Raw genomic sequence first — 144179 nt, 5'->3', positions numbered from 1 at the left:
GGTCTCCCATGCAGTAAGGGGTTCACTTGCTTTTCTTTGGTTGGTTGGTTTGGTTTGGTTTGGTTTGGTTTTTTTCAAGATAAGGTTTCTCTGTGTATTCTTGGCTGTCCTGGACTGGCTTTGTAAGACCAGGCTGGCCTGGAACTCACATCAATTCGCCTGCCTCTGCCTCCCAAGTGCTGGGATTAAAGGTGTGTGCCACCACACCTGGCCTCGGGGTTCACTAATTTATACAATATAATATTAATGGAATAGTATTGCCATATGATCCATACTCAAAGTTCTGCAGTTATTTTGTTAATGCACAGTATATACAGTTGCCCAATTCAGGAACATATATATAGTCTTGTTTGTTTTGTTTTGTTTTTTTTTTTTTTGGTTTTTCGAGACAGGGTTTCTCTGTGTAGCCTTGGCCATCCTGGACTCACTTTGTAGACCAGGCTGGCCTCGAACTCACAGCGATCCGCCTGCCTCTGCCTCCCGAGTGCTGGGATTAAAGGCGTGCGCTACCACGCCCGGCCTGGGTTTTTTTGTTTTGTTTTGTTTGTTTGTTTGTTTGTTTTTGAGACAAGGTTTCTGTGTGTATCCCTGGCTGTCCTGACCTTGCTTTGTAGACCGGGCTGGCCTCCAGCTCACAGTGATCCACCTGCCTCTGCCTCCTGAGTGCTAGGAATAAAGGTGTGTGCCACCATGCCCGGTTATTGTTTGCTTTTTGAGACAGGGTTTCTCAGTGTAGCCTTGGCTGTCCTGAACTTGCTTTGTAGACCAGGCTGGCCTCAAACTCACTCACAGAGATTCACCTGCCTCTGCCTCCGGAGCGCTGGGATTAAAGGTGTGCACTACTGCACCTGGCTTGTTTTCTGCTTTTTTTGAGACAGGGTCTCATGTAGACTTGGCTGGCCTCAGACTTAGTATGTAGCCAGCAATGATCTTAAAAGTGTTGATACTGCTGCTCCACCAGCCCCTGGAAGCTGGATGCTGGGTGAGGGGTGCTGCATGAATGAGAAACACTGCTGGGACGGTGTGTCTGCTATTTTAAGAGCAGATGATGGTGTTGGATGTCCTTGGTTGCCAGGGGGCTTTTTCTTGTGGATTACCACTGAATCACATGAGAGATGGCTTACTCTCTGCTGGCTGTGGCCCTGCGCCTGGGCTGCTGAGGTTGAGGGTTGGATGGGACACCACCGAGAGGCCAATCTGTCAGCTTTATTTGAGAATATGACGTATGTCACCCTTCTGATCGCAGCGTGCTTTCTCTCAGATTGTGCAGGTGTGTATTTTTAGGCTCAGCTCGCAGTTGAGTTTTCTTTAAGCTCTGCAGCAGCAGCTGTGGGCTGACAGCCTCCACAGTGCAGGGAGTGGGGCTGCTCTTTCTTGATCTACAGCATCCAGATTTTGAGCATGTTCAACACAGCCTGGAAGCACATCCTTATGCTGCTTGCAGTGTGACCTTAAAGACTGCAGGGGGCGCTCATGCACCTGCTGCAAGACCTTCTTCACTGCTCACTGGTTCATGTCTAGTTTATGTGGTGGAGTTGTAAAGATAAATAAGAATTTTCCCTCAATCTCAGAGAAGCAGTTTATAAATTCAAAGATTATCAGACTGCCCAATCTAAATCTTAGTTTTCTTTTTTTTTTTTTTTTTTAAGATTTATTTATTTATTATGTATACAGTGCACATCAGATCACATTATAGATGGTTGTGAGCCACCATGTGGTGGCTGGGAATTGAACTCATGAACTCTGGAAGAGCAGTCAGTGCTCTTAACCGCTGAGCCATCTCTCCAGCCCTAAATCTTAGTTTTCTAAGCTAGTTAAAGCATGCCTCGTGCATGGTGCAAATGTCTTGTACACCAACAGACTTGGCTTATTGGTATTACATTTTTATTATAAACACAGAAGACCCTAGTTCAGTTCCCAGCACTCACATGACAACTCACAACCATCTGTAACCTAACTCCAGTCCCAGGGATCTAACTGTCTCTTCTGGCCTCCTTGGGCAACACATGCATATTGTACACAGACATATATGCAGGCAAAACACATACAGATAAAAAAAATTTTTGGCAAAACACCATACATATACATTTACTTTTAAATATATAGAATTTTACCTGGGCACATGGTGTCATATGCCTTTAATCCCAGTACTTGGGAGGCAGAGGCAGGCAGATATTTATGAGTTCAAGGCCAGCCTGGTCTACAAAGTGAGTCCAGAATAGCCAGGGCTATCACACAGAGAAACCCTATCTTGAAAAAAAAAAGTTAGAATGTTAACATAGAGATTTCTATGAAAATATCTTCCAAAATGATTGTGGTATTTTCTACTCTGTTCAGCCCAACATCCTCATAAATCCTTGGCGTTGATATTTACAAGTTTTTAGAACAAGCCGGCATGGTGGTCCTTGCCTGTGATCTTAGCATTCAGAAGACCCCAGCAAGAGAATCACCTTAAATTCAAGGTCAGCTTGGCTTAGTGTGAGTTCAAGGTCAGCTTGGCGTATCGTGAGAGACTGTCTCAAAATAGCACCCCATGCCACAAAGAAAAGCAAACACAGCCGGAGAGTAGTGGTGCATGCCTTTAATGCTAGCACTTGGGAGGCAGAGACAAGCAGATCTCTATGAATTCAAGGCCAGCCTGGTACTCATGACAGCCAGGGTTACACAGAGAAACCCTTTCATGAAAAACCAAAAAATACTAAATAAAGAAGTAAAAAAAAAAAAAAAAAAAAAAAAAACCCAACCCAAAACAACAACAAACAGTTTGTAGTTGCTGCTAGTATCCCACTGTTTTGGTTTTTTTCTTGCTTCCTTTTTTCTTTTTTGAGACAGAGTCTCACAAGGTAGCTCTAGCTGTTCTAGCACTCACTACATAGACCAGGCTGGCCTTGAATTCACAGAGATCTGCTTGCTTCTGCTTCCCAAGTGCTGGGATTAAAGATGTGCACCAATATGGCCAGCTTGGATTTATTTATTTTTATTATTTCTAGTTGTGTGTGTGAATGTGTGTCTGTGTGTGACTATGTGTGTTATGCGTGTAGGTTCTCTCAAAGGTTAGAGGCTTCGGGTCCTCTGGAGCACGAGTTAAAGATGGTTGTGCGTAGTGGCTTTGGTTTCTTTAACAATACAGAAATACTATAAAAATATGTTTTCATATTAATCCCAGGAATATATGGGACTGCTTCACAGCAGCTGACTCTGATTTGCCTTATGCTATATCAGGGGCGTAACTTTGCCAGCTGAGGCTAGTTTTTGCAATTGTGTGACATTTGGAATGCCAGGGACTTTTCGGAGGGTATATAAATGCTAGGGCCCAAGAGGTATATTGGTTGTTGGTGGGCTTGGTTGCTGTTGATCAGGTTTGCTAAGTAGTCATGCACAAGAAAGTAGCAACAAGAAGAGGAAATCAGATATCCCGACAGCAAAATCAAACTTGCACCAAGGAACTCGACACCTGTAATCAGCGGGAAGTAATCTAATGATAATGCCACCCGAGTTGGACCCCCTGGCTTTATTCAGGGACTGTATTCTCTTTCCTTTCCTCTCTATTTTTCCTCTCATATCTAGTGTTAGGGGGTTGAAAGGGTGGGGAAAAAAAGAACCCACAAAGTAGCAGAAGACCAGCTGCAGTTGGCAACTGCCCAACATGGTGCTAGGAAGCAAGTCCTCTGCAACTGCTACAGCGAGGGCTCTTAGCACCTGAGCCATCTCTCCTGATCTGCACTAGAACTTTTCTCTCACATAAGCACAGTCTTCTCACCCAGTGCATGGGCTGTCAGGATTATGTAGCAGGAACATGGAGCTGTCACTGGGACATATATCTGCCAAAGGGGAGAAATGAATGCTCCTGAGTTAAGCAGAAAATATTCTACAAAATACATTTTGCTAGCTGGGCAGTGGTGGCGCACGCCTTCAATCCAAGCACTCGGGAGGCAGAGGCAGGCGGATCACTGTGAGTTCGAGGCCAGCCTGGTCTACAAAGTGAGTCCAGGATGGCCAAGGCTACACAGAGAAACCCTGTCTCGAAAAACCAAACCAAACGAAACCAAACCAAAACAAAAACATTTTGCTTTAAGCCTGGTTCTGTCATATTAAGGAAATGAATCTATTCTAATTTTGACAATTTTTAAACTAAATGTAGATTTTTTCCCAAATACCTTTAAAAAATCTGTGGAGAGACATCAAAATAAGGTTTTAAAAAAGGGGGGGTGGGGGGGGCCAGTTCAATCCTGCATTTAGCCAGTCAGTGAGCTGACATCTTTGTGTCATGCCAGTGCTCTGGAAGGCACTAGGCTAAAACACTAGGCTGAACAAAATATTCCCTAACCTCAAAAGTGTGTTCTTGAAATGACCTGGCCAATCATCTACTAATATCTCTCTGTTACTCCAGTAAACACAGAAAATTGTTACCACCCACTCCAGTAACTCAGGAAACTATCTCAGCAGTTCTCAGCCTCATGACTCCTTCCTTGTCTGGGATCACACTTGTAAGGCGGAGGCAGTGGCATGCATATTTTCAGACACCAGGGGGCGGTCATCACTTTAAAATGCTGCTGCTTCTTTTTTTTTTTTCTTCATTTCACTTGAATGTCTCTTTTTTAAAATATTAATTTATTCAGATTACATCTCAATTGTTATCCCCTTGCTTATCTCTAAACAAACAAACAAACAAGATAAATTCAGTCCAGAAAAGTCTATGGAGGAACAGCACTATCTGGCAGCAATACAAGTCCAGCAATCAATCTATTGTTCTACTAGAGACCTGGGATTTTACCAGTTTTCCATGAAACACTGGTCCTAATGGAGGACAACACAATGGAACATGATGCCTGTCAAAACAAACTAGGTCACAGAGTTTCCCAAACCACACCGTCCCCGCCCCCCCACCCGCCGCCCCTGCCCTGGGATGTTAGCTGCACAGGGACTCATGGGCGTTGGTACCTAGAGCATCTTTGGATGTTAGCTGCACAGAGACCCGTGGGCGCTGGTACCTAGAGCATCTGCAGACATGCTGCCTGTTAACTTCACACTGCAGGTTCAGTCAGGAGCATTAGTTGAGCAACAGCTGTTTAAGCAATGGCTACTCCACGGCTGGAGAGAAACAGGCTTGCTCTACCTACAGCGAAAAGGCTAGCTGGCAGCACATGCAGGGGTGGCCCCAGCCGGGATACCTTTTCCCTCAACTGGAGGGGAAATTTTTTTGCCATGTGGCCAAATTTCAGTTTGTTTAAACACAGGCTACAGAGCTTGCCTTTGGCACTCCCATAGGCCACACGCCCAGGCTTCTACCCAGCCTGGACTAGGAGATCCACTTCCAGTGTCGGGTTTTTGTTTGGTTGATTTTTGTTTCTGGAGTGTTTTTGTCAAAGCCTAACAGTCTCTAAGTATGAGACTTGAACAGCTTTGGAAAAGACAAGCAAGAGAGAGGCAGAGCCATGCCTGGCAGCTCAGTTTTGTAACCCTAGGAGGCTGAGGCAGGAGGCTCTGGAGTTCAAGGCCAGCCTGGACAGTTTAATGGTAACCTGTTTCAAAATAGAAAGTAAAAGGAACCCTCTCTAAGGCTTAGGAAAACTGTAGACAAGATGGCAGAAAGAACTGAAGAGCCAAAAAAGGGGCCGAGGGAGGGGGCTGAGCCGTGAGGAGCACTGTGTTCCAGGTACAGTTTGACAGGTACAGTACTCCCAGCAGCTGATGACCTGCAGAGGACTGGATCTTTGACCGTTCTGACATGGGGCGGGGTCATGAGAGCCTCCCTTCTTTATGGGTTCTTAAGTAGGGTGGTTGCTGGAGAGGGAGAGGTGCTTCCTTCAGTGGTGTACACACTAACAAGTTGTCCATGCTCCTGTAAGTAAACCTGGTTACACTAATTAGGAAAAAAGAAAACGTGACATGAAAGTAGAAGTAGCAGGTGGGAGAGAAAGGGCGTCGATAGGGACCAGAGAGGGCAGAGAGGGTGAATATAATTAAAATACATTATATACACATATGAAAATGTCAACTGAAACCCACTATGTATTATATAAATTAGATGTTAGTACAGTTTTCTTAAAAGGTAAATAAAAAGGCTGGGGTATACCTAAGTGGTAGAGCACTTACCTATCATGTGTTAGGCCCTAGGTTCAATCCTATGGACCACACAAACATCACAAACATAGAGAAGAGACAAGCAGACGTCTGTGAGTTCAAGACTGGCTTGGACTACATAGCAAATTCTAGGTCAATCAGAGCAGCATAGTGAGACCCTGTCAAGGATGGTGATGGTGATGATGGGGTGGTGGTGATGGTGATGATGATGATGCAAATATAAAATAAAGAGCTGGGCTTTCTGTAGCCTCCTCTTGCTTCCAGGTTCAGAGTGCAGAGTCTACTGGGCTGCGAAGGGCAGAGGAGAGACGGGGAGAATGGCTGACATAGCAGAACTGTACTCCTCCTAGAACTGAGACTGCAGCTCCTTAGCCTGCATCTGGCCTATGGTAAGGACACACTGAGCATCAGTTTCTACATGGTTACATCTCCTCGCTGGAATTTCCAAAGTCCCCAGAGCTCTCAAAACCCAAAGAGTTTCATAGCTTATCAGACAAAATGTGGCGCGATCTGGCTGGGGTCTGTTTGCCATGAGGACTTCAGAGAGAGCTCAAGGGGTGGAGGGAGGCCTTACCTGGCACACACTGGCCCCAAGTGTCATCCTCAACACTGCGAGAGAGAGAGAGAGAGAGAGAGAGAGAGAGAGAGAGAGAGAGAGAGAGAGAGAGAGAGAGAGAGAGAGAGAGAGAGAGAAAAACAAAAACAAAACCCAAATGGAGTAGGTTTGAACAATCTGGCTACCAACACCTGTGATGAATGGTGCTGACCCAGACCTCACTGGGGCATTATGAGTTGATTACCTGCTTTCTAGAATCTTGTGAAACAGGGCTGGCCCTGGGAACCCATTCCTATTATGAAGCCAGGCTCTCTGTCTTATCTTGCTCATTGACCATCCATGTGATGGAGGGTGTGGTGGGTAGATGCCAAGGTAGCCCTAAGGCTCAGTGACCCCTTTCTTTTGACTGTGGGTGGGATCTAATGATGGTTCAGTTTAAAAATCAGCTGGACTGGATTAAGTACCTAGGAAACTGAGAGTAACTGTAAAGACATTTCTAGAGAAGTTGAAAGGCCATATTCATCCGCTCCCCCCCCCCATGAGATGCTTGTTTCCTTCTGCCATGGACCAGCCAAGAACTCCAGGATCTCTGGCCTTTAAGCCGTGTCCCTGTGAGTTCTCAGGCCTTCACCTTCATGCTAAGACCTGGTTTTGAGGTCTTTGGACATGGACTGTAGTGCAGGTACCTGCCTTGGAACTTCTCAGCCTCCATAGTCACACGAACATGAAGCTATTCTCCGAATAGACCCTGTATCAGCTATTTTTTCCAGTTTTGTTTCTAAGACACAATTCCCCACATCGTTCCCGTTCTCCTAGTCCAGGCATGTGTGTTAGCTAATTTTCTTGCTGCTGTAACCAAATACGGACAAGAAGCGACTTAGGGGAGAAAAGCTGATGTTGGCTCACAGTCGGAGGATTCAATTCACTTCCAGATAACCAACAGAATACAGCAAAGTGAAGACTTGTCGTGTGATTAGAAGTGTAGGTCAATGGTAAAGGTCCTGGCTTAAATGAATAAATATGTAAAAAGTATGTAATATTTGTGAGAGGACTATGGGAGGTAGCTGAGGACTCATGGGCAGCCTTTACCTGTGATCACATCCAGCAGACCACCAGCAAGGGAATAAGAGTTCTGCCAACAGCCCAAGGAATCTCTGGGCGGGTCGGGGTGGGGTCTCTCCTCAGTGAAGTCCCTGTGGGCCCTCGGCTGCTGCCCTGACTCTACACCTTGATCTCAGCTTCTGAGAGCTAAAGGCAGTGCCAAGTGGCACTGGCATGGCTCTCCCAACCCAGGAATTCAGCTAAGGGACTTTTGACTTCATCAGCCTGGGAGCCAGGAGCCAGAGATGCCTTTATCAGCGGCCCGCTCCCCCCAGCTCCCAGTTACCCACCTGGGTAACTGGCCTAGACCCACGCCCCGCCCCTCACCCACCTCCAGAGCTGTGAGGCTGAAGTGGCTCCTGCACAGAAACAGGAAGCACAGAGAGCTGGGCACTCATCCTGGGTGCCTCCTGACCCATCTGCTGGGCTGGCCACTGACAGCAGCTGGCATGGCTCCTGGTTACAAAGGGAGTCAGTTTTCAAGAGCAGGGGCAAAAAAACAAAACAAAACAAAAAAACAAACATTCTCTTTTCCCTGCTTGGAAGGCAAGTGCTAGACACTGGTACAACCATATTTAGCAAAGGGAAAAGGTCACAGCTTGAGATTCACATCTCAAGCTTTGGAAGCTTTTGTCCTTGTCCTTTAGAACTGACCTGGGTGCTCTGGAGCAGCGAGTGGAGGATTGGAGTCAGGTTTCCTGTCGGCTCCTGGGCTCCTGGCAAACTTCTGAAGCCACAAGGCTGCGTGCTTCTGTACTCCCCAGGGCAGCCAACCATCATGTCTCCCACATCCCACCTCTCTGGCTATCATTCCCACCCTCCCTAGCACCCCCACTCTGACCACCCACTCACCCCAGGAGTAGTGCATCATGGGCCCTTTGCTTCCCCTCCCCCCAGACACTCCCTTGCACACACAGCTGAACTCTCATCTGCCTAGCTAAAGGGATTGTCCCTTATAAAATTCCTTTGGGGATGATCTCATTAAGCCTGGTTATGGGCCACTTCTATTTCAGGGACAGTAAATTTGCTGCAATCTATGGGCAGCTAGTTAATTGAAACCTGAGGAAGGGGCTGGAGGAAGGAGTGGTAGAAAGCCTGGACACACAGGGACTGGGTGGCTAAGCCGGGAGCTGGCGCAGGGTATATAGGAGGCGGCTGGGGTACAGGAGGAGCTGGGGTACATATGAAGGCAACTGATAAAGGAGAAGACCTGAGCTGCATAGGGGGAGAATCAGCACAGCCTAGAGCAGTGAGCTGGCCTTGTAACTGCCTGCCAAGCTTTGTGCTCACCCCAGCCAGCCCGAGTCCAGACTGGCCCCAAGCGATAAGGACCTAGGCCAGGATGCGGCCACTGTGATGGAAAAGAAGGAGAAACAAGAGAACTTGGAAACTAATTTGATATGAGGATGAAGGAGAGAAAGGAGCCCACGATGACCTTTAAAGATCCCTGGAATGGGGACAGGAGCCAGAGCGCGAGTCTGGTGGAGGCCTCAGGCCAACGCCAAGTTCATTTGCTCTATTGTTTCAAGAGTCTCTCTTCAGTCACATCTTTAAAAAGCACTTTTTGTCTTCTAGCTCTTCAGCTATTCATTTATTCATGCTTATGCTCAGCTCATAAGCTCCCATAGCCTAGCGCTTAAGCTGAGCCCAGACAGGACAAGTACAAACACCTTGGGTCAGACACTTGGAACCAACCCCTGCAGAACACTTAGCAGCACTTAGAACCTTTTTGACTTCGGTTCCTTCTCTTCAAGCAGTTTGGGCTAGTTTTCAGGACATTTGCTGCAGAGCAAAGAACACAGACACTGAAAAAGCTTCTGGTAGCCTCAAGTCAGGTGAGCTTGAGACTTTGGTAGTGCTGGGGACAAGCAGCCTCTAACTTGGCAGCTGCGCTCTGGTGGTCTCCTAACCTCTAGGAGTGTAAAAGAAGCTGGTAGGCGTTGATGATTTCCCAAAACTCTGTTATTTATTTATTTATTTAGCTATCTGTTCTCTTATTGAATGGATGTGGAAGTCCCTGCCAGTGTGGTCTCAGGCTGTGAATGTAGCTGAGTGGTACCATGTGGGCCTAACAAGTGTGAGGGCCTGCATCTGATCCCCAGCACTACCAGGATGAAGAGACTATGTAGCTGGGTTTCTATTCAAGTGTATAGCAGCGTTTTGGCTCAGGAAAGGACCACAGTGGCTTGTGCCATGCACTTTCATTGTAATTCCTTGTTATTTTCGTATGGCTAGGGTGCTATGTGAGCCTACTTTGATGAGTGTCTCTGGACTGCCTCTCTCTATTTCTATTTACCAGGTGTGATGATACAAGCCTTTAATCCCAGCACTCAGGAGGCAATGGCAGGCAGATTCTCTTTGAGTTGGGTGGTATGGAGGGTAGCCTAGTCTATATAGAGAGTTCCAGGATGGCTGGGACTACGTAGTGAGACTATGTCTCAAAAAAAACCAAAACAAACAAACAAACAAAATCAGAAGGATTTATTTTTACTTATATGCCTCTGTGTATAGGCGTGGATTTCCAGGGAGACCAGAAGAGGCAGTGTGATGCCCTGGAGCTGCAGTTACAGTTATGAGCTGCCTGGTGTGCGTGCTGGGGACCCAGCATGTCCTGTCATGCGGATCCACCTCCCCAGCCTATCTAGCCTGCCTCTTGGCGAAGGAAAAACGACTCGCTCGGTACAAGATACAAGAGTTGCTGGGAAGGAGCAGCCCGGACCTGCCTCTTGCAGAGCTTGCCTGTCTATAACCCTTTAGCCAGTTCTCACGTGAAGTGGCTGTCCCAATGTGCAGGCTAGGCTGCAGGCTGCTCTGGAGGGCGTTCTACGGTCACACGTGTCCTCGGCACCTAATACAGCACTCGACTCTGAAGCAGGTGTCTATGAGGCACTGCATCCATGGAGGAGCGGCAGGGTGGCATTTGGCCTTTCTGCCATAATTTTTAACAGTCTTCTTCTCTACCCCTCCCATTTGCAGGCGACTGCCAGGCTGGTGACTCCTTGTGTCAGGGGTGTGGGAGGAAGGGACTGAGGTTAACAGCTCTTCTCATTTTTCAAGAAAAATCTAAACGTGGGGAAAGGAATGGGGCGAAAGGGAATGAGGTGTTTTGAGAGAAACCACCTCAGAGCCTCAGTTGGGAGAGAGGTGCTGCTGTGCCCTCCCTCGCACAACATTTATTTACAGAGGTGTCCTTGGGGATTCCAGCCTTGGGAAAGGTCTCCCCACTTCCGACATGAGGTCAGAGACCCTGCCCATAGTGTGTTGACGGCTTTCGGGCAGGTAAGGAATGTTCATAGATGAAGGCCTAAAGCCTATCTTTTCAGACAGTTGGATTCTGGGGGCACTTAGCAACAAGGGGGGAGAATGAGACCTTGGTCATAATGAAATGAGCCCTTGTGGAAGATGAAGCCTTGGAGTACAAGTTAGACTAGTTTGGATGGCGGTATAAACTAGGCATTAGAGTGGACTCTTGCCTGGCATGTGTGAGACTGTGTTCTTTTCCCAGTGTTAGAGACAGACAACAGAGAGATAGACGATAGATAGAAAGATAGATAGATAGATAGATAGATAGATAGGTCAGTTTAGGTAGGTAAATAGATAGGAGTGTAAGACTCTAGTTGGGAGAGTCTATTCCTGGAAGCCCCCAAGTGAGAGACGGAGACCGGATCGATGCAAAAGCAAGAGGTGTCCCAGTGCACTGGGGTCTACCCACAAATCAGAGTGAGGCAACCCTGAGCAGCAAAATCATAGGGTTTTTATAGGTTTTAGACAAAAAAAATGAGTCTTACAGTATGTGATTGGTTGGCATTTGGACAGAAAAGCTGCAAGCAGGGAGTTATGAGCCTTGGCGTCTTGTGGTTGGGAAGTAGCTGGAGGGGCAAGCTGACCTAACGAAAAGATTGCTGGAAGCAGTCATAGGGGTGTTAGGAGCTTTGGCTTGGCTTCTCCTAATTTCTTGTTATGCACCGGATCATTCGCTGGTCAGCTTGACTAGCAGAGGGCGAGCTGGCTGTGTTGTTAGTCTAAACAGTGTATTTCTTTAACTCTTGGGACACTCTTCCCTGGCAGGTGGCTAGGGTCAGTTATTGGTTTGTGGCTCTTCTCAGAATTGTTTTAACATTCTTTTTTCTTTTTTCCCCGAGACAGGGTTTCTCTGTGTAACCTTGGCCATCCTGGACTCACTTTGTAGACCAGGCTGGCCTCGAACTCACAACGATCCGCCTGCTTCTGCCTCCCGAGTGCTGGGATTAAAGGCGTGCGCCACCACGCCCGCCTGTTTTAACATTCTTATGACTGTTGGGAAGGGGGGAGTTGAAACAGCCTGCAGCAGTGGAAATTTACAGAGACCTTAATGGAGGTTCTCAAGGAGGGGGGCTGATTCCTTCAGGAGAAAAGATAGGTGATGTGTAAGTAGGTAGATAGATGAAAGATAGGTAGATAGCTATATTATTGTGACATTTTACATATGGGCGAGTTGGAGTACTAGATTATTATCCACTGTACGGGAATTCTGAATATCTAGTTATTCCCTGAAATACTACTCTACCTACCACCACTACTAACACACACACACACACACACACACACACACACACACACACACACACACACACACACACACACAGTAGGAATGTTGCCAGATCTTGAACTGACCCAGAATCTACTTTAACTTTCCTCCTCTGTTTGGGGAGTGTTTTGTCATTCCTGAGACTGAATGGTGACCATCTTCATCATGGCCTGTGGCAAGCCGGGCACAATGGACAGGCACTTCCAGCTGGAAACCAAAGGCTCAGCTGACTAATGAATACTTCCATTGTTCTGGAATTGAGGAGGGCTGGCGTGGAGAGGACGGCACAGATAAAGTGCAATTGCAGAGGAAGGCCTGCCCAGGAGGACCTGTGCAGGACAGGCAGGATCTCTCCAGATCCGAAGACTGTGTGGCCAGCTAGCACCAGGCCTACCGCCAGAGGACCAGGGGCATAGGGAAGGGTAGCAAAGACTGTTCTGTCACTTTTGTCCCACGAGAACTCTTGGAAACCACAGGCACCTGTATCATCGCTGTAGCTCATTCGTCTCTGCTGCCTCCTTCTCTTCTCACAAAGAGACCAGGGCTCCCTGAAGATCATACGGAGGACTCTCATTGCTTCCAGCCTTGGCTGCCTGAAAGAACCCTGTCTCTACATAAGGTCTACACTAGATGAGGCAACTACAGGTCAAAGAGAAGAAGAGAGAAGAGAAGAGAAGAGAAGAGAAGAGAAGAGAAGAGAAGAGAAGAGAGAAAAGCCAAGTAGTGACAGGAAGCAGCAAGACGGAAGAAACAGCTGTTGGCTTGGGACACCATAGAAGCAGACCTGAGGTAGTGGCTTGCCAGTGGCCTGGGGTGAAACCAGTAGCCTGGTATCTTTTCTGCCACTAGCCTGACAGGCATTGGCAGGAAGGCTGGCCTTGGCAGCAACCTAGCATCTCCACCCCCAGTAGCCAGGGGCAATCTCTTTTGGGAAGACAAATGGCTTCCTTGCTTTTGCTGTCTCTTTTAGGTCACCATCACCTGAGAGGTTCTGGCTGTGAGCACATCCTGGAGGAAAAGCGCTTTGTGAGAAAATGGGGGAACCTATCAGGGTTGAAGCAAGCTTCCTGCAGTCTCATGGCATGAACCTCCAGTTTGGGTTGCCCCTCCAACCTTCGTTTTGGCATTGAGTTGTGAAGATGTGTTCAAAAGTTTCTGGATTGTTCTTTATTTCAATGTACTTATGCTATGCAACTGCTCTGATACCGACCCAGTATCCCAGCGGCACCCTGGAATCCCGGCTACCTTGCTGCTTGTGCCAGAGCTTCGTTACCCCTGGCAGTGATCTTTCTTTGTCTCTCTGAGTGATCACAACACCAATACCAACAAGACAGAGTTAGTTCTTTTTATTGCTTTGAGTAATTCTCCTTAGACTGCAAATTCCAAAATGTCTTGGTATTTCCCAGGTCAGAAGATAGTCAGCGTTGAGGCATAGAATTAACGCACACATGAATGTGTGTCAGACTGGCCTTCCTGAGCTAACAATATGATTTGGAGGTTCCATAAAACCTGGCTTACTAGCAGATCTATTTTGCTGTCTAAAATCTCTACATTCGATGTCTCTCTTTGACAAACTCTGGGGAAGTGTTTATATTATGGGCAGGGTATTCTGCCACTTGGGAAGGACACAATCAGTCATGTACCACTCTGATAAGAATTAGTGCCAAGCCAGGCATAGTGGCGCACACCTGTAATTCCAGCACTCCAGAGGCGGAGGCAGGTGGATCTCTGTGGGTTCGAGGCCAGCCTGGTCTACAAAGTAAGTCCAGGATAGCCAAGGATACAGAGAAACTCTGTCTCGAAAAACCTAAAACAAACAAACAAAAAAACAAATTAGTGCCTACAAATTGTTGTTAACACATGGAGGGTGGGAGTCCTAGGTAGGCAAGGAGGATTGAAGTAATGTGAGAAGGTGCTGGCTGGGCTAAGGCAGAGCCTGGCATAGTGGAGACAGACTCATCAGGGACCACTTTGTGCTGGCTGGTTTTATGTCAACTTGACACAAGCTAGAGTCATTTGAGAGGAGGGGACCTCAACTGAGAAAGTGCCTCCATGAGATCCAGCGTAGAGCATTTTTAAAATTAGTGATTGACCGGGCGGGGGGTGGGGGGGTGGGTAGGGCCCAACCCATCATGGGTGGTGCCAAACCTGGGCTGATGGTTCTGGGATCTATAAGAAAGCAGGCTGAGCAAGCCATGAGAAGAAAGGCAGTAAGTCACACTTCCCCATGGCCTCCGTCTGGTTTGGGTTCCTACTTTGGCTTCCCTCAATGGACCGTGACTCAGAATATGTAAGTCAAATAAGCCCTTTCATCCCCAGCATGCTTCCGGCCATGGTGTTTCATCACAGCAATAGGGACCCTGACTAGGACAAATTTCAGTGTCATAGTTTTGCTTTTGGTAGGGTTTCCTCTGGTGATGACTCATCCAGGAGAGTGGGTTCTGATGACTCCATTTAAAAACACCTTAGTTCTCTGAGGGCAAAGTCTGCCTCTCACACATTACCGTACTCTTCGGTCTGACCGGCAGTTTGTGGGTGTGAATTCTCTATGCTTACAGGAATGGGCCCGGCTTTGGCACTTGCTCTCTAGCTTTGCTGGTCTATTATACTTTTGGTGACTTCACTCAGTGAGGTCAGTCCAAGGAGGGACCTCAAGATGCCTTTCCCCTGTGCTGGCCCTTTGTCCTTCTGGCGACTTGAAGCAGGAAGGAAGAAAACCTAGGTTGGAAGTAACAGGCCAGAGTAATCTGGGCACAGTGATGCATGTGTAGAATCCAAGCAGGCAAAAGGATCAAGAGTTCAAGGCCAGCCTGACCTACACAAGAACTGAGCCGGTTTCCTCCACAGAGCCTTCTTTGCTGGCTGTGGGAAGATTACCCACAATGCTTTCCGCTGTAGCCTTTGCTTAGGTCTGGCCTTCTCAGGCTTCCTTTGGCATACAGCTAGGCTGCATGTGCGCTTGCTGAGCTCTGCTGGCACACAATAGCCAAGCTGTCACAATGTGCGCACATGAGGCTTAGGAGTGGCTTTGTTTAACTTAACATAGTCAGCCAAAACAAACGGACTATTTCAAAGTCAGAAGTTTTAGGACACTGTATGCAGCCTCTCCCCTCAATTCTTTGACACCAATTAGACCTGCAATAAATCAGCTCGGTTTTGACAGTGCCACCCAGATGCCGCGTGTAGAGGGGTCAGGCCATAAGATAGTCCCACTTCCCTGTAAGGCTCCTACACTACTCTCACTCTGCTCCAGATCTAAAATTTGGGGGACACAGTGAGGTGTCCCCATGATCTCCACTTATATTTGGCAGAAGAATTCACACTAGACTTTGGCCCATTTACTGGTTTTTTATTTTTGAGATAAAGTCTCATTATGTTGCCTTGCCTGACTTGGAACACACTGCTGTAGACCAGGCGGCACTCGACCTTGTTGCTGCCATCTTGCCCCAGCCTGCTGAGTCCTGGGATAACGAGCGTGGGCCACCATGTTCAGCTTTCATTTTTTTATCTTGATACAAGATCTGCCTGTAGCTTAGGGTGGCTTCAAACTCACTGTCCTTCTGCCTCAGCAGCTCAAATGTTCGGATTAGAGGTGCTCATACCACCTGGATTTATGATTTTCGTGTGTGAGAGTGTGCGTGCATGCGTGTGTGCCCGTGTGTTGGATTTATGATGTTTGTGTGTGAGAGCGTGCATGCGTGCGTGCATGCCTGTGTGTTGCTGGGGATGGAATCCAAGGCCACATTCACATTGGGCAAATGTCCTACCCCTGAGTCGCAGTCTGAGCCCCATCAGTTCCTTATAAAGTGTCCATCTTGTAGTCTAAATGGAAGAGAGGGAAGGAAAGGGCCTGAGGTCAGCTAGAAGCTCTGTGTCCTCCTCCCCAGTGTACCACAGCCCCAGAACTCTACATGTTCACCAACTGAACCGCCTCAAGTCCCATCATTTTGAGGGAATTTATTAAGGTTTAAATACACAACCTCGCACGAGTAGTCACCAGCCATTGGTGGGCACAGTGCAAATCTGCGTTTCCCAGGCAGCTGAGTTAGGAGACAGCCTCAGCCACCCAGCAAGACCTTGTCTCAAACCAACATTTCCTGGCCTTTGGTAACTGAAAAGCTCCTCTTCTTTTCCTGTGGCTGGAGGGTGAGGATGGGGGTGGGGGTGGGGTGGAGGCTAGGGCTCAAAGTCTGACCCAGCACTCTCTTGAAGCTCTCTAGGGACCCTCCAAGAGTCATGCCATTAGCACAAGTGCAGCTAATAGGACTCCTATTGCTCCAGAAATCCTCAGGGTGTCAGGAAGCTGGGCCAAGACTGGCAGAGCCCAGCTGTGTATGTGTATTCTATCACTGTCCCCTGGCGGTGTTCTTAAATGCCATAGTTGCCAGATCCAGGGGAGGCAAAGGCAAAGGGCCAGGGCTATTTCAAGGGCTCATAGGAACCTAGCCCTTCTTCTCAAGCTGGGTGGCTTCTGGGGCCACCCATCGCGACTATCTGAGGGCTGGGTACCCCTGCCATTTCCTTCCCATGGTTTCCTTGTTTCTTCCAGGGCCTTCAGCCTTTTCTTCTCCCAGGGCCCCTACTAGGCACCCAGGCAGCTGGTTTGAGTCCTTTGCTCCCTCTTTTCTGAACTGTTTCCTTCCTGGGTAAGGAGAAGTCCAGTTTTCCTTCTTTTTAAATTTTTTTTGAGACAAGTTCTCACTTTGTAGTTCTACCCGGCCTGGAGCTCACTCTGTAGATCAGGCTGGCCTTGAACTCACAGAGATCTCCACTTGCCTCAGCCACTTGAGTGCTGGGATTAAAGGTTTGGGCCACTACACCTGGCTTTTTTTCTCTGTTTAAACCTAAAACTCAAGGCATAATCCTGAAGATGAAGTTGTGGGGGACAGGGAAGTTGCTAGATCTCTTTTTTCCCTTCTAAATGTGGTGACGTTGAGAGAATCACTTTTCTGTATCATTTGTCTGCTAACGAGTCTTCTGTGGATAGGTAGCCTAGCCTGTGATAGCTGCCAGGGTCCAGACTCTGATTCTAACAAGGCCAACAACCATGGGGTCATATTGAAATTTAAAGTTTTTTTTTCTATGTCCACTGTATCTCCCAAATAACAAGACGGAGAGCTATTACACTCATTAATAAGCCGTAGAGCACGTCTATACTGACCCATCTATACCCTCCTGGCTACTTCCCACCATGTGCTGCCTGCCAGTTCCATCTAGTCTTGCCTGGCCACTCTTGCTCCATCTTTGTCCTCATCAGGACTCCTCAAGGCCCAGCAACCTTCTCCTTCACCCTGCACCGCCCCCCACCCCAAGACTGGGAACAGAGGTCCCACCTACTGTCTCCTCTGCCCAGTCACAGGCTCTTCAGCTTCTTTATTACTCAATCAGAGATAATTGGGGAGTAACGTTCACACAGCACTGAGATAGGAGATTCCTCAACAGCAGTGACAATACTAAACCCCGTTACCATTTAGTTCACTGCTGGTACAGCAATTAACAATGAAGCAATTAATATACAGAGACACACCTTAATACAATGTGAATGAAGGTCACCTCTACAGGGTCAGGTACCTGTCATAAAGGGGTGATTATTTAAAAAAGTAAAGAGAGGTCATGGATTGGGAGCATAGCCCACTGGTAGAGTGCTTGCTAGCATGCAGGAAGCCCCAAGTTTGATCCATAGGACAGTATAAACCCGGTAAGTGGGTGTGGTGGCACATGCCAGTGATCTCAGCACTTAGGAGGTGGATCTTAGGAGGATCAGGACTCCTCAGCTCTATAGCTGGGACAGGCAGAGGTGACAGGAGGTGGGGGAGACTTGGTGACAAATTAGGATGCATCTTTTGCATTTGTTTTCATCTTCCTCCTTTTAAGAGGTTGGATTGAGCCAGGCGTGGTGGCCTTTAATCACAGCACTCGGGAGGCAGAGGCAGGTGGATCATTGTGAGTTCGAGGCCAGCCTGGTCTACAAAGGGAATCCAGGACAGCCAGGGCTACACAGAGAAACCCTGTCTCAATAAACATAACAAAACAAAACAAACAAGAAGTCGGATTGAGGCTGGGGAGATTGCTTAGCAGTTAAGAGCACTTGTTCCTGCAAAGGACCCAAGTTCAGTTCCTAGAACGTACATGAAGACTCACTTATGGTGATCTGATACCTCCTGATCTCCACAGGTGCCAGACAAGCAGATGGTGCGTGTACATACATGCAGGCCAAACAGTCACACACTAAATAAATCTAACAACAAAAAAGTTAGACTTTCTATATGGAGTAGGTTTCATTGGTTCAACTGATAAGAGAGGCATGGAACTGGGTCTCTGAGTACTTCATCCCAGGCTGAGGAATGGCAATCATCCTGCCACAGGAGAAAAAGGAGCCCTTCCCAGCCTCCCTTGGCCACCTCCTGACTCCACTTGATGACATCTTTCTGCACTGTCCCACTACGGCTCTAGTTCCATACGAACCTGTCATTGGGAGGTGAGGGGATAGAAAGATCTTGTTGAGAATGGAAATGTCATTGTGCTAAAGCACTACGCCTCTTCACGCTTTGGGATTGATTCCCGACATGTGACTAGGGACACTGGCACCAGAAAGACAGACCTGATGTGTGTGTTCTGAGGCAAGGACTGACTGTACTGGGAGCTTTCTATGCATTTCTCATTTCGTCTGCACCCTCAAGAGCATCAGGGGCCACCCTTTGGACCAGCAAGGACTCCAAGGTTCAGTGAGATCACGATTGCTTGAAGGTCACTCTGCTGGAGTGAGGCAGAGCCAGGTCCAGATTCAGGCTTGCTGCTATTTGGATTCCTTTGTCTGCTTCTAGCTACCCTGCCCTAGGAGGATGCAGTGTGACCGTGGGGGTATTCTTCCAGGCAGGGTGAGTCAGTTACCTCTGGAATCGGCCACTTGTCTGAGGTTACATGGCTATCACACTGCAGAGACTCAGAAATCCCAGAGGCTGCTGCCTTATGCCTTTGACAGGGATTAAAAATACTACCAAGGCTGCTATAGGCTCAAATGAGTAAATCCATTTAAATAGCACAGTGTCTGTCACATAATAAATATTTCATAAGAGCTGTTATCTCATTCTCTTAACTTAGGACTGGAAAGCTCTTGTGCCTATAGCAGTTAGCAAAAATGAATAAAGAGTACAGGATATATATGTACACACATATATATTTCAATATCAGTATATCAAAGAAATATCTGCCGCGGACCATCTCAGTTGGGTATAGGTCCTTGGGAACAGGAGTTCTTCAAAGCATCAGTGGACAAAGATAGGCAAGTGACAGAGACAAACCAGGGATAGTGTTTGAATCTGAGTGCATTTTGGAGGCAAGTGAGTTAGGTTTTTATACACATTTTTGGAAACGGAGAATGTTTTCGTGGTTACATTGTTTTTCATTCAAGGAAGTTAGTCAGGCATACACAACTCAAAATACAGGATGCAGAGTAATAATGTTGTCCTCAATCTTAAATCATCATTCTTACGTCATTAGCTTGGTATCAGTATGCATGTGCCCTCTTTATCAAAGGTCAATGTTCTCTCTTTATGCCAAATATCTGTGAGTCAAGACAGTCTTTTTCTTAGCTCTTCCGTCACTATCTGGAGCTTTCTTAAACACTTTATTTGCAAGTCATAATATAAACTATGATTAATGCTTAGCTATGTTTTTATTAACAAGTGGAACAGAACTTGGTGGTAAAACCGTCTGAATGACCCTTGATTGCAGTCCCAAGTTAGGGTTCTCCTAGCAACACAGTTACATTTGAGAAGTTCTGATAAGAAAGTAAATAACAAAGGCAGAATGTTCCAAAACAAATGAGAAAAAAGAGAAAAGGAGGGGGGCTGCAATCAGTTACTCCTGGCAGGAACATGAGACCCATTCCAGGAGGCTCTCCCTTGAGTAGGGGTCGTCGCCTAGGGTTGTGTAGCATCATTTGTGACACAGACTCCACTGGAAGGGTTGTGACGAACATCTGCACATGCTTATTACAGCCCTATTCACAATATATGAATGGGATAAGCAGAAGACAATTATTCAACCATGAAATGAGATTCCTCTAGTTGTTGCAGCTTGGAGGTTTTGGATGTTAAGTGGGATATGCCAGGCACCGGAGGACAACACTGAAACCCGGTATGCTCTCCCTTAAATGTTGTTGCATTAGCTTTTCTGGGGGTAATGTGTATGTGTGTGGCGAAAGGCTATTCACGACAGATAGAACACCTGTGACAAGCCAGGCGTGGTGGCGCAGGCCTTTAATATCAGTACTTGGGAGGCAGAGACAGGCGGATCTTTGTGAGTTTGAGGCCAGCCTGGTCTACAAAGTGAGTCTAGGGCAGCCAGGGCTACACAGAGAAATTCTGTCTCGAAAATACAAAAGCACAAACCAAAACAACAACAACAACAAAAAACACCCCCCAAAACAACCAAAAGAACACCTGTGACAGATCAAGGTAATGATTCCGCTCAGTTCAGCTTAGTGAACTGATGGGTTTACTGGCTTAGCTGGTGGTATAGGAGCACAGTTGTGGGGTTACTTACAGAAGCTTGGAGGATTAAAAACCGTTTTCATCACTGAAAGGTCCCACCTCTTCATGAGTAGTGGCCTCGGGGAAGCTGCAGCATGGAGTGCTGCCTTCAGTTCATCTTCTACCATATATATGTATATGTATATACACACACACACATATATATCCAAGATCATGTGGCAACTGGGGGTAGTGACTAGAATCCCAGGCTGAGGTCCTATGACACACCCTGTTTTCACTTCAATGGGTTAGCATTCCCCTTATGTTACCGCAGACCTAGTTATCACTGTATCGTTCCGTGCCCACTGCTGTGACTACAGGGCCAACGTTATTTCTCTAAGATGGTCACGGGATAGTCATGTTTCGGCCGGTGAAAAACCTGATAGCTGAGACTGTGACACATATAGAGGTTAAAAAGTTGCTCTCACCGGGGTACAGAGTGGGAGAGTTGTTACCAGAGCCTGGGGAAGCCATGACGGAGGGTGGGATGGAGAGGGATGGGTAAGAACAGGTGCAGGGGGAGAGGCTGGGCAGAAAGATGTTGAACAGGTGCAGGGGAGAGGCTGGGCAGGAAGAACATCGTAGACTGGTTTGCAGCAGCAGGGCAGGAGAGCTATGGCTGACAACAACTAATGGAGTAAAATTGCTGGTTGAGTTTTAAATGCCCTCAATAAAAGATTATTGTCTGGGATGATAGATATGGCAATTATGCTGAGCTAATCATGACAGATGATACATGTTTTGAAATGGCACACTGTATCCGGCACATATACACTTATTATATGTGAATAAAACCTAAGAAAAAATTCTTGAGGGAGGGCTGGACTGAAGACTCAGGGAGTAACTGTGCCTAGGAAGCCGGGCTGAGTTTGATCCTCAGAGCCCATCGTGGTAGGAGAGAACAGACTCCCAAGGGTTGTCTTTTGAGCTCCCCCCCACCCCCGCCCCTGGCCCCCTTTCCTCCCTCCCTTCTTTCCTTTCTTTTTCTTTTTGGTTTACAGAGACACAATTTATTAACAAAAATTGTGAACCCTCTTTCCACAGATGCTATCAGAAAGTCTCAGGCAGCCTTCACCCGCGTCCACCTGAGTTGCTGGGCTGATTGTTTCTTTACTAGAAAGATGACACGGAGAAGTTATCTTAAGGATGCAAAGATGTGGCAGACACCAATACAGTTTCTGCAGCCGCTTGTCAGAGGCGTGCTTGTTTTCCATTTTTTCCTTCCTTTTTCTCGGCGTGCGTTGTCTCAAGACTCTGCTATCAGGGATCAGGATATATCTTTACCAGTGTGGGAAACGGTGAGACTTTGTCTCAAAATTAGAATAAGGTCTAGGGACGTAGCTCAGAGGTGGAGCAGTTGCTTTGCATCTGTATGGTTCAGTTCAATTCCCGATACTTAAAAAAAAAAAAAAAAAAAAAAGTACAGATCAAGATCACAATCATTTTCTTCTCTTCCAAAACCTGCACTGCTTTTAGGGAGCCAGACCTTGCGTTGTAAGTTTGTCCTTAGCATCGGTCTCAGGAGCTCTTGACTTGTCCAGTGGAGACCCATCCTATTTTCTCCAGGTCCCGGGTCCAGCACGTGCCCCGCGCCCATTTTCAGGACGGGTCTGCAAAACTCCCAGCAGTGTGTGTGTCACCCTTCCCAGGGCAAGCTGCCAAACCGAGCAGTGACTCTGCAGAGGTGGAATTTTGGGCGTCTGAAGCGTGCGGTGGCGGAGGGGGGGGGGGCGGGGACGGGGAACGGGGGACGGGGGAGGGGGTTGGAGGACTGTGTCACCAGCAGGTGGCGCGCTAGCAGAAAGCCCCGCCGCGTCCCCGAGCCCAAACTTGAACAAGACGTTAGTGCGGGGGTTGGAGACCAGCTGTTCCGGGGAGCCGTGGGCTCCCGGAGGAAAGTGGACACCGTGCTGGAGTGACTCCCCGATTCGGATATCGTGAGCTTCTTTCGGAAAGCCTTCGCGAGTGGGTGAGTACTAGGCAGCACTCGGGAAGCGGAGCCCCGTGCTTTGAAGGCATTGTCCTTAGTTCGCAGTGCCTGGCAACGTCGGCTTCACTGGATGGAGGCTGCGGGAACAGAAGGGTGCGCGCGAAAGACGGGGAGGCCGGCGCGCTGGAGCCCGCGCTCAGCGAAGGACGCGCGCCTGTCCCCGCCGCCAGGTGGCGCTGCGCAGATTGCTCCCGGCCGGCCGCTAGTCACCGTAGGTTCCCGCCGCGGCGGCGGCCGCTCTAGCCGGCAGGCGCTGCTCTGTGGTTCCGGGCGGAAGTGAGGCGCAGAGCGGAACGGCCTCTGGTGACATTTTCTTGGGGCGGCGCGGACGACTGAAGGGAATTGGTGTTGGAGGCTGCGGAGGCGGCGGGCTTTACTCTGCCGCCCTCCTCACCCCCCTGCAGGGGCTCCAGCCGCGCTCCGCTGCTCGCCGCTGGGAGCTGTCTGAAGAGAAGGGGGCGGCGGGGCCGCCGCGGCCCGAGTCTGCGGCCGGTCAGCGGCGCCAGAGTGGGCGCGTGCCCCGACGGGGCGCGCGGGGCCGGCGAGGAGGCGCAGACCGCGGGGCGCAGGTGAGGCGCTGAGGGGGGCTCGGGGCCGCGGCCTAGGGGCGAGCCGCGGGGTCGGGGCTGCGTTTCACTGAGGTGCTTGCGAGGCTGAGGGGAGCGGGCCGGACTGAGGGGCTCTGCGGCGGCGTCCGAGCGTGGGGTCACGACGGCGGAGGCGCGGCCCGGACCCTTCGCCCTCCCGCCTGCCGCGGGTGACCCTCGCGTCCTCTGCCCGGCGAGGTGCCCTCCCCCCCCGGCCGCCGGCACCGAGGGGAAGGCGGGCTGCAGGGACCAAAGCCCCCCCAGGCCGCAGAGTTGTGTTAGAGCAACTTTCCGGAGCCCGGCCCGCGGGAGCAGCTGAGGGGACAGCTCCGCCAGCTCTGTCCCGGCGGCCGGCGCGGACACTAGCGGGAGCCGCGGACAGTCCCCTCCGGCGGTGGCCTTGGAGGAGCGAGAAAAGGGTTCCCCGGTTTGGTGCTGGCCTCTCGCCGCTTCCTCGACTGTTGGTCCATAGATGCCCGCAATCAATGTGCGCGGGTCTCTGACATTGACCCGCGACTTTTTCAACTTTAAAGCCAGCGCAGATGTAACCTGACCCTGACCCCCCCAGATTAAGGACTCTATTGCTTTCCTCCTCCCGATCGATTTCTCAGAGTAGCCCCCCCCGTATTATTTCTCACCGTATATCTCAAAACACTTATTTTTATAGTGTATTATGCTATTCTATGGAGCATCCCCTGTCAGAATTTGTATGCCATTCATTCTCACCTTTAAATTACCCCGTCTTCATTACTAAGTAGAGGCTCACCAGATGAGGGAAAGAACCCGTGCAGCCCTTCCGGATCTTTCTCCGCTCGGGCAGTTTGTGCTTGCAGTGCTTTTGGTTTTGGTTTTGTGTTTATCTGAATTTCTCATCCATTTGGGTTAAAATCCGGCTGATGATGCTTTGTAAAGGTTGGACCACTTAATTATAAATGGATATGACAGTTTGCTTAGGTTATTACTGAATAGTATCGGTAGGCGCATGTTAACAGTTTGAATTACTGCCTCCTCTTGGGATATTCTAAGGACGGAGGCTATTAACTTTGTAATGTTGTTTTGCTGATCCTGGCAATCTGGAGTTCTCCAGTAATCAGAGAATTGCCTTTTGGTTTACCAAGCTGTTTCCAGACCTACAATTGATATACATCTGCTATCTTGAAGATGTACAGCAGCAACCACCCCTTTTTGGAGGATCAGAGTTTTATGCTGATATAATGTTAAACAGTGCGTTGTGCATAGCAGATTGACGGTAAATGTATAATTATTAAATTTAGGAAGCCAAGATGGACTTGGCTTTGGCGACCTATATACCGATTCAAAAAGAATTTGAAATTTTAATTCATTTCTATTACATGGGAAAGAAAGGTGTTCGCAACCTATAAAATGGCTTTCCTTAGAGTGCTTCTCAGTAATGCTGATTCTGTTTGGTTTTGTTTTGGTTTTTGGTTTTTCAAGACTGGGATTCCTTTGTGTAGCCCTGGCTGACCTGGAACTAACTTCGTAGACTAGGTTGACCCTGAATTCAGAGATCCATCTGTCTGCTTCTGTCTCCCCAGAGCTGGGATTAAAGGTGTGTGTCACCTTGCCTGGCTGTGTAATACTGTATTAACCACACTCTGATTCTGTCTGTGTCCCCCAAGGTGTGTGTGTGTGTGTGTTGTGTAGCACAGACTGGTTTTGAACCTTTGATTCCCCTGTTTCCACCTTCCAAATGCCAGCTAGGGCTACAAGTGTCTACCACCATGCCATGCTTAAGTATGCTTAAGTAACATAGGTATAAACGTCAAAATAACTGTATAGAATCTGAAAGACAAGGAGAAACAAGATAGGTGTAACTAGAAGACCAAGTTAATAAGGTTTTAAAAATTTTGTTTGTTTTTGTTTTTTTTAAAGCTAGCCTCATCTTGTAGCTCAGTCCAGTCTCAGCTCTCTTGCCTCAACCTCTTGAGTGCTAAGATTTCTTTTTACTTTGAGTTCATTCCCCCCCCCCCCCCCCCCAAGACAGGGTTTCTCTTGTAGTCCTGGCTGTCTTGGACTCACTTTGTAGACCAGGCCGTCCTCGAACTCACAGAAATCTGCCTGCCTCTCTCAAATGCTGGGATCACAGGTGTGCACCACCACACCTGGTTTAAGTCAGGTTTCTATCCCTCCCCTTTAAAAAATTTATTATTTATACAGTGTTCTGCCCCCATGGGTACCAGAACTCCAGAACAGGACACTAGATCTCATTATAGATGGTTGTGAGCCACCATGTGGCTGCTGGGAATTGAACTTAGAACCTTTGGAAGAGCAGACACTGCTCTTAACCTCTGAGCCATCTCATCAATCCCTTAAGTCAGGTTTCTTAATGCGATATCCCCTTAGCTTTGTGGAAAGTGAATTGGATTTTGGAACAAGAAACTTGCCCATTCTTAGTGCCATATTAAGTTTGCTTTTAGTGCACTTTTAGATTAGTAATTCAGTTTGTTTGTTTGTTTGTTGGTGTGTCTGTAGTGGGGAGGGATAGGGTCTAGGCTGGCCACAAATTTATGGCGGTCCTTCTACCTCTGTCTCTGGAGTGCTGGGATTGCAAGTGTATGTCATTACTCGTGGCATTATTCACATTAGCATGCATTCATATGAGACTAACTGTCATGATACATGTGACTAATTCAAGCCTACATAACAAAGATAAGTTTAACTTCAAAGTATAATGCAATTCTGCCAGAGCACCAGCTCTGGTCACATATCAGAGATCCTGCATATCAGTTATTTATATCATGATTCATAACAATAGTAAAATTACAGTTATGAAATAACAATGAAATCATTTTATGGTTTGGACTCACCACAACATGAGGAATTGAATTAAAGGGTCATAGCAGTAGGAAGGTTGATGACCACTGTGCTAGAGTTCTGTGTTCATGTGTGGCCTTTAAAGATTTTGCTTGTGGTATTTGTGTTGACATCAATACCTTTGAATTTCTCTGTGTGCATATTTCTGGCTTTGAGACTGTGAGCTTGTGGAGTTACTCATTATTCAGGAAGTTGTTTTTTCTGGGATCCCTAATCTTACAGTTTTGCATGTGCATGGCTAGACATGATGGATAGGCAATTTGAGTATTTTTCTCCTTTTTTTTTTGTTGTTTGTTTTTCGAGACAAGGTTTCTCTGTGTTGGCCTTGGCTGTCCTAGACTCACTTTGTAGACCAGGCTGGCCTTGAGCTCACAGCAGTCTGCCTGCCTCTGTCTTCCGAGTGCTGGGATTAAAGGCATGTGCCACCAAGCCCGGCTTTTCTCCCTTTTTAAAGCTTGGATGTAGTAACAACTCAGTCCTTAATTTGGTGACTTTAATAATAATTATCTTAGACTTTTATTTTCCTACATAACTTATAGAGTATATTGTATATACTGAATTGACAATGCTTGAAAACTACTACAAAAGGTTAAAAACTGTTAATCTGTGTTCTCTTGAAGCATACTGACTTAAGTATATTGTTATTGTCTGTTTAATTTATGTTTATTTATTTAGGCAAAGTCTCTTTATAGAGCACTGGTTGGCCTGGAACTCACTATGTAGACGCCAGGCTGGCTTCTAATTCATAGAGATCTACCTGCTTCTGCCTCCTGCAATGATTTTAATATTGCAGGAAGATTTGGGGCCCAAATTTTTCTTCACTAACTATAATTATGCAGGCATAATGAAATAGACATAATAAAGAGTGCAGTGGTGATACCTGGAAGAGATATGGAGAAAGAAGACAAAATATTCATGTAGGACTTTTTTCTTTTTCTTTCTTTCTTTCTTTCTTTCTTTCTTTTCTTTTCTTTTGATGAGACAGTCTTACTATATAGCTTTGGCTGCTTCTGTCTCACAAGTGCTGGGATTAAAGTATATACCACCACACCCTGGCTTATATGGCACCTCTTTATCCTCAGCCCTAAGCTATTGATTGTTAACACTTGCCAGCAGTTCCGTGGAGCTGTGATGAAACATGCTCAAGAAACTTCAGCTTTTGAACTTGAGGTTTGAAGTGAGTTTCCAGGCAAGCACAGGCTAGGGACTAGCCTAAGTGACATCGTGAGTATCAAGCTCTGAGTTGCCAGGTGTCACTAAAGCCTTATACTCTCAGAGGGGTGGCTGTGGTAGATAGAGAGGCCAAGTAGTGAAGTTTTCTTAATTCACTAATGGATTGTGAATTTTATTTTAAGATGACTCCCTCCTCTCTCAGTTGGAACGAAAACTAGACAGAGTATTATAGCCCTGGCTCTCCCTACTTAGCATTCAGAGTGCTGGAATTAGTGGTGGGGTCTAATATTCACGTGGTGAGGTGGGAATTCTTTGATTTACTTTTCCTTTCCCTACAGTGCATGTGTGGAGAACAGGCACAGCTCACCACAGTTCACTCCCTTACCATGTTGGTCTGTTCAGGGATGAAAATCAACCCCCCCCCCCCGCCAGGGCTTCTCTGTGTAGCAGAGCCCTGTCTTGGACTCACTTTATAGACCAGGCTGGCTTTGAACTCACAGAGACCTGCCTCCTGAGGTGTACAGTACCATCACCCAGCTGGGATGAAATTCTTTAGGTTTGGCACTAAGCTCCTTTATCCACTGAGCCATCTTATTAGCCTGGGAAGTCTTTGGTCTTTTTTATTCTTAGTTTTTCCCCCCAGTGCTGGGGATTGCACTCAGGGTATTGTACATGCTAAGAAAACACTGTAACTCAGAGCTATTACAGCTTTACTCTATTTTGCTTTTATTTTTGATCATAAGGCTAAAGAAAGTTGATAGCTTTTTTAAATTAAAAAATTGTTATTTACGTGTGTGCATGCGCGTGTGTGTATGTCTCATGAGTGTGGGGGTAAAAGGACCTGGATCATACTCAGGTTGTCAGGCTTGGTTGCTGTGTTAGTTACTTTTTTGTTACTGTGAAGAGACACCATGACCAAGGCAATTTCTAGAAGAAAACATTTAGTTGGAGGCTTGCTAACAGTTTCATAGGATGAGCCCATGATCATCATAGTGTGGAGCAGGGTGGAAGACAAGCAGGTAGGCAGGCTCTGGAGCTGTAGCTAAGAGCTTACATCCTGATTCACAAACAGTAGGCAGAGATGGGGACCAGGGAGCCTGAGCCTGGCCCTGGCGTCCACCCTCAGCCCACCCTCCAGCAAGGCCACACCTCTTAATCTTTCCCCAAACGGTTCCGCCAACTAGGTACCAAGCATTCCAATATATGAGTCTGTGGGATCCTTCTCATCAAACCACCACAGTGGCAGAGTGCCTTTGCTGAGCCCTGATAGTCATTTTTCTTTACTTGCTTTGAATTTGACTATTGTCATGAAACTTCTTTTTTTTTTGGTCAGTCTTTGTCTTTTAAATGTACCTACTCTCCTATTCCTTCAGAACTCTCATTGTTGAACTTAAGGGTAAGAAACAGTGCTTTTTGTGTGGGCAGCATCTCTCTCAGAACAGTGGGATTGATGCTCAGTTTTCACACCCAGCCTACAGGGCCCTGTGGTCAAAGGAAGGAGCAGGGTAAGCTAAGAAAGTAACTTGTTCTTTTCTGTGTTTCTGGGCTACTAGAAGAGGAAACATGTGAAACATATAAACTTACCAAAGTGTAGTAACAGCAGCTGGCAGTTCCTAATGTGTTTTAAAAATATTGTAGCCTATGTGACAGACAGATTTGGTCAGTTGTATTTGGGATTTCTGTGTTTGAGTTGGTTCTTGTAAATTTAACTCTGTTCTTTTTCGTTAGATGAAAAGTATATCTCTTATTAGCAAATCCTAGTTTGTGTGAAAGTAGGCGAATTTTACAAAGTGGTTAAATTAAAACCCAATTTACTGAGTGTTGAAGTGCCAGGTGGGAATGGTTTATAGATAAATAGTTTCTATCTAAGAAAGTGATTCTGGTGAGTCCTAAGTCTCTTTCCTGCCTTAGAGTGTGAGGGAGAGGAAGTGTGCTATAAGAGGAAGTGCTTGAAACAACTGTAGTCCAGAGCTGGGCTTTTCCTTTGGGACCCATTTTCAATAAGGTATTTGGAAAGCAACATTTCTCTTCAATGGCACTTTAAGCTTACAGTGACTGGAGAGTTTATTAATTTATTATTTATTTCTTTTTAAATGTACTGCCAGTTTCTTTGCAACATGCATTTTTTTCCACCTGAATTCAAGTGTATGCTTTGTTTTGTTTTTGTTTTGCTGTTTTTGTTTTTTTGAGACAAGGTTTCTCTGTGTATCCTTGACTGTCCTGGAACTTCACTCTGTAGACCAGGCTGACTTTGAACTCACAGAGATCCACCTGGCTCTGCCTTCCCAGTGCTGGGATTAAAGATGTGCACCATCACTGCATTGCTCAACTTTATGCATTAATAATAAATTAGTTTGGGTGGTTGTTCAAAGAGCATCAGTGGTAAACGTAATATTTTTGGAGTAGCTATATTCAAAAAATTTAAAAAGTTTAAAAAAATTATTTTCATGTTTATTTGTGTAAATATGTGCCCAGTTTGTGTTTGCCCAAGGAGACCAGGGAGGGTGCTGGATCTCCTGAGCTGGAATTACAGGCAGTTGTAAACTGCCTTAGCGGGTGCTGAGGACTGAACTTAGATCTTCTGGAAGAGTAGGAAAGCCCTCTCTTAACCACTGAGCCATTTTTCCCCAGCCCCTAGAACAGCTTTCTCCTCTCCCCTCCCTTCCCCCTCCTCTCCTCCACCCATTTTTCCCTATTCCTCCTCACTTTTTAATTTTTTAAAAATTACTTTAGCTCTCTCCTTTAAAAAAAAATATTATTAGAGTGCTCTGCCTGCCAGTACACCTACAGGCCAGAAGAGGGCATCAAATCACACTATAAACGGTTGTGAGCTACCATGTGATTGCTGGGAATTGAACTCAGGACCTCTGCAGGAGTAGTCAGTGACCTTAGCCTCTGAACCATCTCTCTAGCCCCTTCACCTTTTTATTTTATGAATGGTCTGTTGGTATATCTCTTGACAGTTAAATGGTGTGTGTGTGTGTCTGTGTGTCTGTGTGTGTGTGTGTCTGTGTGTCCTTATACCTATTAAATTTGTTGCTTGGTTTTCTGATACCTTCATTTTCTCAAATTTTATCTTCCTGTCTTAGAGCAGCTCTTTCCAAGAATGGGTTTAAACTAGAATTGTGCTTAGCTACCTAGACATTAAGTTTTTATTTGCATGGCTGACATTAGAGAATTAAGATCACTGACATCAGACATCTTTTAAATGGAGTTACCTGATTTTTAGAAATAGCTTTTTATGATGTTTAGAGTCAGTATTTTGTTAGCTGCCTTATAATTAGACAGAGGTATTGAGGATAGGGAAGTTGGGTGTGGAGTATAGGAAAACAGGGATTGTTTTCCTTTCTGTGTTAAGAACAAAAACCTCCTGTAGTTGGTTTTAAAGAGCGTCTTTCCTGCCTGCCTTAGTGTTATCCTAACATAGAAGCATATTGTTTTGCCAAGTGTTGTGGTGTACACCTGTAATCCCATTACATGGAAGCTAGTGGATTGAGAGTTCAAGGTCATCCTCAGCTCTTTAGTGAGTTTGTGCCAGCTTGGGTTTGTAAGACCCTGTTCTCCCTAACAAAACAAAAGAGGGGCTATGAGATGGTTCAGCAGATAAAGGCCCAGTCACTAAGACTGACTCTCTGAGTTTGATCCTGGGGACTCACATGGAAGGAGAGAGTGGAGTCCTGCAAGTTGTCTTCTGACTGCCTGTAGCTATATGGGTACTGTGGTGCTCAAGTACACAAAATAAATTAAAAATATATTTATTGAGAAAGGTTGGGTGTTTTTGTTTTGTGTTATTTTCAGACAAGATCTGACTTTGTATCTCTAACTGGCCTTGAACTTAGTTGTCCTGTCTTAGCTTTCTGGGCCTGGGATTACTAGAATGAATCACCATGTCCATCTGCTAAAATGTTTAATGTTTTTAACTAAAAAAAAAAATTATAATGTTTAACATAGCTTAGGATAGACTCAGACTAACTACACAGCTGAAGCTAGTCTTGAATTCTTGACCCTTTCTGTCTCTGCTCCCAGGTGCTGTGACTTACAGGCCTGTACTACCACTCTTAGGTGAGAGGCATGTTGTTTATTTTTTATTTTTTCTGAGGAAGGGTCTTATTATGTAGCCTTTGCTGACCTGGAACTTGCTTTGTAGCCCCTCTCTCCAGCCCCTATTTTTTTATTTTTAAAATGTTTTTGAAATTACCTAAAAAAAAGTGTGTGTGTGTGTGTGTGTGTGTGTGTGTGTGTGTGTGTGTGTGTTGGGTGTGTTGGAGGTTGGTCTGGTGCATTTTGATGCTAATTACTGCTTGCTGTCTTTGTGCCCTACCTGTACCTTGCCTAAGGGCCTAACCTGTTTGACCAATAAAAGGTCATCACACCTGGGCAGGGCAAATGGATAGGTGTGGCTAAGGTTCCAGGGCTTGGGGAGACAGAGAGGATCTTGGGAGGAGGAGAGACTAGAGGAGAAAGGAGGAAGAAGAAGGCTATGCCATGGGTTAGTTAGGTGGAGGAGAAGCACATGGCCGGTGTGGATGGAGACTTGGCCCAGATGATGATAATTAGTAAGTATTGGGATTATTGGATGGGAGGCAGCTTGATAGAAATTATTAGAAGCAGATGGCATGGGATTTGCCCCACTATGGGAAGTAGTTTAGGGGCTTAATATCTGCCCTATCCCAGGTTAACTAAGGCTATTTTAAGATATAACAGGTGTCTGAATGATTGCTAGCAGGTTAGAAAATACTGCCGTAATATTAGGCCATATGGTAAAATAACTGCAACGTGTGTGTGTGTGTGTGTTAAATGTGCATGTGAGTGCAGTTGCTTGAGGTGGTCAGAAGAGGTTGTTAGGTTCCCTGGAATGTGAGTTGGAGGAAGTCGTGAGCTTCCTGATAATGGCAGCTGGGAACTGAGCCCTGCTAGGGCCTTTTGATCACTGCCCCATCTTTCCAGCCCTGAGTAACATAGCATGCTCTTTTTTACTTTTTTATTTTTCTATTTTTCAAGACAGGGTTTCTCTGTGTAGCCTTGGCTGTCCTGGAACTCACTCTGTAGATCAGGTTGGCTTCGAACTCGAGATACTCTTGCCTCTGCCTCCCAAGTGCTGGGATTAAAGGTGTGCACCACCATGCCTGGCTAGAGAAACATGTTTTCTTTTCTTTTTCCGAGACAGGGGAAGAAACATATATTTTTGTTTTGTTTTGTTTTTTGAGACGGGGTTTCTCTTGTAGTCCTGATTGTTCTGGACTCACTTTGTAGACCAAGCTGGCCTAGAACTCACTGAGGTCTACCTGCCTCTGCCTCCAGAGTGCTGGGATTAAAGGCGTGTGCCACCACGCCCAGCGAGAAACATATTCTTAAAGTAACATTTAATCATCAAGCATTGTCTGTTTTTCTCTGTTGCAAACTGCACAACTTGTTATGAGCCCGAGGGGATGTATAGTAGATAGATAGATTTTTGGCAGCACTTTTTCATTTTTCTCAGGGACCTAAGGTCCCAGCATATGTATCAAACCATCTTTTAAAATCTCTAGCTTTTTTCTGAGAAAGCTAGAAAATGACAAGAGCAATTATCTTGGAGAAATCTAAAACTTGTGTCTTAAATTATCTTTGATTTATAGTAATGGTGCTTTAGAATGAGAACTTTAGAATTTCTTTCTTAGCCGAAGTGCTTTTTGCAGTCAGTAACTTCCTTAGCTTTCTACCTGATGCTAGTTTATTCAGAGTCCTGGTCCAAGGCCAGGTGCATGCTAGAAGTGGTAGCATCTGTAACATGAAGTGACTTGAGCAGCTGTTATCACTGCTGGCCTGTTCATAGGCTCCTATCAGTGCAGAAAAGGTTGGCTGGCAGACATGCAAAGCTGCCTTCATGGTTGCAGCGTGGCAGTTCATATTTCTGTGCTTGTTAGGCCAGATCCAGCATGTTACTGATAACTCCATTCAGCTTTATTAATCTTAGTGTTCCTTTTATGTGCTCCAACCCCTTGGCACTCATTCCCAACCAACTTCACCCTTAAGGAAAGAAAAAACAAACAACTGTTAATCACAAAGAAAGATAATAAATTTACTAATTCCTGGTATCATGTGGGAGTGTTCTTCATTATTTCATAAATGTATTTTTATAGATATTTAGATCAAGAGCCAAATACAGTCTCTGTATTGTTTAGTAATCTCTAGTTCCTCTCTTTTTCTTTACACATCATTTATGAAGAAACTGAACATTTCCCACAGTCTGAATTTGTTACTTCTGTTCCTGTAGTGGGGCCAGCATGTTCTTTTGGCCCTTGCATGTTTACTAAGTGATCTGGTTCCATTTCTGTGATGTGTATTCTCTCTTGGTCAGTTTTTCGTCTTTCTTTCTTTCTTTCTTTCTTTCTTTCTTTCTTTCTTTCTTTCTTTCTTTCTTTCTTTCCCTCTTTTCTTCTGATGGAAGGAGTCTCTATAGTTGGAATGCTTGCCTCAGGAGGCACATGTTGTATTTTGTCTGTGATGCTAGCCACTGTTGGTGGTCATTGTCCAGCTCCATTAATGAATTTCCTGTTTCACTGTTTCCAGTTGGGAGTGTGTGTGTGTGTGTGTGTGTGTGTGTGTGTTTGTTTTTGTATCCTCTTCAGTCTTTTCTTTCTGAGAGTTGGAGAAGGAATCTGCTATGGAGAAAAGAATTTTTTTGCATTATTCTGTGGGTGTTTTATTTCAGTCCTGATCTTTGGTTCCTACATAGTTTTTTTATTATCTGTGCTACATCTTCTCAGTGGAAAAACTAACATAAAATTCTTGCAAATTGTTGTGATTAATTTTTTTCTATGCCCATTCTAACTCCCAAATAATGAGCACACTGAGACCTGTTACATTTATTAATAAGCTTCAAACACAGTAACTGGGCAGGTATTAATCTATGCTAACTTGTTTAAGCTAGTCTAGCTACTTCCCAGCCACTTGCCCTGTTACCTGTCCTCTCGTCTTGCCCTGGCCTCTCCTGCTCTATCTTTGTCCCCATGGTGACTTCCTCCTCTTTGCCTGGCTACCTTCTCCTCCTGGTCAGGCCTCATGGCTACATCCTCATGGCCCAGTGACCTTCTCTGGCCCTCCTTCTCTCAGTGGGAACAGAAATTCCACCTACTGTTTCCTCTGCCCACTCATAGGCTCTTCAGCTTCTTTATTAATCAATCAGAGATAATTGAAGTAATTTTTACACATTGAGACAGGAGATTTCTTAATAGCATGGCAGTACCAGAATCTGTTAGCTTACTGCCTGTTCAGTAATTATTACTCAAATATATAGAGACATACCTTAATATAATGTAAATGAAGGTCACCTCTATACAATTAATTGGAAGCTGTTGGGAAACAGGTTTTTTTTTTTTTTTTTTTTTTTTTTAGGCATTGATAGTTAGGAGTACTGTTGTTACTGGGCTTGGTGCCATATGCCTATATAGTCCTAGCACTTGGGAGGTGTAAGCAGAAAGATCAGGAGTTCAAGGTTAGTATTCCATTGTGTAAAATTCTTTAGCAATTCTTCTGTTGAGGGACATCTAGTTGTTTCCAGTTTCTGGCTATTACTAATAAAGCTGCTATGAACATAGTTGAGCAAGTGTCCTTGTTACATCTTTTGGGTATATGCCCAGGAATGGTATAGCTGGGTCTTGAGGTAGCACTATTTCCAATTTTTGGAGAAAGCACCAGGTTGGTTTTCAAAATGGTTGTACAAGTTTGCACTCCTACCAGCAATGGAGGAGTGTTCCCCTTTCTGCACATCCTTGCCAGCATGTGCTATCATGAAGTTTTTTTGTTTTGTTTTGTTTTTTAGTTTTTAGTTTTTTGAGCCAGTGTTTTTCTGTGTAGCCCTGGCTGTCCTAGAATCACTTTGAGACCAGACTGGCTTTTAAAACTCACATAGATCTGTCTGCCTCTGCCTCCCTGAGTGCTGGGACCATAAGCATGCACTACCACCCCTTGCTTGTACCCCATTTTTAGATTGGATTATTTGGTTTGTTGGTGTTTAATTTCTTGAGTTCTTCATATATTTTGCATATTAGCCCTTTGTAAGATGTAGGGTTGGTGAATATCTTTTCCCAGTCTGTAGGCCTTATTTTTGTTCTGTTGACAGTGTCCTTTGCCTTATAGAAGCTTTTCAGTTTCATGAGGTCCCATTTATTAATTGTTGATCTTAGAGCCTGAGCTGTTGGTTCAGGAAATCGTCTTCTGTACCAATGAGTTCAAGGCTGATCTCCACTTTTTCTTCTAATAGATTTAGTGTCTCTGGTTTTATGTTGGGGTTATTTCATTTTTCTTTTATTGGGTGAGGCTTGTTTTGTGACCATCTGTATTATCATTTGGAAGAAGGTTCAGTGCAGTATATTCTTTTGTGTTTGGGTGAGCCATCTCCTCAGCCCTAGACCTTGGTTTGTTTGTTTAAAAGATTTTATTATTATGTATACAGTGTATTGCCTGCATGGACACCTGCACTCTAGAACAGGGCACAGGATCTTATTATAGATGGTTGTGAGCCACCACATGGTTGCTGGGAATTGAACTCAGGACCTTTGAAAGAGCAGTGCTCTTAATCTCTGAACCATCTCTCCAGCCCCTAGACCTTGTTTGTTTGTTTTTTAAAGATATGATCTCTGTAGCTCAGGTTGTCCTTAAACTCAGTCTCCTGCAGACTCTGCCTCCAGTATGTTGAACTTGCAGGTGTGTGTCATGTTCTAAGAGACAGCTTGTCTAACACTGTGTAAAAAAGCATGCTTTTGATTTTTTTTCCCCCAGTATTAAGGATGGAACCCAGGGCCTTGCAAGCATTGAATGCATCCTAGGCAGACATTTTATCATCACTGGATTGCCTATGAAATGCATTAAATCTCTTTGTGGCAGTAGTTGCCCAGACCAGCAGGAAATAGGTGCACAGAACTGTTTGAAAGCTCTTCTTCATTCTACTTTGATCTTTATGCATTACAATTTGTTTTTGTTTCCAGTCTGCATGTTTCCTGTTTTCTGTTTCTTGGGATTAAAAGACTAAGCAGAGCTGGTAGTAAAGGCCAGCCTAGTTTGCATATCAAGTTCTTGGGCTGCATATTGAGGCCCTCAGATTCACAAAGACTACTGGCCTCTGCCTCCCAAGTTCTAGGATTAAAAAAGCATGCACATGGCTTCTCTACATAGCTCTGGCTGTCCTAAACTCTCCATGTAGACCAAGCAGGCCTCAAACTCACAAAGTTTGCCTGTCTCTATCTCCTAAGTGCTAAGATTAAAGGTGTGTGCCACCTTTAATCTGTGTGCAGCCTTGGCTGTCCTGGACTCACTTTGTAGATCAGGCTGGCCTTGAACTTCCAGAGATCTGCCTGCCTCTGCCTCCCTGAGTGCTGGGATTAGAGGTGCACGCCTGGCTGGATTGTTTTTCTTTGTTGTTGTTGTTTTTTGTTTTTGTTTTTGTTTTTTTCTTTTTGATTCTATCTATTAGAGAAATGTGTGTTGAAGACAGAGAACAACTTGTAGGAGTCAGTTCTTTTCCTTCATCATGTGGACTCAGGGATTATATTTATGGTCAGTGTAGGCAGCAGGTGCTTTTACCTGCTGAGCCATCTTGCCAGCCCTATGTTTTTGTTTTCTTTTCTGGACAATTTCTTCAGTATAGTATTAAAAGGGATTTCCCCCCAGCCAGTTAAGACAATGGTGGCTTTATGTTTAAGGGAAAATTATCAAATAAACAGTATTTGCATTTATAAAGTAGCATAGTATTTATTTATACTAATAGTTTGTATTAACTGAGTGATAGATCTAGACAAGATTATTACATACTGTTTGTATATCCTGTAGATGTTGTTTTGAAAAAGTAACTCTTTTTTTTTTTTTTTTTTTTTGGTTTTTCAAGACAGGATTTCTCTGTGTAGCCCTGGCTGTCCTAGACTTACTTTGTAGACCAGGCTGGCCTTGAACTCACAGTGATCTGCCTGCCTCTGCCTCCCGAGTGCTGGGATTAAAGGCGTGCGCCACCATGCCTGGCAAGTAACTCATTTCTAAAGCCTTGTGCTGTTATGTTAATAACACATTTATAGGTAATATCAGAGAATTAATATTCAATTTCAATATTTAAAAAAGGTATTTTTTGAATATATTTTTATTTATGTGTATGTATGTTGCCTGCTTGTCTGTATATGCACTGTGGTGTGTGTGTGTGTATGTGTATGTATGTGTGTGTGTGTGTGTGTACACACACATGCTCTGGAGGCCAGGGAAGGGCATGGGAACCCCTGAACTGGTGTTACAAGTGATCAAGAGCTGCTTGGTGTAGGGACTGAACTCAGGTTCTCTGCAAAGAGCAGCAAGTGTTCTTATCCACTGAGTTCCATCAGTACTGGAGTGTATACAGAGGCAAGCTTTCCTGTAGCCCAGGCTGGCCTTAAACTCCTTATCTTCTGCCTCTGTAGGCATGTACCACCTCAGCTACACTTGTTTTCCTTTGTGTTAAATACTAAGAGTGTGAATGAGGGGTTACTGAGTGTATTTAATGAAAGCCTGTTGCTATGGTCTCAATTTCTGTCTCCCTCAAATTTATATGTTGAAATCTTAACTCCTGACATTGGTATTAGTGAAGTGAGGTTTTGGGAGGTGATTAGGTCATGAGGGAATCTGCCAGAACGAGTGGGATTAGTGCCTTTATAAAAGAGGCCAGAGAAAGATTAGACGAGATCAGGAGTGTTCAGGCTCAATTGGCTGTGGGCACTGGAGAGGTATTAGGTTGCTTGCCCCTTCCATCATGTGAGGATTCAGTGAGAAGGAGCATTCTGTAAGCCAGGAAGCAGACCCTGGCCAGATACCAGCTCTGCCAGAGCCTTGATAGTGGGCTTTCTATACACTGCTGTAACTGGGAGATACAAGCTCTGCTGTTAAAGTCATCTAGTCTATGATAGGTTATAGAGGCAACCTGAGTGCACAAAGACACTTTTCTTCAAGAGATACTTTAAGAAAAACTCTGTCTGTGTGTATGTATGAGTACATGCACATGTATACATGTGGGGTGTGTGTGTGCGTGCGTGCGTGTTTGTAGGGGTTGGGAGTTTTGATAAGATTTCATTGGGTAGCCCCAGCTAGTTCAGAACTTATTATGTAGACCAGGCTGGCCTTGAATTTGCACTGTTTCTCCTTTTTTTGTCTTCTCAGTCTTTGGCTTATTTATTTGAGACAGAATTTTGTTTTAAAGTTCAGGCTGGCCTTCAACTTCTCATCTTCCTTCTGTAGCTTCTCAAAAGCTAAGATTGTAGGCAGAGTCTACCGTGCATAGCTTAATTTTTTTTTTTTTTTAAGAGAGTCTGTGACTAAGGAAATTTTATTTTAAAGGACTCTGTTTTTAACCTTAGTGAATGTAGTTATGTATTTGCCACCTTCAGGGAAAGCTGAAGTAGAAGTGTTGCAAGTTGAAGGCCTATCTGGACAATTTAGGCAACCCTTGTTTCAAAATAAAATTAAAGAGGGGCTGGGGTTGAGCCTGGTGGTAGAGCATTTGCCTAGTATGCATGAGGCTTAGTTTTAACTCTCAGTAATATAAAAACAAACTTTTATTTATTTGAAGCAGAATTGAATTAATTAACCTTCTTCTTCCTCCCACCCCCACTCCCCACTATGTAGCCCTAGCTGGTCTGGAACTTGATATGTAGACCAGGCTGGTCTGTAACTAGCAGAGATCCATCCCTACCCCTGCCTCTAGAGTGCTGGGAGTAAAGGTGTGTAGCACCATGCTTTGCCCTAGTAAGGATATCATAGCACAGATCCTACCCCAGAGGCCTAAAAGAAAGAGAAGCACTGAGAAGGAAGACAGATACACCCAGGGCATGGTGAGTGTGAGCTTCTCAAGAAAGAGTAGCTTTATTTTTGAGAGAGGGATTCTAGGCATACTCTGACAGACCCAGTTTTTCTGGTGCTGGGCATCCAAGCTTGGGCTTTTGTATATGTTATACAAGCACTCTACCAGGTTAGCCCCAGTCCCAACGCTATCTTTAAAGCATTACAATCTAATTCATTTTTTGTAGAAATATAGATGTTTAGAATGTTTAGAATTTGGTTAAAGAAGGCTGCTAGTGTAGCATGATCCAGACTTGAAGCAGGGTGGAAATTCAGAAAGTGTTCTAAATATATCTTTCTAAATATATCTTGGCCATTGACCTACATATTCTATTCATAGAAATGAGTATTTGTTTTAGGCTAGCTATGATCAGTAATAAAAATTAATAAATTGATCTCAAAACCTAAATAGAATTGTTTAACTATAGTTGTCAGTATACTTCATTTTTTTTTTTTTAATGTGCTGAAGGTCAAAGCCAAGGCATCATGCTCTACCGCAGGATTCATTTGCAGCCCCAAATTACAGCTTGTTTGTTTGTTTGTTTGTTTATTGAGACAAGGTTTCTCTGTGTAGCTTCTCTGTGTAGCTGTCCTCACTAGACCAGGGTGGACTTTTAACTCAGAGAACTGCCTGCCTTTGCCTCCCAGCTGGGATTAAAGGCATGTACCACCATGCTTGGCAACAGCTTTTTTTTTAAGCCTAAAAATAAGCAATATTATATTTGTTATTTAAAATAGAAAATGTGTGTGTGGTAGCACCTGTCTGTCATCCCAGCACTTACGAGGTTGAGGCAGGAAGATTTGAAAATAACCTTTGGTTAAAGGCAGACTGGGCTACTTACAACCCTGCTTCAAACCTTTTAAAATCCAAACCAGTAACAAATTGTCAACACTGGCCATGAACTTGTGGTCCTCTTGCCTTAGCTTCCCCATGCTGGGGTTATATATAGGCAAAGTATTGAGAATATTTCATTTTCTGTGTGCCTGTAGGACTTTTCAGAGAATAAATGTGTTTCTTTATTCATGAGTTTTACCAGTTTTGTAGGGTATGGGGGCCTATGGAAGCCTTCACACTATTATTCTAGAATTGGAACTCACAGTACTGTCTTTTTTAAAAGTTTTAAAAAATATCTTCAAGACATCTACAATACTACACAACTTGCCATTCTAAACATTAAAAAAATATAATATAGGCTTTTCCCCTGAGGTTGCATGGAGGCTGAGGCTGGGATGCATTTAAGATTCGGCTTCACCCATAATCCACTGCCATGGCCGAGAACGGCGCTGCAGGTGGAGGTGTGTTGCACGTGTAATGAAGACTGCCCTCATCCAGCATGGCCTAGCACAGGCATATGCGAAGCTGCCAAAGCCTTAGACAAGTGCCAGACCCGTGTTTGTGTGCTTGCATCCAACTGTGATGAACCTATGTGTGTCAAGCTGGCGGAAGCACTTTTTGCTGAGCACCAAATCAGCCCAATTAAAGTTGACAACAAAAAACTAGGGAATAGAAAGGCTTCTATAAAATCAGTCGAGAGGGGAAGCTACAGAAAGTGGTTGATTGCAGTTGTGCAGTGGTTAAGGACTGTGGCAAAGAAGCTCAGGCCAAGGATGTCATCAAGGAATACTTCAAATGCAAGAAATGGATAAATAATAATTTTGGCTCACTAAAAAAGTTATATGGGAGTATTAATATTATGTCTCATATCTCTAATATTTTTTTTTTCTGATATAGGGTTTCTCTGTGTAGCCCTTGCTGTCTGGGAACTCATTCTGTGGATCAGGCTGGCCTTGAACTCACAGAGATCTGCCTGCCTCTGCCTCCCAAGTTCTGGGATTAAAGGTGCACCCTACTACCACTTGGCCATAAGAACTTTTAAATTAAAAATTATAGTGGGGTGTGTGTGTCTGTGTGTGTGTGTGTATATTGGTTGGTCCATGAGCATGGGGAGGTCAGATAACAACTTACTGGAGTTGGTCCTAATGGTCAGACCTAAGTAGTTTGGTATTAGGATTGGCAGCAGACATCTCTACCCTTTAAGACATCACACCAGCCCTAATTCATTCATTTCTGTGATGTCAGGCTCTAGATATTAAATGTTTTGTTGTTGTTTATTTGTTTTTTGTTTGTTTATCTCTCTCTCTCTCTCTCTTTTTTTTTTTTTTTTCGAAACAGGGTTTCTCTGTGTAGCCTTGGCTGTCCTAAACTCACTTTGTAGACCAGGCTGGCCTCGAACTCACAGCGATCCGCTTGCCTCTGCCTCCTGAGTGCTGGGATTAAAGGTGTGCACCACCACTGCCTGCCTGTTTATATCTTTTTTGTGTCTTCTTTCTTCTCCTTTTTCATTTTTCTTTTTTTATGCAGACTTAAAATCTGTCATGCCTATCTATCTATGTATCTATCTATCTATCTTCTATCTGTTTTTGAGTCAGGGTCTTATGATGTAGTCTTGACTGGCCTAGGAATCACTATCATGCCCAGCCCCTTTTAGTTCCTTTTATTTATTTATTTTACTTTTTAAAACTTTTTAAAAATTTTACTTTTTGATTTTGAGATTATAATTAAAACATTTCTCCCTTTCCATTGTTATTGCAAGTCTACTATCCATCCATCCATCCATCCATCCATCCATCCATCCATCCAATGTGTATGTATATGTATACACACACATTTCTAGATATAACCTCAGTCTGAATAGTATTACTTTTATGTATGTTTCTAGGCTATGTTATATAGCCCATGCTGGCCTTGAACTTTTGGTCCTCTTGAGTTTCTCTGCTTATCAAGTAGTGGGACTATAGAGGTGTGCTAGGGAGCTATTATTTTCATGTAGTTCACATTTGTTTGAATTACAAACCTAACATTTAAATGAAATAGCTACTTCTTTGTACATTTTCAGTTATTTTGTGTGTATGTGTATATTATGTACATGCATGTGCCATGATATTAGTAGAGATCAGAAGACAACTTGTGTGTTGTTTCTCTGTCTACTATGTGGATCTGGGTTTTGAACTCAGGTCCTCAATTGGTGGTAAGAGACTTTACAGGCTGTTTCATCTCTCTGGTCCCTTTCTTAAATTTTAAAGAGAAGATAAGAAATGCGAAAGTGCATATAGATTCTTGTAGGTTAACTTAGTGCATTCTCCATTGTTGCCAACATTCTTTTTCTTTTTCTTTTTTCAGTTCAAGGCCATAGGGTCATATCACTTTCCTTTGGTCTATGACTATCTCTTTGAATTTCCTTTTTTGTTTTTTTTTGTTTCTGTTTTCTGTTTTTCGAGACAAAGTTTCTCTGTGTAGCCTTGGCTGTCCTGGACTCACTTTGTAGATCAGGCTGGCCTCAATCTCACAGAGATCCTCCTTTCTCTACCTCCCCAGTTCTGGGGTTAAAGGCGTGTACTACCTTGCCCAGCTTAAATAAGTTTTTAAAAGTTTGTGTGTGTGTGTGTGTGTGTGTGTGTGTGTGTTAGTTACTGAGATTTGCGATTAGGGTTTTGTGCATGTTTGGAAAGCTCTATCACTGAGGTTGTACATCCAGCCTCTTCCTTAAGTTTTTTTTTAAACATATTTAAAATAGCTCCTTTGAAGTCTTTGCTAAGACTAACATCTGACAATTTTTCCCAGTGACTATTTTATTTCCCCTTGTATGAGTCACAGTTTCCTGTTTCTTTTGTTGAAATTGGGCATCTTAGACAAAATATTGTTCCAATTTTGGATTTTGATCTTTGTCCTTTTGAAGACGTTACTTTTTCTTTGTGTAGATAACAGATCTGCGAAATGTCTTCACTCTGGTGTATAGCTACTAGTTTCTCTGCTCAATATTCTTTCTTCCTTTTTTAAAATGTTAAGTTTTTTAGTGGCTGCTTTTGTCATTTCTGGTCCTACTTACTGATCTGTCAGTGATTAGACCCCGCTTGTATACACACATCTGAGGCTAGTAAAGCTCCATTCTCCTAGTAGATCTGTGTGTAGATGTGGGAGTACATTTTAAAGCTGAGCCTTTTCACAGTCTGTCCACCACTATTGTTTTCTAAAATGCCTTGACAACACAGCTCAGTGTCTCCATCTGTTTTAGTTACCTTTCTGTGCAGTGATCAAATATTGGGATCAAAAGGAAGAAAGGGTTCTGAGGGAATAAAATTTAATCATGCTGAAGAAGTCAGGGCATATTAGCAGATGCAGGAAGCTGGTTGATCACATTTGTACCCATACACAAGAGGCAGAGGGGTGGTGGAAAAATGGAATCTTCTAAACCCCAACACCAGCTAGAGACCCAAGGGTTCAAATGCATGAGCCTGTGGGAGAGGTGGGTTGTTTCTCATACAAGCTATCACATCAGCTGAGAATATTTTTGATACAAATACAAGCATATCTTCAGTCTAGTAGAGCTCTTGGCTAAGATTGTCATTTGCCCCTATAATACCTGATTATAGGTGTAGTCTATTACTACATACTGAAGGGAAGTCACTTTGTCAGTGCTTACTCTAATTCTCAGTTTGTTTCACATTAGCAGAATCTGCTGAGCTCGCAAATAGACAACTCCTGTTGTCAACAAAAATTCAGGAGTTTTTAAGCATCAGCACTTATATTTTGTATGCTTTTGGTGGATTTCCAGAGAACTTAAATGGTTCTTCTTGTTAGTTTTGCTTTGTTTTATAGTAATATTTTCTATTTTTGTTTGTTTCCCCCCTCCCCCCCCCCCCAGAGTGTTACAGTAAAATGTATCAGTTTGGCTTAAGATGGCTAATAACTGACACAGAGCCTGAAACTTACTTTAGTTGGGCAGAATCTAACTGATACAAATCTACTTGTAAACTAACATAAACAAACCACTCTAAACTTCATAACATACATATGTCCCAAGCACTTGCCAATCTGGCGATCCTCGGGCCATTTCTCTCTGTTAGCCCCACCCCCTCCTCAACTGTAAACCACCTTCCCCTTCTCAACTGTCAATCTTGGCTCTGCCCTCTCTCCAGAAAGTCCCGCCTTCCATTTCCTGTCCTTCTGCTCAGCTGATTGGCCAAACAGTGCTTTATTGACAGTTGTTAATCCTCTCAAGACATTCCTCCACAATTCCCCCTTTTAGTCTAATAATAAAAAACCTTTTACCTATACATTTATATCATTACACCAATATACAATATACATACACAAGAACCACAAAACAATTGTTATATTTATGTTATACTCATAATGTTTCGTTGTCTTCAACCTCATCAAAGACTTGAGAAGGAATAAAATTAATTAGCTGAGTAAATAGGAAGTGCAGGTTAGCAGCTTCCAAAATTAAAAAAAAAAAAAAAAAAGATAGAGACTCTTTGCTGCCTTAACAGTCACTCAAAACTTTTTAACACATTGGAGCATCATCTTCTGGCTCAATATATCTGACAGGCATATTTGTGAAGCAGGGACTATTGAGGACTTGCCTACTCTGTCTTGGCAGAGTTTGGCCGTCAACTGCACCTGCATCCAAGCTTGCCCATTTCAGGCAGAATTCTGTCTGTGGCAGAAAACAAGGACATTTTTTGCCCAGTGGCTTGTTTGCCATATCTGAAGCCATCTCCATAAGGAGGTTCCTCAATGCTCATTACCTTCTTTGAGGCAGGCTGGGTGTGTTGCCAAGAGTCAACCTGTCTCATTTTCAAAGAATCCTCAAAACAATAAAAAATTTTTAAATGCCATATTCTGTAGGTCTCTGAGGTTTTTGAAGACCTTATCTAAATATTTTACCTTATTTATTGAACCTAGGATGTATATAGTCTTGTGATAAAATTGAATAGTACAATGAATTAGAAATAAGCTTATTTTACATCAATACCTAATATTCTATACCAATGAATTAAAAATAGCCTTGTAAGTAACAATTAAGGCCCTAAGTTGAAGAGTAGATTCAATAATCTACCTTTTGTCCTACATTCCTATATATTTCTATATTCTAAGGGAAAAATTCCTGAGTTCAACCTCGTTCACTCTCTGTATAAAACCAATAATAACATAACCAATTCCCAATGAAGATAAACTTCCATAGCCCAAAACCTTACCCAACCCTCCTTTAAGGGAAATGGGATGGCATTCTTTCTCCTTTTTAGACTTCTTCAGGCTGATTTGGGATGAATAACACCTATGTAGGGGCCCAAATAAAACTGGGAAAATGGTTAAACAAGCTAGAGATAGCATTTGTGGTCTAGTCTCTAAATGTTGAGAAATTCAGGCTTAATAAAAGTTCTGTGTGGGATAGTCTGACGTGCTGGACCAATTGAAATCAGGAGCTTTCTCCAAAGCTGTCCTGGAAGATGTTCTGTTCTGATGACGAACAGCAAGCGAAGCTCTTGTGGATGGAACTTGAGGGATGCGGGATGTCAGCATCTCAGCCTGCTGGAGGGTGAATCCTGTTGGGTCTGATCCAGCATCAGTGTCTGGTACTTTTGTTCTGAAAATATATAATTTCTCACAAGCATTATACAGTTCTAAAACTATAAATGCATGAGGTGTGCAGGATGCACAGAACAATCAAGGCTAGTTCTGTAGTTTGAATTCATGTACGTATAGACTGACTTTAAGTTAGCAGTCTCCTTTTCATCCAGGTCTGTTTTATTTTAACCTCAATCAAAGAGGAAGTATAATATTACCATTACCAAAGAACATACAATCCTTATTTAATTGAAAGCAAAACAAAGATTGTATAGTTCTAAATGTGCTTCCCTAGGCTCTGTGGCTCAGTGGTTAAGAACACTTGCTGTTCTTCCAGAGGTTCTAAGTTCAATTCCCAGCAGCTACATGGTGGTCAACAACCATCTGTAATACGATCTGGTGTTCTCGTCTGGTGTGCATGAAGACAGTGTACTAATATACATAAAATAAATCTTTAAAAAAAGGTTTGTTAAAACCGCTGGATAAATTTTGTGAAACTCAGAAAAATCAATTATTAAAAAACAAAAATGCAGTGTAGTTGTTTAATATCAAATTGCTGTTACGTTACTAACCAATTACTTGATATCTATGTTTTGTCTCTCAAAAAACAAACAAAAAAGCCTCCAGTGCCCCAAAACATTGATATAGTGATGTATTGATGTATTTGCTGTGTTATGTGTGTGTGTGTGTGTGTGTGTGTGTGTGTGTGTGTGTGTGTGTGTGTGCGTGCACGTGCATGCGCGAACGCACGCACGCTAATGAATATTGAGCTCAGGCCTTGTGTGTGCTAAAGTGCTCATACACTGTGACAACAGGTTTGTGTATAAGATGAAGAGGGATGTGGGGTCCTAATGTTTATACTTCTTTTGAGAAATAATTGATGGAAGTTGTACATAAGAGTGGTGACTGAGAGCTGGAGAGATGGCTCAGTGGTTAAGAGCGCTGGCTGCTCTTCAGAGGACCTGGGTTCAATTCCTAACACCCACATGGCAGCTCACAACTGTCTCCAACTCTATTTTCAGAGGATCTGAGACCCTCAACATAAACATACATGCAGGTAAAACAGCAATGTAAATAAAAATTAAAGAAAAAACTGGTGCCTGGACTTGAAAAGAGGATAGGCTAGATGACTTTTTAGGATTAGTGAATTGAGAATGAATGATAGGGACTAAAGTCCAAAACAGTGTGTGTGAGAGTAGTACGTCCAAGAAAGTGTGGTTAAGAGGAAGCTTTTAAAGGGGCTGGGGCGCTGTAAGATGTTTTGAAACAAACCTCATTAATTATAGAGACTTGTTTTAGGAGTTGGCTTTAGTTCATTGCTGTTGTGCTTTTAGGGAAGTTTCCTGTTCTAAGGCCTTATGTGGATGGAGTGCCATGGGTCTGGAGGAATTCTTTGCATGCTTTCTTTCATACGTACACAGTTATGAGGGCTCTTAAGGTCTCACATGAGTGTCTACATTTTGACAATTGAAACCACACCACACCACACTCCTTCTTTTGTGTGTTATGTACGTGGCTGTGGGGGCTAGAGAACAGCCTTGGGTGTTATTCAGATTCTGTTTACCTTTTTATTTCACTAGAGGGTCTCACGCTGGTCAGGAACTGGGCAGGTATGGTAGACTAGCTGGCCGGTGAGCCTCCAGGGATCTTCCAGTCTCTGCCTTCCAGTGTTGGCATCAAGATATGTTATGACCATGATGGACAGGCTGGTTGGCTGTCTTGCTCTGGTCTGTCTGTCCGTCCATCCATCCATCCATCTGCACATAGGGTCTAGGGATTGAACTCGGGTCCATCTGTTTGCAAGGCAAGCACTTTACTGACTGAGCCATTTTCAGACAGGGCCTGATAGAGCCCAGGGTATCCTCAAATTCTGAATGTCTAATCCCACCTGCTTCCACCTCCTGAATGCTGGGATTACAGGCATGTGTGACCCCACCCCCAATTTTTTCCCTTTTTATGGATATCCTTGTCTAAAAACAGTGCTTATCTTGTTAGGTTTGTTTGTTCTTACGAGATAGAAGGGACCTATTCTGGTTGGTCCGATCCCACATGGGAAGAAAATGGGTAGCAACAGAGTTGCTACTAAAACGAAGCGTAGTATTGCTGGAGATAGGTTGATTCAGTAGTTAACATCACTTACTGTGTTCAGTCCTAATACCCACATCAAGTGGCCTTCAGTCTCGTAAGAGGACCTGCGTCCACCCAAATTGTGCACGTGAACTCACACAGATGAGAATACACACACACACACACACACACACACACACACACACACACAAATCTTAAACAAACAAAAACATCTGAAGAGTCTCGTCTGCTCAAAAAGATTGACAGGAGAGACTTTCAGTATTACTTTTAAAAAATTATAGCAGATGGAAGTCAGAGGACAACTTTTGTGGTTCCAGGGATGAATGAAACTCAGGTCATTAGGCTTGCTTTCAAGGTTTCACTCTCAGATTCAAATTCATTTGTTCACTGTGAATTCACATATGTACTCACCTATGTCAGTGAGGGCACATGGACTCAGCGTGCACATGGTCAAAGACCAATAGGCAGATCTTGGGTTTCTCTTTCAAATGTGGGTCCTGGGAGTTGAACTTGGGTTTTTGGGCTTGGTTGTAAGTTCTTTTACCCACTGAGATGACTAACTTGCATTTTTTTTTCTTTCAGAAATTTAATAGGTAACAGATTCAAAGTTTAAAAAGGATAGTTCAGAGCAAAATTGAGAGTATGTGTGTGAGAGTATAGCCAGGCGTGAGAGTATAGCCGCGTGTCATGGTGCACGCCTTTAATCCCAGCACTCAAGGATCCCTGTGAGTTCGAGGCCAGCCTGGTTTACAAAGCAAGTCCAGGACAGCCAAGACTGTTACATAGAGACACCCTATCTCAAAACAAAACAAAGCAAGCAAGCAAACAAACAAAAAAAGGAAGTAAATGATAGCCCTAGTTTGCAGAATTATTTTGTTTTTAAAAACTCAGGCTTCAAAGCAGCCAGCTAAAGAAATGACCAAGGAAACTGGGGTGAGACTTATAAACATGGCTTATTCCCTTACCTTGTATAACTGGGGCTCAGCTTCACCAAAGGAATTTGTTGGAGTATGTCATGTAATATCAACAATACTGGAAATATTCTGTTGTCCAGAACCACTCTTGCAAGCGAATATAGGGAGTGCTTATGTGCAGTACTACCCTTGGCAGTGCAGTTTTTCCTGGAGTAGCAAATGGGACCTTTGTTACTTACCACATCTTTGTTAGTAGCTAGCTACACTGGACCGTGGTGCCACAAATTCTGGAGTCCCATGCTCTACCAGATAACTCACTTTTTTTTTAACCCTATGAAATAGGGTTTATTTTATTTTTTCCTTTTTAAGATTTATTTTTAAGCTGGCTGTGGTGGCACACGCCTATAATTTCAGCACTTAGAGGGAGGCAGAAGCAGGTAGATCATTGTGAGTTCGAAGCCATGCCTGGCCTACAAAGCAAGTCCAGGGCAGCCTAGGCTACATAGAGAAACCCTTTCTTGAAAAAAAAAAAAGATTTATTTTTATGTGCATTTTGATGTTTTGCCTGAATGTATATCTGTGTGAGGGTACCAGATCCTCTGGAACTGGACCTACAGGCAGTTGTGAGCTGTCGTGTGGATCCTCTGAACCCAGGTCCTCTGTAAGAGCAGCCAGTGCTCTTAACTGCTGAGCCATCTTTCCAGCCAGTGATAGTGAGAGGAATCTAGTCTCATCATTGCTCCACTGATTGCATATATGATTCCTGACAACAAAGTGAAATATCCTATGAAAGCACACAGGGGCCAGTTGTGGTGGTGCCTTTAATCCTAGTCTCAGGAGGCAGAGCCAGGTGGATCTGTAAGTTTGAGGAGAGTCTGGTCTACATAGTCAGTTCCAGGACAGCCAAGATGGGAGAGGAGGGTGTGAAGTTGAGGTGGCAATTAGGAAATTTTTATTTATTTATGTTTATTTTTAAGACTTAGTTTATACACGTGTGTGTGTGTGTGTGTGTGTGTGTGTGTGTGTACACATGTGTGTACGTGTGTGTACTTCTGTCTGCAGAGACCAGGTGGTTGTAAGCCATCTGATGATGTGGTGCTGGGAACCAAACTCTGTAAGAGCAGCAAGCACTCTTAACCACTGAGCTATCTTTCCAGCCCTTTCTCTTCTGTATTCCAGACTCACCTCCAGTTCATCCTTCCTCCATCTTCTGAGTATTAGTATTACATGTTGGGATTACAGGATGAACTGCCACTCCTGGCAGAATTTCAGAAATGAATAGGTGAATGGATATGTGAATGAATGAATGGGCTGATGAGAGTCAATGAACAGTCAATTATATCTGGTCATAGGGAGAAGAGACAGGGATGAGCTGGAATAGCCACTCAGGACAAAGTTTCCTTTACTTTGGCAGGAAGAAAAGCATGGATGAGATTGCCATTCTAAGAGGAATGATGGTGTACATTCACTATGAACATTAATTAACCGAGAAGGTTAAAGGCCTTTATCCCATTTAAGATGTAAACCCCACTGGATACTTTATTTAAGGTTTTAAAAATTTACCTTTGTATATATGTGTGTCTGGTCATGCACATGCCATGGTATGAATGGAAGTCAAAAGACACCTTATAGTTCTCTCCTTCTAGCATGTGAGTCTGCGGGATTGAACTCAGGTTCCAGACTTTGCTGTATGCTCCTTTCCTTGGTGAGCCATCTCTCTGGTCCTAACATATTAAAATTACCAATTTATTAACTTTATGTGTGTGTATATGTGTGAGTGGTTGTGAGTGTATGGAAGTCAGAAGACAAAGAGTTCTATCGACTGTGTGAATCCTGGGGATCAAACTCAGGTTGTCAGGCTTAGCAGTAGGTGCCTTTATTTGCTGAATGTTTAAAGAAAAATTATTCTTTCTATATTAATTAATACAGTAAATTATTAAGGCAGTAATTTTCTTTAACCAGCTAGTTCTCCAATGACAGACACAGAGAGACTGATTTATTTTTAAGCTCTAAGCACTATGCTGGGCAGAATCTGAGCTACTCTAATCCTAGTACCTTTAAAACCCACATAAAAACCAATAACTTGGGGGTTGGGGATTGAGCTCAGTGGTAGAGCACTTGCCTAGCAAGCACAAGGCCATGGGTTTGGTCCTCAGCTCTGCAAAAAAACCAAAGCCAAAACCAAAAATCAATAACTTGCCAATTTGGTGACTCCTGGGCGGCTTCTACTCCATCTGTCTGTTTCTACAGCCACATGCTCTGCTATCTTCCCAGCTTTCACGAATACACCCCTTCTCCTTGTCCCCTCTTCCAAGGGTTCCTTACCCTTCTACCAGGAATTCCCGCCTTCCATTTCCTGTCTTTCTGCCCAGCTGATTGGCCAAACAGCTCTTTATTGACAACTGCTGTTGAACCACATTGCCAGACCAGGCTTCATACTTAAAAAATATATCATAAATTTCTATTTCCATCTATTTGATTATCCCTGCCCCCCCCCAAATCACCTTTTGCATAAGGGAAAAGTCACCCATGAGACTTCTACTCTACACTAAAGAACACAACTAAGGAACACTAAGAGCAGGAGAAATAATCTTTGCCAAGGAAAAGCACAGAGATTGGTTATCCAGTACCAAATGGGCAGCCTGTAAAAAATAAAAGTAACAGTGTACAGACTGAGCAGATTGTATTTATATATTTAGAAACACACACACACACACACACACACACACACACACACACACACACACGTAACAATGAAAAAAAGGCCATGCATTGAATGAGAGCAAGGAAGGTCTGTAGGGAGGAAAAGGAAGGGGGAAGTAATTGTAATTCCAAAAAGTTAATTAAAAAGTCCATTTTTTGATAATTTGGTTGTTTGGCATTATCAATATGTATATATCTTTCCTATTGTGTTTAGAGAACTTTAATTCCATTATAGAGAGTTTTTCATGACTTAGATTTCTATTTCTGGTGACTTTTAGCCCCAAACCTGGTTTTATTATAAGAAAATTATATCCTAGATGGAAGGCTTTGTAGAATTTATTGATGAAAAATGACCAAAGTGGTAGTGTCATGTCCCAAGTAAAAGCACTGCCCTCTTTCAGAAGACTTTTATATTAGAGCTTTAAAAGAGATTTATTGTATATGATACAAAATTCATGAGGTACAAAACTGCACATTATTAACATTTTCTATTCCTTGTCCCCCTCTTTACACTTTGTTAAGGATCCCTCTATAAATTCAGTGTCCTGTAGACAAAATCATAAATACAATTGCTTGTGCTTAAACAGATAGTATAGTTAACTTTTCTGTTCATTTAAAGTTGGTGTGTTATATGCACATGTTTGTGTTGGTGTGTAGATGTGCACACATGTGTGTGGAAGCCAGAGGTTGATGTCAGTTGTCTTCCTAGATCACTCTTAACCTTGTGTTTTTGTTTTTGTTTTTTAAGACAGAGTCACTTATTCAGCCTAGAGCTCATGTATTTGGCTAGGCTGATTGGCTAGTAAACTAGAAGAGTCTTTTGTATCTCACTGTCCTTAAGCACTGCGGTATAAATGTGTACAGACCAAACTCAGGTGATCATGTATGTACAGCTGTACTAAATGAGCCATTTCCTCAGCCTCTTCTTTTAAGTTTTGTTCATGAGAATTGCTCCACATCATTTTATATAAGAGCCTTTTCCTTCTTAATGCCCACATTATTTAGAAATACCTCAATGAGTTCACTGGTTCTGTTTATAATTAGTGCCAGTCCTTTGTGATTGATTTAGAAATGTTAAAGTGGTTTTAACCACAGTACTGTTGACATAGTTAGGCACTTGTAATGAAATCTCATTTAAAACTTAAGTTTAAGGATCTTAAAATACAAGCTAATTGATGTGTAATTGAAAGTAATATTGTTGATTTCTTGCAAAGAAAATAGTTCAGATTAATTTGTGCTACCCATATAACTTATTCCCTGAAGAATAAGTTTGTTTGTTGGTTTTTTGAGACAGGGTGTCTTGGACTTGCTTTGTAGACCAGGCTGGCCTCGAACTCACAGCGATCCACCTGCCTCTGTCTCCCGAGTGCTGGGATTAAAGGTGTGTGCCACCACGCCCGGCTTGTTTTGTTTTCTGAGAGATAGGTTTCTTCTGTGTAGCTCTGACTGTCCTGGAACTCATTCTGTGCACCAGGCTGGCTTCAAACTCACATAGATCTGCCTGCCTTTGCCTCTCTGAGTGCTGAGATTAAATGCATGTGCCACCACAGCCTGCCCAGCTCTGCTTCCTCTTATTCTGATGCAGCAGTGGGCAGGGCTCCTGCTAGTGTGACACCAGCTGCAAGAGTAGGTCCAGCAGTCCCCGGATTGCAGATGAGACTCCAGTGCTGACACTGGCTGGGACTTTGACCACAAGGTTCAAAATTCACATTAGCTGCTTTAATGATTGTTTTCCCCTCTGTTCAGGTCACCTCATCATCTTGTAGGATGGATGAGAGCAGAGTAGATGCAGGCCAACATGGAGATAAGCCGTGGTGGACAGTGGGGATGTTGCTGGGGAGACTGTCATTGCTGGGTGATGTGCTCATCTCTAGATAGAACAAGGCCCTCATCCAATGGAGCCTTAGCTTCTTTAGAAGACTATACACTGTAGCAGCATGGAGAAATGGGGCAGTACATTATTTTTTAGTCTGATGCTATCTTAATACTCCGAAAAGGTCTAGTAGTTCCTTCTTTCAAAACTAGACTTTGATGTGTTTGTGTTATAATTGTCATTACTTTCATTTTAGTGTTTTTTAGATATTTCAACTTTAAAGACAAAACAGTGGAAGGAGGCAAGGCTGCCATTGATGTATTGTATGAAAGAATTTAAAAAAAAAAGAAAGAAAATACTTATTCTAGAGTGTATGAATGGATTGTCAACAGAAGAGTCGGTCTTGCCGGGTGTGGTGGCGCACACTTTAATCACAGCACTCGGGAGGTAGAGGCAGGTGGATCCCTGTGAGTTCGAGGCCAGCCTGGTCTACAAAGCAAGCCTAGGACAGCCAAGGCTACACACAGAGAAACCCTGTCTAGAAAAACAAAAATAAATAAATAAATAAATAAATAAATAAATAAATAAATAAATAAATAAGAAGAGTCTTCCCCCCCACCCCACACACAAAGTCTCATAGATCTAGCTAAACTTGATCTTGATATGTAGTCAAAGATGATCTTGATCTTCCTGCTACCACTTTCTTAGTGTTAGGATTACAGACATACTTAACCATGCCTTGTTTGTATACTGCTTGGGATTGAACCCAGGGATTTTTGTGTGCTAGGCAAACACCAGTCCACCAATTCCCACTTAAAATTTTTCCTACATTTCTTTATTTATTTGAGAGTGGGGATATATGTATGTGCTACAGTGTGTATGCAGCAGTGGTCAAAGGACATCTTAAGGGAGTGAGTTGTCTTTTTCCACTCTGTGAGTCCCAGGGACTGAACCCAGGTTGTGAGGCTAGGTGGCACGTGCTTTCCTTTAGCTGTTGAGGCATCTTGCCAGCCCAATGCTCTCTTCTAGTATTTTTATCAGAAAAGTTGGGCTTTTTTCTCTCTCTCTAGTCCAAGAGTATTTAAGACATACAAATATTTTATATTGTTAGCACACTTTATGTATGACACGTTCCATTTATTGATTTAGCCTACACTCCCTCCGTTGGCTTACATTTCTTTTAGAACTGTTAAGCATCTATACTTATTTCCATTCAGTTAAAAAATTGGTAGTAATACAAATACATTGATAAAGTAGGCTACACAAGAGTGTCTCCAATTAGTGAATACTCTAGTAGGAATAAATATTTTACTTTTCTCGAGTTTGTTAAGGAAACTATCACAGTGCTCATTTTATTAGAACAGGGCTATATAGGCAAAAGCAAGAAAAAAAACCCATAGATTATCATGTTTGTATCAATAAGTGGTGCTTCAAATGTTAGATCAATAAAAGAATTTTCTAATACTTTTGGTTTTTGTCATAAGATGAACTGATACTTGGTAGACCCAACTGATGGAGATGCTGTATTATATACATCGCTAGCATACCATCAAAATTATTATGTTTGCATCTGTCTGTGACCTTTGGGGTCATCATAGGTCCTTATGTTTTGTAACATTCTATATACAGAACAAGGGAGTGGCTTCCCTTGCTTCATAGCATTCTCATGAAAACCATCAGTTAATGAAATTTGCGATATAAAATATTACAGACTGGTGTTAAAGGTTATGTTCTGGTCATGATTAATTAGATTTGTCTTTTATGGTAGTGGTGAGGACATTAGGCTCTAAATTTAGTATATAAGATGTAAAATGTGTAAGTTATTTTTCTTAAACCTGAATCTAGTCAGAGAATTTTCTGGGTTCTCAAAGTAACTGAAGGAACACCTGACATGAGGCTCACTTAGTAGATGGACTGAGGGAACAGCAGAGTCTGGCCTTTGAGACAGGCTCTCAATATGTAGCCTAGGCTGATGTCAAACTTAACCCAACTTCAGCTTTGCAAATGCCATATTACACAGGTATGCTGCTATACCCACCTGGCCCTTTCTCTTAATCCTCCTTTGGGAATGCAGACAGGTGTGATTCATATAATTACTTTGGTTGCTCATACCAAAATCATGTAGTTGATTTTCTTTTTTGTCTTTTTTTAAGGATGCAGCGAGGAGATGGCTCATTCAGAACATGTGACTTTGATACCCAGAATCCATGTTAAGCAGGGAGTGGTGGTACATGCCTGTAACCCCAGTACTCTGGAGGCAGAGGCAGGCAGATCACTGTGAGTTTGAGGCCAGCTTGGTCTTCAAAGAGACTCCAGGACAGCCAAGGCAACACAGAGAAACCCTATCTCAAAGGTGGGGGGCGGAGGGAAGGCAGGTGGGAGGCAAAGACAGGAGTTCCCTAAAAGCCACTCTATCCAGCCAGCATAGTGTAATTGGCCATCTCCAGGCCAATAAGAGATCCTTTCTCAAAAAACAGGCGATGACTTTTGAGGAACACAGGAGGTTTTTCTCTGGCCCCACATGCACCTGCAGACACACAAACATGCATTAACACACACACCATCACCACCACCACCACCACCACCAACAACAACAACAACAACAACAACCCCCTAACAACCTAAAATATATATTAGCTAGCTCTCTCTTTCATTGGAAATTGAGTACAAAAGCCATCATTTTAGTTACAGTGATTCCCAGAATAGTGCTGTATGGAGTGTTTGGTGGTACTGGGAGTTGAACATGTTAGCAAGCACTCTTCTGCTGAACTACATTCCAGCCCCTTCCTCCTTTATGTCTATGTGGTTTTTTTTTTTTTTGTTTTGTTTTTGTTTTTTTGAGACAGTGTTTCTCTGCATAGCCTTGCCTGTCCTAGACACTTGCTTTGTAGACCAGGCTGGCCTCGAACTCACAGTGATCCGCCTGCTTCCACCTCCCGAGTGCTGGGATTAAAGGCGTGCACCGCCACTGCCAGCATGTCTATGTGTTTTTAAAGATTTATTTTTTATGTGTAGAAATATTTACCTGCATGTATATATGTACCAGGGGTTTTAGTCCCCTGGACCTGGAGTTATAGACAGGAACAGCTGTAGAATCTGAGACCCAACCCAGGGTCCTCTACAAGAGCAGCAAATACTCTTAAACACTGAGCCATCTTTCTAGCCCCTTCATTTTCATTTTGAGACAGGATCGCTCATACTGTCCAAGTAGCCCTTGACTTTGGGATCCTCATACCTCAGCCTCCTAAGGAGCTGGAATTACATACCTGTCCAGCTTAAGCACTTTTAACTTGTTTCTTAGTTTTTGTTTTCTTTTTTGATAAAGGACTCATGTATCCCAGGGTGGCCTGAAATTTATGGGTGACCCTGAACTTTTCTAATTCTCCTGCCTTCACCTCTCTAGTGCTAAAATTACAGGCATGTACCATCATGTCTAGTTCTACGTAGTGGTGAGGATTGAACCCCATGTATGAAAGGCAAGCATTCTGAAAACCAGCTGAGTTACATCTTCAACCCCAGAGCAGTCTTATTTTAACCATTCTTTTCATTTATACTAAAGTCAAGAAAACATTAGTTATATTAAAGTTTTTCAAAGATTTCTTTCTTGAGTGTTTTAAATCTTTCTTATTTTGGTGCTGGGGATTCAACCCTGGGCTTCATGTACCCTAAATAAGCACTATACTACTAAGCTACTTTCCCAACCCTGTCTAAAGTTCTGAACTTAACTCTTTGGCTACTTGCTGTAATTATGACAATAGAGGTTATTTTTCTATTTTTTAGTAGATGAGACTGCTAGGAGTTTGCTGGTACTTAATCATTTGACTCTGACTGCCAATCAAGCAGAGTATGGGTACATATTATCATAAATGTCTGCCTAAGTAGTAACTTATGCCACTCACGTAGGAAAATAGCATGCTCTCTGTAGGTTAAATAGTCTTCCATTTCTAGTCATTGACTTTATGTGTTTTCATACAGGCTGCTTTCCTGTTGCATCTTTGATATCGTTTCCTAGACTCTGCTCCATGATTTAATTTGGAATTCTGAAATGAAGATGGAGGAGGCAGTGGGAAAAGTAGAAGAACTCATTGAGTCTGCAGCCCCACCAAACACGTCTGAACAAGAGACAGTCAAGGAGGAAGATGCTTCTGTAGAACTGGACTCTCAAGTTCCAAAAGATGGTGTAGCTGACTCTACAGTTCTTTCTTCAATGCCCTGTTTATTGATGGAACTGAGAAGGGACTCTTCAGAGTCTCAGCTAGCATCCACAGAAAGTGACAAGCCCACAACTGGCCGAGTTTATGAGAGTGACTCCTCTAATCATTGCATGCTTTCCCCTTCCTCTAGTGGTCACTTGGCTGATTCAGATACCTTGTCTTCTGTAGAAGAGAATGAACCCTCTCAAGCAGAAACAACTGTAGAAGGAGATACTTCAGGGGTGTCTGGTGCCACTGTTGGACGGAAGTCTAGGCGGTCCCGTTCTGAAAGTGAAACATCTACTATGGCAGCCAAGAAAAACCGGCAATCCAGTGATAAGCAGAATGGCAGAGTCACTAAGGTTAAAGGTCATCGGAGCCAAAAGCACAAGGAGAGAATCAGACTACTGAGGCAGAAGCGGGAGGCCGCTGCAAGGAAGAAGTACAACCTGCTGCAGGACAGTAGCACCAGCGATAGTGACCTGACTTGTGACTCAAGTACGAGTTCGTCAGATGATGATGAAGAGGTTTCAGGGAGCAGCAAGACAATCACTGCAGAGATACCAGGTAGAGGATGTTTTTTAAACTGACTGTAAAGCACCTGATGGCCTTTCCCAGCTGTCAGACTCAGTTAGATGAGTGACACTTGAAAAAATCCAGGAGACCTGCAGCTCTCTATAAATTTGAAGACTGCAGTCTATTAACAAGACACGGTCAACTTAAAACACAAACAAACCTACACAGAATTACCAGTGCACTTTAGCACATCAGCAAAAACATTAACTGGTCAATGTTAGGGACAAGGTTGTTTTTAAGAGACGGGATTCTCCTAGGTTTTTCTCTGTAACATACTGTCCGAACTTCCATCATTGCCTTTTTAGCACTGCATAGACTTACTTACTACTCACTGTTCAGCATTATTACTGAGTACAATGCGTTTTCCTCAGGAACAGGCACCTTGCTTTATTATTCAGCCTCTGCACTTGAGCTTATGGTGTCTGCAGTGATACATTCTTTCATTTAAGCTTTCTAATTACTGTTCCTCCTAAAACTATAGTTCCTGTTTCCCCCCTAGGTTTAGTGGATGATAAAGTAGTTACCCATGTTGCACATTTTTTATTCTATGTCACTCAAATTGTAAAGAATGTTTAAAAACAAAAAAACTTCCTTTTAATCTCCTAGGCTTTAAAAGGTTACTTGGAAATTGGCTTGTGTCAGCTCTCATAAATAAAAGGGTCTGTAGGTTATTACATGTTTAACATGTCTGCTTTCCCTGTATTATCACATCTGATACTGTGTGCTAAAAGAGGCAGTCTTGAGATGTCATAAAGGAAGAGAGATATATCTAAATGTTCTTAAGTGAAGGGTTCTCATTATTGGGCATCATATGACTAGGAGTATTTTGTAAAGTAACTGATGCTTAATCAGCCATGACAGCATTGTTTATTGTTGCATTAAAGAGTGGAAAGTTTGGTTTTCTAAAGGTTTATAGGTGATTTTTTTTCATTTTAGTTTTCTGTTTTATGTATAAAGCAACATATTGCTGATGTACAAAGGGTATTGAAAGAAAAGTCATATTGGTTGTCTAAATTTATACCTAACCATGTAAACTCAATAGCAAGAATGACTTAAAAAGCACTTTATAGGTGTTGAACGTAGAACAGTAAGTCTCTTTCATATAGCATATTAAATATACGTTTAAACAGTCTTTAGAAATGCTTTTTACTATGATAATATCTTGATTGAATTCCTTTAGTAATTTCTTATATTAAAACTAATGGGAAAAGAGTTAAATGAAGCTCATGAAAGAAGCAGACTTTTGGGCTGTTCTAGGGTATGATCTAGGTGTATTTCAGTTTTCCACTTAGTATTATTTTTAAGGAAGCCTTATTAAATACCTATAATTTGTTTGTGTATTCTTATGTTCTGTTCTAATCTATTAATCAAATTTCTGATGGATCTCCTGATACAGTACTTACACAGTACTTAATTCTAGTTATAAATAGGTTTTCATGTAACCACCTCAACACTTTGCCTTTTTATGGAAAGGGAGATGGTGGGTAAATAAAATTCTTTTTAAAGCTAGAATCCCCTTGTAGAGGTGAAATGAGTAATGTCTAGTGAGCACTGTTTCCCTAACCTACAGGCTAGGTGTGCTTTGTTCATATCTGACTATCATAACCATATTTAAGACGTCTGAAACATTGCTATTCTTTCTGTTTGCCATCTACTCTGAATTGTATACTAATCAAACACTGAAGTAAGTTAATATTTACTATAGTTTCTATTTTTTATATATTACTTAATAAATTTTTGACCTTTGAGAAGAGGTAACCGTTTCTAAGGTAATTGTGGAAAATCAAATGGTACTTGAAGATGAAGGCCATTGTATGGCTGTAGTATGCACTGCTCAGATTTTTTGAGGGGAAGGTGGCACTATTCACACACAGTACAGGCATAAATGGTCATTTTTATTTTTATTTATTTAAATTTTTTTTGGTAATTATGCAAAGCAACAAACATTCAACTACCTAGTGTTTAAATATAAGGAACTTAAGTCAACCATATTGTTATCTCTGAAAAACTGTGACCATATATAGTTCTACTGTAACAGATATACATGTTTAAATTCCTGAGTTACATGACTTTGGGCAAGAAGGGAGGCACACTCAACCTTACAGCACAGGTAGTTGTTGAAAAGTGCTGTGAACTGGCTTGAGTGAAACAACACGGACATTCAGGTGAACTTACTTTGGACGTGCCTAAGAAAATCTCTTGGATGCTGAACTTTGAGTCCAGCTGTTTACACAGAATGGAAAGCAATTGGAACAGTAAAAAGTTTCCTACTATGTAATTTTGTCAAGATACAACCAGTTTAATAATTCAGAAAAAAATTATTTATAAGCTTTTGTTTAGTCACATCTTAAAAACTGGAAGAAGTATCCTGATTGTACTCTATGCCAAGTAATTTAATAGTATATTTTCTTTTAAAGAATGCAGACTAGTACAGGCTTACTGATTTATTTTGATACTTTGGGAAGAGATGTTTATGAAGTTAAAAATCAGTTAATTAATAGGTTACTTAGTATTGCATTGTACTATTTTCTTGAAGTTTTTGGAAATATGGGTGATTCAAGTATCTGTTTGGAGGACCAAGAAGAAGATACTCTGGCAGTACTTTCATTTGGAGGACTTAGAAATATTATGATAAATTTATAGTATTTTATAGTAAATCAATGTAAAGTGTTATGTGATAGTTACCTTAAATACTCAAGGCTTTTGTCAAATGCCTGGCTTATCTCTACAGTTTTTGGTATGCTTTATATATTACCTTTGCAGTTTTATGATTGGAACATTTATATGCTTTATGTTTTCTTTTCAGTTTATGAATGGAACACTATTTTTCATGGGGGCAGTTTCTCTATGAAGTCACTTGAGCTCTGTAAAGTCTGTTGGAAGTGTTTTGAATATAATTAATAAGAATAATGGGCATTAGACTTCAGTAAGTTCAAGGAATTAATATCTTGAGTAAACATGCACATCAGTGTATATATGAGCATTCGGAAAACATTTTCCCCCCGTAACTCTTCCTTGTTATTAATAGGTAGCGTAGGGTGAGCCTCAGGGTAGCTTTGTCTCATCTTGACTATTATGGCCTACTTTTGTGTGGTCAAAAGAGAACCAGTGTGGCAGGTAAGAGTCAGTTGTCTGAGCTGGCTTACCATTTTTGGAGTGGGTGAAGGTCGTTATTGAGGACAGTTGTGTAAGATCACCTGAACTCTTAATTCATGTGAGGTGGTCAGACCAGCTCAACCCCACTGAAGCCAGCATTTCTGCACCTAATACGCAAATATGATACGCTCAGATGCATTATGACAAACTTGCCTTGTTAGTTTTTCTATGATTATTATTCTTAATTCTTGTCTAGAAATAAACATTCTTAAAAAGTAACAAATTTGGGGCTGAGAGATGGCTCAGTGGTTAAGAGCGAGTACTGCTCTTTCAGAGGCTCAATTCCTAGCACCCATATGCAGTGGCTTGCAACCACTGTAATTAGCTCTAATGCCTCAGGCATGTGTGTGTGCGAGCACACGTGCGCGTGCGTGCGCACACACGCACATGTACACACACAGACATACACACATACTCAACAATTAAAAATGAAATACTAATTCTTAAGTTACTCATATTTCCACATTTTAAAATATATTTTTTATTTATTTTTTATGAGTATAAATGTTTTGTCTGAGTGCATGTATGTATACCATGTGTGTGCCTTGTGCCTGTGAAAGTCAGAAAAGAGCATTTGAGCCCCTGGAATTAGAGTTATGGATGGCTATGAGCCACCATGTGGGTGCCTGGAATCAAACTTAGATCTTCTGCAAGAGCAACAAATGCTCTAACCACCTCTCTAGCCTCTGGTAATTTTACTTTTGTTAACATTTGAGTATATCTTCTATAAAACATAACATAATTTGTCATACAGGGTGTACATCTGTCTTCCTTTTCTTTGTATGATTGCATTTTGAACCTTTTAAATGCTATTCTCTAGATTATTTGGATTTTGAATAATTTAGTTAAATGTAAAAATAACTTCCCTATTGTTTGTTTGCCTATTGTTGGGCTGTTTTTATATTTTGCTGTTGTAAGTAAGAATATGAACATTTAGAGCTTCTGATCATATATTATAATATTGTATTTAAAATATATTCTTTATTGTGTCTTGGAGTTTGAGTATTTATTGTATTCTTTCTATAGATAAATATTTATTTAGTCTTGTTGATTTGGTGGAAGAATTGGAGCTTCAGGCTGATTTGTATTACTTTGCTATTTAGTGAATTCGAAAAACTACCTTTGCTACTTGTTTCTTTGGTAAACAATTTTCATGTTCTTCACACACTTTCTTCTTGGCACATGTGCATTTTTCTTCTTATTTTGTAGGGTTATTAATCTATTGGGTATCCAATTGTTTGAAAAAGTTTTGGTAGTAATTCAAGCAGTGGGAACTCAGTTTTCAGACTCCTAAGGGTCCCCATGAAGCACTGGGTATTGACCTTTCTCCTAGATTGAATTTGAAGTGACTCTTAGTGACTAAAAGCTTCATGTACTTACTGTAAATAACTGTCTGTAAGCTGGAATTAGATTGGTAGCTGTTTAGGAGACCTGGTAGATAATATTGTTAATAAAATATAGAGGCAGAACAGTCAGGCAAAAACTGTTTTGAGCTTAGTAAATCTAGACTTGGCTAATAAGATCCATGCAGTTTAAATCAGGCTATGCATTTTAATAGCTGTAAAATTCTGGTACCCAAGCTATACTCCAGCCCAATCAAATCAGAGTCTTCTGGGGTCTGACCCTAGGCCCAGTGCCTTTAAAACTCTCCAAGTGAACTGCTCAGTTAGGTAAGCCAGGCTGTATGACGTGATTGGGTTTGAGGGGCAGAGGGAAATGAGAATGAGAACTTGAAACTGGTAGTCTAGTCACTTGAGTTGGCCAGTGGATTTGATATTCTAAAAATGGAGTCTGGTTTTTAGAAATCAGAGTTGGATACTGTGCACCATTCTAAATTAATCGGCATGGGTACCTCTTTCTCCATTTAAATGGAATGAATGTTTGTGGGTTTTTTGTTTTTTAACAGTGTCTCATAAAGTACCTGGCCTTGACTAGTGATCCTGGTGCCTCTGCCTCATTTTCTACTACACCCATCCTAAGTGTTTTTACATACATTGTTTAAGTGGACTATCTGGATGTTTCAGTGCCTGCATGTTCAATTATAGGCTTTGAAATAGATATCCTATGGCAGCCTCTCATGTTAGTACTAAGATACATTGTTTGCATCCTTATTATCTAAATGAGTGTCTACCCTAACTTTGTATGTACAACACAGACTATACCTTAGTGTTAATAAAAAGACCATGCTTATTAAGATGAGAATATTGTCCCTGTTTTTTTAAAGTCTTTAATGGACTACTTTTTAGTAGTTTTCAGTTCACAGCAAATTTGAAAAAGAATTGTTCCAAATTTCTGCCTCCATATATAGCCTCCCACTATCAACAATGTAAGTTAAAGTATACATTTTTTTTCAATAATGATAAACCTACATTGACCTTCTGTTATCACCTAGTTTTTCTGAGTTTTGTAGATTTTTGACAAATACGTCTTTGTTCGTGTTGTTGTCCTCAAAATTCATGTTTGTTAGTATGTGTGGCCAGTAGTCATCTTTTTGTCCCAGTATAAGCATGTGTGTGCGCTCATCACTTCCTGAATTCAATATATATTCATTGAAAAGTAGATAATGGCATTATTTAATAGATCAGCTTTCTGATTTCTGCCCTACACTTATTGTTACCCAGCACATGTAACGGGGCTAAAATGAAAGTGAATACTCTTTAAATTATGCTTAAGCCAAGTAAGCTGGTGTCATCTCTAACCTCAGCTCTCCAGATGCTAAGGTGCAAGGCTGGGCTGTATAAGTTCAAGGCCAGACTGAGCCTCCTAATAAGTCCTGTCTCAAAGACTACAAGGAAAATAAAGTATAAATTCTACTTGGTCTGGTTTTCCTGAATCTAATATATAGTAGGAGAAGATATATCCTTCTCAAAGAGTCATGCATATAGAGAAAATGCTTTGTTCAAAAACATTTTTTAAAAGATTTATTTATTATTTATATAGTGTTCTGCCTGCTTGTATGCCTGCACACCAGAAGAGGGCACCAGATCATATTATAGATGGTTGTGAGCCACCATGTGGTTGCTGGGAATAGAACTCAGTACCTTTGGAAGAACAACCAGTGCTCTTTAACCTCTGAGCCATCTCTCCAGCCCCCAAAATATCTTTTAAAGTGGAGATATTAGAGAAAGAGTAGTCAGAAGAAAACGAGTAAGATGCAGTTAGAAGAAATGTAGGTAACAAACTTGAAGAGGATCTTTTTTTTTTAAAAAGTGGAATGGGGTTAAAATTTGTGTAGGAGCATGTAGGCATAGAAAGCTGGATGACATGATTTAAATGTCTACAGTTATTCTTAATAATGAGCATTCTTTTGTATCTTTGTGAATAGCGACTAAATTATAAAATGAGCCATGTTTTTAGAATTAACATGGAGTAAACATGATGGAACAATTCATAAGATTGTGATTTCCAATTTTGTGTGTTTTTGTTTTTGTGATGCTAGGTATCAAACCCGACCAAGGCCTTGCACATGCTAGGCAAGTGTTCTATTACTGAACTATATCCCAAGCCCAGGACTGCTCTTTACAAAGTTTCTTGATGTAGATAGATGGTATAAGCCCAACATTGATTGTCAGTTGTTTTATTCAGCAAGTATTTGCATACCTAACACACAGTATTGGGGTCATAATAGGGAATTAAGTCTCTTCCCTCATGAAATACACTTTTCCTTGAGTAGCCTGATAATAAATGTATTCATTATTACTAGGTGGTTCTTTACTATAAATAATAGTAATAATAATAAAGCATAGAGGTGAAATGGGAGTTGGATAGAAAGCTATTGTGAACCAAGCGTGGTGGCACATGCCTTTAATCCCAGCACTTGGGAGGCAGAATCAGGTGGATCTCTGTGAGTTCGAGGCCAGCCTAGTCTACATAGTAAGTTCTAGGACAGTCAGGACTGTTACACAGATAGACCCTGTCTCAGAAACAGACAGACAAACAAACAAACAAAAAAGGAAAGAAACAAAAGTTATTGTAGTCAAGAGTAGTGTGAGAAGGCAACTATTTAATATTTGTCCTGAATATGAAGATTTTAATACTGTTTGATAGAGGCCCAAACCAAAATAGTCCAGCTCAACAACGAACAGTTTGTGTAGGGGCATATCTTTAACCAGAATCTGGTGAAACTACTCTTCAATAGATTATTAATGTCTGTTTACATGCTCACATACTTGAGATATATTAGATTATGTGAAAACAAGTTTCCTCACTGCAGGACAACTTAGAACTGTTAATATATCCTGTGCCCTGTCTGTCTGTCTGTCTACCTGCCCACCCACCTATCTGCCTACCTTTCGATTTTTGAGACAGGGTCTTATTGTAGCCCACGTTGGCTTCCAGTTGAGAATGACCTTGAACTTCATATTGGTATATAGGATTCTAGGAATGTGCCACCACATCTGCTTTCATACAGTGTTGGGAAGCCAGGCTTTGTGCATGCTAGGCAAGCACTCTACATCCTACATCTTTAGCCTATATCCCCAAACTTAAGTACAAGACTCCTTTGTTCCTTATAACACCCTGGATGACACTAAACTTTTGTAAGACTGTCCCAGAAATACACGTAGAGTCTGTACATCCCTCATGTGGTCTTTTGTTGTGGTTAATTTACCAGTATGGCCTAATAATGTTTTTTGTTAGGCCTATAATTATTATTAGGCAGTATTTTCTAACCCACTAGCAATCAATCAAGACACAGACACCTGTTTATTTTAAAATAGCCTTAGTTAACCTGGGGAGGGCAGTTATTAATCCCCTAAACTACTACCCATAGTGCGGTAGGTATGGCATACCTGCCCCAATCCCATGCCATCTGGTTCTCATAACTTCTATCAAGCTACCGCCCATCCATAACCCCAAATACTTGTTACTGTTCTTCATCTGGGCCAACTCCTCCATCCATACTGGCCTTGTGCTTCTCCACCTAACCCACAGTGCAGCCTCCTTCCCCTCCCCTCTCCTCTTCGCTGATGTCTCTCCTCCCTAGCCTACCCTATCCCCGGAACCTTAGCCATGCCTATCCCATTTGCCCTGCCCACATGTGATGGCCTTTTATTGGTCAAATAGGTTAGGCTCTTAGGCAAAGTACAGGTGGGGCAGAGACAGCAAGCTGTAATTAGCATCAAAACACATCAGACCAACTTCCAACAGTCTTTCAATACAATTAAAAAGAAAATTAAAACAAAGCTTTCAGTCAGATGACAGTTATCTTGTAATGATTGGCCATGGGATCACCTGACAAAATATTACCTGCCATTTAGAGTTTAAAACCAACACAGTTAAAAATATTCAAATATACAGTGGTTCTCTACAAAAGCCATACGTTAAGAATTATCTTTAACACTTAAAAAACCCAAACCAAACCAAACCAAAACTCAACCTTAGATATCTTGGAGCCATCCTGGTTTCTGGTTAGGCCACTCTAGTTTCTTAGGTTTAGCAATGTCTGAAAACCAGCTAACTGCAGGTGAAGTCAGTCAAGAGGAAGAGAACACATTTTCCCATATAGACCATGAAGCTATGAAAAAGGGTAACATCATATTAGTTATTTTATTTCCTTATAATAAGTTTCTTTGGCATAGTTAGTGAATTTCAACACAGCCTATCAGGGCTATATCAACCACACTTAAAAAAAAAAAAAAACAACCAAAAAACTAATGCAGTTTCCACTTTCCTGAGTTAAGTATGTTTAGATAAAAATACACTTTTGTAGATTACTAATGTTTTGTCAAGTGGCCTCAGTGTCTCAAAACTGTGCTAAGGGGATTTGAATGAGTGTTCAAGAAAATAGAAAATGTCAGCATACTTGACAAGGGGGTGTGGCATGTGATAGGAACTGTATAGGTAGAGTTCTAGAAGATGCTAGTGACTGTTGCTGAGTTACAGACAGGTAGAGGTCCTGAATGCATATGGGGAACAGACTCACTTTTACACTGGTGAAGACCACAAGCAGCCTTTGAACCCAGAGTCCCCAAAACACAGATGGTTACTCCAAGAATTCTCCCTCACCCAGCCAGATGCCCACAACAATCCTTTGTTACTTCTTAATTTCCTTGCCCATTTGAATGTTTATAGTCTATTAAAATACCCCCAAGGCACTGTAGTTAACATTGATTGCTAAAAGTGGGAACATTTCTGAGTCGCCTGTAAAAATTGTCACTAAAGTATGCTGTCTACTTTATTGATTAAGAAAAGTATACTTTTGCCTGCTAAAATTTTCTTTTGATGACATTTTAAAGACTGCCTAGTAAACAGGTTGTTTGTTTGTTTGTTTTCATTTTTTAAATGAGGTATTTTTAGCTGAGCCTGGTAGCATAAACCCATAATCCTAACACTTGGGAGATAGGGAGGCAAGAAGACCAGGATTTCGGAGCCAGTTATGACTATATGTAGAGAGAGTTTGAAATAACCCCGGGTTATGGAAAGCCATTTCCTAAAACAAACAAAAAAAGCATTTAGAGCAGATAGCGCCAGTTTGATACATTTTAGCTTGTGTTTATTTGAAGGGTGGAACATAAAGCTGTGTTTTTGCAACAATAGGTAGGGAAGAATGATCTTTTCTTTTATGCCTGTCCATGCCAAAACAAACAAACAAACAAACAAACAAACAAATAAAATCCCAACCAACCAACTAAAACACAACACCATGTTGCATTAATCCCAGCACTTGGGAGACAGAGGCAGGTGGATCGCTGTGTGTGAGTTTGAGGCCAGCCTGGTCTACAAAGTGAGTCTAGGACAGCCAAGGCTATACAGAGAAACCCTGTCTAAAAACAAAAACAAAATAAAAAATGAACAAAAGCCAACCCCAACCAACCAAACAAAATAACTAACTAACTAACCAAACTAAATAAAAAATTTGGTGGAAAAAGACAATTCAATAAAAACTCATAGGCAGTTTATAACTTGAGAGTTTTTACTATTCATTCCATAAACACTGTCACTTCACTCTGATTCAAAGCCTGTAATTTTTCTACGAACATTATGAAAGAATATACTATATAAGCATTTTATTCCTTATAATGAATGAACTAATTTGTCAGTAGTCTTCTGTAGAGGAATGTCTTGAGTGGATGTAACAACTGTCAATAAAGCACTGTTTAGCCAATCAGCTGGGCAGAAGGACAGGAAGTGGAAGGCGGGACTTCCTGGAGAGGGGGCGGAGCTGAGATTGACAGTTGAGAGAGATAAAAGAAGATGGTTGACAGTTGATGGGGAAGGAAAAAGAAGTGTCTGAGGATCAGATTGGCAAGTGCTTGGGATATATGTATGTTATGAGGTTTAGAGTAGTTTTTGTTAGTTTACAAATAGATTAGAATCAGTTTAGATTCTGCCCAGTGTAGTGCTTGCAGTTTTAAAGTATGATTCAGTCTCTTGATGTCAGTTATTGGATTCCTATAATCTATTGTACACGAGAAGCATGCATTGCTTTCTTGAGTAAATATTTACTTTTGTACCAACTATGCAACATACTATATGAATACCAGGGCATGATGGTGCAGGCTGAGGATCAAGAGTTTGAGGTCAGTTTGGGTCATAGCAAAATCCTTCTTTAAGAGGAGTGGGGAAGATAAAGGCCAGTTTACTTCAGGTTGATTTCCTGAATGAGGAAAAATAGTACAATAGTTTTCCTTACTGGAGAGGGTGTGTTCTAAGATTTCCAGTGGATGTTATAAGCCGCATACAGTACCAAGCCCTTTATATACTGTTTTTCCCCTGTATGTACATCTCTACCATAAAGCTTAGTTTATGAAATAGTCACATTAAGATTAATAACAATAATAAAATAGATACAAAGCTATGTGAGTTATTGTTTCAAAGCATCCTTTTGGACTATATTCACCCTTACTGTGGTGTAGTAAGATAACAGATATAGTGCCTACATAATGAGATGAAAAATACTGGCCTAGAGTTGAACAGTTATGCAGAAGTTATTTGAACAAAAGCACTGTAATTTTAAAACAGTCTCGTAACTGAGATGGGCCTTATTTGGGAATACTCTGGGCAGAGGGACAGAGCTTGAGCTTAGGGCTGTGGAAGATTTCATCTCACTGCTCGAGAGCATTGTGCAAATAAGAATTTGTGAATTAGTCATTTCTACATTTTCCCCTTTATTATTTCAATCCTTAGTTAACTGTAGGGAACTGAAACCATGGAAAACAAAGCTGCTGTCCTTATTGGGGCAGTACTGTATTTTTCATTGTCATATAGGTAAACTTTTTTCAGGGGGGCGGGTTTCGAGACAGGGTGTCTCTGTGTAGCCTTGACTGTCCTAGACTCTCTGTAGACCAGGCTGGCCTCCAACTCACAAAGACCCACCTCTCTTTGCCTCCCAAGTGCTGGGATTAAAGGTGTGTGCCACCACTGCCCGGCGTACAAGTAAACCTTAATCTTGAGCTTTAAATTAACCCTGGCAGGTATCAGTCAGTTGAGTAGGTTTTCAAGTTGTTGGTGAAAAGGTTTATTTATTTAACATACTAGTTTAATCTTATTTTCATTCCTTAGACTAAAATAAGTAGTTTTGGTCATGTTTAAAGTCTCCAAAGGGAATAAACATGGCAAAATTGATGTCCAACATGGCTTATTGGACATGGTGGTATAATCAATCCTCTAATACAAGAGTGGGGGAGGTGGAGGCCGGAGGACCAGGAGTTCAAAGTCATCCTTGGCTATCTAATAAGTTCCTCTGCCGCTGACATAAAAACAAAAGTCTTGCAGGATGAAAGATGTAAGAGCATGGTGAGAGACAGCTAAATTGTCATGGACTTCTTCAGTAGGGAGACGGTATTTTGCTAACATTAAGTGGCTTTTCAGTTAGGCTTTTTTGCAAGAGAAACTTGGCTTTTTCCTTCACATCAATGAAAAAGATTAGTTTTATTACTTGATGTAGCTGCAGCTTAGGGGGAAAAAATCAAATTCTGTGTTTTTGCAGGCTAGGCAGTATATTTAGATTTTATATGTAAAAAAATAAAACCTGTAATTCATTTTAATATTTATCAGTAATCTTACGTGGAAAAAACACCCCCAAAACCCTGTTGCCTCCCTACTTATCTTAAGACAGGGTTTCTTATAGTACAGGCTGGTCTTGAATGTTGTGTATCTGAGGACGACCTTGAACTTCTCATCCCTCTGTCTTTACCATACCCAGTTTATAAGGCACTCAGGATCCAACCCAGAGCATCATGCGTACCAGGCAGACACTGCCGACTGAGCTATTCCAAACCAATAGCTTTCTTTCTTGTTGGTGGTGAGCTTTAACCAGGGCCTCACATGTGTCAGGCAGCTATCACTGAACATACAGATAGCTGCAACTTTTAATTAATGGTAACAGTTTGAGCCAAGGTTTTTATTTTTCTAAAAAGGCTTGAATTAAACAAATACTTGTAATTTTTTAAAAATTTTCACAGCATAGTGTATGAGAATTATAAGTTGACCGTGGAAGGTTTAATGTGTTCCAACCTAAGTATATCTTTGTAGATTGTTTTCCTCATTACCACCATATAAGGAGTTCAAAGTTTATGAGCTTCATTTTCAATAAGTTGGGATAAGGTGTAAACATCAAAAATTTCCCTGTAAAGATATGAGTTTATTAAGTTTATTATTATTATTATCGATGGGGTTTTATCTGAAGTGGATGTACAGTTACAAACTATGTTTGTTTCTATTCATACATACATACATACATACACACATGCACACACATATATACATATTTTTAAGCTTTATATCAGTAGAAAGAATATACTGCTTTGGATAACTGGCTGAATTTTAACTAATCAATAATCTTTCCTTGAAATTGAGACATATTTTCAGAGGAAACTTATTTTGTGTTTACTTTTCATCCTGGAATCACAAATTTTACCAGAAGTAGATTTATAGACATAAAAAATCTACTTTCATTTCAGCATGTTACTATGACTTTCTAATGCATGCATAAACTAAGGATGAGTTCTATTTTGCTTTTTGATAAAATATTTAACATATTAAGATGACTGAAAGCTACATTTATTTTTAAAATAAAAAGACCAATTGTTTTAGGACTATCCTGTAAGAAAATGGTTGCTGGTATTGATTGCATTGACTGGATATAGTCTTTGGTTTGCTTTGTTTTTGAGACAGGGTCTTGCTATATAGCCCTTGTTTGGCCTGGAACTCACTATGTAGACCAGGCTGGCCTTGAACTCACAGAGATCCACCTGTCTCTATTTCCTGAGTGCTGAGATTAAAGGCATGTGCCACCACCCTGGCCATATATAAAACAGGGAAAAATGTAATGAATTGGAAGTTTCAAGTAATAGCTGGCATTTCAAGTAATAGAATAACGTTTAGAGTATTTGAAGGGATGTTAAACACTTGTCATTTTGGGAAGCCTTTTCTGCAAAAGTTTGGTAAAGGTACGGAAGTGAGTTTGGTAGAAAGAAGGAACTCCATAACACACTGATTTACTTCAAAGAATATGTACTAAAGTAAGAAAAGTTTATCTTAGAGTGAAACTTGATATTACCTAGTTTGCAGAATTTAGCCTTACGAGCAATTTTGCAGTAGAAACGTACACAAATTTATTCTGATTTAATTTTCACACAGTGCCTTAAAGATAATACATTACTGCTGTCTTAAGAATTATTGTTTTGAGAATAGATTTAGTCATTTCCAGGCTGCACAGATTCAAAATTCTTCCTTCAAAATAATTGGAGTTTGTAGTATGGGCATTTAAAGAAGTGGATTATTAAATTTGCCTTCAGTGAGGCAAATGTTTGTATTTCTAAAATCACAAGTGAGAATTGTTTCTAGATTAAGTGATGACAGTTTAATGTAGCTGTTATGTAAGTGCCTAGTGGTCTACCCGTCATTTCTCATGAATTCCTGTGGTTGTTCAGCAATTTAAAAAAATGATAGAACCTGTATCCTGTTTGAACTTATTTGTAGTCTGTGAAGGATAGTCCTGGCAGAAAGTATCTTTTAACCTACAACAGTAATCCAGGCATTGCTGAAGTGCTTTTACATAAGAATGTAATGCTCTATATGGATGGTCTCTTGATATCAGTGTATTCAATTTTCTTTTGTCTGTCAGGTTGTTGTTTTCATTTGTGGTTTTTTCATGGGCTAGGAATTAGACAGTTTGATGACTTAACAAAAAAAAAGTTTATCCCACTTAAATTATTTGGCAAATGTTGGGAAACATTTTTAGTCATAACTTTCTTATTGACCATTTTATTTCCTCACAGTATGTCACTTTGTTTGTATCATTTAAAGGGCACAATCCCCTTACTAAGTTAAATAGCATTTTCTGATAATCTTTCTGCAGTCTGTTTTGTCCTTGGTATATACTAGTTTAGCATTCTGAAATATTATATACCTAATCATTTTAAGAGAATTTAACTAGCAGATTAAAACAATCTGGGTATTAGAGGTACTTATGTGAGACAGTAACAACTATATTGATGCATATATTGTAGACATTATTAAATTGAGGTAATTTTAAAAGTTCAAGCAAAATTTTAGTTATAATACATGAGAAATTAAAAGCTTAAGATTTACTATTTTACATGAGTTTTAAATTTTAAAAACTTATTTATTTTATATGTATAGCTGTTCTGCTTAAGTGTATGTAGGGTTAGTCTGTTGCTTTCTGAGGTCAGAAGAGGGCATTTGATCCCCTGGGACTGAAGTTACAGATGAGTCCCAGGGACTGAACCCCAGTCTTCTGCAAGAGCGACTGCCCTGAACTGCAGAGCCATCTCTCCATTCCCTTGCATGGAGTTTTTTTTTTAAAAGATTTATTTATTCATTATGTATACAATGCTCTGCCTGCATGACAGAAGAGGGCACCAGATCTCATTATAGATGGTTGTGAGCCACCATGTGGTTGCTGGGAATTGAACTCATGACTTCTGAAAGAACAGTCAGTGCTCTTAACTGCTGAGCCATCTCTCCAAGCCCCTGCAGGAAGTTTTTTAACCTTTAATTTTCCCTCCTTTCTTCCTTTCCTCCTACCTTCCTTTTCCATTTCTTCCTTCCCTCCTTTCTTTCTATTTTGTTGTTTTTTTCCCCAGGACAGAAGGAGGAGTCTAGTCTCAGGGATGTGCTATGCATACACATATGCACCTACCACCTTAATTCTGAATTCATTAAAATTATATTAGATGAGTGGCTAGAGGCAAATTCCTATGGTATATATATAGTCTATACTGATATAAATGGATCCAGTCAATAGTACACAATTCACTCATTGCTTCCTGATGTGGGGAGGGAGGTCCACTCACATACAGACTTAGTGTTACAATGGAGTGGGAAAGGCTTCGGACATAAATTATTGCTAACGGGCCAAATTAAAAAAAAAAATGTGTGTGTGTGTGTGTGTGTGTGTGTGTATATGAGAGCTAGCCTTGCAAAGTGGTACATGCCATTAATCCTAGCACTTGGAAGACAGCAGGCAAGTGGATCTCTTAAGTTCAATGCCAGCCTGTTGTCCATAGTAAGTTCCAGGCCAGTGAGGGCTACATAATGAGATCTTTCTTTAAAAAGAAAAACAATCAAACAAAAAGTACACACACAGATGGATTTATTTTGCTTATTACTTTACTGTTATGTAGGTTTTAAGAAAGGGCCTCTGATTATAGGTTTTCCTTAGCTTATAAAAGCTATATGTAATTCGTGCAAGCACACTGTGGTAGTTAACAAAAATATACTAAATCATTTTGTTCAACAAGGCATCTTAAACTGATATTACTGGTAAATTTTTTATTTTGTTAATGACAAGGTCTTGCTGCCCTTGAATTTGAAATCCTTCCTTAGCCTTGCTGCATCCTGGGATTGCTTGGCTCCTTCTTGCTTGGCTCTGATTAATAGTTTTTTTCTTAAGTTTTTATTTATTAATTTATTTTTAAGACATGATCTCTTGTAATGCAGGTTGGTCTGAATCTTCTGTGTAGCCAAGGATAATCTTGTTTTTCTTGGCTCCACCTTTCAAGTTATGAGACTGTAGTTATGTATTATCACACCAGGTCTTAAGTCTCATTTTTAGTATGCAGCTGACTTTGCTTAATGGCAGTTACATTATAGTTATAGGAAAAATGGTATACAGGCTTCTTGCTATCTTCATTTGTGCATAATAAAAATTATAGGCAAATTACCTTATCAAAAGGCAGTCATCTAAAAGAAGTATATTTTATTTAATTTATACTTTTTTATCTTTTAAAAATGATTTAAATAATGTATGAGAGTCGAGGGAAGATTTTGTTTATGCCACATGTCCGAAAGTATAGTCTCAAAAATAGCTCTACCAAATTTATCAAACTTATACAATTATTAAATATGATTTATTAATTTGTTTTATAAAATTCTTCTTAGACTCTTCTCAAATTCTCTTCAAAAATGGCATAGGTGCCTTTAATCATAGTATAGAAAAGAAATGTGTTGGTTTATTTAGAAGGTATATGCATTTACACATGTAGATCGCACTGAAAAGGACTTCATTTCTATGCTTTAGAAGGGAGTCTTAATTTCTGTTCTTCCTTTGACATTTAGGGAAGTTAGAGTCAGCAGTGGACTAGATACTGTGCATGGAGTAGATGGTCTCATTGCTATATTAAGGTCACCACAGTATTATACAGAATTGTCATCAACAACAAAGGAATGGCCTCCATGAAATGTATTCTTATTTCTATTAGAGACTTTCAAGATTTGAGAAGAATGTTACTAAATTGCTGTTTTTATTTTATTGCATTTTCTTTATGTCCTTTATACATCTATGCATCTGGAGTGTAACTGATAGATTAAATAAAAAGCTTGAAAAAGAAATGTTTCTTGTTACTCTATTGAGGACTCTGTTGTAATGTTAGTCATTTCCTACCAGATAATTCGTACAAGGTATTCCTGAGTCAAGAAATGATCTTACTGCAATAAAACTAGCAGTGATATAATTTATAGTTAGAATAATGGATTTTATACAATATTTTTAGGATGATTTTCAGTTTTGAAATTAGTATATTGAAAGAGAGATAAAATACCACTATAAACTTAAAAGTCTGTCTAGTCTTTTAAACTATTCTCTATTGATTATCATGTTAAAAATAAGGGTCTTCCAGGTATGGTAGCACATGCCTATAATCCAGCACACAGAGCCTGGCAGATCTCTGTGAGTTCGAAGCCAGCCTGGTCTACAAAGCCCAGGACAGCAAAGGCTACACAGAGGAAGCCCTGTCTTGAAAAACAACAACAACAAAATTCAGGGTCTGGGAGGATCATTCAGTGGTTCGGAGCATTGACTGCTCTTTCAGAGGTCCTGAATTCAATTCCCAGCAACCACATCTTGGCCCACAGCCATCTATAATGGAAGCTGATGACCTCTCCTGTCTGATGCTCTCTTGTCATGCAGGCATACATGCAGATAGAGCACTCACATACATAAAATACATAAATAAATCAATCTTTTTTTTTTTTTTTTAAAATCAAGGAGTATTTGGTAAAATGGTAAGTATAGACTGTATTTGTTTAAAGAATGAACCAAAATGTTGAATGAATGAATCTTAGCAAGGAGCTAGACTGGTAGAGGTAGCTACACTGGTATGTGACGTGTGTGCTCTTTGGTACATGTAGAGGTAGCCACACTAGTATGTGACGTGTGTGCTCTTTGGTACATGTAGCGTACGCTTTAGTCTGTTTCAGCAGATCTGAGCCCCCAGAGAAGGTGACAACCTTTTTAAATGCCCCATACCTATATTTCTAGGTTCTTTTAAGTATCTCTATAAGTGATACTGGATTATTTTTTGATTTGATTCACTTGATTCAGTGCTTTCTTATCTTTGCAGATAATGCTGAAAATATTAAAGTATCATTTTCTTTTGATCAATGTTTTGGGTAGTGTGAGTGTCTTGACACACTCACTCCCTTTACCTCTTCGATCCTTTCAAAGTGATACATGGAACTCCCTTTTTTTTCCATCATAGGTAACTTTTTTTTTTTTTTAACAAAATGACTGATTGTTTATCAGTATGATGGAAAGACAATGTAATTCCTAAAATTTCCATGGTTGGAGCTTCATGAAGTTTCAATTTTTAATAATTGAGATCAGTAGAATGGAAAAAGTTTAGCGTCGACTGGCTCATTTTTATTTTAAAAGTATAATTCCTAAACATAAAATGTAGTACATATTGCTGAATTTCATTTTTGCTTAGCCCCCCTTTTCATATTTTTCTTTTATTAAAATAGCTTTATCATGCTATTTGGAAGAAAAATATCCTCACACAGCTCTTTATATTTAAGGTTGCTTTTCCAGAGACAGCACATTTTTGTGGTTTTGTTTTCGGTTGGTGTAATTCTCTTCTATGATACCCTTTGGCTGCTTCCCTATTTATTCAAATGGTTCTGGGTTTGCAGTGTTTTCTTTGATGGTAATGAAAAAATAAGATAAGTATTCTCAAGCATTTTTGCCACTTATAAATTTGTATTGTAGTATTCTAGAGTGTAGTAAAACTAGTATTTCTTAAAGTAGGTTCTCTAAAATTCAGTCTCCTTCTGTATCTTGGTCTGTCCCTTTCCTTCAGTTCCTCAAGCCTACACCTTGTTCCCTTACTAACCACAATGCACACACACACACGGTTTACTTTCTGAGGTCCCTTGACTAGGTGATTCCTCAGAGCCGCCCTTTCAGACTAGCCTCTGTCATTCTCTGAGTGGAGACTGAGCTGCGTGGTATCTGCCCTCCAGACTCCTCCTGATGTTCTAAGGGCACTGAGCTTAGGCCTCTGATGGGGGAAAGGGGCCTACTTGAGGTTCCATAGCAGCAGCAGGACAGACAGACATTCTCTCTGGGTTTTGTTGTGTTACTACAGTCATAAAAACAAGGTCAAAGGAATAAACCCGATTTGGTGGTGCTCACCATTTCCTTGGGTCTAAGTAAAAGCGAGCAAAGAATGATGTTTCTAGGTAGGGTACGTGAGGAAGCCCTAGTCTAGATCTCACTGGTCTTTATGATGAGAGATTGGGGATGTAAGTTAGAAGTGCTCTGAAGGCAGGAATGACGCTAAGTGTGAACCAATCCAAAATGATCTTTAGTTTTGAGATTTTTTTAAATAAAATAATATATTTTTATTTTATGTGCATAGGTGTTTTGCCTACATGTATGGCATGTATCCTCTGTGTGAGGATTTCAAATCTTGAAGTTACAGATAATTGTGAGCTGCCATGTGGATGCTGGGAATTGAACCCAGGTCCTCTGAAAGACCAGTCAGTGCTCTTAAACACTGAGCCATCTATCCAGCCCTTGAGATTTTATAAGAATACCTACAAACTAACATTTCACTTCTGTTTCTTGTTTTTTTTTTTTTTTTTTTTTTTTTTTTTTTTAGTGTTTTTGAAACACTGTCTTGCTTGTAGCTAATTAGGGTTAGCCTGGGACTTGCTATGTGGTCTAGGCTGGCCTTGAACTAAAAAACATGTGGTAGTTCCCTAGGTACTTGAGATTAGAGAATAAAACCTTCATTAATGGTAACATAATTTTAGCAGGACACTTAGCAAATTGGGTTTGTGTATAAGCAATATTAGGCACCAGCTGAGACATAGCTATTTTCCCAAAGCCTCTTGCATATGAGCTGTGTACTGCAGAGTGTTCATGGAAAAGAAGCAGACAGATGAAGTGGGATAGCTCCTTCTGACAGAAATGTGGGCCAGTAAGCCAGAGTTTTTCTTTTATTTGTCGTTTTGTTTTGAGACAGCGTCTTACTATGTAGCCATGGTTGGCCTAGGACATGCTATGCATGTAGATCTGGGTCTCAAACTCACAAAGAGCTTGCCTGTCTCTGCTTCCCAAGTGCACACCACGCCATGCCTGACAGCTCATGTTTATTTTATTTTATTTTATTTTTTCAAACAGTGTGGCAACACTGTCTTTTTTTAAATAAAGTGTGTTGTGTGTGGCATGTGTATGAGCAGGTCCCCATGTGTGTTCATGTATGTGTATGTGTGTGGAGGCCAGAGGACTATCTAAGTTGTCATGTTCAGGAACACTATTCACCTTGTATAAGTTTGGGTTTTCTCATTGGTCTGGAGCACATCAGCTAGTCTAGATTGGCTGGCTACTGTATTCTTATGTGTGTTCTGAGGGTCTGAATTCAGGTCCTGGGGCTTCTAAGTCAAGCACTTTACTGACTGAGCCAGCCCTCAGCACCTATTGGCTCTTCCTTAACACTCAGCATAACCATATAAAGAAACATTGATTGACATCGTAATTATCGAGTCATAACAGCCAAGAAAGAAGAAAGGCTTCAACTTTTGTTGCTGCTACCAAAGTCTCAAGACTCAGTTTCAGAGTTTTGTTCTATCTAGTAGGGACTTTTGTCTGCAGCAAAGAAGCTGGGTGTGGGTAGATGATGCCTAGGCAATTTAGCTACACCCTGTCTCAAGAATTTAAAAGGCTGTGAGTGTAGCTTAATGGTAGTGCCTAGCATTCACAAGACCCTGGGTTTCCCAGTACTTGAAAAAAAGGGGATAGGAAAGCTGTTTAATTGTATGATTACCTTGTATAGTTATAAAACGGTATGCTTCTAGTTGCCAAACTTGAAAGGAAAATATATTATGGATAAGCATAGTAAGGAAATATTTTGGGTTTTTTGTCTCTGATTTTGTCCATGAAACACATTTGAAAACAGAACTAATTTATCATACATTTAATATCAATAATGGAGAAGGTTGAAGATCACAGAGTAAACTTCAATTTACTAGGAATGAGTAGCAATACAGATTCACCGATATTTATGTTTGCTAAGTTAGAACCTGCCTGAGGATAGCTCACTTAGTAAAGTGCTTACAGCACAAACACGAGGCCCTGAGTTCAGTTCCAGAACACATGTAAAAGCCAGGGGTCATAATGTAGGTTTCTGAGTCCAGCACTGGGGGAGGAGGGTCCCTGGGGCATGTTAGCCAGGTAGCAGAGCCTACTTGGAGAGGTACAGGCCAGTGACAGTTCCTGTTTCAAAACAACAAAAGGTGAATGGTACCTGAGAAGGAACACTCAGGATTGGTGCATTCAAATCCATGTTGACAGACAGACAGACAGACAGACAGACACACACACACACACACACACACACACACACACACAGAGAGAGAGACAGACAGACAGACAGACAGACAGACAGACAGACACAGAGAGAGACACAGAGAGACAGAGATTGATTAGAACCTATTCATATAAGATAGGAGCTTAGTACAGACATTGCTGGGGATTCAGCCAGGGCCTTGTGCATGCTAGGCAGGTACTTGACAACTGAGCTATCTCCTCAGCTTTATGTTGACGTTCTAATATAAAAGGTAGGTGGACTTCTTGGTTTTAAGACTTTAAATCTTTTGTAATTGTAACAAATTATAAAACATTGAAAATAGTTGTTAACTGGATATAGAGGTACATGTCTAGACCCTAGCATTCAGGAGGATTCTCTGTTTGGGTCCTCCCACAAAAGCAATCAGTGAGGGAAAATAGCATATGAATAACACACACTGATGTTATTAACCAACTGTATCCAATTTACATTTATAAGGAGATGCTTTTAATGATTGTATCAAAGCTAGCAGATTTATTGTGTGCTGATCTTTATGGGCATGATGGATCTCAGATGGGAGAATGTAGTTTGGGTAGCTGTATTTGTTGCAGTATGTAATATGCTTATGTTAACAATTGAGTCTTAAATTGTTAGTGTTTCCATGTAGGCCTACTTGAAGTGAATATTTTGATGTTTTTGAAAGCTAAACGTTTATTAGTAGGTATTCAGTTATTTCAACAGCATGTAGGAATAACCAAGAGAGATCAAGAAGAGCATGCCCGTTTGTTCTGTGCAGAATGAGCTGACAGTGTTAGATCTTCCTGTTAACACATGGCGTTTTCATAAAAAGGCAGATAAAGGGTTGTGAAATGGCTCAGTGCAGATAAGGGTGCTTTCTGCCAAGCCTGACCCGAGTTTGATCCTCTGAACCCACATGGTGGAAGGAGAAAACTGATTCCTGCAAATTGTCTTCTGACTGGTATGTGGTGCATGCACATGGGTGCGCATGCGCGCGCGCGCACACACACACACACACACACACACACTTCCATAGTAAATGTAAAAACAACTGAAAAAATTAAATTCTATGTAGTCAGAATCATGCTTTAAACTACTCTTACAAATTGTCACCGTTATTTAGCTTATACCACATACGTTTTCAGAGATCAAACGCGGATGCCAGTGCCTCATACTTAGTCTTGGCTTACTAATGACAGGTGTGAGAGGACCTTGGAATACAGGATCCTTCCTAGTGCTTTCTCACTGAAAGTCTAAGTTGGAAAAGTACTTTATTGAAGTTCGTATAGTTCTCAATTGTCATTGTTTGAATCCACTGGAAATGAAGAATGACAGTGGTCATAATTTAACTGTTAAGTAAAATTAAACTATAAAAATATTGCTGTCTTTGTTTATGATAAATACTAAATTTAAGCTAAGTTATAAGGTATGCGGTTTGGAAATATGGAAGATACAAGAATGAAGCCAGATAACAAGTTTTTGCTTGTATTTTCTGCTGATGAAGACTTTCAGAGAAGTTATTCCCATGGGTAGGTGATGTGACTCTGCATGTATGCATACATTATACTTAATTGCATGACTACACATGGAGGAGTGGTACAATTTTGACTTGACTGTGGCCTGTTTCCTCAATTTGGGGGCAGAGGTGGGGAATACATGGATAAACGGCTCTGAATTGGTATTGGTTATATAAATCTTAGAATAATCAGCAAATAATTCATCTGAAGAAAACCACAAAGCTCTTTCAAAAAAGAACCTATGGCCACGTAGTCAATATTGTACTTGGCGCCCTTACCTTTTGTACTTAAGTATTTGGACATCACACAGTATCATGAATCCATAATAGTCATTTTGAACTCTGACGAAAATCCTCCAGAAAGATGCACTTTTCTTTTTTTAAGAAAAGAAACCCTCAAACACGAACAAATTTTGCTCTTTGAACTAAAATTCATTACCATCTTGTTAAATTTTATGGGCTTTGATAAATTTGATTTACCCTGTAAGGGAATTGGGGATGATTTTAAGTAGTCAACTAAAGCTGCCCTGATCGTCAGAATTTCATATTGTGATGTGTCTGTCCTTTTTATAATGGCACCTGACAACTCATTGGCTTTTATGTTTGATCACTTTTTATTTTAAAAAAATGTTGCCACATAAGATATGAAATAAATACCTCATGTGTATTCTGTGTTTGTTTAGTGATAGTTTATACAATGGATGGATGGATGTATTGAGACTATTGGCCTTCATTGTGTGATTTTTTTTTTTTTCTTCTTCACTGGTACATATATTCAGAGTCAAGAGTGTCATAAATAGGTGTGTTTGGTACTCATTGCTGGGTGATGTTAAAAAATCTATATGGAGAAACAGTTTGCTTGTTCTTCATAGCTAGCTATTGGAAAGGACCCAGCGTCCCCTTTAAATCTGTTCTAAAATGGGGGGTAAACAGGATTTCTTGAAGGAAAACTTGAAATACTTTTGCTTCTGTGTTAAGAAGAGGGTGGCAGTACCATTTTAAAGCATGTGTTCATTGATAAGCATGAACATGGGCTGTTGTAGCATGAACTACTTCGGTACTCACCTGCAGTTGGCAGTGTGATCTGGGGGTGGGAGCATGTTCTTATTTTTACAATAAGAACTTTCTCAACTTCCTTTAAAACCCATTCAACAAGGTTGCTACCCTTTGCTTAGCTTTCTCAGGGAAATGAAAATATAAACATCTGTTATCCCTCAGTAAAATACTCAACGCTAGATCCTGAGAGTGAATTTTGTGGTATTGTGTTTCTGTAGAGTGTAAAATGTGTAACAGCCTTGTGACTGTAAAAGGGCCTCTCTGGAGGTGAGTAAGGTAGTGAGGCAGAACTCGTGTGCCAACTTTGCCTAGTAAGTAAGAACATACACCTGTGATTTTCCTCTCCAAGTCTATTACAGACTTTAATATTAGCTACTAAAAGAACTAGATTCATTTAGAAAGACAGTAAGTTAGATTTCAGCAGTTTACTGTAGCTCTCCCCTATATTCTTTGTGGAGTCATCACCTGTTCTTAATCTGTTGCTCTTTAGGAATAATTCACCGTTACATTGTTCAGTATAGTCTTGTCTTCTGTTCTTCATAGTAATGCTCTTTTCCTCGTTCCAAAATGTGTCCCTCATCTTTGTAAGCTTGGGGTATCTTTTCTACTTCAGCATCATTTTTAAACTAGATGCATAAAGTGAGCTGTAATCAGATGCAGAGGTAGTTAAGGCAACTGGCATTTAGTGGCTCTTAATTAGTTGGAGAGGTATTTCTTACCCCACAAGCTAGATACAAGTATACATTTTTTTTCCTCCCTAGATGGACCTCCAGTTGTAGCTCATTATGATATGTCTGACACCAGCTCTGACCCAGAAGTGATAAATGTGGACAATTTATTGGCGGCTGCAGTAGTTCAAGAGCACAGTAATTCAGTAGGCGGCCAGAACACAGGAGCTACCTGGAGGACCAGCGAGCTTCTAGAGGCAGGTTGGTTTCCCCTCCCCCCTTCTCTAATGACTTAATATGCATGAGTCCTGCCCACCATTTCTTCTTGTAGTTGACCCTGCTGAGGAGAGCAGGCCATACACAGCCATCTTTCATTAAAGATTGTGACTATCTAGGCCACCCTGAATAACAAAAGATTTGAGTAGCATGTCATTTTACTTCTTAATCATAAGGAAGCAAATAAAAAGATATAAATGTAGGCATTAGTAAGTTTCAGGAGGATTAAAAATGGATTTAAAATGCTTTTATGAAAAAGCAACCAAGATGTCCTCCTTGGCCAGTTCTTTCCCTGTCCTAACTGGAGAGCTGCTTCCTTGGGGACCGTAGATGCTCTCTGCCTGCACTTCCTGATCCGCAGTGCTGTCCTATTCCCTCAGTGGTTCTGTCCCTGCTCGTTCCTCCCCAGTAAGCTCTCTCACCTTTTCTTTTTTTTTTTTTTTTTTTTTTTTTTTTTTTTTTTTTTTTTTTGGTTTTTCGAGACAGAGTTTCTCTGTGTAGCCTTGGCCATCCTGGACTCACTTTGTAGACCAGGCTGGCCTCGAACTCACAGCGATCCGCCTGCCTCTGCCTCCCGAGTGCTGGGATTAAAGGCGTGCGCCACCACGCCCGGCTTTACTCTCACCTTTTCTAAAACCATTCTTTTACTTTCTGCCCCCATCACTTCAGAGAGAATCTTCTTTTTGTGTGTCCTTTATTTTAGTTCTGACATTCTTTTTTTTTAATTATTTAATTAATTTATTCAGATTACAAGTCAATTGTTATCCCATCAGTTATATCCTCCTGTTCCTCCCTCCTTCCCACCCCTCCCCTATTCCCCTCCCCTAGGTCTGTGACTGAGGGGGACCTCCTTCCCCATATGGTCCCCCTATATGGTCATAGCCTATCAAGTCTCATCTTGGTAGCCTGCTTATTCTTTCTTTGAGTGCCACCAGGCCTCCCCACCAAGGGGAAGGTGGTCAAATATGGAACACCAGAGTTCATGTCAGAGTCAGTCCCCGCTCTCCACATAACTGTGGAGAATGTCCTGTCCATTGGCTAGATCAGAGTAGGGGTTCAATGTTTACTATTGTAATGTCCTTGGTTAGTGCACTAGTTTGAGCAGACCCCCCTAGGCCCTGATCCACCTGTCATGATGTTCTTCTTGTAGGTTTCTAGGACCCTCTGGATCCTTCCTTTTCCCTATCTCCTATATTTTTCTTACCTAGAATCCCAGTAGGATGCCCTCACTGACTGGGTATCTACATATAGAAAAATGCAATAGCTCTGACATTCTTGAGGTGATGCTTAGAAAGAGCCTCACTGCCTATTAGAAAATTTAGCATGCCTTTAGCTTCCCTTCAGTCTTTCTCAAATGTTCTTTTTAATTTGAGCCTTTTTTGTTTTTTGTTTTTTTAAATAAAGGTTTAGTCCTTAAGTTTAAGATAAAAGGAGAATAAACCTTAAAAGCCACACACTTCTTGGCAGTATGTGTTTTGTTTTTTGCTTTCAAAGGACTATGTTCATTGTTTTAATGCACTCATCTGGTAGTTTAATCATTAGCCAAAGTGGTACTTTTATGGGAAGTTTTATATTACATATTATTAGTCTTCCACATCAAAACAGAGTGCCAGTGGTCCTTGTCCTGAATTCTTTCCTACACCATCTTTGATTAACACTGAAGAATAATAACTTAGTGACCTTATCATTAACTTTTTGTATCTGATATGGAAATTGGATTTAGTTTTGATCTTGGATCAGTTGGGTTTCTTTTGAGGGGGTTCATTTTATTTGTATAAATACTTATTTGCTTAACAAGAGTCTTTTAAGGATTTACTAGTATTCTATATCAGTATTTTGATAAGAAGTAATATTTTAAAATGAAAAATACTGGCCACATTTTATGTTTCTAAGCTGTGTGACTTAGTTCTATGTACTAGAATTATTATTATTATTATTATCATTATTATTATTATTATATCATTATTCATGGTCAAAGAGTTACTCTATTCCATCTCAACTTTATTTCCTGCTTTCCTGATTATGTCATTACACAAAGACCACTTTCTAGTAAATTCTTAGGGGGTAAAAATGAACAAATTCCAGCATGTTGTTATTTTTTTTAATTAGCCAAGTGTGATGGCACACCCCTTTAATACTAGCGCCCTGGAGGCAGAGGCAAAAGGGTCCCTGAGTTTCCGGCCAGCCTGATCTACAAATGGAGTTCCAGGACAGATGGGGCCACATAGAGAAACCCTGCCTCATAAACCTTCAACCAAAACAAGCCAAAAATGAATTAAAACTTTAAATTGTGTGTGTATGTGTGCTGCATGTGTGTGTGTGTGTCTGTTTGTAGGTGCAGAATGTGCTTGCATTACCCATGTAGGCCAGAATAGATTGCTGATCTGGAACTGGAGTTGCAGGTGGTTGTGAGCCACTGTGCAGGGTTAGGAGCTGCATAGATATTCTCTGCAAGAACAGCAACCACTCTTATAAACATTGAACCATCTCTTGAGCCCACGTTATTCATTTTATTTCATTTTATGTATATGGTGTTTTACCTCCATGTATGTCTGTGTACCACTTGCATGCCTGGTGCCAATAGATGGTATCAGATTCCCTGGAACTGGTGTTACAGATGGTTGTGACCCACCATGTGGGTGCTGGGAATCAAACTTGGATCCTTTGGAAGAGGAACCAGTGCTGTTAGCCTTGGAGCCATCTCTCTAGCCCATATAATTCTTCCCCCCACCCTTTTCATTTTTAGAGTCAGGATTTCTCTAATAGCTTTGGCTGTTGAACTCACAGAGACCTTCCTGCTCTGCCTCCTGATTAAAGATGTGTACCACCACTCTCGGCTTCCCATGCAACTATTTTTTTTTTTTTTTTTTTAAGACAAGGTTTCTCTGTGTAACAGAGCCCTGGCTGTCCTGGACTACACTTTGTAGACCAGACTGGCCTTGAACTCAGAGATCCACCTGTCTTTGCCTCTTGAGTGCTGGGATTAAAGGCATGTACCACCACACTTGGCCCCATGCAAATAGAGAATTCTTACTACCTTGTTGACTCATAGAATTGTTAGTGTTTTTCTTTGGTCTACAGAAAACTCAGGAGTTTCAATCTAGAGTAGTGTTTAAATTTTCAGATTTAGATATAGTCATATTCTAGTGTGTCTGTGGGAGTTTTGTTCTAGAACCTCTGGATTATAAAGCAAAACAAAACCTAAAACCCCAGGGTGGCTGGGCCTGTAATCCCAGCACTTGACAGGCTGAAGTACGGAAGTCACTTTGCGTTTAAAGCCAATATGGGCTACAGAGTAAATTCAGGTAAACTTGGGCTAGAGCGAGATTCTGTTGGAAAAACTCAAATCCAAGTCTATAGAAAAAACAAGTCCCTGGTATAAGATGGTATAGTATTTGCATATAACTCACACATGCTTTCTGCTGTCTTTGGATTAAGTACAAGTCCTTATCAGTGTACTCTGTGTTATCTGGAGGAACTAACAAGAATGCCTTCATGTTCAGTTCAAGGGCAGTTTCCCCCAGTATTTTCCATTCATAATGAATCAGTAGGCGGTCTGAATGTGGAGCCATGGGAATGGCGCTCACTGTAAACTGTAGCTGCTGTGTGTGGAGCATCATGATTGCTGTGCACCTCCATCCTCCTTTAAAGAAATACAGCATGCCCACAGTCTGTGAGGAGAGGAAACCAGTGCTTCAGTTCTGCTGCCGTCCCCTCCTCAAAGATGTCCTAAGTCTGGTGTTTATGTTTAGCATTTTTGTGTATTTCTTAATGTACTTAAGTGTCTAATTAGTAATTAGTTTAAACATACCTACTTCAGAATTCCTAGTCAAATTGCCGGCCGTCATTTGTAATTTTGTTTTCTTAGTTAAACATTTCATGAGCTTTGTGCCTGCTAAGCATGAGTCTGGCTGGGTGTGGTGGTGCACGCCCAGCACTCAGGAGGCAGAGGCAAGTGGATCTCTGTGAGTTTGTGGCCAGCCTGGTCTACAGAAGCAAGTCCAGGACAGCCAAACCCTGTCTCAAAAAACCAAACCAAACAAACAAACAAACAAAAGCACCAGTATGGTTCAGTGTTCTTTTTTCTCTGCTGTTTAGTAGTCTATGTGTGTAACTACAACTTACTCTCTTACTGACTGTTTAGGGGGCTGTTTTAATTGATGCTGCTGTTCACATTTTATATATCTATCTATATATATGCATATAAGTTATTTAAATTATAATACATAGAGTATGTGTGTATATTGGGTCATAAATTATGGTAGGTTAATCTTTAGAATACAATTGCCGCTTTTCAATAGCTTCCATTACATTTTCTTGTGAAGCAATTTTGTCTCTTCCAAAGTCATTTTCTATAGATCTGTCAATGTTGATATATGAATAATAAATGAAATGAAGTGTTATGATTTATAGTAGGAATCCATTATATGGCTCTAAATATTATAGTGTCATAAAATATTATAGAAGTTATGATTGTCAGTTTAGCTTTGGCACTTTCTCTCTTTGGAGTTTTGAATGTATGTTAAATGTTCCATGGTTAATCTGTTGTCCTTGTTTCCCAGAAAAAGAAAATTCTGGCTAACTGAACAGACTGTTCTTATGCTCACTTTAATAGCAAAATCTCAATTTAGGGGCATGTGAGTAATCATTGATGATAGAGTGGCCTCCTCAAACCAAGTAGATGATGTTCTTGTATTAAATAGTTAGTGCTTCTAAATCAATCAATCAGTCAATTGGAGGTAGAGGCAGCCTGAGTTCGAAGCCAGCCTGGTCCACAAAGCAAGTGCTGGGACAGCCAGGTCTATTACAAAGAAAATCCTGTCTGGAAGAACCAAACCAACCAATCAATCAAGTAAATAAATAAGTAGCACTATTTAATATCTTTAGGCAAAAGAATTGAGTGGCAGGAAGATTTTAAAAAACTAATTTGAGCCGGGCGTGGTGGCGTATGCCTTTAATCCCAGCACTTGGGAGGCAGAGGCAGGTGGATCGCTGTGAGTTTGAGGCCAGTGTGGTCTACAAAGCGAGTGCAGGACAGCCAAGGCTACACAGAGAAACCCTGTCTCGAAAAACCAAACCAAACCAAACCAAACCAAACCAAACCAAACCAAACCAAACAAAAAACTAATTTGAAATCAGGGAAGACACTGGTCAGCCAAAGATCTTCATTTTAAGCCAATTGCCATGTGTTTGCCTTTCTTACTTGATATTTGAAATGTTGTGCAGGGTGCTTTTGAACCAGCAGTCACTTCGGAACTGTGAGGCCATTGGTTAGTTATGTAAAGCCTCAGTTTTCTCTACCTGTAAAATCTAGTATCTACCTCACCAAAGGTTGTTGTCACTGTTAAGTGTATAACACACAACAGGAATGCTCACCACCATTGTGCTAAATAATATTAGTGCTGAAGTAACTGAGTAAGGAAGATTGCTATTGCTATGAGTTTGAGGCCAGCTTGGCTTGCAGAGTAAGATCCCATTTCAAAAACAATAAAACAGAAAACCAAAACCAAAACCAAAACCCAACAATAAAATTGTATTTGGTGTTCAAAGAAGCAGAAGTCTGAGATATTCTTGACTATGGGTCTTAGTAGCCAGATTGGCCTTGCACTTGGAGTCCTCCATGTCAGATCCCAAGTACTAGGGCTGTAATCATTTGTTACCAGATAGCTTGCTTTTGGTCTACAGATTTGGATTGTTTGTTTTTGAGACAGGGTTTTGTATAGTCCAGGCTGGCCTTGAACTCATGATCTTGCTTCCATCTCTATCTACTGGGATTATAGACACGAGCCACTATACGTGACTTATGCTGCAATTTTTATGGCAGCAGTTACACTGTTAAAATTATTGGGGACTAATAATCTCAAATTAGTTTATAAATTATGGCTTTTAGATTTATGATGAGTAAAGTTAGAATAATCTGAAATAATATTTTTTTTTAAGATATTGTAAAAATTGGGGCTGGAGAGATGGCTCAGAGGTTAAGAGCATTGTCTGTTCTTCCAAAGGTCCTGAGTTCAATTCTCAGCAACCACATGGTGGCTCACAACAATCTATAATGAGATCTAGTGCTCTCTTCTGGCCTTCATGAAGGCAGAATACTGTATAAATCAATCAATCAACCATTCAATTAAAAAAAAAGCCCTTAAAAAAGATATTGTAAAAATTACAAATGTGGCATACTGGTTTTCTTTTTTCCTTTTTTTTTTTTTTTTTTTAAAGGAAAAATAGCTAGTATAACGTTCATGTTGCTGGCTCTAATTGGGCTTTGAACACAGGGTCAGGGTAAGGGGCCTGCCTAGTAAAGGTTGGTTGGTATTCAAGAATACTGATGTCTGAGATATATCACTGCAGCAAGAAATTAATAAAGCAACAGTGTTTCTTTAACATTGCTAACTCCCAAAATAATTGACACAGAGAGACTATATTTTATAATCTTTAAAGCACTAGAGCTGGACAGGTATCAACTCTCTAAGCTATTTTACTATTTCCCAGCTACACACCCCATGTTATTTGCTTTAATCTTTCCTGTCTGGACTGCTTCTGTTCTACTAGGCCAGCCTTTGAGGCCACTTGCAACTTCCTTCTCTCTGGCTTCATCTCCTCCTGCTACATCTTCTGCTTCCTCCCATCTTTCTCTCCTCTTGTGCTCCTCTGAGACCCCAAGCCTTGGAACTTCAGCTCTACTTCCTTCTCTTCTGCCCAGCTCAGGCTATCAGCACGTTTATTAACCAATTAGGGATAATTGGGGAGGGAAGTTACTCAGCATCACTTAATGTACATGAGAATATGCTCATGCTCATCTGAGACATAACCAGATTGTGTGGGCCAGTAATATGTATTATAATATATATTAGGCCAACCTCCAACATATCACAGAATCCTCATAAGATTAAATTGTGGTTTAGAAGACTGGTGCTAGAACTGGGCACAGGAATAGTAAGATTAGTCACTACACAGTTTTAAAGCATTGAGTGATAACGGATGAAGAGTTTGGTTTAATTCAATTTACTTATTTATTTTTGGTACCTTGACAGAGTGAGAATCTTGTAAGCCTGTCAAAAGTGTCTTTAAGTGCCTCTTGGGGAACAACTCCTTACTTCTTAGTGAGTTGGCATTACTTTGGGGTAGCTGTGAACACAGATGAGCATTCCTGGGAGCCAGTAGCAGCTAGAAAGAGATTCGTAAATGAATGAACCTGTCAGGGGTCACTGTGTGACAGTGGAAGAGGTCCCTGGAAGAAACAGGCCACTGGTATTGGATAATGAAGAACTGTTTAACCAAGCTCCAAATTGGGGAATGGTTAGGAGCAACTTCCTCTCCAGAAGCCTCTGGGGCAGGGGCAGAGTTTTCAGGAAAGCCAGTTTCCATAAGGAAGTAGAAGGAAAGTTCAGTAGTTTACCCTGAGCTGACACTCCAGAGGGCGGTAGAAGAGGTGCTGGCAGGTGAGTTGTAGTGGCTGGACACAGTAGAACAAGAGCGACGTGTGAGCAGAAAACAAGAGGGGTCCAGGGCTCAGCTTTGATGTGTAGGTGGAAGAGGACGTGATGGCACTGGCTCTCCACCTCCCTTCTCTCCTGTTGCAGCCAGGGCCCTTGTTTTGCTTTGTTACAGTTTTGTGGCATCCTTTCTGACTCAGCCTTCCTAGGACAGGGATCACAGGCATACATCACCTCTCTGGCTTTGCACTAAGGGCTTTTCTACAATTTTGTTACTGTTCCCTTGCTGGATCTATCTGGCTCCAGGACTACCTGGCTAGTGTCCTTAGTTGTTGAGTAGAGTTGAGTGTTCAGCTATATTCACCTGGTGTAATCTAATTAGCCTGTGTCTACACTGCTAAACCCAACTGGAAACAGTTACCTAGCTGGATTAAGGCTTACTTGATTTCCCTAATCTGCAATTTCACTTTGATTCGGAGGCTGTCCTTTCCTTAGGAGTATCTTTTTTTCTTTTCCCAGAATGACTGCATTATTTTTCTAAACTCATTCCCAGCTTCCTTGTCCATTTTTAGCAAAGATCATTTCAGCTGCCTACTGCTGCTCTATCTCTTCCTTTCCCTTTAATATAACCTGCTCTACCCTGTCTTTAAAATGGTAACTTACACTCTCTCCTTTAAATCCAGCTTGCTTGCTTAACACTCTCTTATTCCCTTTCCTTCATATTCTGCCGTTTGCAATTTGTTGGGTTTTGCTATTTGGTCCCATCATTCCTGAGGCTCTGCTTTCCAAGGTCATCTTGTTGATTCTGAAGATTCTACTTATTTTCACTTTTCTCCCATCAGAATGAACATAGATATATTAAGAAAAATTGAGAAAGAACTCCCAAGAGTGGAATGGGCTCCAAGTTACTAATACCCCTATTCTCACTTCTTCCCTGGCCATGTCTTCAGTGGTTTTGTTTGCTTTTTCCCATACACTCCCCTTTTTATGCCATCTCTTAATTAGTGGTGGTTATCAGGGTTCTGTGCTCTCATCACCCCTGTGACCCCTCTCTTGGGGCTGCTAAGGACCTATCAAGTCTGTTTTGCTTTAGATCTCTGAGCCAAAAGAGCTTTTGAGCAGTCCCTCCAACTATATGGTGGGTATCTTAAAGTTCTCTATGCGGGCGCCCTCAGCCTTCATTGCCTCCTTCAAGTTCCCTAAATCATCAGCAGACATCACTTTCGACTTCCTGCATTCTTTTGTATAGCTGATCCCTGGCATCACACATGAGCATTTCCCATTTTGTAGCCTCTTTAGGAATGTGCAGCAGTGTGACTGGTTGCCTGCAGTTGCCTGCCCTGCGGTCAGTTTGATTTCTGTACTCCAAAAGGAAGTCTTTAAAATATAAATCTGGGATTGGAGAGACGGCTCAGAGATTAAGAGCACTGGCTGCAATTCCAAAGGTCCTGCATTCAATTCCCAGCAACCACATGGTGGCTAATAACCCTCTATAATGAGATCCAGTGCCCTCTTCTGGTGTGCAAGTGTACATGCAGGCAAAACATTGTATACATAATAAATACATCTTTTTTTTTTAAATGCAAATCCAAACTATGTCAGTCTGTAGGTTTTTCAGTAGTTTCTCACTTTTCAAGATCAAGTTCCAATTCCTACCTGTGATTTCACAACTCTGCCAACATTGCCAGCCTTGTTCCTTGGTACTTTTTCTGCTCTAAGTCTCTCTCTTTTTGTTTTGTTTTGTTTTGAGATGATTTCTCTTGTAGGCCTGGTGATTTGTAAACCAGGCTGGCCTTGAACTCATAGAGATATGCCTGCCTCTGCCTCTTGAGTGCTGGGATTAAAGGCATGCGCCACCACATCTGGCTTCTGATCTCTCAACAAACTTTTAGGTGTTAAAGGGCAACAAAGTATTCTTTGTGGTATTTCCCTCTCACCTGTGTTCAGTCAGCTTCCATGGTCAAACTTAAGTCTTGGGAATGTGCCCGTTCTGTGTTCCCATGCACACTTGATATATAGCTCGGGCTGGCTTCCGGGTGCTAGGATTACAGGTGTGTGCCTTTGCTCGTGCTTCAGGGCACTTGCTTTTTACTGTCTCTGTGTTGTAGACTTGTTGAGAACAGTGCCTGTGTCTGCCTGTGTCCTGTAGTATTCCTGCCACCTAGTATAATGTATACCATGTCAAAGTCATGTATTTATTATAGGAACAAAGATAAGTAAATGGTAAAATCTACTTGAGTTATTGATTATAGACTTGTTGAAACTTGAGGAGAGAGGCTGTCAGTTTATTTCCTCCTCCGCAGTGCAGCTGGAGCAATGTGCATAGTGACAATTGTAACTAAAGCATTAAGGCACAAGTGGATAAAGCTTGGTCAGAGCAAGGCATTAGACAGAATAAGGCTCTAGGTCTACCGACTCCAGACTTAGCCAAATCCCATGTAAACAACATCCTAGATTTAACAAAGCGGGCTGTGTAGTGAATATTTGTACATGTAGGCTTCAAAGATTGGTGCCTACAGCCAGTGCACATGAAATCCAAACCATGTTATAGACCCGTGATATAGTCTGTCATCAGTTGTTTCTAGTCATTGAAAATGTATTTATTTATACGTATGCAGGTACACATGCCACAGTACACATGTGGAGATCAGGGACACTTTGAGGCAGGGTCTGTCCTCCCATCATGTGGGTCCTAGTGATCAAGCTTGGGGAGTCAGGCTTAGCCATGGTGCTCTTGCCCTCTGATCCATCTCACCAGCTTCTAAACTTGCCAGTCTTCTCTTTTCTCATGTACATCCCTTCCTTCTTTCCTTCCTTTCTTCCGTCCTTCCTTCCTTTCTTCTCTCATATAATAATACATCCAGGCCACAGTTTCCTCTCCCTTCATTCTTCCCAGTCCCCCACTTCCCTGTCCCTTAGATCCACTTCTTCATTTCCCTTCAGAGAAGAGTGGGCCTTCCAAGGATATCAACTGAACACAGCGTAACAAGTTACAGTAAGACTGGGCACAAACCCTCATATTTGCAGATGCCCTAGTGCAGACCCCTGCAGGCTCTGTGAGCCCCCATAAGCCCAGCTTAGTTGATTCTGTGGGCCATGTTCTAGTGTCCTCACCCCTCAGCCTCCTACAGTCCTTCCTCCCCCTCTTCCATGGGGTTCCCTGAACTTACAGTGAAGGATCCAATGGAGATCTCCAATTTGAGTTCTCTCTCTGTGCCTACTATTTGGCTGTGCTCTGCATCTGCTCCTATAAACTACTGGAGGAAGCCTCTCTGATGACGATTGTGCTAGGCACCAATCTGTAAGTATAGCAGAATATCCTTAGAGTTCATTTTATTGATTTTTTTTTTCCTATCGAAGAAAATAGGTAAAGATTGCATTAAACAATAAACACTAACAATCTCATCAAACTTGGTTACTTTTCACAGCTTTCTTTACTGTCTACACATTTTTATAATAGTATGCATTGTACTTTAAATGTTCTGTGTATACTTCCCCAAATTCATGCTAGCACCATAGTGCCCATTTTTGACTGTTTTAGCATTTAGCTTATGTAAGCCTTTCCCTCTTGAAGTGAATTCTTCAGGATGGGTTTACATGCATAGGATGCAAACACTATAATAAAGTTTTGATTTGGGACTGCCTGTGCTTTTCCAAAAGGGTTATGTGGAAAGTTGACAGGAGTGAAAATACAAGTTTTTCTCAGTGATGTTGATGCATTGGAGCAACTGAAAGGAGAGGAAAGGGTGACCTGTGTCTGTAAAATTTTCCTTTCATTGATCTCATTTGTATGAAGTTCTGTAAGCAATTTTGTTAAGTATAGAGAAAAAAATTTATATTAGATAACTTATTTTGGTTTTTTTGCTTGTTTATTTTTTTTCAAGACAGGGTTTCTCTGTGTAGCCCTGGCTGTCCTGGAACTCACTCTATAGACTGCGCTGGCCTCTAAAGTGGAGATCCACCTGCTTCTGCCTCTGCAGTGCTGGGATTAAAGGTGTGTGCCACCAATGCCTGCCTTGATAACTAATATTTAAATGCAAATATCTTTTAAAGAGCAAATGTAAATTTGTGATGACAGCAACTCTATTAATTTGTAGGAATTAATTTTTAAAATTAAAAATGTTAGTGTGTGTGTGTGTGTGTGTGTGTGTGTGTGTGTGTGTGTGTGTGTGTGTGTTTATATCAGAGAAAAACTTTCAGGAGTGTATTCCCTCCTTTCTGGGGACTGAACTCCGGTCATCTGGCTTGTGAGGCAAGTGCTTTTACCACTGAACTTTATTGCTGGCTGTGTAGGAATTTAAAATTCATTTAAGAGTGTATAAGAGCTGGATATATAGCTGAGTTATTTTAACTCACAGTTGGATTGTTTTCAGAGCCATGTGTTTTGATTTGATGCTGTGCCAGTAACCTTTCTATCAGGTCTGTGATACTGGGGGCATTTTATTGTATCGTGTAATGAATAGTTTATGGAAGATGCCTATGAAGTCTTTGTGCCTCAGTGCGTGGAGCTGGTTTATGTGTCTAGCACTCGTGGTTTGCTCATGTCTAATGAGAGTTGTCAGCAGTGTGCAGCTTATGTTTCAGTCATGCAGATCCCAAAGCTCCATCTGCCTCTCGTCTTTGCTTTTTATATGGATTTGGGATCAGACTGTACCAGATCGCCTTTCCTTGAGAGGGAAAACATGTTAAGTCTTTCACAAAGCATATTGGTATAAATAGAGTCGTAATGCCTACTTTTATTCTCCACATGGCATTGCCCATTTCTGGTTTAGAATTTTGTTCTATGGTGGTAAGCAGTAGAGAACTACCCTGTTGACCTCTAAGTGGCTATGCAGGTCATTAAAAGTGGGCTAGAGCTGAATGCAAAAAGCACTGCAGAATAAAACATAGTGTCATGCAGTTGGTGTATAGATATATTTAGGTAGGTTGCTAGTCAAAGGACTTAGATTTTGTCCTAAGGAGCAGAAGTATACAATAAAAAAAGCCTTTCAGTCTCTTTCATGAAAGTACTACTGCATGCCATGTCCATATATTATATATATTTAAAGATATTGTTTTTTATTTTTAATTATGCACATGTATGTGTGGGTATGTGCATATGAGTGCAGGTTCCTAGAGCTGCAATTCTTGGAGCTAGAATTACAGGCTGTTGTGAGCTGCCTGTTATGAGTGCTGGGAACTAAACTTGGGTCCTCTGGAAGAGCTGTACATGTTCTTAACATTAACTGTTGAGCTCTCTCTCCAGATATATAGATGTCATTTGTTTGTTTTCAGATGGCAGAGTGTCTTGGGGGATGGCTCAGTGATTAACATATTTACCATGCAAGTGTGAGGAATGGTGTTCAGAAAGGCATGTAATGCAGGGTGGGCATGCCAGCCTCCCTGTGATTTAGCCTGAAGGGGAGACAAGCTGTCTCGGGATCGACCCTATCTGAGTGACTGTGGTAACAGAGAGATGAGAGATAATTCCTGATAGCATCCTTGGATCTCCACACGTATGCCCACACATGCACATCCAAACCAAAAAAATCATCCATGTACATCACATCTATATGTGCATATCACATGCACACACACACACACACACACATACATGCACACACATACACACGTGCACGCTGGGAAAAGGGAAGAAAACAAAAATAATAGTTCTATCCCTGCTTATTTGACATTGGTAACAGTTTTGCTGTGACTAACTTGAATTAAAACCTAGATGAGTAATTTGTCAGTGACTTGTTACTGTCTGAAGAAATCAAACTGTTTTCCTTGTTTTTCTCCCCTTCTCTCTCAGGTCATTTGGATCCAGGATTCCTAGCAAGTGACAAAACACCTGCTGGCAATGCAACACTTAATGAAGAAATTAATATTGCCTCTTCAGATAGCGAAGTGGAGATTGTGGGTGTTCAGGAGCATGCAAGGTAGGCTACTAATTGGGAGGGGGGGTTTCTGATACTTTAAATTGTGACTTTGTTTACATCAGAAAAACAAGTGATGGTCAACTCATGGCCTAGCTGGCATGAAGGTGGAGTCTGTCTGTGGCTCTCTTTAGGTTAATCAATACTTTTTGTTGAGGTGTGGTCTGACGTTTAGAACATACTCCAAATTGTTGCATAGAAAGAACATATCATTTGAAGCTAGAAAATGGGCTGTTAAGAGCACTTGTTGCTCTTGCAGAGGCCCCAGTTCTATTCCCAGCACCTACCTGGCTGCTCACCATTCCAGGGGATTAATGTCCTCTTCTGACCTCAGCAGGCACCAGACACGTGGTGCAAACATGCACTCAGGCGAAACATTCATAAAGGATAATAAAGCAATCTTAAAAAAAAAAATCTTTAAAACAAACAAAAAGAACATCCAGTCATGGGAGCATGTGAACCACACTGCCCCCACCCCCTTTAAGTACATGTCTAGGGATTGAGAAAGTTTGCTCTTAAAGAAAAGTGCCCATGTGCTGCTCAGCCCTCTCATCCTTGTTTCTTGCCTTTTATTTTATATTGAAATATATTGGAAACAAACAGCTGGGGAGCATGCATTAGATACCATACTCTGGTTCTGGTTTAGAATAAAAAATACCTGTGACAAATTGTGTGGTGTTAAGGAATGTAATCTTTATGAAATTTGGTGTTCTTTAAAGTAGAAGCTAAAAACTGTGCTGCTACATAGGTCAGTCTGTCATGCCACGGGAGTTTGTGTGTATTCAGAGGTAAGAGTAGTTTTACATACAGTTTTAGTTTTTTTAAGGTTTTGTTCTCTTTAATTGTGAATGCAGGTAGGTGTCTTTGTATGTGAGTGCAGGCAACTGTAGAAGCCAGAAGTGTCAGATCTTGGAGCTGGCGTTACAGAGTTACAGAGAGTTGTAAGCTGCCTGCTGTGAATGCTTAATATTGAATTAGGTTCTCTGGAAGATCACTATGTGCTCTTAACTGCCGAGCCCTGTCATCTTCAGCCCTCTTGCATTTTAAAATAATTGGACAGAAAAGATATTTTATGACATGTAAATTTTTTAAGCAATTCATAAAATTATCCTAATGGAGTTGTTGTTAGTTCATTTTGCACATAACACATGGCTGCTTTTACACTGCAGCCACAGAGTTGAGTACTTTGAGTAGACTGTATGGTCCCCAAAGCCAAAGCAGTTTCATTACACGTGGTCCAGGAACACTCAAGTAAGAACTCAAATAAAATCAGAGGGTAAATGGTCTTCAAGCATCATAGCTAACAATACCACGTTTACCTATGATCTCTTCTATATAAAACTACATCCACACCTCAGTGAGCACCGAACCATTCAGAGCAGCTTCCTTAACTGTAAGCTGTTTGAAGCTCCCAGTTTTAGGACTTTGGTTTTTTGTTTTGTTTTGTTTTTTGTTTTTGTTTTTTTTTTTCATGCTCTGACTAGCTGTAGGGGTTTCAGCAGGTCTTTGGGGAACCAGCTCAACTTTAGTGTACTGCCAAAATGTGGCCACTTGAGGCTTTGAGTAAGTCAGGGTCACCGGTGCTGGAGCCTTGTCTATGAAGTTACAGGTGGACTTGCCATGGTCTAAGATGGAAGGTCCCACTTTTTTTCCCTCTTTATGAGACAGTAGGTTGTTATGGCTGGCTTTGGCCTTGAATTGACAGATTAAGATCCACTTGCCTCTGCCTCCAAAGCTCTGGAATGAAGGGTGTGTGCCATCACACCAGGTTTCTGCCTTCTGTTTTAAATGATTGATTACAAGGCTGGGGCTGTAACTCAGTGGTGGAGTTACATGCATCTGCCCCAGGCACTGCTCTCCTGTTTATTTATTTTAAATAGTTGTTTGTAGTCCTCTCATGTGTATTTTTCTTACCTTAATACACTTACATAAAAACCAAGGATTTACATTTTAATATCTGTGTATTCCACCTATCAAAACCAGCATTTCTCTCCAACAAGGGTTAAGTTGTGTGTGTATGTTTTAAAAGAAGCATATAACACAACTGCCATCTTTCTTTAAGAACAGCTTGCTCACTGCTCTAATTTTATTCTTTTGTTAGTGTGGTAATAAAATATTTACCAGTATTTTATGTGTAGTTTATTTAAAGAATGAGCTTAGGAGTGTAGAATGCAGTGGCATAGCAGATGTATATGAACTGAGGACACCTGATACGGTCTCGTCACCCTTCCCGAGGGAGTCTTTCAGCCAGAACAATGAACTTTAAGAAGACTGAGTTAACTCCAAGGAGTGGCTGCTCTACCTCCATGGAAGTTGGTGTTGTTCTGGGTGTCACCAGCCAGTCCTCGCTGCCAGAAGCATGCCTGTGTGTTCCCTTTTCTCATTTCTAGTTTTATAGTTGCTTTCCCTGTTTAGGGGAGATGAATTTTCCACTCTGATCTTTATCATTTCTTCTTTTCCTGACTTAATTAAAAACCTTTCCCTCATAAATTCTCTTATGTTTTCACCTTTTCTTTTATATCTAATTTTCCCATTAGATTAGGAAGAAAGAACTACTGATTTTTTCCCCTCCCTTTTATTTTTATTTATTTATATATTTTTTGCACTTCTGAGTATCACAAAAGTTTATTTAGCAAAAAGTTTCATATGAAAATGTACACGACCCAATTCTACGTCACAGTCACACAGGCTCTTTGGCGAGGGATGTGGGCGCCTCTGCTGAACATTGTTTAGACTCTTCCCAGGGCTTCTAACATGATGATGCTGTTTCCTCGGATGACCACCATGCCGATGTCGTTCTGTTGTGCGCTAGTTGCCATCTGAATCACAAGGTTCATGACGGGGTCGAAGCCCTGCAGTCCTCCTTGTCCATGTCTGCCACCACTTAGCTTCAACGATAACTTCTTGTCCGTAAATTTCTTCAGTTCGGGAGGGTGGACCTTGCTCATGGCGACTCTTCAGCGGGCTCGGCACCACGGCGAAAGGGCCCTCCCTTTTATTTAACATGGTTTTGCCATTGATTTATTTCTTACATTGTTTCTTAAAAGAAACTACCCCCTTAAGTCCTGTGTTAGGATCTCTCTGATTCTTAGTATTTCAGGTTCCCTATGACTCCCTTTTGGCAGACTGGCATAGTTAAATTGTCTTCTGTTGTCAGTGCTGAGACACATCCCTCATTTTAGTGCTGTAGATTCCTGTCACATTTCCCTTCTTCATTGTTTCCTTGTGCCTAGAAATGTTAGATGCCTTTCTTTTTGCCTTCTTTGCTCAACTTTTCTTTCATCATGAAAGTTTTAGCTTCCTTTTAAAACTTTTCTTAAAGATTTGTTCATTTTATTTTATGTGTGAGTGTTGGGCCTGCGTGTATATGTATGTGTACTACATTAGTGCTTAGTACTGCTGAGGTCAGAAGAAGGCGTCAGACAGATCCTTGGAATTGGGACTTATGGATGATTATAAACTACCACTTGGGTGCTGGGAATTGAACCCACATCCTCTGTAAGAGCAGCAACTGCTCTCAACTGCTGATCCATCTCTTCAACAAGTATTTGTGTCTGGGGCTAGTTTTATCATTAAAAACATTAAATTTAAAATCTTAGTGCTTTAGCACACCTGTAATCCCAGCATTCAGGGAGGCAGAGGCAGGCAGATCCCTGTGAGTTCGAGGACAGCCTAGCCTAGTCTACAAAGTGAGTCCAGGACAGCCAAGGATACACAGAGAAATCTTGTCTCAAAAAACAAAACAAAAAACAAATCTCAGTGCTTCCATAACCATAGCCATTGTGTGTAGATACTGTCTCTATTATACACTTCTGAGCTTTACTATTTGGTCTAGAGTAGTGATTCTCAACCTTCCTAATGCTGAAACTCTTTAGTACAGTTTTTCTTTTTCCTTTTTCTTATTTTGGGGGGTGGGGTGCGTGAGTGAGGTGTTTTTTTTTTTTTTTTAAAGACAAGGTTTCTCTGTTTAGCCCTGGCTGTCTTGGACTTGATTTGTAGACCAGACTGGCTTTGAACTCAGATCCACCTGCCTCTGCCTCTCTGAGTGCTGAGATTACAGACATGTGCCACCATGCCCAGCTAGTCATGAGTTTCTTAAGAATTTTAGAACATCAGCTTTGTTCCTTGAGCTGTTCTGTGGGATTGCTCTGGCTTGTGTTGGCTCCCTTCTCCCTGTTTGACTTTTGTGCTTAATGATGTGCCTTTTCAGGGAGGTTGCTTTCTTTTCTTGCTTGTTAATACCTTTCTATATATATATATTTTTTTATCATGGATTCTTTCTATCTATCTATCTATCTATCTATCTATCTATCTATAGCTCTAATTTATTATGTATATTTGAAACAGCCTTTCACTTTATAGCTAGCCTTGGCTGATCTGGAACTTGCGATGTAGGACAGGTTGGCATAGGAACATGCTGGACTTTGTTCTGTGCATTTCATCTAGCCATAGACTGGAAAGTACGCTGTCTGAGTGAATAATGGTTGAGTGCGTTGTTTATGGTGACCTTGAGGCAGTTGAGTTCCACAGCATGTTCCATGCTAGTGAGATCGAGACTTTGGGTTTCTAGTCACTCTGCGTCTACATAGGTCTTGGTAGAAGCTGTGGCCCTCTTACCAATGTTTTTCCTTGGTCTTGGTCTTTTTCCTTTTTCCTTCTACCAGCTCCATTGATAGTTTTCCTAGGTAGGTTACTGCCTGTAGTGCCGCTTTTGGGTATAGAACTGTGTTGAAGGTCCTTTAGTAGCCTATGCGAATTGTATGCAGCCTGTCTCTGGATTGATTGTTTGTTACAGATCCTATGCGAATTGTATGCAGCCTGTGTCTGGGTTGATTGTTTGTTACAGGTCCTATGCGGATTGTATGCAGCCTGTGTCTGGGTTGATTGCTTGTTACAGGTCCTATTTGGATTGTATGCAGTTGTGTCTGCACTAGAATTGTACTGGATCAGTTAAGACAGCCAAATCTGCTCCCTACGCCATGCCTTTTGTAATATAGAAAAGCGTATGGGTTAATGCATGAAAACTTTTTTTTGGGGGGGGTGTTGAGACAAGGTTTCTCTGTGATAGCTTTGGCTGTCCTAGACTCACTTTGTAGACCAGGCTGGCCTTGAACTCACAGCGATCCACCTGCCTCTGCCTCCCAAGTGCTGGGGTTAAAGGTGTGCGCCACCACGCACGGCATGAAAACTTTTTTAATGCCTCAAAGTTTTGAGCCTCAAGGACAACTCTGTGGGGTGTATAAAAACCATTGTAGTCTTACTACATGAAAAAATACCTCATGAAAAATTTGTATACCTACTGTTATAAATTATTTCTCTAATGTACACTATTTTACAAAGTAGTTGAAACGTTTCTCCAACACCAGCCTATATACAAAGTTCTTGGGCTGGGGAGGTGTTATTGTTGGTAAAGTGCCTGTGGCACAAAGCTTGAGGACCTGATTTCTCATCCCCAGCACTTAGGGCAGCTGTATCTGTAACCCTAGTGCTGGCAGATCCCTAACGCTTACTGGATTGATAGCCTTAGGTTCAGTGGAAAGAGAGTAGAGGAGCAACCAAGGCAGATTGCCAAAGTTGTCTGCTGGCCTCTATACTTAGGTGTATGCACACAAAACAGGTACATATACCACACACATATGCACATGTGTACATACCCACATGAACACATACATTAACCCCTGCCCCTCTGTTATTTTTCTGTACTTACTCTGAGGGAAAAAAAAGAATGTTTTACTGCTTATAACACAGAAAACAAATCATAATGTACACCTTAATTTTTGCATACGTAAGTAGCCATCACGCAGATCAAAGCACAGACGGCATTCTCTTGTGACTGTATTCTGTGGTCTTGCCCTTCCCAGGCCATTCCCTCTGTGATCGTGATCCTGACTCCCAGCAAATTCTAGTCACTGATGCCCTTCCTTGAGGGTCATGCTAGCATCTTTTCTAATTCTAAAAGGTGCCTCAACTTGAATCTTTTAAAAAATGTTTATTTTCCATTGTGTGGGTGAGTGGGTACATGATTGTAGGTGCCATCGCAGGTCAGAGGTATTAGATCCTCTGGAGCTGAAGTTATAGATGGTTACGAGCTGCACAAGGTGGGTGCTAGGAGCTGAGCTTGGGTGCTCTGCAAGAGCAATAAGCCCTCCGAGCCCCTCCTCCCCCAGCTTGGATATTACAGGGCAATTGTGATATTTTGTGGTGGTTGGATTATTGTATAGACGTGATCATCCAAAACGTGTCTTCTAGAAGCTGATCTGTGTCACTTTTACCTTTGAAACTTCTGAAAGGCAGAGCGGCACCTTTCTTGGGGACTGCAGTTTGCGGTGGTTCTTCGGGAACTGCAGCTTCTGGCTACAGCTGTCTAGAGCTAGGGAAGCTTTGGATCAGAGAGGTGTGAACATGAAATTTAATTCTGAAGACAGGCTGGGTGCTCATCCTTAGTTGTTTTAGGTGCTTCAGTGTCCTAGCCATCCCTTATCACTTACGGTGACCAGAGCTGCTTGCACACAACACGGACGCGACCGTTTAAATAGTTAAGTGCGTACTTTATCTCCTTGTCCTCTTTGGCTCTGGCTGTTCCCTCTTCAATAGGAAATGCAAGCTTTACATCCTTCACTCTTACTCCCTGCCCCTACACCAAATGCTTTTCTACAATATGCTTTGATATTTAACAAACACCCCTGGGATAGGGAGCATGCCTCTGGATCAAAAGCTGTCATTTGAGGAAGGCATAATTACTTAGAGGAAGAGAGGCCTGAATGGAGATGTGCTTCTGCTGTAGTTCTGTATGCAGGTTGCATTTCATCCCTGGTCATTTTCTTCTATAAAATACGGGCTAGATCAGATCTCTTTAAAAGCCCAGTGCTTATGATCCCTTAGGGAGACTAGCAGTGGGACTTTATTCTCCTTAGTTCCGATGGTCCGGGAATTTTATCTTGGTAGCTATTAGTCCCTAAATGCTTACTAATTCTCTAGCTAGATCTACTTAGAGTGCTGTGCAAGTGAGCTTTTGACATTTTAGAGAACTTTGTACTTTAAGATGGCTCATTTTAACCACACACCTGTTTATCGATTTCAAGTAGACTTGCCTCAGGGTTCCTTGACCTGACACTTAAAAGTACTGTGACCAAGGTAATCCTGTCACCTGCTTAAACCTATTTCCACCTGTAAAGCAGGGGTAATAACTTCCCTTCCACCTCATAGAGTTTTGAGAGTGTCCAGTGGGGTAATATATATGAAACTGATTAGTAAAGTTAGTATTTCCTTTGCTACTAGTCATAAGCCAGTGTCTGTAAATGTTGACAGGACTCCTTTAGCCTAACTCTCCGCGTCCACGACTTCACAGTCCTTAAGTCTGATATACATAACAGATTGTGGGACTTGGGGTTAGACATCGTACTGTAGGTTCCTTACTTTAGTATTGTCACTAGCTAGTCTCTGAAAATAGTGTAGCCTCTGGCTTAGTAGCTGTTTGGCCCATTTCTGAACAGGTTTTGTGTTTCTGATACTATAAGAAATCTGGGTTCTGAGCCAGGTGTGCTCACCCACACCTGTAATTCTAGCATTCAGGTAGGCCAGCTTGTATCTAGTCAGTTTAAGGTTAGTCTGGGATACATAGCAAAATCAACCCCCCATTTAAAAAAAAATCCTACATTCTGCCCTGTGCCTTGGCCCCTGTTCTTCCATACTTCTCTTAGTTGTTGGCAGGCTAACCTTTGAGAGAACAGGTTGGTAATTCTGGGGAGGTGTATGGCTTAAAAGCAGTTGTTTCTTTAATCATTATTATTACCATGTGTATAATGTGTGTGGACTACACACATGTCCTGGTGGGCATGTGGTGGTCAGAGAACAACTTTGTGGTGATGGTTGAACTCTGATTATTGCTCTGCCCAAACTCATGCTGCTTGTTGCTTCACACACGAACCACATGGGCACAATCAGTAATCAGATGTGGGGCCATAGCTGAGCCTTCTGCCTTCCTCTGACTTGAGTCAAGATTTTTGCTTCCTCTGGGGAGGCTCCAGTTTTATCATTTGGCTGGAATATGGAATTCATGCTGTTAGTGTTTCTGACGCAGTTTTCTCCCAGTGAACTCGTGACTTGTGAGCCGAGTAGTTCTTCCCTCCTGTATGCTGTAGACTAAGGGCTTGCTCCTTTTACTGAGCCACAGCACATAGATCTTTATGCAAGGGGTAGTTCCTACACAGTCTTCAAAATGTAGCCTGTAAAGTTGCCCTTACTTTCACTTTTTAAAAATATGGTTATTTAATTGTGTTACAAAACTTATTTTACAAGCAGATTTTACCTATTTTTCTTACTATTTCAACTTGTTCATTTTGTTGAGAATTCCTATTTCTCTATCATAAAAATCCCAGAGATTTAAGTGAGCCCAGAGAACGCATCTTCCCTGTTGTCAATAGCTGACTCGGACTCACAACTCAGGAGCTGACTTGAGCCCTTGGTCTTTTAAAGGCTAAATTGAGAGGGGTGGAAAGGAAGGGGAGACATGGAGAGAGGAGAGGACCAGGGGTTGTTGGTGGGTTTCGTGGACTTGCATAATGGGATTGGTAAAGTGTTGATTAGTACAGCTGACGTCATGTTATCTCCTGGTTTCCTAACAGTAAGATTAACTGGACTTTATTCTTCACACAATTGCAGGTGTGTTCACCCCCGAGGAGGTGTGATACAGAGTGTTTCTTCCTGGAAGCATGGCTCTGGCACGCAGTATGTCGGCTCCCGGCAAACACAGTCATGGACTGCTGTGACTCCCCAGCAGACTTGGGCTTCACCGGCGGAAGTTGTTGACCTTACCTTGGATGAGGATAGCAGACGTAAATACCTACTGTAATGCAATGTCACTGTTTCTCTGCACTGTTCCCTCCACTTCCTCCTCTTTGTGACATGGAAGTTCATTGTCATAGCTTCAGCTTCAGAAGCTGTTTGTGGCATTTGTGGAATTGAAATTCATGGTAACTCCCCCCTTTTTATTAAAATAATTCACTTAGGAAAATAACTTATCACAGAGAAATAATTTTTTCCTCAATAAGCATATGAGAATGGTGGATCTTGTTAGACAGCTTCATTTTGCTCAGTGACCTATCTTAGAGCCACTCTCCATTTAGAATATTTTACTTACTAGGCAAAGTGGATTTCAGGTTTTGAATCTTATATTTATTTTTCTGTATATTGAAGAAATTAATATCTAGATGTGACCACTCTCTGTCTGCCTCATTGTCACTTCTATCCTAGGGCATTTGCACACATATCAGTCAGGTCCTCCTCGTTGGCACTTGGTAGGGCATGTACATTTAGAAAATCCTTCCTTAAAAATGGAAGACAGAAGTATTATAAAATATATTTTTTCTTTATCTTACTTCTTCTGCCTCTTTCTTGATATAGCTCTTTGTCAATTTGCCATAACACAATACTTAAAATGCCCCCTTTAATTTCCAAAAACTATACAGGGACTCAGTAGGTCTCTTTGTTGCAATAATTCATAATTCTTTGAGATTTTCTGGATATCTAAAGAGTACATTGAGAGATCATTGGGAAATCTATCTCTCAGCTTTTTCCTCCTGGTTTATTCAAACAGTAAGCAAACATGAAAACCTGCTACTTGAGCAGGAAGAATATAAGTGGCTGTGTGGGCATCTGAGTCTGTAGGCACTTGCAAATCTTTGAGGGTAGTGCCTTTTATTACAGCTAGTTGCCCCACAGAGGGTGCGTGGCAACTGTTTAACTGGACCACAAGCTGTGTTTGGGTAGCTTTCTTCTTTTCCTTCCAAAAATATGTACACAAGAAAAATAAAAATATACCCTAAGAAATCAGATGCAAAGCACAGCCATAGTACTGAGTCTTACAGCATCTAAAAGGACTAGTAAAGGATAGTAGAAGCTTCAGGGAATTTAGGAAATGCCAGCCGAGGAATTTTGCGGCGTTAGTTACTACCCTTTTTCCTGTAATGTTGTAGTTACTAGTGAAGTACTTTAAAAAGCAATACCTAGAATTAGAACACTGTGTATTGTGCACAAGGGGGAGTGAAGTAATATTGGCTCAGAAGACCTCACGATTTTTGCTTTTGTTTCTATTGTTCCATGCAGTGTTGCTATGTCCCTTGCCTCCCTCCTCAAATGCTTCAGTGGTTCTTCCTGGTTATAGGATGAGACCTGGCATTTACATGCAGTGCACACACACTGACCAAGGGCCCACTCTGCATAAAGCACTGTGCAGGGTGGGTGCTGTGGAGGCTCTGAGAGAAATGAGACACAACCTGCCTGCACGCTCATGCATGAGTCTGCCTGGCTCCATCTGCCTGACATTTTTTTTTTCTTACATAAAGACAAGTTTATTCATTTATTTTCCTTCTTGTTACTTCAGTTCTTTCGTAGATTGCCTCTGTAGGTCTGTATCTGAGCATGTGTTCTTTGATCTTTTCTGGTAGGATCTCATTTGATCGGCCTTCTGCTCACCAACTTTTCATTTTTTTTCTTCAGTCTACTATTAATTAAAATCACGAACCTCCAGTTTTAGTACATCATTTATCACTCTCACCTGGCCACAATCTTAGATAGAAACCAAAGACCCAGAGGCCAGAGTGAAACAGGACTTCTGAAAATTCATTGCTGGTATATCTTTGGACCTCCACATCTTGCTGTAGGATTAATTTATTGAGTTTTACTGTTACACATTTTTTTTACTTGAATTAAAATACTCAACAAAGGAGAAACATAATTTCTGGTCTATGTTTTCCAGGAAATCATTGCTAAGAGACTACAGTGGCGTGTATGACTTGAAGTTTTTGCAGCTTGTATCTCCCCCAGTATCAGGGCACAGCCCCATTTTGAAAGAATGTTTTTTGCATTACTTATTTTCATGTAATAATGTTTTGTTCAAGTCTATACAGCAGGTGATTTCCCTGACATCTTCTTTGGTCTGTTTAGTCGCCTCCTGTCTTTGGGTGCACTGTGGGCTGGGCGCAGAATGGAGCTACAGCCAAGCTTTTCTCTGGCCTTTTATCTTAGGTTGCACAAACGGAAACATACTCTTGATACTGTCCCTGACTACTTGACTTGGTGCATCAGAGCAGAGAGTTAGACATTAATATGCAAGGGAGTGAAGGGATGTTCGAGGCAGCCTGCTCTCTAGCAAGTATGGGACTTCCCGTCTAGTTCAGAGGGCATTGCAACTCCTCTGTTATTGCTACATCCAGGAGAGTGGACACGCGGTCTCTGGCAAGGTGTCAATCAAACTCTGTGACATACAACTCTCATAACATTTGGCATTTCCTTAAAAGTATTGTTTCCTAATCAAACCTTTATATTTGGTACCATAAGTAGTTCTTTATGCTTTGCCAAGACATTGTTTGAGGGATATAGTGAGGTCACAGATTGGTTTATGCCACAAATGTGATTCATTTCTTTCCCTTCCAATTTGAAAAACCAGGAGCAGAAACCTGGCTTTCTGTCACCATGGCAGCTCTGTATTACAACTACTGCCCTTCATAGCTGTCTGTTCATGTAGAGCAGTGGTTCTCAACCTGTGGGTCACGACCCCTTTGTGGGTTGCCCACTCCTTTCCCATGGGCTGCAGCACTAGGAAGGTTGAGAACCACTGATGTAGACCATCTGGACGCTGTCCGTGGGGAGAGAGCAGCCATAGCATGCGTTTGTCAGCACAGTTACGAGCATGACCCGCCCGGCTTGCTAGTTTAGTCATTTGTTCACCTGCTCTTAGCAGATTAACACCATGAGATTTGTTGCCTGCTTTTTGTACTGTGTCACAAGGCTTGCAAAAGCCTGGGACACAATTTCGTTTTAGTTTTGACTTTTTTCTTTTTTTAAAGGCCAAGAGCCGAGCCCCAATTCCTGTCCTCCCTTATGTGTGTGAAGTGACTTCCATGTGTATATAAAACTATTGCACCCTAACCAAACTTCCTCAGACTGTGCACTGTTTGTTTAAAATAATCACGTATTTTAGTTCAATGCTGTTGTATTTTTTCTTTTTATTTAAAACACTACTTATTCTCTAACAAATTTCAAAGGGTAGTGATCTTAAAAAATCACTGGAAACTAGGAAATGTTTTTGTTGTTGCTTTGTTCTTTAAAGAGTGCAAAGGTCATTGAGTCTTTTGCTCTTCTTACCTTGAACATGAATTGTCAGCCATTGTATGGCTAGGAACCAGTGCACTTGGTGTTGACAGATCTGCTGTTGCTGGGACTGAGCGTGGACTTGATGCAGTGATGACAAATCATTGCGTAGAAGTAATGTTTTCCAAATGTGCAACTCAAATTTGTAAAATGAAATTTGGTTCTTTACATCATTATTTAGTTTTTGTTTCCATTTAGTATTTAATGGTCTTTGGAGAAAAAAATAAACAGAGTGTTATATATATATTTTTGGTGCAAGATAAGATTTTGTTTTTTGAAATAAGTCTGTAGCATAAAGGTTAAACTATTTTAAGACAAAATAAAAATAGAGTGTATTTAAACAATGATACTTTCTGAGAATGTTTTTCCTGTGTCAGTTGATCCAGCATGCTTTATTTCCCAAGTTATCCTTGCGGGTAAGCACATGTTATAGTTTGTTAACAGACCATTAGAAGAAGCCTTACTTTCTAATCATTGCTGTGTCCTCTTCCTGAGGTGTGCTACTAACTAGCCTGGGGCAGATCTATTGGGAAATGATTTAATGGGACTAAGGTTGGCTCAGTTGGCAAAGCTGAGTGGTGGCTCACACCCTGGGAGGTTGTCCTCTGCACACTTGAATGTGTACCCCCAACACATACACGGCAATAAAGAAAAAAGGAAAGACAGTTCTACATTAGCTTCCCTATAGCTTGTATCTCTCTCTTTAGCTCAGGCCAGTGAGATTTTACGCACAGTCGAAGGGACAAAACGCGATTCACAGCTGCTCACTTCAGAAACCACCATGCCAGGGTCTGACCAGCATGACTGCTTGTGATTTAACTCTGTATTTCACAAATAATCTCACACTTACAAACTCTTTTGCTAGTTTGGTTCTGTTTTCAGAATTTTATTTGGTTACCAAAATGGTAGAAGCCATATATGGACATCTCATGCGTTCTGTAAAGTGCGTAAGAATGAGGTTCTAGGGAAAGACCTATTGTTATAAAAATGAAGACCCCAGGAGCTGGAGAGATGGCTCAGAGGTTAAGAGCACTATCTGTTTTTCCAAAGGTCCTGAGTTCAATTCCCAGCAGCTACATGTTGGCTCACAACCATCTATAATGAGATCTGGTGCCCTCTTCTGGCCTGCAGGCACACATGGAGGCAAAGCATTGTATAAATAATAAATAAATAAAATCTTTTAAAAAAATGAAAATCCCAACTGTTCCATTTTACCAATAAAAATTTAGGAGTCAGATGCTGGGGTGAAAACCTACTAGCTCAGATAGGCAGAGAAATCACCCAGCTGACCTTCCTCCTCAGCCCAAGCCCTAGGAGGAAAAGGCCAGAGATCTCCTTCTGTTTCTCCACACTGTCTTAAGTATCCTTCTCTCAAAGTCCCTCCTTTCTATTTAATCCCTGTCAGCTGGTTTCTTGCTCCACCTCTTGATGTAGGGTTAACTTTATTAAATCCTGTGTATATAGAACTCTTGGGTTAAAGATGAATGCTAGGGCTGAGCCATACCATAATCACCTGTTTACAAAAAACCCAAAGTTCTTGGATTACAGGTATATGTGTTAGGGCTTAGCCACACCAACCAAGAAACAGGTTTTTACACTTCACAATAAGATCAAATACCCTGCAACAGAGACTCGGCTCCAAAATCCTGTCACTCAGCCTCACATTGTCTCAGGCCGAGATAGTGACTCTGCTTGTCAAGCAGGGGCTATTTCCAGTTTGTTTGAAGCGCCTCCTTCATACTGCCTTGTCTCTGAAACCCAGGTGTATCAGCACCTACCAAATTCTGCCTTGACTCTGGAAGGAAACTGTTCAGGGATGGCCTCGTTTTCTGACCTTTTTGCCTTTTGTAGAATAGGCACAAGTAAGTAAATAGCATGTGGTTAGTACTTGTTTCGTTTGGCTTCTTTCCCCTAAAGTCTCTGCTGCACTTTGGCTTTCCTTTCCCTTGTTGTAGTGTTTCTTAGCCTGTGGGTCATGGCCACCACAGGGTTTGCATGGCAGGTGTTTACGTTAAGATTCACAACAGTAGCAAAATTACATTTATGAAGTAGCAGCAAAGTGATTTATGGTTGGGGGTCTCCACAGCATGAGGAGCAATATTAAAGGGTCACAGCGTTAGGAAGGTTGAGAACCACTGCCTTATTGGTTTGCTTTTTACTGGAGGCGCCACCTCATTGTAACTTTAATCTAAAAAGAAAAATTTATAGAGCGTGTGTATGTGTGTGTGCGCACGTGCGCACGTGTGTGTGCATATGTACATACACACACAACACATGCATAATACACACATACACAATGTTTTATTTTAGCTGTTACTGCTCTGGAAGGAGCAATCCTCTGAGATTGTTGCTAAGTGTGTTTCTCTTCGCTGATTCCTTTCCCCCGCCCCCTTCCTCTTGGTTCGGGGATTTTACCATGTAGCCCTGGCTGGAACTCACTGTTTGGACCAGACTGGCCTCCAGCTCCCAGTGATCTGCCTGCTTCTGCATCCAGTGCTGAGCGCCATCATACTTCCACCACCATCATCCTCATCCTCATCTGAAACTTGGGGGCTAGAGAGATGGTTCAGTGGTTAAGAGTGCTGGCTGTTTTTGAAAAGGACTTGGGTGGGTTCAATTCCTACCACTCACATGGTAGTTTATAATTGTCTGGGATTCCAGCTCTAGGGTTTATGATGTTCTCTTCTGACCCGAGGGCACGAGGCACAGACATACAGACAAAACACTCGTACACCTAGAACAAATCTAAATTCTAAAGTGTTTATACCCCCCTTCCCTTTCTTGCTGCCCACACGTGGGTGTGTACGCTCATGCACTGAGGTCAGAAAACAGTAGGAAGCAGTTTTCTCTTCCATCATGTGGGAACCAGGGTCAAACGGATACATAGAACTAGGGACGTTCCTGGCCTACAGGGGAACTTTGGTTTAGAGAAGCTGCCTGGAGCAAAAGAATACAGTAGAAAGCAGCAAGAGCAGTGAGCTCAGACGTACAGAAGATAACCCTGAGTACCAGAGACCTACGGAAGAATGCCTGCTTTCCCAGTGCTACCACACCTGCGCTGCCTTTCAGGTGGGTGGGGCTTTAGGCGGGGATCCCTGTGTGTGGTGGCTCATGATTTCTCCCCCTGGGCCTTGGTGTTGCTTTGATGGGTAGGCATACGATGGGCACGAGTGCTAATGGCTAAGTCAACTCTGCAAAGAGGTATGGCACAGTGGCTGGGGTTCTAGATTTAACATGCTGCCCGGTAACAACACCCTGTTGGTACAGTTTATCTGTGTAACTTTGCTGAAAGAAGCTCACTGGTACCCTCTTTCCTTTATGCTTTGGTAATTGACCCCTTAGAGGGATTAGATGTGTTCCCTTTGGGTGACACTTTGGTCTCAAGAGTGAGATGGTGGAGGGAATCTTCACTCTGTAGCTGATTCTAAAGCAAGCACACTTGATCTTAGGGTGAATCATTATCCTGTGGTGGAATTTGTCAGGCCAAGAGGGTGGGTGAGTGACCTACAGAAGGCAGTGGATGACCTCAGAGAACTGGATGCTAAGGGGATTTGAAATTGTGTTGTCTGCTTGCTTACTTGTTTTAATTTAGAGACTACTCCACCGTTTCTGTGAATGGGCTTTAGAGCTCTTGTCGCTGACAGAGCTGTTGGGGATGTGATTCGTTGTTCAGTAGAGCTGGAGGCCTTCTGGGTCTAAGCTGCCTACTCATGAAAGCTGTTCCGAGGGCTCTGGCCTGCTCTTCTTGCTGACATTTTCAGGAGGTATCAGATAACCAGCACTCACATGGCCTTGACTGTGAACTGTTTTCAAAGAACGCTTGTTTCTGAATTTCACTTAGGATAAGATATGATGGAGATTGTTATAATTTTACAGATTGGAAGTGGAGCAGAAGAGTGACAGTAGACTCAGATTTACACACACAGACCTTTCTAGAGCAACTTCATGCTTTATATGATTTAAGCCAGCCTGGTCTACAAAGCGAGTCTAGGACAGCCGAGGCTACACAGAGAAACCCTGTCTTGAAAAACAAAAACAAAACAAAACAAAATAGGTCTTCAAAAAATTTTTAAAAGAAAACCCTCTTTGCTTGGTGTTTCCCTTTCTTTCTTTTTAAAAAAAGATTTATTTTAATTATGTGTGTGTGTGTGTGTGTGTGTGTGTGTGTGTGTGTGTGTGTGTGTGTTGGGAAAAGGGGAGTAAGTGCAAGTGTCCATGGAAGCCAAAAGTGGTCAGGTTCCCTGGAATTGGAGTAACAGATGGTTGTGGACCACCTGACATGAGTGCTAGGACCAAATATGTGTCTTCCTTTGAGGGCAGTGTCTACTAGTAACCGCTGAGCCGTCTTGCTACTGGCTTTATCTTCTTCCAGCCTCAGGAGAATGAGTACATAAATGTTTGATTGGGCAAGTAGTTATAGATGTGAACATACGCACCCAAACTGCATAATTGTATGGTTATGGAACCTGAAAATTCAGATGTTGTCCCATAAGCAAAAAAAGATGCAAACTGGTATTATAGAACATTTTGTGTAAGTAGGAATGGATATTCATTTTTTAAAGGAGACAGAGTAGTAGCAACTTGTTTTCTGGCTTCTGGGAGTATAATTTTCCTCAATAATTAGGGAAACTGGGATTGTCTAGTAAAGCTGAACATGTGTACACACCAGGGCCAAGTAATTCCTTGGGATGGCACATTTAGTCACGTGACCTGTGGTTGTAATGTATAGATGGAAGTCACAGAGGCAGTTCACTGTCTGTGAGCTGGTTTGTTGTCTCTTTCTTTGAAAGCAGGATAATTGAAAATGACTGGAGGCAGTATTGTTACAGAAAATCCTTGTATGTTGTATATGTCCTGAGATGTGTATGCAGAGCTAAGAAGTGAAATGTGTTTTTAAACTGTGGGTTATAGTTTTAAAAGAAAGAGGAGGACGAAAATGAGAGGAGGAGAAGTGGAAAGCCATGGTTTGTTTTGGGTATTTTTGGTTTTGTCATCGTTGTTGTTGTTTTGTTTTTTGTTTGTTTGTTTTTATTTTTTCCCAAGATAGTTTCTCTGTGTAGCCTTGGCTGTCCTGGACTTGCTTTGTAGACCAGGCTGGCCTTGAACTCACAGAGATCTGCCTGCCTCTGCCTCCTGAGTGGTAGGATTACAAGTGCACCATTGCCCCAGCAGGAAGCCATGGTTTTTTGTTTTGTTTTCTTTCAGTTTTTTGAGACAGGGTTATCTCTGTGTAGCCATGACTGTCCTGGGCTCACCTTGTAGACCAGGCTAGCCTCGAGCTCACAGCTATCCGCCTGCCTCTTGCCTCCCAAGTGCCGGGATTAAAGGCATGTGCCACCAGGAGGCCATGGTTTTAAGGAGATTAATTTCTGAGCTATTTCAGTGTGAACTCATCAAGCTGTATTCACTGCTGTCCTAAGCCACTATGAAAATCAAGTAGAGGTGTAGATGTACACTTATGTCAACTATAGCAACATGATTTTGTCTCAGTAGTGAGAACTAGAGAAAAAGCAAGATGCAGAATATTAAATGGTATCACTTATTTTGAAACCTAGAAAACTAGGCAGGATGTTGGGAAGTGTTGCCATGTTCTGTCCCCTGGGGGCCTGAGATTGCCTTCTGTAACCGCTGTCACCCTCTGTACCATGATTCTGTGAGGAGACCCATAGTGAGGAGGCTGGATGTCCTTGAATCTGGAAATGGCTCCCCGCACTCAGCTAGAACCCTTGGTGATGTCCTGAAGGACCCCAATATGTACAGAGCCAAGGAAAGCCTGGGGCCAAGGTTAGCACCATGGACAGGTGGACCAGCAGGCCACGATAAGAGCCCAAGGCCAGGCCCTGGGGAGAAGAATTGGGAAGAAGTCCAAGGCAAGAGAAAGAAGAGATCTGAACGGGTAGAAGGGGTGATGTAGAGTCAGTGTAATCCTATGCAGATCACCTCAGAAAGTACACTGCGGACCCATTGAAGTGTCTTAGCAGCCATTTGTGGTAAAACTTCAGAAGCCACCAAAACCATACATATGGGTAGTGGTTTTTTTGTTTGTTTTTTGAGACAGGGTTCCTCTGTGTATCCTTGGCTGTCCTGGACTCACTTTGTAGACCAGGCTGGCCTCGAACTCACAGAGATCCATACCTGTCTTTTGAGTGCTGGGATTACAGGCGTGCGCCACCGGCAAGGATCTTGTGGCTTCTGTTAAGAGGCCTGAGTGCAGCTGTTCTTTTAGAAGCCCTTAGGTGTATCTGCTCCCTTTCCTGAGCCCCTGTCAATGAAGTGTATGTAAAGTCCCTTTCAAAAGATGGAACAACACTGCGTATTGATAAGGGACGCCGATGAGTGCAAAAGTGCATGAGAGTAAAAACCACCACAATGGGGGTAATGTACACCTCTGGAGAGAGAGGCGTGACTGGGACACAGATTTCAGCTTTATGACTACAGTAATAAAAAACACAGAATAGGCCGGGCGTGGTGGCGCATGCCTTTAATCTCAGCACTCGGGAGGCAGAGGCAGACGATCTCTGTGAGTTCGAGGCCAGCCTGGTCTACAAAGTGAGTCCAGGATGGCCAAGGCTACACAGAGAAACCCTGTCTCGAAAAACCAAAACAAACACACACACACACACACACACACACAGAGAGAGAGAGAGAGAGAGAGAGAGAGAGAGAGAGAGAGAGAGAGAGAGAGAGAGAGAGAGAGAGAATAGGACTAGAGAGATGACTAGGAGGTTCAGAGCACTGGCTGCTCTTTCAAAGGTCCTGAGTTCAATTCCCAGAAACCGCGTGTTAGCTCACAACCATCTATAGTGAGATCTGGTGCCCTCTTCTGGCCTGCAGGCAGAACACTATACATAATAAACATGAAAATCTTACAAACAAACAAACAAAAACCCCACAGAACCATGACAGTTTGTTTGTTGATTGGTTGGTTGCTCTTTTGGGGACAGGGTTTCTCTTTGTAGCCCTGGCTGTTCTGGAACGCGCTCTGTACACCAAGCTGGCTTTGAACTCAGACATCCACCTGCCTCTGCTTCCCAAGAGAACAATGACAGCGTTGTTGTTATGTTGTTTTTCTGAAACAGATTTCACCTTTTTAGCCTTGAACTTGTTATCTTTCTCAGGCGCTGGGATTCTCGGGTATGTGCCACCATGGCTACCTTTTTTGTACCTTTCTGTGTTAAATATTTATAATAGCACCAAAAAGGTTTTAAGTAGGATTAAACCCCTTTTCTGACCTTGTTACTATGCCACTAGAAATGCATATGTTTTGGAGCTGGATCCTGGTAGCTGCTTGTGGCTCTTAGATTCATCACCAAAAGCAGGAGCACTTCATTTTCCTGCTCATGTTGCTGTTTAATTAAAAGCTTTTGTATGTCAAAGGATACCGTCAAGAAATGGGGAAGACCTTAACTAAGAGACTGGGGTTTGAATGCACCCTTACAACTCAGTTTAAAGCACACAGAAGTGGACAAAGGCCAGCAGTAGCGACATAGGCCTTTGGTGCCAGCACTTGGGAGGTAGAGGCAGGTCCATGTCTTTGAGTTCTAGGCCAGCCTGATCTACACAACAAGTTCTAAGCCAGCCAGGGATACATAATGAGACTTTTTGTTTGGTTTTGTTTTTTTAAAAAGGGAAAAATAGAGACACATGTCAAGGATCTGGATATTTCTACCTAGAAAACAGACAAGTAAATATTCAGTAATCGCACAAGATGGCCAAGATGCGATGCACTCGCTGCCACTTTGGTCATTTTAATTTGTTAGTTGCTTTTCTTATTCATTGTAACCAGAGACCTGAAGAAACAAGTTAAGGGTGGCAACTGCCTCAGTCTGGGTTCGTTGCTGTGAAGAGAAACCACAATCACAGCAACTCTTACAAAGGAAAACATTTAATTGGGGCTGGCTTACAGTTTCAGAGGTGTAGTCCATCATCATGGCCGGGGAGCATGGCTGTGTGTAGGCAGCCGAAGGAGGCCGTGTGCCACACTAGCCATAGCTTGAACTTAGACTTCAAAGCCCACCCCCACAGTGACACACCTCCTCCAACAGGGCCACACATCCTAATAGTGTCCCTCCCTAGGGGCCAAGCATTCAAACACATAAGTTTATGGTGGCTACACCTAGTCAAACCACCACACAAGGTTTATTTTGACTGAGGGAGGGGAAGGTGGGGCAGTAGGGGCATCTCAGTCTGTGGTGTGGCCCTCTGAAGCAGCGGCTTGTTTACATTGTGCCAGGGTTAGAACTAGAAGCCAGTGTAGCCTTTAAAGACCTTCAGCTGCTCCACCAGCCAGGTCTTAAAACTCTGCTGGTCTTCAAAACAGCAGCACAACCCAGGAAACAGGTACTCAAAACAGAGCCCGTGGGGGACGTGTACATAGATTCAAACCAGTACAGATGACTGATGTCGAAACATCCAGGGAAGATGATGCATTTGGAACCTGTCTCTGTCTGATGTGGTGAATAAGAAAAAAATCAGGACAACAAGAAATTGACTCTAGTCTATGGAGAGAGGAAAGGAAGCCACTGGAAGTCGCAGGAGGAGTTGAAGCCTCACACAGTTCCCAGGGGGTGATGGGGTGGTGGTTAGGGAAGGCAGAAGCCTAGTCCCGGCAGTCCAGGCAGCTCCATGGGAGGAAGACAGTATGAGAGTCAACTGTCTTCTAGCATGTGGTTTCTGAGGACTGAACTCAGTGCCTTCATCCGCTGAGCTGTCTCACCAGTTCTCCGCCTGATTGTTTTGGGGCAGAATCTCTCACTAAATCTGAAGCTTATTGGTCAGCTTAGTGGTGAACCAGCGAGCTCCAGGATCTTCCTGTCTCTACCTCCCCAGCTCTGGGATGCACTGCCCCCCCACCCACTCTCAACATGGGTGCTGGACATTGAACTCAGTTCACCTCAGACTGTACTTTTATACTCCCCCCCCCCCCGTTTTTGACGTTTCTGTCGTTATTTATTTATTTATTTATGTCCTTCGAGACAAAGTTTCTCTGTATAGCCCTGGCTGTCCAGAAACTGGCTGTTTCCCAAGTGCTGGGATTAAAGATGTGAGCCACCACCACCCTGCGGTTTTAATTTTTATATTTCCTTTACATTTTTTTGTTATGAATTTCTCATTCTGGTACTGCTCTCTTGCTCTTAACTCTCTTCAGAGCATTCTTCTCTACCTGCCCCCCCCCCTTTTTTTTCTTTTTGAGACAGGATCTCACTATGTTATATGCTCTGATTGTAGGCAGGCCTGCCTCTGCCTCCTGAGTGCTGGAATTAAGGCTGACTCACCACACCTGGCCTTTCCTCCTTCTGTTCAAGCTTCCATCTTTGTCTTTCTCCTTCATCTATTACTTTCATTAATCTCATTCGCTGAGGAGCTTGGGAGCCTGAACTCTGCTCCTTTTTCATTTCTCCTTCTCCTCCTCTTCTTCCAATGAAAGAGTCACAGCAGGCAGCAAATCTAAGAGATTTATTGAAGGGATGAATCCAGGGGTGGCTGCCTCTGTTCCCGGGAGGAGACAGTAGAAAAGCAGACACAAGCCTTTTTATAGGGTTTTTTAGGGGGCGGAGATTTGCAGAGTGTGGATTGGTGGGATTTCAAGCCTGGGCTTGGGGGGGCGGGGCACGCTCAGGGATTGGTGAGTTTTTGCCCAGACTTCTCACTCCAAATTAGCATAACTGGAGATGGCAGTTACAGAGGTCTGGGGGGGGGGGTGGCCGGTGGGGAGGTGAGGGTGGTGTTGGCTGGGCTGCTGGAGCTTTCTCAGGCAGAGGTCTGGCCAATTTTCTGCCTTGAGCGGTAATAAAGTTTACAATGTATCAAAGACTTACATTGTAAGGTAGCAGGCTGAAGTGGGAAAGGCTGCCATCATGGACAGCTCCCATGGTGGTGGCCTCAGGCTTTCTGAGGCGGGAAAGGTGTCTGGTTTTCATTGAGCAGTCTGCCGAAGAAGGAATCCTCACCCTGGACAGCTCCCATGGAGGTCCCAGGAAAGAGTCGGCAGAGGCAGGAATAGTCACCATGGACAGCTCCTGCTGTGTTCCGAACAGGAGCCAAAGGTGCCATTTTCTCTCCCAAAGCCCCAGCCCTGAGGTGGGAAAGAGGACTGGCATCAAGGTACTTTAAATTTTAGTGGCCGCTGCTTAAGTTCTTGGGAGTGCTGATTGTGTTAGGCATTCTGGGCTGAAGGACTGGGCAGTGGGCTCCCTCCTCAGCTCAGGGAAGGTATCCTGTCACAGGGCACAGGGTTGGGGCTTGGTTGGTAGCATTAGGCACAGAGAAATCCCTAAGTGTGTGTGTGTGTGTGTGTGTGTGTGTGTGTGTGTGTGTGTGTGTGTGTGTGTGTGTCTGTCTGTCTGTCTGTCTGTCTGTGTGTCTGTGTGCGCGCGCGTGCGTGCGCGCATCAATGACAACAGTAGCTATTATCCACAAAGGCCTTAGCGGTAGCGGTAGCCACCATCAGTGATGGCAGAGGTGGTCCCCAGTCTGGGTGGCAGTGATGGCGGCCGCCTTTGATCTTGTTGCTGCTGCCACCAGCGGCGCAGCTCCAGTAGCAGAATCAGGGTAGAGGGTTAGAGGGAGGAAAGGAAAAAGGGAAGTGATGTAATTACAATCTCCAATTAAGAAAAAACAGCACGCTTACACACTTGGTTTCTGCTTAGGTTCCTTCCCTGACTGGCCTCAAAGATGGACTGTGACCTGAATGTATGAGTCAAGCCCTCTCCTTTTCTTGTTGCTTTTGGTTGTATTTATCACAGCAACAGAAAGGAAACTAGGGCAAGCATGACCACAGCTTCCGAGAACTAAGGGACATGATTAAGAAACCAAACCGAAAGAGCCACTGGATGGAAGAAGGAGCTGATAAGAGCTAAAGCTTAAAAATCTATTCATAAAATTGTAGAAGAAAACTTCCCAAATCTAAAAAGGGAAATGCACATATAAGAATGAGAGTCATTTAAAACCCTAAATAAACAGGGCCAGAGAAGAAGCTAGCCATGACACATTGTAGTACAAAAATAAAGAAACACTATTAAAAGATTCAAGTGCTTGAACACCAACACACACACACACACACACATACACACACACAGGCAAACATATTAGAGTACTGTTGTGCTTCTTAACTCAAACTGTTAGAGCCAGGAAACCGTATTACTGTCATTTTTTTTTTCTCCTCACATGTTTTGTTTGTTTTCAGGGGTTGATTTATTTTGGCCAGTGATTTGAAGGTATTGCTCACCATGGGTAACACCCAGATCAGGAAATAGCCTTGAGTAGAAGGTCCGTACACCAGCACCTACTTCCTCTAGCTTTTCCTCCACCTTGGCCCTACCTCCTAGTTTCCATAGCCGTCTACAAACCCCAGCCCCACCTGCTGGGAACCAAGTGCTTTGAACACAAGAGTATGTTGGGGAGATTCACACAAAACCCATTACGTTCTGCTCATGGTTTCTGTATGGGCACAGCCATGACATAATGCAAAATGCATTGAGTGCAACTTCAAAACTCTCCATTGTCTTAGAATTCCAACTCTTCAAAGGTCTACAGGTTCAAAGATTCAAGGTAGTCTTTCTCTTGTCCCTCCCCCACTTCATACTGCAGTAGATTACCTTATTTGTTCAAGAGCTCATAGTGTAAGCATCAAATAAGCCCAGGCTTTGGTTTGTGAGCTCATATCACATATCAGGGAAGAAGCAAACTGACTCATGTATGAGGCTGGCGATAAAAAGTTCATGGTTATCACGCTGTAGATTTTGGATTTCTATAGCCTAGAACCTGGCAGCTACAAGTCTTTTGGATACCTCTGCATGTCCCATAGGGTGTCCGAACTCTTCTTGAGCTGAGTGACTCATAATCCTTCGACTTCTGATTGATGGTGCTGCTTAGTCCTGAGCATTAAGGATGCACAGGAGACTGAGGAAGCAAAGTATGGACCACTTCACTGATCTGTGAGTCTTCCTTGCTCAGGGGCCATTCTAATCTCTTCATCAAGAGAGTCTTTTAAACTGTGTTATGTATTTTCAGTATACAGTACTATAGAGTAAGCATTACCCTCCCAAAAAGGAGTATGGACAGCAAGGAAAGATCGGCCAAGAGAATGGTGAAACTGAGTCTGGCAGCTCCATACCCTACAGTTGAGGCTCAGTGTTGGTGGTCTCTGTCGCCTTGCCTCAGCAACCCTGCCTCCTGTACAACACAGGGCCTCTTTCTTGCCTGGCTCCTCGGTGCCTGCAGGGCTGCTTGGGAGATGTCTGTATTTTTAGCACTTCTACTATCCTGGGGTATCCTGTTCAGCCCAGTCAAGGTCTCCATGCTGGGAGTTCAACTCAGGTACACACTACCAGTTCTTAAGGGCCTTCTGGAATCTGATGCAAATCTCCATGATCCTCTAAGTCTTGCATTTCTCATGCCTTCAAAACAAGTCCCACGTGGATAACGAAGCCGAGGTCCACTGTTGGGTCAGGATGCAGCCTGCCCCTCTCCCTGGAGCTGCAGTGGCCTGGGCGCCTGGGTGGCGGAGGCTGGAAAACACTCCTCTAAGAGAAATTTTTGAGCAAGGGAACTGTGAGACACTGTTCAGGAACTCTCCTTTGAAATGAATGTTTTTCAAGAGGGTTTTCAGTTTTATTCCCGTCAGTGGGGGACGCCTTCATGGCGTCATTCCTGCTGTCCCAGTACAACGTCTCCAGCTTGTTCTTATCTACCTCAGCATCTTTTAATAGCTACGCCTGCTTTGCCTGCACCTGCACTGTCTCTTCTGTCTGCATTTTTTAATGCTGGTCATGTTCCTTTCCCAGAAAAACTGTATATTTTTTCAGGTGTTTCCCACTTTCTACTCCTTCCCTTTTGAAACCTAACTGGAGGCAGTGAGCAGTAACCGTGACATAGCCTGGATGCTATGCCACCATGAAATTTCTTCCACTAAACAAATTAGTCCATTACCTTTAAATTCAGCCTTACCAATTTTTTAGGACATGAGCAGAACATACAATGACCTGCACTCTAGTTCTTTCTTCAGCCTTTGTGCCTCCCTGAAACCCCACGAGCCTGGCTACACTGTGCATCTCCATGAGCGCTGAGCTCCCACCAGAAAAACTCATTAAAGTCTGGGCCTGGTATTCTGAAGCGTCTCTAGCCTGCAACTCTGCTGTTCTTCCTACAGTCAGGCCCAAAGGGCTACAGCTAATATGGGCAGTTTTCCCACAAGAATCCAATTTCTTGGCACCAATATTTTGTATTAGGTACGTTTCTCATCTCTGTGACCAAATGCTCAATAAGCACCTTAAGGAATACACAGCGGCCAGGCGGTGGTGCACGCCTTTAATCCCAGCACTTGGGAGGCAGAGGCAGGGGGATCGCTGTGAGTTCGAGGCCAGCCTGTTCTACAAAGCAAGTCTAGTACAGCCATGGCTATTCTCAAAAAGGAATACACAGTGGGTAAGAATGCAAGCAAGAGGACCTGTGTTTGAAACTCTGGCACCAACATAAATGTGGGGACATGCCTGCACGTGCCTATAACTGAAGCATTGTGGGGTGGAGACAGGCTTATCCCAGGAGCTCATTGGCTAGCCAGCATAACCGAAATAGTAAGCATTGGGTTCAAAGAGAGACCCTCTGTGCTGGTTAGTTTTATGTCAACTTGATACAAGCTAGAGTCATCAGAGATGAGGGAGCCTCAGTTGAGAAAATGCCTTCATTGGGCTGTAGGCAAACCTGTAGGGGTTTTTCTTAATTAGTGATTGACGGGGAAGGCCCAGCCCATTGTTGGTGGTGTGAAGTGGAAGTTTCTGGTTTCATTGAAGACTTAGTTGTGTCATGTAGTGTTTTGTTGAAAGCTGTCTTTTGAGCGGTCATGTGATTTTTTTTGGAAGAGAGGGTATGTGATGTTATGCTGGGAGCAGCCATGTGAGAGGGTGCATGATGGTGGGAAGGAGTATAAAAAGAACCACGGACAGCAAGATGAGGCTTTTGGTATTTCTATGACGTGCAACACTTTGCCGGTCTTCGTTGGTCTTTCTTGGTTCTCGTTGGTCTAAACTGGTCTTCGTTGGTCTTTCTTGGTCCTTGTTGGTCTAAACTGGTCTTCGTTGGTCTTCATTGGTCTTTGCTGGTTTTCACTGGTCTTTGTTGGTCTTTGCTGGTCTTGGCTGATTTTCACTGGTCTTGGCTGGTCTTTGTTGGTCTTCGCTGGTCTTTGCTTTTCAGAGAGAAATGTTCCAGAGAACTTCTTGTGGTTCTCTGGCTGATTCTGGCCACTTCCACAGACTCGTGTCAATTAGGTGGAGACTTGTGGTTTCTGCTGGATCATGTCACCTCTACGGGTTCGTATGCTGTTTCCTGTTGGCTATTGGACTGGACTGCTGGTGTCCTGACAGTGCGGAGTGGAGTTGGCCCAAGGAACTACATCTAAACAGGTCCACAACCCCCTTTTTTCTAATGACATTCTTTCTCTCCTTCTTCCGGTTGGGGGGTTAGAAGTGAGGTTGAAATGTTTAAGAAACCTGAACAAAGGTTTTGAAAAATCTAAGCCTGCAGTGTTGCCCCTGGGCTGGTGGTCCTGGGTTCTGTAAGAAAGCAGGCTGAGCAAGCCACGAGGAGCAAGCCAGTGAGCAGCACCCTCCATGGCCTCTGGAGGGCTCCTGTTCCCAGGTCCCTGCCCTGCGTGAGTTCCTGTCCTGATTTTCTCCAACACTAAGCAGCAATATGGAAGTGTAAGCCAAACAAATCTTTTTCTCTCCAACTTGCTTTTTGGCCACTGTACTTTCTGGTTTTGTGTGTCAACTTGATGCAGGTTAGTCTTCAGAGGAAGGAGCCTCAGATGAGAAAATGCCTCAATAGGCTTGGGCTGTAGGCAAGCCTGTAGGGCATTTTCTCAATCAGTGATCAATGGAGTGGGCCCGGCCCACACTAGGTGGTGCATCCCTGGGCTGGTGGTCCTGGGTTCTCTTATTAAGCAGGTTGAGCAAGCCATTAGGAGCAAGCCAGTAAGCAGCATCCTCCATGACCTCTGCATCAGCTCCTGCCTCCCGGTCCCAGCCCTGCTTGAGTTCTGTCCTGACTTCCTCCAGTGATGGACTATGATGTGGGAGTGTGAGCTGAATAAACCCTTTCCTCCCCAGTTTTCATTTTGGTCATGGTGTTTTGTTGCAGCAACAGAAAGCCTGACTAAGACCGTCATGGCACTTCATCACAGCAACAGGAAACTTACTAAGATACCACAAAAAATAAGGTAGAGAATGCGAGAGGAGGACACCCGATGTTTTCCAGATTCTAAATGCATATACGAGGGCTTACAGACTCACACGTGTGTGCATCACACACACATTTACAGAAAATGGCCCGTCACGGCAGGAAGGCGTGGCAGCAGGAGTGTGCAGTTTTTTGCTGACATCTCCGAAGATCAGGAAACAAAACAATTCTGTATTTCAAGCCCTGAACCAAACTCCAACCAAGATTCCTGCATGCAGCAAAATTATCTTTTAAAGTTGGTGAAGAAGTTTAGACTTTTCAAGACAACCACTGACTATAGCACGTCACATCCTCCAAAGCAGCACTTCAGGAGACAGAAGGAGGGCATTCTGAGGGATACTTTGGTCACTCACTAAATAATTACATGGACTGGCAAATAGGATTGAGGTTTTTACTGGTGAGAGCAATAGTGGGATTCATTATAACATTTTCATACTTTAAAATACTGGTTTGTTTGTTTATTTATTTATTTTTGCTATCATTTGCTCCCACTAACCCATTGTCTTAGTTGGCTTTCTGTTGCTGTGATCCAACACCATGTCCAAAGGCAACCAGAGGAGGAAAGGGCTTATTTGATGTAACTACTGGGCTATCCTACTGTACCACTCCTGACAGAGACTCAAAGGAGTCTCTGCAATCCACTGCACAGCTATGTGTATTGCTTCACTATTCACTGTAGCCAAACTACGAAGCCAACCTAGACACCATCCGTAGAAGACTGGATAAAGAGAATGTGTTTCTACATCATAGTGTCTCATTCTTTAGCGTTGTCTAGAGGATGAAATGTCATTTGCAGGAGAATGGGCAGAGCTAGAAGCCATCAGAAAAGCAAATGTTGCGTATTTTCTTTTATGAGGAAATAAGTTGTGTACACACACACACACACACACACACACACACACACACACACGCGCGCACACACACACACACACACACACGCACACACGCACACACACACACACACACACACACACACACACACACACACACACACGGCTCTGTTAAGCGCACTTGGTGCTCTTGCAAAGGTCCTAGGTTGAGGCACAAGCACACATATGGTAGGGCACAACTGACTCTAAGTGTAGTTCCCATGGATCTGCTGCCCTCTTCTGGCCTCTGAGGGCACTGCATGCTCATGGTTCATCTCGTCTACTATCGTCTGTTTATTATCTATGTTTCTGTCTGTCTATAGCTATCTATCCATACATACACAAGAAACACTCATAAAATAAAATAAAACATTTTATTTATGGTTAATGGATAATTTATGGTATGTAACTCTTTTAGAAATATACCAACTAACTTTGGAATTGAGGGTAACATATTTTGAGCTGTTAATATCTTGGCATCACTAAATGCCACACACTTTTCAGAAGATAATTTAAAGTACTGGGGGCACAGAATATAGTGGGAAGTTATTACCTATGTTAAGGGGACCCAGAACACCAAAATGGCCATAATTGAAGGCTATTGTGGCTGTTTTCCTCGCCGCTTACAGAGTATTTCAATATTGAGATAAAACGTCAGAAGCACCTTCTCCTCTTTGAGAAATGGTCCTCATTGTCCAAACTCCAGGCCATGATTAGCCCTAAAGAAACCAACCATTATTCCCACTGAGTGGGGGCACTTACTAACTTCCCACAAAGGCTTGGCCCAGGCTTTGTATGGAAGGTAGGACAGGGTGCAGTGAGTTCTTAAGGTCCTGCTGAGCACCACCCCTGTCGTTAAACCCAAGAGATTTTGCAACCACTCTATGTAACCGTGTCCCACAGCTGGCATCCTTCCAGTATGGCTGTGACCACATCTTTGGGGCATTAGGTTGGATTGTGACAGCTCACTGTAGATGTCCTTTTCTGTCCTAACAGCCGAGGTTCCCAGTCCGTTTCTTGGTTGCAGGCTCTCAGTTGCTGTCGCAGCAGAGAGATTATGGTGTTGCTCAGCCCTTGGCTTTAGGTGGTGCTGATCTCCTCCAAGGATTAGCTCAGCTCTGTTGCTTAGCTCCCTGGGCCTCTGCCAGAGCACAGTTGTCACTGCACAGAAAAATGTAAACTTTTCTCTTAGCAGTGAAATAGTCAAAGTCTACTAAGCATCAGCTTAGCCGTTAACTAGCTGGAACCCACATTGGAGGTGTGGCTGCCGCAGGCTCTTGGGAGCTCAGTCTTTTGATGTGAAAACCTATTATTGTTACACTGCATAGGACTGGTGGGATCAGAGTGGAGGCAGAGGCAGGAGGATCACTACAAATTTGAGGTTAGCCTAGTCTACATAACAAGTTTCAGGGATACATAGTGGGACCCTGCCTCAGAAATTAATTAAGAAGATAAAAAAGCATGGTGGCACATGCCTTTAATCCTACCCTGCACTCAGCGGCCGGATATAGGCAGATCTTTTGAGTCCGAGGCCAACCTGGTCTACAAGGGGAGTTCTGGGACATCCAGGGCTACACAGTGAGACCCTGTCTTCAAACAAAACAAAACTCAACAAAACAAAAGATAAGGGAAAAGAGGTTATGTTTCCTAAAAGTGATTTTAAACTCTGATTCTTTTTTTCTTTTAAAGTGCAAATTTCTGACTTAGAAATGTCCACATGTGGCCATGTCTATATATACAGCTGGGACAGACCTGTTGGTGCTGGGAGAAATAAAAGTCAGCCAGACCCATTATTAATGGGTCACTGTTTCTACCTCCCTCCCCTCTGTCCCTCCACCATGAGCACTGAGCCTGAGTGGCCTGGTACTCTGATCTTCACTCTATGCAGGCTACTGAAACTACAGGAAGCTACTCTTCTAAGGGACAGAGTGTACTCAAGGAACTGTGGCAACTGGTTCCAGTTAGCCTCGGTCCGACAATTTCCTGGTACATTTCTGGCTTGCTTAATAGTCAACTAAAAGACCAAACCTGTGTCTTGGGTCTTGCCAACTTTATCACCTGGATCAGTGCTCTAGCTCAGCTCAGAGATGCGGGGCCAAGTAAAACCTTGCAGGTCAGATTTAGCCTCCGGCTCCTGATTTGCTATCTTCCCAGCTGTGCACAGTTCACTGGGTCAGCCAAGACTTAAGTATTTTCTGACTGCTAGACTGTGCGCCAGAGCCTGGGGCTAGTCTTCATCCTCAAGTAGCCGGCGCTGTCTGGTTTAACAAGCAATCACAAGACCCAACCTAATGTTAAGGTCACTACACAATGGCGAGGCAGCAAATAGAAATCTACTAAACCAGCTGGCCGAATGGAATGAATGAATGAAGGGAGCTCCTATGGAAGTTCGAAGGATGGATAGCAAGGATGGTTTCCAGCAAAGAAGAGACTGGGAGGTGTGGGCAGGTAGGTATTATTTAGGTATAAAACCTGGACAAGGCACGGAGGTGAGTAACAACATGGATCAAGAGAAAAACTGCCAGAGAGCAGCTGCCTTGGGACATCCCACAGATATGCCAGCTGTGGAAGTCATGCTGTTACCCTAACACACACACACACACACACACACACACACACACACACACACACACACACCGCTCTACATTTAGTGGTACGGAGTAGACATTTAAAAAGAAAAGTGTATCTAGACATGGTGGCCCACGCCTGTGATCCCAGCACTCAGAAGGCAGAGGCGGGAGGATCACCCAAAACTCAAGGCCAGGCTGGGCCACAGAGATCCTGTCCAAAAACTAAGACAGCTTTGAACCCCCATAACTACAATCTAGATGTACTTTTGAACTCCAGGGGTCACGAGGTGCCTTATGGGGAGGAACACAGGGCAGCTCTTCAGTTCGCAGAGACTTGATATTTGGAAGTGGGGGCTTTTATTAGGAAGCTTCTGCAGGAGCCAAGCAGATCAATGAAGAAGATGGAATCAAGGCAGCAGGGGGCACAGTGAAAAGGAGAGAAGAATGAGGAAATATGGGTCTGCAGACATGACAATGGTGTCTGAGTGGGGCACAGAGCACATGGAGTGAGGAAGAGGCAGGAAGGAGGGCTGTCAGGGGCTGCGTCCATTGACTAGGGAGTAAAGAAAGCAGGTCAAGTTTGGAGAGATGCTTTTGTGTGTCCCAACCCATACCTCGGCAGGTGAGGATAGGCTACTACTGTTTGTAGCTTCTAGAAATAGGATTGCAGCAGAGGCTGTATTTGGGAGCAGGCTGCACTGCCACTTTGGACCACACAAATGCTGGGAGTATTCAGTGGAGAGGATGCTGTGTGACTGGTGTGGATGCACATGGATTTTGGAGCACCGCTGTGTCTTCTGCTGCAAAGAGTTGCCTTTTGGTTCTGATGGTGCTGAGGCATCTCCTAGCATGCACTGGGCTCTAGTTGAGGCAGCATCCAATGATGGACTACCTTTTGGCCAGCACAAATTCAGGCTGGTCCAGCAGCAATCCACTCAGTGATGGAAGAGGTGCATCATGGGTATGAGCAGGACCAGAGGGCACAAGCAGGTGACAGGAGCCTCTTCCTTAGGTGTTCAGTACTCCACCTGTGGTGCTATTGATTCTTCAGAGGACACTGATTCTTGTTTTGTTTGTTCTGTGAGCAGCTGATGGAAGGCCAATGATCCTAGGCCTGATGTTTACCAAAATGGACTGGTGTTTTCCCTTAGAATCTCCTAGTTAATGAAGCCATGTGTGGCAGTGTTAGAGGAAACCCACCCAGGAGAACAGAGCTTGCAGCCTGCTCAGATGTACCTGTTCATTGCCTTGATGTGGAGGGGAAATTGTATGCATTTCATAAAAGTCATATGGAATCTGGGGAGAAGATGGCTTGGTTGTTTGGTTGGAGTCCTGAAAGGGAAAGGTGGGAAGCAAGGTGACAAGGAGGGCCTGAAGAGATGGGGATGACGGAAGAGGTGTGGGCACAAGAGTTGTCCTTCAGCCAGACAACAACTAGGTAAAAGAGGCAACTCCATCTGGAGGCGAGCCCCTCTATCAGGGTTACAGAGCAGCCGTGGGACAAGGGCTGAGGTCAGAGCCAGGGCTATGAAGCTAATGTGATTGCTGCCTATCTGCCAGCACAGAGAAGTCCTGAGACTCAGGTCAGTTAGCCAGCTACTGGAGGCACCTGTTGTCTCCTAACATCCGCTCTAGATTTTCTCATTGTCCGACAGCTCTTTAGCCTGAGAGCTTGACCCACAAGTATACCTGTGTAGCAGGTGAGGCCTCCGCCCACAGTGTCGCATGCATGTGCCACAGCACGGCAAGAAGCTTTGAGCATGTTGATGAGAAAGACCAACCTTATATCTACTCTGAACTGGGTGCTGTCATCTAGAACGCAGGGATGGGTGGTGCTCGGTACCCAGTTGGCAGGAGACACACATCTGGGGTCCAGGGATCTTAAGACCTCAGTGTCAAGCAAGGCTAGGGAGGTGGCAGGAGAGAGTTAATGAAAGAGCTGTGGTCACCTGCTACCTAGGAACTATTTAGTTTGGCCTAGCTCACACAGACTGAGTGTGGTGGCTGGGGCATTTTTTTTGTTCTGGAAGTCAAAATAAATAATCTTTTTGTATTAGTTTGCATCTTTCCGTTGCTATGACAAAGACCATGACCAAAAGCAACTTAGGGAGAAAGGGGTTTGCTTTGCTTACAGTCCATCCAGGGTAGCCAAGGCAGGAACTCAAGCAGGGCAGAAATCTGGAGGCAAGGTTTGGAGCAGAGATGGCAGAGGACGGCTGCTTTCTGGCTTGCTCCCCATTTCTTACTCAGCTTGCTTTTTTATTTTATTATTATTATTATTATTATTATTATTAATTAATTAATTTATTTATTTTGGTTTTTCGAGACAGGGTTTCTCTGTGTAGCCTTGGCCATCCTGGACTCACTTTGTAGACCAGGCTGGCCTCAAACTCACAGAGATCCGCCTGCCTCTGCCTCCTGAGTGCTGGGATTAAAGGCGTGCGCCACCACGCCTGCTCTTTTAAAAATACAACTCAGAACCACCTGCCAAGGGATGTCACTGCCTGTTGTGGCCTGGGGATCCTCCTACATCAATCATTAATCAAGAAAACTGGAGGCTCCACAGGCCTCCAGGCCAAACTGATGGAGTCATTTTCTCACTTGATTTTCCCGCTTTCATATGAGCCTAGCTGTGTCAAGTTACAAAAAACTAAACATCAGATATTTTGTTTTAAAGCGTGTCTGTTTCTTAAACAACAACAACAACAACAACAACAGAAACAATTTGACATTCTGCCTTGACGAAATTGTTGCTTTTTCCCCTGAGCCCGGATGATCTTTCATGGAGGCCCCTCCCATGCCACAGCTCTGTTGCAATGCCGCTGGCGCCCAGCAGAGGCCGACTTCGCTCTTCCCAGCTCCTGCACGGCAGGGATCCGGCCTGGTTCTATGCAGCCTTGGAGGGTTTTTTGTTTCGTTTTCTGGTTTTTTTCCCTAACTGCCGCTTTGCAAACGTTTTGCCAGTGACCCATAGTAAACCATGCACATCTTGATTCAGTCTGGCCTTAACCTAATCTGCGTTTGGTGAAACAATGTTGCTTATGGCCCCTTGCCCTCCTCCAATCTTTCTGAGACTTGCTTATTTAAAAGCCACTGCTCACACCCACTTGGTTGACCTGACAGCCCACCAAAGGCTGGAGACCTGCGTTCTTAGACTCGGTGGGAGTCTAGGCTGTGGGCGGGGGGGGGGGGGGGGGGGGGGGGGGGTGGGAGGGACTTTTCATGCTTTGGGGCCTTCCAGCACAGCGGCTGTAAGTGTAATCCCAGGCTACCTCTGACCATCTGGGGCCTGCCTGGATAGTCACTACATGGCCACCTCACCCCAGTGTCAAGATTCCCTTATCTGGGAAGCGGTGTGCTATCACCTGCTTACAGGGAGCTTATGAGGATCAAAGGAACCCTGTATGTGAAGCGCTGAGGATGCAGTCCAGCCTCCGGAGGCCCTCAGTGAAGTCAGCTCTGCTTATCCTAAAGGCTCCTTTTCTATAATGACAACCACAGTGTGGATCATGAAGCTGAAGTGCCTCGGGATTCAGCAGTGAGACACACGTGACCGAAAATAACCGAGCAAAGAGTTCGGGCCTGGCAAGTGTGGCCAGGACTCAGCGCAATCAGCGACGGATGCTCTGGGGATTCACGGACACCTGGAGGACACTGGAGCTTCAGGGAGCCTGGATCGGAAGCGGCAGAAACCACATCTCACGGCTCTCATGGAGTGAGAAATGTCACTCAGGTATAGTGTCAGACTCTCGCAGACAGTCAGTGTATGTTTCCTGTTCATGATTCTGGTGCCGTCCCCAGTCTGAGCCGGTTTTTGCTGTGCTTTAGAGTCATCTGGAGGAGACCTTTAGTCAAGGGCACACGCGGGACACGTTTAGTCACAAGGTCCAGGAATGGGGTCAGAGTTCAGGGCCAGGCTGTAGCTTCAGACGTGTGAGCCACTCACAAGCACCGAGTTGTGTCTCTACCCACTAAGCACCTGCATTTTAACAAGATTTCCAAGTGATCCCAGTGTGTAGCAAGAGTGGGGAACCTCTTGCCCTGAACCTAACCTGGATCAGAGCAAGGTTTTTTATTTCGTGGGGAACGGGCATCAGGCAGGCAGGAATAGTAATTGTAGTAGGGGTTTGCTGGTAGATGTGGGCTTTGGGGATGGGGAGGGTTGAGGAGAGATGCTGGTGTCCACAGAAGGTTACAAAGAAGCTACTATCTAGATGGTGTTTAAGAAACTGGACTAGGGCCGGGCGGTGGTGGTGCACGCCTTTAATCCCAGCAGAGGCAGAGGCAGGTGGTCCCTGTGAGTTCGAGGCCAGCTTGATCTACAATGCGAGTCCAGGACAGCCAAGGCTACACAGAGAAACCCTGTCTCGGAAAACAAAACAAAACAAAACAAAACAAAGAAGCTTGCCAACGCAGCGGGGGAAATGGCGGACTTGGAGTTGCAGACAGCGGCATTAGAGCAGAGGCTCCGCGTCCTCACCATCCGCACAGAGGTCTTGGAGCATCTGGAGGTGAGGCTGCGGGAGGTGAGGCTGCCGACCCTGGCAGACCGCCCGCGCGGGTCTTCTGCTGCAACCGAGACTACTGGGCCCCCTAGGGCGAGTGCTTCTTGGGTCCAACCAAGGACTTGCAAGTCTTTCGATTCTACACTGAGGTTACCATGAGAAAACTTGTTTCGGGATGATTGATGTGACTTCAAGCGGGCTGGAAGGCAGACACCTTATGTAGATGAGGTGTTTACAGTTGAAGAAATAATGCCTCATATTCAAATTTGAAAGGAGCACATAGTAAAAACTTATTTCTTAAAGGCAAAAAGAAGAAAAACTATTGGCTGGTGACAGTTCTTCATGATAGACAAATTAATTTAAATGATCTTGGGAGTTGGGAGTGGAAATCTTCGGTTTGCCAATGAAACAGCCATGCTAGAAAAACTGAAAGTTGGTCAAGGCTGTGCCATGCCTTTGGCACTCTTCTGTGATGATGGAGATGTTAGGTTTGTTTTGGATTCAGCTTTTCTGGAAGGTGGACATGAAACAGTGTACTTTCATCCAATGACTAATGCTGCAACCATGGGATTGAGTCCCGAAGACTTTCTTGTATTTGTGAAGGCTACAGGACATGACCCCATAATTCTAAACTGAAAGGTGACTGCCGGGCGTGGTGGGAGATGCCTTTTGTCTAGCACTCTAGGCAGAGCAGGTAGGTCTGAGTTCTAGGCCAACCAAGGACTACATAGTTAAATAAAAGCCAGTTGGGTTAATGCGCATAATTAAAACTTTTCTGATAAAGAAAGAAAAAAGAAAAGAAAAAGAAAGAAACTGGACTAGGAGACCAGCCACCTGAGTGGAAATCCTGACGCCATCCTTGATCCTTACTAGTAGCTGGAGAGCCTGCTAGACCTTATCCCCCTTAGCGCCTCCCCCACACCGCTTCTGCAATCCTGAGCTGAAGTAACACGCCGGGACGGAGCGAGAATGTTTGAGGAGCTTAATGTGTGGCAAGAGATGACCCTAGAGAGGTGAGGGGTCAAAAGCACAGAGGTCCCTAGACTTAAGGGGCTTATAGAAGCAACTGGAGAGTGACAGGTGCGCGGGGGGGGGGAGGGGGGGAGCGACCTAAGGGGCATGCTCGGAGAATTTGCCCGAGCACAGCAAACAGAGGAGCAACACCCAGGAGGGCTGGTTCAGTCAGAGGGTCGTTGAGGGGCTGCTGAGATGGCACAATAGTGGAGCTTGGACACAATTTGCTGCAGAGGGGGAAAAGAGAGGTAGGGGAGAGCCCTGACCTTACCCTCAGCCAGGGAGTGCACTGGATGCCTGGAACCAGCACCAGGCTTTCACTTTTCTCTCTCATTTTCATGAGGCTGGGTCTTAGGCACACTGAGACAGACTCCCTTGCCCCACCTCCTGGGAACTATTTGTTCTGGAGTAATTAGGGGTTGGGAGGTTAAAGGCCGTGAAGATGGATTACTTCTTGCCACTTGAATGCCATTTGAATAGATGGCTTCTCATCTCTCCAGGTCTCCTTTCCCACTTGCTGTCAGTCACCTGTTCCTCCACAGGACAAACCAAGTCTCACCTTCTTGAAGCTCCCCTGGCTGGTGATTCTTCTAGAAGTGAAAGCAGTGGCAGAGGTGGCACTCGAGCCTGTCTGTCCCTGTGACTGTGCTAGATGAAATGTTGGCTCCTGGAAGCTGGCAGGGGCCTGCTAGGTCACTGCCTCTCGCTAGATGCCTGGCCCAGTGTTTTGTCAGGCAGAAGCTGGGTGAGGCCCCTTGACTGGCTTGGGAGGGAAGCAGAATTCAATTACTAGCCTGGATGGCCCTGGTGAATATTAGATTATCAGAAGTGTCTGCTAGGTCTTGGCCCTCAGGGCTCTGCAGGAGGAACAAAAGGTAAAAATGTAGTTGCAGTGTCATCCTCCAAGGTCCCAGGAGCTGGGTACAATCCAACAGTTTCAACAACAAAGTGTAGTCCTTTCCAAACATGTGAGAGGTAGAGGATGCTTGGCCAGGTCTTCTCTGAGGCTCTGTCAGTTTCCCCTGAGTAAAAGTGAAGGATGCTGCCATAATTTACCAGGAGGCAGAACCAGGACTGAAGCTTGAGAAAAACCATGGGGGATCCACTTACAGTGGGTGACCTTGTTGGCCTATATAGAAGATGCTAGAAATACCAAACTGAGAGCCCCAGAAGTGATGAGTGGGGTAAAGTGTAAGAAATGGGACTTTGCACAGTAAAATCCAGCTATGCTGAGTAAAAGTCACTGAGCAATGCAGGGACGGGAACCTCTGGGAATCTATCTGCCCCTCAGGCAGCAGAGGGGACAGGAGCAACTGTTAATCATCTGACTAGAACTTTAGTTACCTGTGCCACAATGGTGAGCGAGCAACGCCCCCGGCTACAGTAGCTTAGGTCTCGTATGAGTGCCCCGCCCCTCATTGCTGTGGTGGTTCTGTTTTGGTTGTGAGTTCCAGAAAGATTAGGCCTCTGGCTTGTCCTGAGTGGAGGAGAATAGAGGAGAAAGTTCTAGGAGAGTGGGTTGAAGAAGAGAGCTGGGACTAAGCAGTGAAAGGGAGCAAAATGTCCTGATTTTCAAAACGAGAAGAATCCAACTTTTGGCATGTAAGTTTAATGCCACTCAACAGCACTCTGGAGTTATTAAACACATGGTCTGTGAGCTTATTACAAAGACATGCTCACACCAGAATAGTTCATTAAGTCATGGCAAGCCATACCCACTGACCTTTGCTACCAAAGGATTTCCATCCACTTTTTCAACATATTTACAGTCAGCCAAGACAGGAAAAGTAAAGATTCTTTGGCAAGCCACTGAACACAGTTTCCCAGTGCCCATGTGTACATGAGACAGAGGTGAGAAATTGCCACTGTAACTGTGGCCTCAGAGCTTGGGCCAAGTCATCAAAGGAGTCAGAGGAAAGCAGTGGGCAGGGATGGCACAGTGAGTGCAGTAGAGGCTCTGTGCATAGGAGATGCATTCTGAGACCTCCACTGGACGCCTGTGACTGCATAGTATCAAGCTCTACTATGGTAGAGATTTTTCTCTCTTTTTTGATGCAGGGAATTGAAACCAGAGTCTTATGCACACCAAGCAAACACATCTCCACTGAGCTATACTCCCAGCCCCATGACAGTGTTTAGTTTATAAATTTGGTACAGTGAAAGATTAGAAATAAATCTAATGATGAAATGGAACAACTATGGCCATATATGGCAAAGCAGACCACTCATGATTCATAAATTATGTGTGGGTATTTCCATTAGATATTTTAGACTAAGGCTAGGAACAGGTAGAGACCTGAGTTAGTACTGACTATTGTCACCACTGGTACTTATGAATTTAGCAGCCCCTGTCTATGATCCCAGCACTCAGGAAGCTGATGCAGGATTATAGTTCTGTGTTGACTTGGGCTACATAATGAGACCCTTATTCAGAAAAAGGTTTAAAATATTTAAGAGAAAAAAAAAAGCACAATAGGGAAGTAATACTGTACATTATTATTTATTAAATAGTAGAAGTATAACCTTGTGGCAGAAAATTTAGAGACTAAAGGTCATAAAGCATTAACTGAAAGACACCTGCAATTCTACCTCAGTGGTACAGATTGATATAGTGTGACCAAACGGACTAGCAGTGAGGGCATATGGGGTGATATTTAAGGTGGTGAGGGGTTCAGGGTTGTAAAACCTAGAAAGAAACAGGGAGTCACTAACGGGTCGGCAGGGAGAAACCATAGGGCTAGCCTGTCCCATTCAGAAGGACAGAACTAGAAGACAGAGGCTCCCTGAGGGCCTAAGCTCTGTTCATGGAAAAGGAAGGGGATCCTGGTGGCTATTGGGAGGGGCTGCCTTGTGGGGGTGAGCTTGTCGTCCTTTTCTCCAAAACCAAAGCATATTGGTGCTCTGGTGCAGCTCAGTAGTATGTGTGAGGGCCTGCCTTCAACCTTTAGCACCAAAGATAACCAACCAAAGGAACAACAACAACAACAAAAAACTAAAATGAGAGTGTGGGAACCCCTCCATATTGTCCGGTTGCATTGTGGTGAGAGCCTGAGGGATGAGTGAAAGGTGAGACAGGCAAGTTTGGTGTTAGAGGCTCCTCGCTCTGAGGGGCCCACTGGGAGACGCCTAGAAACACACACACACACGTCTATATGTTTTTATACAATTTATAAAAGATAATTTTGAGTGTGATTGACTGTGTGGTCTCTCTTCTATGCTTTGTCTTGTGACAGGTGGTGTTGGAACAGCCCTGGGGCCCTGGGGCTTTGTCTGGGGGAAGTTGAGCTGGGGGTGTGTGTGCTTACTTAGGGCTAAGCAGGGGTCTCTTATATGGTTTGTAGTCACAGTTAGCTCACTGCTAGTTAGTTACTTTTCTCATCGCTGCGGCACAGCTTGAGAGTACAACCATGAGGTGGGGAAGGCAGCAGGGGCTTGAAGCGGCTGTTGCTGTTATATCCACACCAGGGAAGCAGAGCAAGACGGATGCTGGTGTCTGTCTGCCTGTGGGGTGGTGCCGCCACATTTAGCACATGGCTTCCTTTCTCATTTTCACCTTTCTGAAAACACTCTCACGTTAAGCATGCAGCATCCATGACTACCTGCTATCCTTATGGCAAGCCGTTGGGGAAAATGGTTTTTTAACCTCACAGCCATTTTCCAATGCCCAGCCTATGCCGCAGGCTGGGCTTAGTGAGTGAGGTCCTGGGGCGCCGGGCACAGCAGCAGGGCCAGAAGTTCGATCCTTGCTATTCTGACCCTTGTGCCTGCTGTCCCCTCACTTCATGGAGCTTGGCATAACTGCTTATGTGGCTACATCCACACCCTTCTCCTTGCCTTGGAAATGATCCTCTGGGCCGGGGACTGGTTGGAAGGCAGCATCAGCCTGGGAGATGTCCCCATCTGAGAAATAGGCAATTTCTGAGTATAAGGAGGGCAGAAGCCATTTCTCCTTGGGTCTGATGGGCACAGGCCTGGGGTTGGCAGTCCTTAGGGGTAAGGGGAGTAGCCTCAGAATCATCTGGGGGAGTTCTTACCATATATGAGCTATGCGCTTTCACTGCTATCTATGCTATATAAAATTGGTATATTCTAATATACAGTGAGAAGACTGGTAGGTGCCTTTTAGGAAGTTTCCCAGGCAAATCTGATACTCATCTGTTGTCTTGGGAATCCTGCAGAGTCTACAAAGATCTAGATCTGTCCAGAGATGAATGGAGCCACTTGCTCTAGAAGTGCATGGAGCCAGGGCTGGGGGCCAGACCTCACGAGGCGAGTCCCGCTCACTCCTCACAACTGGCTTGACTCTCGGCGAGTCATATAACCCTGCTTATCTACAAAGTGGAAATGGAAGCCCCTGGCTTCAGTGGCATAATGCTCTGAGCACAGATGGGACGCATGCCACTCAGGAATGCGAGCGACTGCTGCTGCTTCCTATGGTGACCATAGACAAGAGAGGAGAGGAAGGAACATTCTCTCGCTAGGTCTGTGTGGCCGGGGCTCCCTCGGCTCACTCAGTCAATGAATGGACAGAGGCTCCTCATGAAACCCAGCCTGGCCAGATCTCCTTTCAGCCTGAGTTGGGGACCACCCTCCTTTGTCTGGATCTGGGAAGATGGTTTGGGGAACCAGAGTGTCTGGTGGCACAGTGCCCGTCTGTCTGTTCTTGGGGCTGCCCCTACATAGACAGTCTTCCCTTTTCAGTATAAACAAGTGGGAAACCTGGAGCCAGAGCAGGCAGCTGGGAGAGGTCAGAGTGCTAGTGAGGGGGGAGACAGCTACAGACTTTCCAACCTCTCGTTTTTTGCCTTATCTAAGCTGGGCCACTCCTGCTTCCAAAGCCCCTCCCACCCAGGACACCTGGGTCAAATCAACTCACTTTCACTGTTGCTCCTAGGACCATGTGAGAGTTCTGTTTAACAGAGCAATACCTTATGGTGCCTCAGGCTGGGGAATACAAGGAGCTTGGCATCTTCCTGTGGGCCCCTGAGGCTGAGGAAGCACAGTCACCAGAGTGGGTGGGTGTAAATGGGATCTTGTCAGCAATGGGACCCTCAAGTAAGCCCATCGCCCTCCCTATTCTATTTCCTATGCTAGTGCCACCTGCCGTCCCACTAGCTAGGGAGGCTGGGTGGCATTTGAACTCAGGTCTCTCCTCCCAAATTGGGCAGTAGGCATTAGAAAAGGAGTCTTAGTACCCAGTCCTACAGGCCTGCTCCCCACCTTGTGCTTGGTAGGGGCTTCGTGCAAAAGCCTCTGTGCCCCAAATCTAGGGCTTGCATCCTTCTGTATAGGTTTCCTGTTTCTTAGTCCCGGGAGCTTGGGAAGCCAGGATGAAAATGAAGAGCTGTCTTTGTGTTTTGAAACAGCATCTGGCTATGCATCCCAGGCTGCCCCCTGCCCCTTCTTCTGCCTCTCGGGGAATTTAGGCATGTGTCACCACTCTAGGCAAAACTGAAGATCTTTCTCCCAGAGATGGCTGAGCTCATGAGATAAGCTGCCATCCCATATTTATCACCCTCCCCGCCCCCTGCCCCCCCACAACCCCCAAAGGCAAATGCCTCTGAAGTTGACTCAGCCAGATGAGGTCAGTCCTTGTGTGGACACACAGAGTCACAGCATCTATTCCAAGTGTGGCAAGGAGCAGGGTCTGACTGGTCATCAAGGGATGCAGGTTTTAGGTCCCTCAGCTCTCTGTTTCAGATAACCCAGCCCCTGTATCCTTAAAGGACCTGTGCTGGACACCAGCCTCCGTGTTCTATCCTCAGACTGCTGCTGTCCTTCCCTTCCACACCCACAGTCAAAAGTAACAGATTTGGTATATGCATGGCCACATGGAGGAGCTTAAAACAGTCAGAGACGACACTCAGAGGGGGATCCACAGCAATCCGTTCACATTAATTAAGCAAGAGTGTAGACTTATAAAGACCACAGGGGCTAATAGAAAGGCAGACAAGGAAGGAGAAAAGGGAGCGGGTGGTGGGTCCAAGGAGAGGGACCCATGGGAGGGTCAGGGGGAGAGGGGTCCTCACGGACCACAAATTGTTTCTAGGAGTAAGATATGGGTTTATTCAATGCATATAGATGTGCATAGAGTCTATGCAGTTTTCGGAAATGGAAAATTAGAGCTAGATGGAGTTTATACCTGTATGCACCCAGAACTCAAGAGCCCAAGGCTGGAGGATCACAAATTGGAGGCCAGCTGAGGCTACATAGCAAAACTTTCTTTCAAAAAAGGTGTGTGTGTGTGTGTGTGTGTGTGTGTGTGTGTGTGTGTGTGATGGAGAGATGGCTCAGTGGTCAAAATAAGTGTGGCAGAGTATACTTGTTAATATTCTTTTTAAACCAGGAATTTTCCTGACTTGCATTTATTTATTTTTTTATTATTTATTTTTGATGCATGTAGCCCAAGCTAGCTTCAGTGTCGCTATAAACCAAAGGTAGGCCTTAAACTCAAATTCTTGATACCACCTCCCAAGTGCTGTGATTATAGGCATGTGCCACCCTACCCGGTTATCCCTCTGTATGTAAAGATCATTTCAAGGTTTGCACCATACAGGACAAAGACAGATGCAACAGTCTCTCTAAAATTGGAGAGATGGCACAGTAGTTAAAAGAACTTGTTGCTCTTGCAGAGGACCCGGGCTTGATTATCAGCACCCACATGGCAGCTGACCACAGTCTATTATTCCAGTTCCAGGGGACCAGATGTCTTCTTCTGGCCTCCAGGAACATATGCATGCAGTCAAAACTCCTATATACATAAAATAAAATACATTTTAAAAACGAACAGAAACACAAAAATAAGTGCCTCCAGGAAGGAAGGGAGGGAAGAAAGAAAGGAGAAAGAAGGAAGGGGAGAAGGAAGGGGTGAGAAAAGAAACAAACATTGGGAGTGAACCCCATATGATCGGTAGTGTGCCCCACAATGAATTTATGACTGGCGTGGCTGCTTTAGTTTGTTGTGTTGTCCCTTATCTGCCTTTTAAAGCTGTGACCATTCTGGGTATAGCATCTATAGGATGGTCCCAAGATGGTCCATGCACAACTCATAGCAAAGTTAAAAATAAGATACTAGGGCCCAGAGAGATGTGCTTAGTGTTAAAAAAAAAAAAAAAAAAAAAAAAAAAAGCCGGGCATGGTGGTGCATGCCTTTAATTCCAGCACTCGGAAGGCAGAGACAGAGGCAGAGGCAGGCAGATCGCTGTGAGTTTAAGGCCAGCCTGGTCTACAAAGTGAGTCCAGGATGGCCAAGGCTACACAGAGAAACTCTGTCTCAAAAAAACAAAACAAAACAAACAAAAACAAACAAACAAACAAATCAAATTCAGTTCCTAGAACCTATATGGGATGCTCTCATGGGATTTGATGCCTTCAGCCTGCTGCATGGACACCTACACTCATGTGCACATATCCACACAGACACCACACAGACACTTGAGTTAAGAAAAAAACTAGATACTTACTGGTTAGTTTTTGATTTGGGAAGAGAGAATTCAAGTGATGAACTACCCTCCCCCCCCATCACATTGGCCTATGGTAAGTCTGTGGTACATCTTGATTAATGATTGATGTGGGCAGTGCCATCCCTGGCCTGGTGGTCCTGGGTTCTATAAGAAAGCAGGCTGACCCTGCCAGTGAACTGCATTTTGCTAAGATGCAGTTGCTCAGCACATTCATGTGGGTTCTGTAGAAGAAACTCCTGTAAATAGCCTTGTTGGTACTGCTGTGTAGAGTTTTCATTATAAACTGGGCACTTATTTCTGACCGGAGTTTTAGAAGAAACAACAAAAATCCAGATCATTGGCCTTCTCCTGGATTCACCTGCAGCTTGTTTCTCTGTAATTCTCTAAGTCAGCAGCACTGGACCTTAGCCAACAGTGTAGGAAAGTAATGATGCCTCGGGCAGGGCAGATGCTCTCTGCCTGAGAGCTCCAATCACATTTTTTATCCTGATAGCAAATAAAATACAGTGTCACTAGTTTTTCAAAAAAAAAAAAAAAAAAAAAAAAAAAAAAAAAAAAAAAAAAAAGAAAGCAGGCTGAGCAAGCTACGGGGAACAAGTTAGTAAGCAGCATCCTCCATGGCGTTACCATACCAGGAAGTGTAAGCTGGGAAAAAAAAACAACAAACAAACAAAAACCCAAAACCCTTCCTTCATCAGGTTACTTTTAGTCAATGTTTTATCGTAGCAACAGAGAAGCAAATGAGGACAGAATCCTATGCAAAAAATATGCAAAAGATAGGGACAGATCATTTATGCAAACATAAATCCAGTATAGCTCTCAAGGAAAACAAACTCAACTTTACCTATGCTAAGAGAAACACTAATTATGAGAGCCAGATGTGGAGGCAACTTGGCAGTCTGAGACATGGGGATCTGGAGTTTGAATACTCCATGGACGATGTGAAGAAGTTATGTTACAAAGACAGCTACTTGCTGCTAAAATGTAACTGTCTCCCAAGGCACCGCCCTCAGCCACAGCTGTTCCAAACAGCTTGTGTCAGTATTTTGCTATTACAAGCCTCAGACAACTCTTAACAGTGCTTTTCACCTGGGCTAGAGATGAGGCCCTTCCCCTGCTCACAGGGCAGAAGGCCTGTGATTGGTGCAGACACAATCCTTCATTTGCATGAAGAGCTGTGCACAGTGATTGGTGCAAACACTGACTGCCACCTCAGCTCCTGTAGTGGTTAATGTTAACTATCAATTTGACAAGAGTCTAGAATCATCTAGGAAAAGGGCCTCTGGGCATGCCTATAGGGGACTGTTTTAAATTAACTGAGGTGGAAGACCCACCCATTATGGGAGGGGAATCCTAGACTGTATGAAGTAGGGAAAGTGAGCTGAGCGGGCATTCATCCCTTTCTGTCTCGGGTCTGCGGACGCTGTGAGAATTGCTCCCTCAGGCTTCTGTTATTGGGACTTCCCTGGTATGGTGGACAGCAGCCTGGAATCAAGAGTCAGAACAAACCCTTTCTACCTTAAGTTGATCTTGTTAGAGTGTTTTATTACAGCCACCGAAAAGTAACCAAGACACCTTCCTTTCTGACTGCGTGAACAGGTGGCTGGGCTCACTTTTTTGAGTCAGCCAGAAGACACCTTCCTGTGCTGTCCCCTAGCGTTATGCAACATTAAGCCCAGTTAAAAGGTTTCTGTCCAATGACTGGGCTGAGCAAACATGTAACGGATGAGGAGAAGCAGCAGTACAGCAGGGTGGGCGGGGCCAGGGTGGGGGCGGGGCAGTGAATCACGGAGCCTCAAAGGCTGAGGGTTCCAGTAGCTATGGGCTTAGGGCTGCCCACTGCTGCCCTCAACTTTGAGACTGTAACAGCTGCCAGGTGCTGGGGCTGCTGGGAGTTAAGATCCACAGCAATAAGCTTCCTGCTAGAAGAGCCATCTGCCTCCATCTTGTAAAGCCTGGGGCAATACGCCTCTGGCTCCCAGGGCTTAGTATGGTAAGCTCTGGGTCTGTCCGAGCCCCCCTTCCTACCCCGAGGCCTTGGGAACTCAAGGGCCAGGGACTGCTGGCCAGGGGCCTCTCTTGCCTACTCATGATTTTATCTGGGTAAATTGCCTCAGCCACCTGATGGCTTGGGTGCCACTTGGAAGAACTACAGGAAATGGAGGTAAAGCGATTGTGAGTTGGCTGGGGGACCCGGCGAGCACAGTGAAATAAGAGCCCTCGCGAAAGATAATCTCAAGCCCTGAGAAAGTGACCTGACCTGAAAGAGGAGCCTCTGTAGACACAACAAAGTTAAAGACGACATCATCCCGGATTCCCCCAAGTAGGCTCTGAATCTGATGACAACTGTTCTTACTGGGATGGATGAAAATAGATTTTCCTGGGGCACAATAAGCCACGTGACCACCGAGGCAGAGTTTGGAGTATGTGGCCACAAGCCAGAGGATACGTGGAGCCACAGGGAGCTGGAGGAAGCCAGGAAGGTGCTGTCGTAGATCCCTGACAGGAGGATGATCTTGTTGGATCTTAGAGCGTCATACTTCCTTGTCCAGAACTGTGGGAGAATACATTTCTACTTTGTAAAGCATCACACTTAGAGAAATTTGTTACGGCAGTCCTGGGGACTGAATTTTGTGGCACTCTCTCAGGTGCCTCTTGTGGGGAACCCTCTGGAAAGGCATCATTCCGTTATAGAAATCACGTGACAACTCCTACCTCTGTCTGGCCCAGGATTCAGGAGGCTGTGGCAAGCTGGGTCAGCGGGACTGGCCAGGAGCCAAAGGGGTGAGGAGCACAGGGAAATGTAGATGGGCAGAAAGCTCTCTGTCATCATTTTAAAGATCATTATTATCTAATAAGTGCGTTCAAACTTGGCTTCTGTCTAACTTTCCCCTGGTGATGTGGGGAGAAGCACCTCAGGGTTTATGGCCAGAACCTGATGACTCCCAGAGTCCCTTTAGCCTTTTGACTGAAGTTTATTAGACAGGGTTCTCTAAAGGAACAGAAGAGGGAGGGAGGGAGGGAGAGCGAGAGCGAGAGAGTCCATATTGGCATCTAAGCCCTGGAGGAATCCTAGAGAACTGGTGGCCTTCAGTCTATATTGAGAGCTCAAAGAAGAAATTGGTTCTAATGTGGCTGAAGGGATGATACAGTAACCAGATAGAGGAACTTGCCAGCAAGAGTGAGGACAAGCAGACAAAAGCAGTTTCCTGCTTCCCAGGAAGCCGATCCCTGCAGGAGGAGAGAAGATAGAGAGGTCCAAAGCTGAATTTCATACATGGATTCCCTGATGAGAGGAGCTGATCCCTGGAGGAGTGGGGAAGAGGAGGCACTCTGCCCCCATTTTCCTCCTGTTTCCCAAAAAGGCTCCGTTCCATCACAACTCACAAGAAAAGGTAGAAGAAAAAATATTTAACTTTGAAAACCTTGATGATGTGAACTGAAGTTCTCCAGAGGCAAAAAGCCACACCTGTGTTAATGATCCTCCAAGGCTGACTGACAGGTGACCCGTGTTGAAGGTCCTGATGACTGCTGAACCTCTTGACAGGCTGCAGAGATGGCTCAGTGGGTAAGAGCGCTCACTTTTCTTCCAGAGGACCTGCTTGATTCTCAGTACCCATATTGATGACTCCCGACTGAGTATAACTCCAGCTCCAGAGAATCCAACACTTTCTTCGAGTCTATTCAGGTGTACACACATGTGGCTTATATTGACACATACACAAGTAATGTCTTAAACTCTCTCTCTCTCTCTCTCTCTCTCTCTCTCTCTCTCTCTCTCATAGCTTTCTGATTATGAAGAGTAGGAATGTTGCCAGTCCAAAGCCCCATTATTTTAGGCTATCAACTTCCCTTAATTCATGCTGACTTCTATTTCTGACCTACCATCTATGTTCCGGATGTAGTAGCAGATCACTAGCTTCCACTAACTCCAGAGTTAAGACTCCCATCTGACAGCATCTGCAACCTGCAGCAGACACCTCCTACTTTGCTTTAACCTGCCCGGCATTCCGAGCAATGTTTCTGAAAAGTGCGTTGATTTATGACCATCTTTGTTCTGGACTAAAAACTTCACAAAACTTACCACAGTGGAACATGGTATTCAGGGTAGTTTCTTCCCGGATAGGCTCACTCACTTTGGGGTCTAGAATAAACTCTCTTTTTCCTGTTTGAGATGAGAATGGTGTTTTTGTGTCAGCAACACACAGTAAGTGTAAAAGAGGTGTTGGGATGAGAGCTTCAAAGGGTTTTGGCAAATGTCTACAGTCAGGTACCCACCACCACAGAGTCAGTACTGAGACTGATGGATTATCAGAGTTCAGAAGGCATCTAGGAGGTGG

General features: G+C 42.9%; 2 protein-coding genes and 1 pseudogene across 4 annotated transcripts; 2 read left to right on the top strand and 1 right to left on the bottom strand.

The window, feature by feature from the left end:
* The first annotated feature begins 22717 nt into the window (after nt 1-22717).
* On the top strand, nt 22718-106028 carry Ark2n (arkadia (RNF111) N-terminal like PKA signaling regulator 2N). 3 transcript variants are annotated; one of them, XM_051163700.1, is made up of 5 exons: nt 22718-22811; nt 57162-57946; nt 82498-82665; nt 95908-96034; nt 104693-106028. In XM_051163700.1, exons 2-5 carry the CDS (start codon nt 57232-57234, stop codon nt 104880-104882), a joined length of 1200 nt encoding a protein of 399 aa, XP_051019657.1. In that variant the 5' UTR covers nt 22718-22811; nt 57162-57231; the 3' UTR covers nt 104883-106028. The 3 variants fall into 3 exon arrangements, with proteins under 3 accessions (XP_051019657.1, XP_051019656.1, XP_051019658.1); XM_051163699.1 differs by lacking the exon at nt 22718-22811 and adding an exon at nt 23104-23401; XM_051163701.1 differs by lacking the exons at nt 22718-22811; nt 82498-82665 and adding an exon at nt 23105-23401.
* LOC127204569 (small nuclear ribonucleoprotein G-like) lies at nt 98761-98979 on the bottom strand. Its single transcript, XM_051163703.1, has one exon. The coding sequence runs from the start codon at nt 98977-98979 to the stop codon at nt 98761-98763; it is 219 nt and encodes a 72-aa protein (XP_051019660.1).
* Nucleotides 106029-131281: 25253 nt separating the features above from the next.
* On the top strand, nt 131282-132020 carry LOC127204676 (prolyl-tRNA synthetase associated domain-containing protein 1-like; annotated as a pseudogene).
* The last annotated feature ends 12159 nt before the right edge of the window (nt 132021-144179 follow it).

The sequence above is a fragment of the Acomys russatus genome, chromosome 20 (assembly GCF_903995435.1).
Source record: "Acomys russatus chromosome 20, mAcoRus1.1, whole genome shotgun sequence".
NCBI classification, from domain to species: Eukaryota; Metazoa; Chordata; class Mammalia; order Rodentia; family Muridae; genus Acomys; species Acomys russatus.
This window is presented reverse-complemented; position numbering and strand designations above follow the sequence as displayed.

Excerpts from the sequence above, each read along its gene's own strand:
- LOC127204569 (XM_051163703.1), bottom strand. The coding sequence starts at position 98,979 with ATGAGCAAGGTCCACCCTCCCGAACTGAAGAAATTTACGGACAAGAAG.
- Ark2n (XM_051163700.1), top strand. The coding sequence starts at position 57,232 with ATGAAGATGGAGGAGGCAGTGGGAAAAGTAGAAGAACTCATTGAGTCT. Across the intron at positions 82,666-95,907 it reads CAGCGAGCTTCTAGAGGCAG|GTCATTTGGATCCAGGATTC; the intron begins GTTGGTTTCCCC and ends CTTCTCTCTCAG. Across the intron at positions 96,035-104,692 it reads GGTGTTCAGGAGCATGCAAG|GTGTGTTCACCCCCGAGGAG; the intron begins GTAGGCTACTAA and ends ACACAATTGCAG.